The sequence below is a fragment of the Diceros bicornis genome, chromosome 8 (genome assembly GCF_020826845.1).
Source record: "Diceros bicornis minor isolate mBicDic1 chromosome 8, mDicBic1.mat.cur, whole genome shotgun sequence".
In the NCBI taxonomy this organism is placed as follows: Eukaryota; Metazoa; Chordata; class Mammalia; order Perissodactyla; family Rhinocerotidae; genus Diceros; species Diceros bicornis.
This window is the reverse complement of record NC_080747.1, coordinates 85,285,212-85,406,764: the sequence shown is the minus strand read 5'-3', so window position 1 is coordinate 85,406,764 and position 121,553 is coordinate 85,285,212. Positions and strand designations below refer to the sequence as shown.

Here is a 121,553-nt window from a genome sequence, read left to right as displayed (position 1 = left end):
GGAACACAGTAGGTATTTAACAAATGTTTATTGACTGAATCAGTGAGGAGATCCTCTTCCAGTATAGGAAAACCACCTGCCACGTAAGAGCTCAGATCTTAGACTGCTTAGTCTGTCATAGTCTGCATGGGCTACTACAACAAAATACCACAGACTGAGTGGCTTGAACAACAGACATTTATTTTCTCACAGTTCTGGACACTGGAAGTCCAACATGAGGGTGCCAGCATGGTCGGGCTCTGATGAGGGCTCTCTTCCTGGCCTCCCAACAGCCTCCTTCTTGCTGTGTCCTCACATGGCGGGGAAAGAGAGGGGGCTGGGGGAGAACATGCAAGCTCTCTGGTGCCACTTCTTGTAAGGGCACTAATCCCATCATGAAAGCCCCCCCTTCAGGACCTCATCTAAACCTAATTGCCTCCCAAAGTCCCCACCCTTCCAAATACCATCACATTGGGAGTTAGGGCTTCAACATTTGAATTTGTAGGGACACAATTCAGTCCACAGCAGGGGTGTCAAACTTCCAAGGATGGTGCTAAACAAACACAGTAAATTCTTGTTCTTCAGTGCCCTTTTTTTCCTAGTAGGGTCGGTGCCATCCATCTCCCCTCTGAGAAGCTTTTTATTATTTTTTTTTTAGGCAGACTGATTAAGTTTCAGCTCTTTAAGTTATTTTCACATTCCAGAGTTTTTCTGTCTGGTATTAACTCCAAATAACCTTGATTAGACTTGAGTGTCCTCAAAATTTCCTCAGCCGTACATTTGCAAATGATCTCATCCATTACATTCTTTAAAAATAGTATTGACTTTTTTTCTGATTACAAAATAATATATTTCCATTGCAGAAAACTTAGAACACAGAAAAGTACAAGGAAGAAAACTGAAATTACTCTTAATGTAAACATTCATTTTATTTTGATTCTTTTCAATTTTGCTCTTGCAGTTCTGTGAGGTGTCATTTTCAGAAAGATATATCATCCACTGAATTAGTTGGGTTAAAGGCAACATAAATGCTTTATATTTGACTTCTGTGAAGATATATAGATTGAAAAATTTTTGTTGTATATAATGAATGCTAAGCTTTCAAAAAAATCATTTATTCACCTGGTAATATTCAAATATTCATTTTGGAACGAATAAAACAAACCCCTGCCTTCATGGAGCTTATGTTTTAAAATCCATTCATTAACTCACTCAAAATATACTTATAACATGCCTACTATGTGCCAGGTAGTATGGTTGGTGCTGGGGAATACAGTGATGAACAGGATATTCAAGGGCTCTGTTTGATGGAACTTGAATTCTAGTGGGAGATTGACACTGTGGGGAACACAAATATGAATAAGACATGATATTTGCCTTCAAGAACCTTACAGGGAAATAAGATATGTACAACTAGCTGTAATCCAAATGAATGATTCCAAAGTCTTCTCAGTGAGGAGAACTTCTTAAAGGAGGTGATACTTGAATTGGACCTTCAAGAGTGGATATGATTTGAATTGATGGGTTAATATTAGGGAGGAAGGTGAAGAAAGGAACTAGATGGAGGGCTGGCATATTAGCAAAGTTTGAAAACAGTAAAGCATGGGGTGTAGTAAATGATTAACACTTAAGGCTGATAAAGAGAATTAATCACTGGAAGAGAAAATTGGCACTTAATTCCTACCAAATAGATCATTGGCCAAATTTCTCGTTTTATTGAAGTGATTTCAGAAGTACAGAACCATTTATATAGAAGATAGTTTTTAAACTATTTTCGTCGTATCAAATTTACTGAAAAATGCTGTCATGAATAAGTTTCTCCTTGTTCCTCAAGTTTTTTGCTTTCAATGGCATTGTTGCTAATATAACCGATTTAATTATTTTTAAGTTGCTATTAATTTTTACAAGGAAAAGTATCAGATGTTTCTTTAGATTTTTTAAGCCATTATCAAAATTTCACCATATTGTCCTTAAATAAATGAAAGACATTATTTTTGAAATTTTTCAGAACATATTTCTATATGAATAATTTCTGTAGTTCTCTGTAACAGGTGGGAATTGCTTCATGCCATTTTGGGAGCAGGTAATATTACAAGTTTTAGTTGACTAACTCAAAGCTGGCTGAGCCCTCTGACCTGGTGAGAATCCCAAAAACTCCATTGGTTGATGTGCCCTCCACTTCCTTAGATGGACCCTAAAGCACTTAACCTCCAGCAGTCCGTTGCATCTGGGTCACAGAGCAGTGCCCTGGAGGGCGTGAGGCTCCTCTCAAAGGTCCTCATTCCCAGCTCTACCATTTGTCTCTCCTCCCAGTATCCTCGGGGATCTACCTGCTTTTCCTTTCCCAACCATGAGAACAAGGCATTTCTTTAACCCTATAACCACAGAAGACCTTGTCTACTCTTCGAAAACAAGGGAGAAAATAACTTTCAATCCTTGCTGAGATGTCTACACCATGCGTGGGCGGGGGTTACGATGAAAAGAGAATGTCTTAGTCACCCAAGAAAGAGTTGTAATTTGAATCAGATCTTAAGTGATAAATAAGAAAAGAAGAGAACACTCCCGATAGAAAATAACTTTAGAAAAAGCACGGAGGCAAAAAGGAGTACTGTGTGTGCAGGAGTGAAAGTTGTTCGGAGCATCAGGAGAAAAATTAGATAGAAAAGGGCAGATTGTCTTTCTAAGAAGTTTGGACAGTGTGCAATAATAGTTGTTTTTGTCTATAGTTTAGGGAGCTTGGGGATTCCACTAGAGGAACCTTATGGACCACCTTTGGGATTGAGAACTCAAAGCTTCTGGGCCCACGCTCAACCGGAGCAGCCCTGTTTCCTAACCACATAAGATTTCCTGGGCAGGGGGTAGGGGGAGGACACCTAAGGTTCTACATAACAAGATATTGAGTGTTTACTTTGCACCAAGCCCTATTCCAGACACTCGCCATGTATCAAATCATTTATTGTCACACCACCAGCGCACCCTTTACAGATGAGAAAATCGCAGCTCGAGATCATGTATTTGCCTGTGTCCCATAGCTGTAAAGTGGCAGTGCTGAACTTTGAGCCCAGACAGTCTTGACCCCAGAGACTATGCCCTTCTGCGATTGCACTACATTTGAGCTGACTTATGGGGTAACGTGATCTGAATTTTGACAAGTTACTTCTGGCATGTGCAGCCCCTGGCGCTTTTGGCTAAAGGGCCCCGTGATGTCAACTCTGTCCCTGGACTTTTACACTCCAGTAGGCCAATATTCAGAAGAGACGTTGAAAGGAAAGGGTTGAATAGACTGAAAACACATCAGGCGGTCCTAAGAAATCCCGGAACCCTCGCCTCCGCAGGCCAGGGCGGCCACACGCCACCACAACGCGCCGCCGCCGCTAGCCCCGCCCCGCCCCGCCCCGCCCAGGCCCCGCCCCGCCCAGGCCCCGCCTATAGCCCCGCCCCGCATCCAGCCCCGCCCCGCCGCCGCCAGCCCCGCCCAGACCCCGCCCCTCCCGCCGCCAGCCCCGCCCCGCTGCCGCCAACCCCGCCCAGACCCCCGCCCCGCTGCCGCCAGCCCCGCCCAGACCCCGCCGCAAGCCCCGCCCCGCCGCCGTCAGCCCCGCCCAGGCCCCGCCCCGCCGCCCCGGCCGAGCCCACCGCCTCTAGCCTGGCACCGCGGCCCGCGCGCAGGGCGGGTCCTGGCGGCTGCTCCCACAGCGGCGCGTGGTCTGCGCGGCGGTTGCTGGGCGCAAGGGCCGCTGCCGGGGCAGCGGGGATGCTAAAGGAATTGTACGTAGGGTCCATTTTTCTCGACTCTCCCTTTCCAGGCTGTTCCCTTCCGGCGGCCCCAGGACCGCCGCTCCCCCTCCGTTCGCGGGAGCGCACGTCCCTCCTCCGCCCGGCGCCGCGGGCGGCCGCGGACCACCGCCTCTCTCCCCGGCTCCTTCGCTCCCGCGTCTGCCTCGCGCCGCTCTCCCTTATTCCCTCCCTGCCTCCTCTTTCTTTCTCTCGTCTTACAGCTGCTCACAAGTCAGAAAGAAGAGGTCTGTCAGTCCGGACTGACCGCAAAATTAGTTTCATTAGGGGCAGCCTATTGTACTAATACTGAATATCTGTAAATGACCCTTCACATGCTCCTGTGATTGGAGACGTGTTCCAGGATTGGTTGCTGATCCTGGAAAGCTCTCCTCCCCCCACACCTCCACCCCCACACCCCTCACCCGCGCCCGTGTCTGTTGGCTTTATCACAGCGGACAGCACTTTAGGTCAATGCTTTTGAAGAGTTAGGCAGTTGTTGCACATGTACCGTGTGTCAGGCGCATCACTTAGGAGGCGTTTTAAGAGCTCTGCAGGCCCACACCAGGTCCCTGACGCCCCTCCATGTGTGTCCTACAGTCTATGAAAGATCAGATGGGGTGATGGAGAGGGGCGATTGTCCCGGGTGGCGCTGAGGGAGGCCACACCCTACTCCCTAATTTTCCATATGGGTAAATAGAATTATTTGTGCAACACAAGTGCGGAAAATTAACACACTACTATCACATCTAAAGAATTAATGCGTTAAACATCTTAGTCACTATGTACCTGTGAAAAGCTATTCATATTTATTACTTTCTATGAGTAGCAGAGTTTATACACCTGTTTTTGTCAGTTGATTCTCTCGTCATAAGCTCCTGTCCATTACCAGACAAAAAACGAAAGAGGCAGGTGCAGGGATAGTAATATGTAAGGTAACATTTTTATAGCACTTCTCTTTTTGTGCATAATTTTCATACTCATTGTGTTCATACACTCTGTGAGATCGAGTTGGTTAACAAAACTCCATTTTACTGAAGAGGGAACTAAAGTGAGATTGAACAGGACCTGGAACACAGTTAGTTCCAATATATGTTAGTAAATATTTGTTGAAGGGATAAATGGATGAGATTCTCAAGGAGCCTTGCCTTATTCGCCTTGTATTCCCTGGACCCAGAGCTGAGTCTGGCAATAGTAAGCCCACAAATGTGAGTTGGAGAAGTTGAGTGACTTGCTCAGGGACGGGCATACATCAAATATTTTTAAGGAATCTACTACTTTGCCAAGCATTGTGAATACAATGGTAAGGAAGACTGGTAAGATTCCTGTTTTCATGGAGCTTAAATTCTAGTGAACAAAGATAGAAAATAAACAGGGAAACAATATATGAACAAGAACATTTTGATAATGGTAAGTACAGTGAAGAAGTAAAACAGTGTGCAGTGAGAGAGACTGGGGGAGAGGTTACTCTAGATTAACTGGTTACAGAAGGCCTCTCTGAGGAGCTGACATTTGTGCTGGTCTCACTGATATAAAAAAGCCAGGCATGAAAATATTTGGGATCAGAGCATTGCAGGTAAAGAGAACTTCAATTGCAAAAGCCCAAAGGTAGGAAAGAGCTTGGCTCAAGGAACATTGTAAAGACTGCTGTAGCTAGAATGTGGAGAGAGTGGTACAGCGTAAGTGTGGAGAAATAGGGAGGGGTCAAGTCATGTGGGGCTTTGAATCAGCCATGGGGATCTACCCATGGTATACATTTGGAATTTATGTAAAGTGTGATGAGAAACCAGTAGGGAGTATTCTGGAAGGGAGTCATATAATCTGATTACATTGTAAAAAGGTTTGTTCCACCTGTCATGTGGTGAGTGGGTCACAGGGGAAGGGGAGAAAGATTGATAGCAGATGACACTTGTGGTAATCCAGGAAGGAATGACAGTAGTTTGGGCTAAAGTGGTATAGAAATGGATGGATGTGAGATATATTTGGAGGCAGAGCCTACAGACTTGGTGATGTTTTAAATATAGAGGTGAGGAAAAAAGAGAAGCTCCTGGTTTTTGTCTTGAGCTTGAGTGGATGGTTGTACTCAAAACTGGAAAAGAGCAGGGAAGAAAAAGTATGGGAGGGTGGTATTCTTATTTTGCTCTACTTAAGTTTGACATGCTTATTAGAAATCTAAAGCAAGTTGTGAGTCTTGAGTTCTGTGTAAGGGACCAAAGATAAAAGTTGAGAGTCATCAGCATGTAGGAAAAACTACCTAGAGAATGTGTGTTCGTGGAGAGCATTCCAATGATCAGAGGTAAAGCAGAGGAAAAGAAGCAGGCAAAGGAGATGGAGAAGCAGTAGCCCATGAAGTAGGAAGAAAACCTGAAGAGTGTGGTGACTTAAAAGCCAAGACAACAAAGCATGGCCAATGGTGTTGAAACATGCTGAAGAGTCAAGTAAAATAAAGAGATCTGACCATTGGATTTTGGCAACATGTAGTAATGTGCTTTGACAAGCACAAGGAAGAGAAAACATGATGTGAAGAAATGGATATAGCGCTATAGAAATCTCAAGATATTTTACTACGAAGAGCTGAGAAATGGAGGTAATTGAGGAATATGTGAGGTCAAAGTAGGATTCTGAAAGATGGGGATACAAAGTCTGATGGGAATGATCGAGTAGAGAGGGAAAAACATTATAGTATAACAGAGAATGTGTGTATTACAGGACTAAAGTCTTTGAGAAAACAAGAGGGGATAGGATCCAGGGAATATGTAGAAGTGTTGGCTTAGCAATATGAACATAAAATTTACAGTAATAGGAAGAAAGGTAGTGAGTGTAAGTAGAGATGCAGGTAGATGGGTAGATTCAGTGATTAGAAGGTGAGAGAGTTTCTGCCTAATATTGATTCTCTTTGTCTCAATGAAGTATAAGGTATGAGGCATGATCAGTAAGAGGAGAGGAGGAATGTTTGGGTAGGCAGTTTAAGGGGCAAAGAGAAGGTATAAAATAATCATTTGGGAGGACAGAAGGCAATCATACTTGTCTTAGTCTGTTTGGGATGCTATAACAAAAATACCATAGGCTTATAAACAACAGAAATTTATTTCTCACAGTTCTGGAGGCTGGGAAGTCCAAGATCAAGGTGCCAGTAGATTCAGTATCTGGTGAGGGCCCAATTCCTGGCCCATAGATGGCCAAAAGGGGCAAGGGAGCTCTCAAGGTCTCTTTTATAAGGGCACTAATCCCATTCATGAGGGCTCTGCCCTCATGCGCTAATCACCTCCCAAAGGCCCCACCTCCTAATACCATCACATTGGGGGTTAGGATTTCAACATAGGGATTTTGAGGAGACACAAACATTCAGTCTACAGCAATATTAGAGAAGCACAGTAGCATAGCTGGGCCGGATGGAGTGGCCATTTGACATTTGTGGTCTTGTGAGTGGGTGGCTGAGATAGGGTGGAAAAAAAGATGATAGGAGCCAAGGAGATCAAGGAACTGAAAGACCAGTGTGTTGGGTGGGTAGACTGCCTGGGTATTAGTGGTTAAGTTCGCAGCTAAACTGGTTCTTGAACCTGATATCCTGACTTTCCAGTTTGGTGGGTTACCATTTTACTGAGAAATGGTTCAGATCATTACTCTTTTCTGCCACCTACCCTTCTAGTTAATATAAAAAAAAAAGTAAGTGTGGCCTAATGTTTTTTGGACCATATATCCAAATTCTAGATTCTCATAGGCTGGTGATTCTGTCTCTCTTGTCCCTTTAATATGTACTTGTTAAATTTTTTGGCTTGTTTTTCCTTTTTTTTTTTTTACCCATTTCGATCAATATGTATTTATTTAAGTACAAAAGCCTACCTCTTAAACAGTAAAAGGAAAATGAAGGATGAGATTTGGAAATCCTGTTGCCTGTAGAGCTGGGATGACCTGTGACAGGGAGACCTGATCTGTACTCACTCTGATAACAATCATAATCATGGCATTTGGATAGCCCTTTACATTTTGTGCTCTGTTTTTATTTTCTCGTATCTCATTTGATTTTGTAACTACCTTTTTCGGATGAAGAAACTGAGGCTCAGAGAGTAAGGGTCTTGATCAAGTAAACATACCTAGTAAGTGGCAGAATTATTAACCACAGTGTTCTGACAATGAATCTCATATTTTTCACTGTAGAAGTTTGCCTCTTCCCTTTTTACACTCCATTATATCCAAAGTGAGATCAAAGATAAACTCTGCTAGGTAGAAAGGAATGGCTAGCTGGAGACCTCTTACAATGCAAAGACTTTTTGTATATGTTTAAAATCCAGCAGTTAATGGGATTAGATATTTACCTACCGTCCACTGTATTAGGTAATTCAAAGAACCCAGAAATGATTATGAAATCAGATTTAATCTAGTAGGGAAATACATGGAAATGCGAGTCACTAAGAGGCATTTCTTGGACCCTCTCCCACATACCATATGTGCTTCCACAATACCCTGTATCAACTAAATTCTGTCTGCAGAGGAGAATGCAGTACCAGTGACATGGTGGACTCTCAGTGAATATTCGTCAAACAAAAGACTGATAATAGTTAAACAAGCAATTACAGTAGTGAGGTGGGTGCTGTGATAAGGGGTAGATGCTATGATAAGAGTGCATATGAAGAGAGCGTCTGCAAGAGGGACTTCTTAAACTGCTGTAGAGTTTGCTAGGCAAAAAGCAGGGGTGTGGGGTTAGAAGGCAGCATACAGAATGTATAAGGTCTCAGAGGTGTGAGGCATGGCAACTTTGAAGAACTAAAATTTGGTATGGCTGAAGTTTAGAATGCCAAGAGAAGAATAAGGAGATAAATGGGAAAGTTACCCCTTACTACAGAGGGTTCTGTAAGCTGAGCTTAAGGAGTTTGGACTTCTATGGGAAGCCATTGACGAATATTAAGCGGGAAGTTGCCATAATCACTCTACATTTTAGAAGGTTACTCTGCATTGTGGAAATTACACGGGGGAGGACCAAGACTGGAGGCAATTCCATTGTTTAGGGGGAGAGGTGCTTATGGCCTGGACTGGAGTAGTGGCAATTTATGTGGAGAGAAGTAGATAAAATTTTTGAATATTTAGGAGCTTGTATTAACATGATTTAGTAACTCAGTGGATGTCAGCAGGGAGGAGCAGTGGGTAGAAGGGATGACTCCTCAGTTTCTAATTTGAGCAACTAGGTGGATGGTGGCTTCATTCTCTGAGATAGGACATGCTCTGAGGAAGGAATAGGTTTGGCGGGGAAAGGTCTTGAGTTCAGTTGTATGTATATTGAGCTTAAGATGCTGGTAAACATGATCAAGTAGAGATATCCAATGAATAAATATGCTAGTCAGAATCTCAAGAGGGCTTCTCTAGGCCAGGCTCATCAGCATATTGGTCATAACTGCAGCCACAGGAGTAAAATACGTTTCTTAAGAAATGTATATAGAGCAAGAAGAGAAGAGGGCATAGGGCAGAATCCTGAGGAACCCCAACCTTTCAGGAATGGATAGAGGAAAAGAAGCCTGTAAAGAAGCCCAAGAAAGGACAAGCAGAGAGGTAGAAGGCAGAGAGAGCAAGTGACCAAATGATGTGAGAATTCAAAAGGGGAAGACGACTTCCAGTTTTGCGGTGCCCCTGCAGGAAACTTTTTTTTGGAATGACCCTTGAGCAATAGATATCATTTACAAGAAGAGGTGCAGTGGAAAGGTATTCCAAGCAAATAAAAGGAAACAAACAATGCATGGGAGAACACTTCACAGTTGAATTTGACTGAAATGTAGGGTCAAGAGGACTAGAGAGAAAGCTGACAAGACAGGTGTGCCATGTTGTGGACAACCTTGGCTTCTGGGTGAGTTGTTGCTATCTATTCTATAGGTGAGGAAAACCACTGTGTTGGTGCTAAGGGAAAGACAGAATATAAAATATGCTCTGAACCCTGGAATACCTTACCACTTTATTGTGGAAACAAGATCTAGGCACCTGAAAAGAATAAAAATTCAAGATAATATCTGATTAATGAGAACAAACACTAAATTCTATAGGAATTTTAACAGTAACAAAGTCAGTTTTTGTTGGAATAGTAGTTTTGCCCAGATTTTTATTGTCCTGATTGAATAATAATTCCAGCTAGTCATTATCTTAAAAAAAGAAAAAAACTGGGGCCGGCCCGGTGGCGTAGCGGTTAAGTCCGCGCACTCCGCTGCTGGCAGCCAGGGTTCGGATCCCAGGTGTGCACGGACGCACCACTTGTCAGGCCATGCTGTGGCGGCGTCCCATATAAAGTGGAGGAAGATGGGCACGGATATTAGCCCAGCGCCAATCTTCCTCAGCAAAAAAGAGGAGGATTGGCATGGATGTTAGCTCAGGGCTGATGTTCCGCACAAAAAAAGAAAAAATGGATCTAGGTGGAATGCTCTTTATAAAGAATATTCTCTTTGTGGATATAACTCTCAAATTCATTTGTTCAAAAAGACTTGCACTGTAGTTGTTTTTACTTGATGATCTTTGATGTAAACTCAGACTTCTTTGTCTGAAGGGCAGCAATAGTTCCAAAGATTCTAAAGGAATACCTACTGACAACCACAGATATTGATGCGTGTGCTCACCCAGCACTCATTTAATACATATGTGTTAAATGCTATTCTGTGTCAGTGACGTATAGTGGCTAAGGGCGTGGACTACATATTGTAACCCACCTGAATTGAAATCCCAGTTCTGCCACCCACTCTCAATGGAAGGAAGAAAGTTGCAGTCTCAGAATGGTTTATACTTAACGCTGTATGCATTATGATTTTTTGAAGGAAGTTTCAGTTATTATGTATTCAATTGATAATGCTACTGTCAAATTTAATTAGTATTTCTTAAGTCTATAGGGGAGAGATGAGGAATGATTTTAAAGCATTTAGGTAAGCCTCAAAGTGAATCATCCACTTTTAGAGGACTAAGAATTGGCCATCAATTTTTGCTGATAGTATGTGGCGTAGTCACTGGATGTCACTATTGCACAACATTGCTCCAAAAGGGTAAACCCAAAATGTAGTATTCAGTACAAGAACACACCAAGGAAAGAGAAGAAGTTGTTCTCTTAAGTGCTATGCATATATATATATACATGACGTTTATATGAGATGTGAAGTTCCCAAGCAGCATGTGCTGGAATGCTCTCTCCCGGTTTCTTTACAGTAGGGCCATGAGAGAGTAGAAGCGTAGACATAAAAGTGATAAAGCCTTAGACCATCTAACATCCTCCTTCCCTACCCCATTTTATAGGTTTGGAATTGAGGTACAGGGAGGTGTACTGACAAGAAATTTACTCATTACTATGTAGCAATTTATAAACAGCTTAATTGCCCAACTCTTTTTACAATACCACAGTGTCTATTATTAGTGTGTACAATCAAAGAGACATTCAATAAAAACAGGTGAAAACAGGACCTCTAAATCTTTCAAAAATTTCCACTACTTTAAAAGCAAAACTTAGCAATATGATAACAGTACATACTTCTAATAGAAATAATCACTTAAGTACCACAGCTTTTGCTATGGACTATACAGACTTCTCACTCCCCCCATAATAGCAGGGCATGTAGTATCTGTGTATTTATACTGTGCCTCATTCCAAAAAGGATTTGAAGAAGCTTATTGAAATAAATATAGCATAAAATTTTAAAAAAAAACTGAAGTGATCATAAATGTAAGATACTGGAATATAAATCACTATGAAGTGTTCTTTTTGTTAGTGTACCAATAGCCTGCCATGATGTCCAGTAAACTCACATTTGGCTGGCTGTTCTCAAATTTGATTCTGCTTTCTCTAGCTGTGGGCACAAAATAGGAAACGTAGGTAGTACTATGCCCACTAAAAGATTATGCGAGATGGTAAATTACCCAAGATCATATAACTAGTATATTTCTGATTTCAAAGCCCTCATTCTTTCCATTATGCCAGCTATCCAGACGTATAATGAGAGGACTCCTAACAGGATGCAGTCACTGGAACCCTTAGGTACCCAGATTACCAGTTACTTCTGAGTTGTACAGGTAGGCTTTTGCTTTTATCAAATTTATTTCAAATAATTGCATAAAGCTGTTGACAAGATGTCTTTCTATCAAAAATTGACTCCTAAAAAAAAACCATTCGCCTAGAGAAAGATAAAATTCATGAGTTTAATTTATATACATTTTAAATTACAAAATGTATATTAAATACGCATTTTAAAAATCAGTCAAATAAGAGAGAAAGAGGTGTCCGGGGAAGAGAGAAGTCCAAAGGAAAGTCAAGATGAGGAGATATCTAGGCCGAGAAGAAAGGGGACAGGCACAGTATTAAAAAGAGGGAAAGGGGCAATGCGGAGAGAGTTGAGGCCCACGTATCCTGTCCAACCTGCTTCTGACCCCACGTTATTCATGTCTAGTTGTTCCTCTTCAACTTCCTCCATTAAAGTTGTATGAAAATTCTACCCTAGCCGGGGTCCTAGTTCTTCAAAACTTCCACACTGTAAGTTTTCGTTCTAGAGGAACAGAACCTTTTTCTAAGTTGTCCAGTTGATTCTTTATCTGTCTTTGCAGCATAATCATTAAGGGTCTTATTCATTCTATAATTTGCTTCCTTTTTCTTAATGTATTTGAAAAACCTATTCTTGGCGTTAGAATCTCTTACTCTTCTACCAAATATGCCTTTCTTGTTAACCATGAAGAATGTTTTTATTTTTGTTGTCATTTTGAATGTCTGGCATTTTTTTATTCTCAGTTCACTCAGTGTCTATCCCACATATGTTTATTGAGTGCCTACCACAGGCTAGGTACTATGCAGATCAAGGGTAAAACCAGATATAGTCCCTCCTCTCATGGAGCACACAGGCGTCCAGTTCCATCCAAGATGGACTAGGCCACTACAACCTCTTTTCCACTGCTCACAACCAAAAACTATGGATAAAATGCAAAGAGCAACTACCTGAGGACTCTGAGAAGTAAGCAAAAGCAGGTGGGTTGTGAAGGAGAGTCAAACCTACAGGGGTGGATTTCTCTTGCTGTTGCATCTTTGACCTGAAGGCAGGCCCCAGTCATGCACCTGTGCAAGGACAGAAGAGGAGGCCAAACTATAATAGAAAACCTGTTTTTATGGCCTGCAGAGCTGGGAAAATAGACCCTATAGTCCAAAGAGAGTGTGAGGAATCCTTGTTTTTTTCCTCTAGCAGCTTTTCCCCAAGGGTAGGCCATATTTATGGCATTATGGGCAGCTAAAATGCAGAGAAAAACTCATTTTCTGACTAGAGAAACCAAGAAAAGAGACCTTGAGAAATACAGAGTGTGTTGGGGGTTGGGGGGCATGGATTCAAGAGATGAGAAAGCTGGGGAATGGAGTTCCTTAATTCTGTGTATGAACCCAACCAAGTGTCTTAGGTCTCCTCCAGCTGTGAATGCATGAGACAGGCCCAAAGCAGCATAGCAATGGCGTTAGGAACTGAAGTAAGGTTACAAAAACCCACTTCCCCAGTCACAGACTGACCCCTGAGTGGCTCATGCATGGGACAGACCAAAGGCCAGCATAGCAAAGGCTTTGGAAACAACTGAGGTTAGGACCAGTGCCCAGAGAAAATAAAGAGAGAATTTATGATCTGCAACTAAGCAAGTTGATTGCCTGCTAAAACAAACAAACAGAAAATTTTTAAATATTCCTCAGAGGATTTTAACAGGAGCCAGAGTCTACAGGACAAAATGTCCAAGATTATCTAGAAGTACTTGACATATAAAGAACTAGGAAATGATTGTCTTAAGGGAAAAGAAAATCAACAGATGCCAACCCAAGATGACACAGATGTTGGAATTATCAGACAAAGATGTTAAAGCAGCCATTATAACTACATTTCATGTGCTAAACGTAAGCATAGTTGTAATGAATGGGAAGATACTTGTTACAGTAGAAAAATAGAAACAGTAAAAAAGAAGCAAGTAAATTTTGAACTAAAAAATACAGTAAATAAAAAATTCGCTAGATAGACTCAGTAGCAGAATAGAAATGAATGAGGAAAGAATCCATGAACTTGATGATAGGTAAAGAGAAATTGTCCAATCTGAAGAACAGAGTCAAAAAAAGATTGAAAAATGAAATGAACAGTTCCTCAAGGGCATGCCGAACACTATTGTGGAGTCTACAGCCTAATGAGGCAAACACAGTAAACGATCACTCTGATGAATGCATAATTACAAACTGAGGTCAACGTTCTGAACAAAATGATCAAGGTACCATAAGAGCGTATAAAAACTGGACCTGACTTCACCTAGGGGCAGATGGTGTCATAAGTGTTTCTCTGAGGACGTATGGTCCTTGAGCTGAGAGATAGGAAAGGGTTAAGCAAATAAAGGGGAGATTGGTGGTGGAGCGAGTTTCAATTAGAGGGAAAAGGAAGTGTTAACCAGCAACGAACTGAAAGAAAGAAAGGCTAGGTTTAAAAAAAAAATGGATGAGGACTGATATAAAATTAGGCTAGAGAGGGAGCCAGGGACCACACTGTGCAGAATTCTGTAGGTCATTGCAATGGACTGAATATCTGTGTCCCCCTCAAAGTCATATGTTGAAATCTTAACTCCCAATTTGATGGTATTAGGAGATGAGGCCTTTGGGAGGTAATTAGGTCATAAGGGTAGAATCTTTGTGAAGGGTTAGTGCCCTTATAAAAGGGACCCCAGAGAGCTCTCTCGCTCTCTCTTTGCCACGTGAGGACACAAGAAGTCAGCAGTCCGCAACCTGGAAGAGGGCTTTCACCAGAGCCCAACCATACTAGGACCCTGACCTCAGATGTCCAGCCTCCAGAACTGTGAGGAATAAATTTCTGTTGTTTATAAGCCACCCAGTCTATGGTACTTTGTTAGAGTAGTCAAATTAAGACAGTCATGTTAAACATTTTTATCTTTATCTTAAAGCCCATGGGGACTATTGGGACACTCAACTAGTGAACTGCTAGAGGTTTGAAGGACAGAATCTTCAGGACCCCCAACTTTTAGCAGTTGAGTAGAGAAGGATGATCCTAGAAAGGAGACAGGGAAGGAATAAGAAAAAAGAGGGGAAATGAGAGAGTGGTTTAACAAGAGCCAAAATTAGAATGTTTCATCACGTCATGTGGTCACTTGTAGATTATTTATGACCTTAGCTAGATTTATTTTGTGGAGTGAAAGGAGTAGAACCTCAACTGGAGAACATTGGGAATGAGTGATTCATGGGTAAAAGGAGACTGGTGAGAATCAGCACCTCTCCAAAAAGTTTATTGGTAAAGGGAAGAGGACAGATGGGGCAGTAACTGAATGGGGTTGTGGGTTTCTGGGAAACCTTTATTAAGATGAACTCATTTAAAAGTCTTTGGGAAGGATCTAGTTGAAAGAAAGTGGGAGAGGAGGGATGGTTGATACAAGCAGAGGAGGATCATTGATAGTATGAAATTCTTGAGAATACAGGAAGTAATATAATCTGAAATACAAGTGGTCTGATTGCCTTAGATAGGAGGAAGGATACTGCCTTTAATATAAGAAGAGAAAAGAAAGAGAGGAAGAGAGGTTTGTAGATGGAAATTGGAGGTAAGGTTATCTACTGAGAATGAAGGGGAATATGTGGAAGATCTTTGAGAAAAGTGGAAAAGGTTTGGAATAGTCATGAGGGAAAGTGAGTTGACAGAAAATGTGTATGTTAGGATTGGTACATTTTAAAAGCCCACTCAAGGCTGTTAGTTACGAATTTATAGTGATGCCAGTTTACTCTAATATACAGTTGGTGCAGAGTTGAGGTTTTTCTAGAAAGGTGCAACAACAAAACAACAATAAACATATTTCAAGTGAGTTTAGGATACTGGTGATGTTTGGGGATGATGGATCACAGATATTGAATACAAAAGGAAGTGATGATGGGAAAGGGCTAAAGGTCTCATTGCACTGCACATCCTGACAAGGTTGAAGAATAATTGGAGGAGGTGAAGTGAATGTAATTGAACAAGCAAACTGAAATAAGATGACGTAATATTCAGAGAGGTGGATGCTTCAATTCATGATTATTGATAATAAAACATGTCAGGTGATGGAAAGATCCAGCATGGCCTTTCCTTTATGGAAGGGAAGTAAAGAATTGACAAACCAAGGTAGTAGATGAATTATCCACATGTATAGTTAAGACTCACAAGGATTACAAATTTTGGGGTCAGGCCTCGTGTCTTAGGTGGACAGGGACCAAGATGAGGTCAGTAAATAACAATGACTAGAAGAGGGAGAAGATGATGTTGTCAAATTATACAAACTTCAAAGAAGCAAATTTTTTTGTGTGTGTGAGAGGAGGATCAGCCCTGAGCTAATGTCTGATGCCAATCCTCCTCTTTTTGCTGAAGAAGATTGGCCCTGGGCTAACATCCGTGCCCATCTTCCTCCACTTTATATGGGACACTGCCGCAGCATGGCTTGACAAGCGGTGCGTCAGTTCGTGCCCGGAATCCGAACCTGTGAACCCCGGGCCGCCAAAGCGGAGCGTGCACACTTAACCACTATGCCACCAGGCCGGCCCCCAAAGAAGCAAAATTTTAAAAACTAATGTTTAGAAACAGCAGTGGGATGTCAGAAGGAATGTAAGCGAATCAACAGCTATTATGTAAGAGGACTATCGGGGAAAAAGTGGTATCAAATAGGAAGCAGAATTTAGAAAATGCTCTGAGAAGAGGTTGAGAGTTTGTAATTGTTGAGCAGAAGTTCCAGAGTGCTCAGTGAAAGGGGTTGGATTGGAGGCTCTGAAATGATGGCCAGAATTCTTAACACCTTTATAATTGATTTCCAATGAGCTATTTCTAAATAATTTTAGGCTTCTATGACTTATTCATTATTTATACTCTATTTTCAAGTTTTTCCTAAGGCCCTTATTCTTTTTAATATTTTATTGCAGTCATAATAGTTTATAACGTGAAATTTCAGTTGTACATTATTATTTGTTAGTCAGCATATATATGTGCTGCTTTACCCTTTATGCCCCCTTCCCCTCTGGTAACCACTAATCTGTTCTCTTTGTCCATGTGTTTGTGTATCTTCCACATATGAGTGAAATCATGCGGTGTTTGTCTTTCTCTGTCTGGCTTATTTCACTTAACATAATACCCTCAAAGTCCATCCATGTTGTTGCAAAGGGGACAATTTTTTTTAAGGCTGAGTAGTATTCTCTTATATATATGTATATACATGTATATATATACCACATCTTCTTTATCCATTCATCAGGTAATGGACACTTGGGTTGCTTCCACATCTTGACTATTGTGAATATTGCTGCAATGAACATAGGGGTGCGTAAGTCTCTTTGAATTGTTGATTTCAAGTTCTTTGGATAAATAGCCAGTAGTGGGATAGCTGGGTCATGTGGTATTTCTATTTTTAATTTTTTGAGAAACTTGCATACTGTTTTCTATAGTGGCTGCACTAGTTTGCATTCCCACCAGCAGTGTATGAGAGTTCCCTTTTCTCCACATCCTCTCCAACATTTGTTATTTTTTGTGCTGGTGATTATTGCCATGCTAACAGGTGTAAGGTGATATCTTGTTGTAGTTTTGATTTGCATTTCCCTAATGATTAGTGATGTTGAACATCTTTTCAAGTACCTATTGGCCATCTGTATATCTTCTTTGGAAAAATGTCCGTTCGTATCCTCTGCCCATTTTTTGATTGGGTTATTTTGTTGTTGAGCTGTATGAATTCTTTATATATTTTGGAGATTAATCCCTTGTCAGATATATGATTTGGAATTATTTTCTCCCAGTTGGTGGATTCTCTTTTCATTTTATTCCTGGTTTCCTTTGCCTTGCAGAAACTCTTCAGTCTGATGTAGTCGCATTTGTTTATTTTTTCTTTTCTTTCCCTCAGGCCCTTGCCTGAGTAGACATGGTGTTCAAAAAGATCCTTCTAAGACCGATGTCAAAGAGTGTACTGCCAATTCTGTTCCATTCTAATTGGAATTGCATTGAATCTGTAGATTGCTTTAGGTTAATATGGACATTTTAACTATGTTGATTCTTCCTGCGTGTGCATCAGATATCTTTCCATTTCTTTAGGTCATCATCAATTTCTTTCAATAATGTCTTATACTTTTCATTGAATAGGTCTTTCACCTCCTTAGTTAAATTAATTCCTAGATACTTTATTCTTTTTGTTGAAGAATACAAATGGGATTGTATTCTTCAATTTTCTTTTTGTTAGTTTGTTATTAGTGTATAGAAATAGAACTGATTTTTGTAAGTTGATTTTGTACCCTGCAACTTTGATGTAGTTGTTGATTGTTTCTAATAGTTTTCCAATGGGTTCTTTAGGGTTTTCTATATATAGAATCATGTCATCTGCAAACAGTGACAGTTTCACTTCTTCATTGCCTATTTGGATTCCTTTTATTCCTTTTTCTTGCCTAATTGCTATGGCCAAGACCTCCAGTACTATGTTGAGTGAGAGTGGTGAGAGTGGGCACCCTTGTCTTGTTCCTGTTCTCAGAGGGATGGCTTTCAGTTTTTCCCCTTTGAGTACGATGTTGGCTCTGGGTTTGTCATATATGGCCTTTATTATGTTGAAGTACTTTCCTTCTTTACCCATTTTGTTGAGAGTTTTTATCATAAATGGATGTTGGATCTTGTCAAATGCTTTCTCTGTGTCTATTGAGATGATCATGTGATTTTTATTCCTCATTTTGTTAATGTGGTGTATCACATTGATTGATTTGTGGATATTGAACCATCCCTGTGTCCCTTGTATAAATCCCACTTGATTATGGTGTATGATCCTTTTAATGTATTGCTGTATTCAGCTTGCCAATATTTTTTGAGGATTTTTGCGTCTATGTTCATCAGGGATATTGGTCTGTAATTTTCCTTCTTTGTGTTGTCCTTGTCTGTCTTTGGGATCAGGGTGATGTTGGCCTCATAAAATGTGTCAGGAAGTATTCTGTCTTCTTCAATTTTTTGGAATAGTTTGAGAAGGATAGATATTAAATCTTCTTTGTATGTTTAGTAGAATTCTCCAGAGAAGCCATCTGGTCCTGGACTTTTATTTTTTGGGAGGTTTTTGATTACTGTTTCAATCTCTTTACTTGTGATTGGTCTATTCAGATTCTCTATTTCTTCTTGATCTAGTTTTGGGAGGTTGTATCACTCTAAGAATTTATATATTTCTTCTAGATTGTCCAATTTGTTGGCATATAGTTTTTCCTAGTATTCTCTATGATCCTTTGTATTTCTGTGGTACCCATTGTAATTTCTCCTCTTTCACTTCAAATGTTATTTATTTGAGCCTTCTCTCTTTTTTCTTAGTGAGTCTGGCCAAGGTTGTGTCAATTTTGTTTCTCTTCTCAAAGAACCAGCTCTTAGTTTCATTGATCCTTTCTACTGGTTTTTTTTTTTTTCATTTCTATTTTATTTATTTCAGCTCTAATTTTTATTATTTCCCTCCTTCTGCTGACTTTGGGCTTTGTTTGTTCTTCTTTTTCTAATTCTCTTAGGTATAGCTTAAGGTTGCTTATTTGGGATTTTTCTTGTTTGTTGATGTGGGCCTGTATTGCTATGAGTTCCCTTCTCAGGACTGCTTTTGCTGCATCCCATATGAGTTGGTGTGGTGTGTTTTCATTTTCATTTGTCTCCAGATATTTTTTGATTTCTCCTTTAATTTCTTCAATGATCCATTGGTTGTTCAGTAGCATGTTGTTTAGTCTCCAGATCTTTGTCACTTTCCCAGTTATTTCTTGTAGTTGATTTCTAGTTTCATAGCATTGTGGTCAGAAAAGATGCTTGATATTATTTCAGTCCTCTTAAATTTACAGAGGCTTGCCTTGTTTCCCAACATATGATCTGTCCTTGAGAATGTTCCATGTGCGCTTGAGAAGAATGTGTAATCTGCTGTGTTTCACTGGAGTGCTCTCTATGTATCTATTAAGTCCATCTCGTTTAGTTTTTCATTTAAGTCCACTATTTCCTTATTGACTTTCTGTCTAGATGATCTATCCATTGATGTAAGTGGGGTGTTAAGATCCCCTACTGTTATTGTGTTGTTGTTAATATCTCCTTTTAGATTTGTTAATAGTTGCTTTATGTACTTTGGTGCTCCTGTGTTGGGTACATATATATTTATAAGTGATATGTCTTCTTGGTGGAGTGTCCCTTTTATCACTATATATTGCCCCCTTTGTCTCTCATTACTTGTTTTATCTTGAAGTCTGCTTTGTCTGATATAAGTATGGCAACACCTGCTTTCTTTTGTTTGCCATTAGCTTGGAGTATTGTCTTCCATCCTTTCACTCTGAGCCTGTGTTTGTCTTTAGAGCTGAGATGTGTTTCCTGGAGGCAGCATATTATTGGATCTTGTTTTTTAATCCATCCCACCACTCTGTGTCTTTTGATTGTAGAATTCAATCCATTTACATTTAGAGTTATTATTGATATATGAGGGCTTAATGTTGCTATTTTTTCACTCATTTTCTGGTTCTTTTGCATTTCTTTTGTTTCTTGTCCCATGTGTTTCAGACTACCAATTCAGTTTGGTAGTCTTCTATGATAGTTTTCTTCGTTTTCTCTTTTTTTATTGTATGTGTCTCTATTCTGATTATTTGTTTAGTGGTTACCGTGAGGTTTGTATAAAAAATCTCATAGATGAGATAATCCTTTTTTTTTTTTTTTGAGGAAGATCAGCCCTGAGCTAACATCCATGCCAATCCTCCTCTTTTTGCTGAGGAAGACTGGCCCTGGGCTAACATCTGTGCCCATCTTCCTCTACTTTATATGGGATGCTGCCACAGCATGGCCTGATAAGCGGTGCATTGGTGCACGCCCAGGATCCAAACCCAGGCCGCCAGCAGCGGAGTGTGCGCACTTAACCACTACACCACAGGGCCCACCCCGAGATAGTCCATTTTCTGATGGCCTCTTATTTCCTTAGACTAAGTTGATTCCATCCCCTTCCTCTTCCCCTTCTAAGTTATTATTGTTACAACTTATTCCATCTTGTGTTGTGAGTTTGTGGTTAAAGTGATGAGGTTATATTTATTTTTGGTGTTTTCTTTCCCTTAATCTTTGATGTTATAATTGTTTGCTAACCTATTCTGATAAGGAGCTGCAATTTTTCTGATTTTGTTTACTTATTCTTCTTCTTGCTCAAAGCTTTGTATCCCCTTTGTCTTTTTTTTTTTTTTTAGGCACGAGGGTCTTCTTGAGCATTTCTTGTAGTGGGGGTCTTGTGGCAATGAACTCCCTTAGCTTTTGTTTATCTGGGATAGTTATTGTTTTTCCATCATATCTGAAGGACATTTTCACTGGATAGAGTATTCTTGGCTGAAATTTTTTGTCTTTCAGAATTTTGACTATATCATTCTACTCTCTCCTGGCCTGTGAAGTTTCTGCCAAGAAATTGGCTGAGAGCCTGATAGGAATTCCTTTGTACGTTATATATATATATATATTTTTTTTTTTTGTCTTGCTGCCCTTAATAGTTTTTCTTTACCATTGACTTTTGCCATCTTTATTTCTATATGCCTTGGAGAGAGTCTTTTCATGTTGATATATTTAGGAGATCTATTTATTTCATTCACTTGTATTTCCAGCTCCTTCCTCAGATTTGGGCAGTTCTCAGCTATTATTTCTTTGAACAAGCTCGCTGCTCCTTTTTCCCTCTCTTCTCCCTCTGTAATACCTATAATCCTTATGTTACATTTCCTAATTGAGTCAGATATTTCTTGGAGAATTTCTTCATTTCTCTTTAGTGTTAGTTCTCCATCCTCCTCCAGCTGGAGCATTTCTGCATTCCTATCCTCAATATTGCTAATTCTTTCCTCCACATTGTCAGCTCTGTTCTTTAAAGATTCCAGATTTTTCTTTATCTCCTCCATTGTGTTTTTCATCTCCAACATTTCTGATTGGTTTTTCTTTATAGTTTCAATCTCTTGAGTGAAGAAGTTCCTGATTTCGTTGAACTGTCTATCTGTATGTTCTTGTAATTCGTTAAGCTTTTTTATGATAGCTATTTTGAATTCTCTGTCATTTAGGTTATAAATTTCTGTGCCTTCAGGATTGATTTCTGAGTGCTTGTCATTTTCCTTCTGGTCTGGAGATTTAATATATTTTTGCATACTGCTTGAGGGTATAGGCTTATTTTTCCTCATCCTGAAAATATGTGGTTGCTGCTTCCACCTGCCTCCACTGGGTGGAGGTCAAGGGCTGTGTATTCTGAGCCCTCCCTGATCCACGGATGCTTTTCCCTTGGAGGGCTGCCCCCCCCCCCCCGAGAGCCATGCAGACCCGGTACCAGGGTCGCTGTCGTTGGGGAAGGAGAGAGGTTCTCCTTACCTCCTTCCACTTCCTCCAGGGGTTCCAATGCCTCCACCTTCAGACGTGTGGCTCTATAGGTCTCTCAGACGTCTTTTGTGTTGTGTGAATGTCATCTGTTGGTATATGAATGTTCTTTTTGTTGTATCTTAGGAGGGGAGAGTCTAAGGGGGAAAGCTCACTCCACCATGATGCTGACATCACTCCCTAAGGCCTTTATTTTTAGTAGTTCCTTTTCTGAAATAGAGGAGCCAAAAAGTGAGATAGATGTTTGATGGATTTTCTTCTCTCTTTTTTTAAAAATAGATTTAAGTTATTGTAGCTGTTTTCTAAATGTGAGCATCTAAACCCTGTGAGAGCTTTGGTCTGAGTCTGGCACTGTCTCTGACGTATTATAGGCACTGCAGTTTTAAGAGTGTGGGCTCTGGAGCCACCCTGCCTGATTTTGGCCCCCACTCCTTTTTTATAGCTATGTGACCTTGGAAACATTAATTCAGTTATTCCACGACAGGAAAGCACGGACAATAGGAGTGAGCCAAGGGGAAATGCTGAGGTATCCCTGATCTGGAAAAATGAGTGAAGCTACCATAATTTATTGGGGACATCATCTAAGGCAAAATCCCTGGAGAACTATTCCCTAGGAACCAGGACAAATTGAGGTAAAACTGGGTGTTACAAAGCTGTCCCAGTTGAGCTCAGTCTCTGATTCACCTAAAGTAATTAGCACTCTCCCTACTCCACATAGTTCTCTCTGGATGAAGCTATCATCTGGAGACTGTATAATTGTTTATACACAATGTCAAATTTTGTGTTAATTAATTAATAAAATAATTAATAAAAATTAATGTCCATGCTAGTTAATAGAGAATACTGTGTGACCACAAGCCAAGATAGAAAATTGAAAATAGAAACAGACTCTTCAAATAAAGTGAATTTATCAAGGCCTGAGTACAAAGAAAATAAACAAAAATTACTTGTATTTATGTATACCAGCAAAAAACAAATAATGAATTTTTTCAGTGATACTATTTTGGTAACATCTACAAAAACATCAGTACCTAGAATAAGCCTACCTAGAAATGAGCCTAACAGAAAGATGTGCAAGACCTCTGCACTGAAAACTACAAAACATTATTAAAATAAAGAAAATCTGAATAAATGGAGAGATAGACAATGTTTCAGGATTGGAAGACTCAATACTGTTAAGACAGTTAAGTCAGTTCTCCCCAAATTTATGTGTAGATTCAGTGCAATTTCAGTCAAAATTCCAGCAGGGATGTGTGTGTGTGTGTGTGTGTGTGTGTGTGTGTGTGTGTGTGTGTGAGAATTGACAGCTTGATTCTAAAATTTATGTGGAAAATACAAAGAGCCAAAGAGTCAATCCAACTCTGAATAAGAACAAAACTGGAGAATTTACAACACCAGATCTTAATACCTATTACAGAAACACAAGTGTAGTGTTGGTGTAAGGACAGAAAAATAGTTCAGTTGTGCAGAGTAGAATCAAAAAATAAATTCACATAAATGTGCTCACCTGATTTACAACAAACGTGACACTGCAGTGCAATGGGTAAAGAATGATCTTTTTGGTGAATGGTGCTGAGTCAATTAGATATCAAAGTGGGAAAAAGTGAATTTTTATCTCTTCCTCACACTGTGCATAAAAATCAATTCCAAATGGATCAGAGGCCTAAGTGTGAAAGGTGAAACACTAATGCTTCTAAAAGAATATATAGGAGAATATCTTTATGATCTCAGGGTTAGCAAATTTTTCTAAAACAATAAAAGCTCTAACCATAAAGGAAGGAAAGGATACATTTGACTACATTAAAATAAAAACTTCTGTTCATTCAAAGACATCATCAGAGTGAAAAGACAAGCCACAGAGTGGAAGACTATATTGGCTATTTATTTATCCAATGAAGGATTCATTTCTTGAATACATAAAGAACACCAGCAAATCAATAAGAAAAAGACAGCCAGTACATTTTAAAAAATGGGCAAGAGGGCTGGCCCTGTGGCTTAGCGGTTGGGTGTGTGCGTTCCGCTGCTGGCGGCCCGGGTTCAGATCCCGGGCGCGCACTGAAGCACTGCTTCTTCGGCCATGCTGAGGCTGTGTCCCACATACAGCAACTAGAAGGATGTGCAACTATGACATACAACTATCTACTGGGGCTTTGGGGGGAAAATAAATAAATAAATAAAATCTTTAAAAAAAAAATGGGCAAGAGATTTGAACAGACACTTTATTGAAGAAGGTATTCAAGTGGCCAATAAATATATGAAAATATATTAGTCATCAGAAATATGCAACTTAAATCCTCAATGCAGTATCATCAGAATAACTAAAAGGATAAACGCCAACAATACCAAGGTTAACAAGGATTTGAATAACGTTAAAGAGTACTTGGTTCACATTCCAGCAATGCCACTTGCTAGCTGTGTGTCTTTGGGAAAATTACTTAACCTTCATGGGTTTCCATTTCAACATCTCTAAAATAAGGATAATAATAGTAAATAACTCAGAGTTATTATGAGAATCAAATGAGATGATTCATGTTAAGTGCTTAATGTAGTCCATCTTGAGTCAGCTGTTATTATATCATTTAACCCTCACAATAACCAATAAAGTAAGTAATATTATATCATTATTTTACAGATAAGGAGATTGAAGCCCAGGGCGATAACTTTCCACAGTTATTACAAGATAAAAGGGAGAGTTAAATTTCTATCTCATCTCCAAAGTCCTTGCTTTTAGTTACTGTGCATACCACCTACCAATTCCCCTCTTGGCAGATTTGTAAAGAGAGTTCTGAGTAATTGCCAGGCACAAATACTGCTTGACACAGTATCAAGCTTCCCTACAGCTGCTCACCTGTCCATTTATTATTCACACTCCTCATCTAGGTTTTGGAGCTCTGATGCGTGGTCTGCTTGCCTGGATTCCAAGTCCTCTAACTGTGACATCATTGCAGATCCTAAAATATGCTGCCTGGTGCACTGATGTCACTACTTTTATGATTCTTGGTGTCATGTCTGCCTGCTCCTGGTCCATCTGCCTAGTTATGACTCACAGTTTCTCCTCATTCAAATGTCACCTTGGTCATTGTAACATCATCCTGTTTATTTTCTTCAGTACTTAATCACAATCTGAAAATATGGGTTTTTGTCTTCCCCTTACCCCCAACAAGAATATAAACTCCGTGAGAGCAGAACCTCTACTTGTTTGGTTTTGTTTTGCTGCTTTATCTTCAGAACCCAGGAGAGTAGGCATTCAAAAAGTATTGAGTGGATGCACCTTGTGCCCTGACCTCATGACTCCTGTGCACTCCAGCTCACAGTTTGTAGTGGTGCTAACTTTCAGCCCGTCCCTTCAGAACTTGGCGCAGCTGAGGTGACACTGCCACCCTCATTGTTCATGGAGCTTAATGTCACTTCGCTTCTGTTCTAACAGCCAATGCCAGGTAGTCATTCTTACAACAAGGACATAATTTTGATACTCCCTTTAACTAAAATGGAATTTTACTTTAAAGGAACTTAGAGATCTAATTTTTTAATCAAATTTTTTAAATAAATGTTATTTTCTGTTTTAATGTCATAAATTCAGTTAGGATCCCTTATAGGATTTTACACACTAATATTTTACTTCATTAAAGTGAGACAATATATGTAGAGCACTTAGCATATGGTAAGTACTCCAATGTTAATGTTCCTTTTCATTATTAAAATTGCTTGCCTTTTTAAAAAAATATAGATACTTGAAACACTAGGAGGTTTGGTCTTGTCAAGTACCTAAAAATTAAAACTGGAAATCTTTAATTTTGTCCTCAACAGTAACTCAAGAATTGAAAGATATTTTTAAGGCAAAGATACTCTCCCAACACTCAAAGGCAACAAAGATCACAGATAAAGTAGAAACAACAGGTATTTTAAAATAAAAGTTTCCAGACCTAATTCTTCTCTCGATGTGTTTCTATAGTTCATTCTTTCTTTTTTCCAGTTCATTCTTATTAATAATAAAACCTATTTTATTTTGTTTAAATGTTGGACCTACAGACCTTTCAAATGGACCACGTATAAAGACAGCATGTATCAGTAACTTATAGATATAGGTATTAATGTGGTTGATTGTATTCCATTTTAAATTTTCTTGGAGTCTGTTATGCAGGAATGTGACTAAAGATAGAGCAAATCAATGATGGAAATTATCTCAAACATACTAGTTCAGTGCATGAAATAGAGAACTGAGTTTTCTGATATATGCTTTTAAGATATGGCCCAGCATTATGAATCATTGAGAAGTGTTAAATTTCTGTGTGATAATGGTTTTCAAAACTTAGGCACATCACTTTGGTTAATAACTTTAAAATGAATATTTGGGGCTGTTTTAAGTATAAAGATATCTGACTTGACTGTGATACAACTTTATGATAAAAAAAATCATTAAAAAATTAATCCCACTTAACCATGTTTGTTTTCAGATGGATTTATAGTTTTGTTTTTTCTTTCAAATTATTTTCTTTTAATTATTAGCATGTACACCACAGAGTCAAAAGATGAACATTTGGAGGATAAAAATGTCCAATCATCTACAACTCCTCAGGTAAAAACTTAAAACTATATTGTAATATATGACATAAAAATCAACCTTTCTTAAAATTTATTTATAAAGTTTACTTATTAGGTTTCTTTTATATGCCTGGTTAAAAAATGAGAAGTGATCATTTTAAAATAGGTAGTTTTAAAAAGGTCCTAAGAAATGAGCAAAAGGAGGGAAAAGATGGAACAGGGTGCCTACAAATTATTTTAGAGGTAAGAGGGCACATTTTCAGAATAATGGGAATATGGTTTATTATTTCTTGCCATGTCCAGGAAAAACTCAGTAATTTAGACTACAAGAGGTAAAGACAAATCTGAATTAATTAAAATGTTGTGCTGTATATTTGAAGAGACTCGAATTTTTATTTTTGCAAGTGTACAGAGTAAGTTAGACCTCTTGTTGGTCTAGTTTTACTAAATAATAATTGCTCATAATTAGAATTATAAATTGTTTATTTTTTAAAATAGAGGTTTCTACAGTTCATAAGGGCCCAAAAGTCCTTTTAAATATTTAAAATATTTACCATTGATTTTAATTACTTGATTACTCTGTAAAGACTTCATCCTAGTCTATGTCAATTTATTATAAATTCTGAAATAATAAAACCTAAAATAATATGGTTTTACTGTATCTGACCTTTCACCCATCCTAATCAAAATCTACCTTTGTGTCTTTACCTTGGCCCTTTTGTATGGTGACAGACTTTCAAAAAAAAGTCTCTACGCTAGAACTGCAACAGACATGATCAGGTTTAAAGAACTTTGATGTTAAAGAGCTACATAATGCTTACATCAGCTGCTGTGGTGCCTGCCTCCCTAGTCATTCAATGCTTCCTCTTCTCTTCCTTAATCTGTCCATGCTCTCTAGCCTTTGTCACCATGTCTGGTGACAATGTGACGTTCTCTCTCCACTGCACTCAAACTACTATCAATACACTCAAAGTGCTGTCCCGTGTGTGTGCCCACGCGCACACACACACACACACACACACACACACACACACCATGATGACAGTAAGGCAAATTTGAAGGTCTCATTTCCAGGGCTAACTCAACTCGGTTTTGTCTTTTACCTTGGAAGAAACCTCCCAATATTCTCACAAACTTAAGATGTCTTTTTTTCTGAATCAGCAGTCGCATAATTAGGCCACCCACCGTGAAAAGCCTGGAAGGCTGAAGCACCCCCCGTGAGCCACCTGCATCCGTCACCTACGATAGCAGTGGGAGCATGAGTCGTGAATTTCTGAGAGCTTGCTCTGCCTTTCTAATGTTTCAGCCACTTATATAATTTTTCAAATGAAATGAGTCCAAGTAAAATTATATTTTACCTCCTCTCCAGCTTAGTTGTATTTCATTCCACAAATGTTTTGTTGAATAATCTTTGGGAGTTAGGCTGAGAAGGCACACTTTAAATTATTCTCCCCGCTATAGGCTCACTGACTCAGTATGCATAAATCACAAATGAAAATGGCAGACACTCAAGTTATAAAAGGCTGAGTCAAGGTGCCCTGAAAAATGCACTGCTGTGACATCCCCAAATACCTACTGAGATAGAGCATGAATGTTCTTTTGTATGTGTAATTCTCCATGTTGACAGTAGTGATATGAATTTAATTATGAGATTTAGTGGTTTCATACATTCATAAAATTGCATGGAAAGCAGATTTTTTAAAAGATTTCCTTGTTTTCTTCAGATCCTCAAAGACAATAATATTAGGGAACATGAAGAAACTAAGCAAACTGTCTTGACAGAAACAGAGGAAACAAAACCAGAGATGGAAAAGAAGAGTTCTTGTCCTCCACAAGGAACTTTGAATAAATTTATTACAAATGGTATGTGAAATAAGAAATGTAAATGGAGAGAAAATGAGAAATATATTTGATAAATATTAAAACACAGGCCGACAAAGCCACTGCTTAATCTATATACTCCAGATCAGATGATCAACTCTAGTACAAGCAACATGTGGACAAAGAGGAAATATTTCTGTGAATCTGTTGAAATTAATACTGGTAATTGCTTAACAAACTTATATTGTAATGTTTTTCATGACTTATTATGTTAAATTTGGGGGATTAGAAACAGCATTAATTAAAGATTTCTATTTAAAACCTACTTTTGACATTTAGCTTTAAGTTAGCTAGAAGGAACATTATACTTCTGGCAATACTAAGGTTCTTATTAAAATTAGGCCCCAAATTTTAAAACAGCTGCTGTCCTGTAAAGACTTGTATAAAACCTGCTTTGTCACTACAGTTTGAAAGCATCTCATTGTCACCAAATATTTACTGAGATTTTCTTGATTTTTTTTCTAGATATTCTATATGATTAAACTTAAGAGAGGGAGAGAGCGATTTCAACCTCCAGAAGTATAGACCCTATAGAGAACAAAAATTAGATTAAAATATGATGAAATATCAAAACGTAACTTAAGTTTTAAAATTTTGTTTTCTTATTTGCTGCTTGCTAACTTTAAACTTTTGAAAGCAAATTTTATTAATCGATTTTTCGTTTAATAAAGGTGAATATAAACTAAACTTGAACATCTGCCAGTTTAAGTGATTGGACTCCTTTGAAATATAATTTCTGCCCAGAGGTCTTACATGGATGTTCTCGTGACCCTATTTATTGGGCAGTTTCTGTAGAGCAGTTGTGAGGAGCAGGGCCTGTGGAAGAGAGGAAAGCGTACTGATCAGCAAAGATTACCCGCTGAGGTTGAGGGCTGCAGTTTGCTCAGGCTCTAACTGAGGTGTTTATAACACTAGTATTGAAGCTACAGACTTACATACTTAGATCTATAACCCATTTCCCCCTTCGTTTTCTTTCGCTTTTGATTTTGCAATTTTATAGAAATTTATAGGAAAAGGAGCTTCCATGTTTCTCTCCTGGGGATGTATATTCTTATACTCTTTTTCCATCTCTCTGTCTCTCTCTCTTTCTTTCAAACTCACACCCTATGTTCACACTAAAGAAACCCTTAAAACAGCATATAGTTTCTCTACAAATCATATTTAATCCCACAGTGTATACAAGTTAATTTAAATAAGAAATCTAAACTCTCAACTGCACGCAGAAATCAGTCTAATTACCTTTAAGCACATTGCTTATATCACTTACTTGGGAGGTGGCTTGCCTCGTTGCAAAGAAACGGATATTCTAGGGCAATTGATTTAGGTTTTAGGCTATTACTTCTTTTTTGTTTTTCTTATTTTACTTTCAGTAAAGATACTAACTTATTTTCATGAAGTTATTTTTCCTTTAAATAAATGAAAGGTTTATTATTCATTTAACTATGATTTTCAAGTAATCTTGGGGCCAGAATTTCTCCATTAAAATATTATCGTCAATTTTATGAATTAAGCAGTCTCAGAAGTTTAGAGTTCAAAAATAATATCCCAGACACTTCTAGTTTCTGGTCCAGCATCATCATTCCATCCTAACAGCAAGTAAAAAGCTGAATAAAGGGGCTGGCCCCGTGGCTAAGTGGTTAATTTCCACGCGCTCCAGTTTGGCAGCCTGGGTTCATGGGTTTGGATCCTGGGTGCGTACCTACTCCATTTGTCAGCCATGCTGTGGAGGTATCCCACATACAAAATAGAGGAAGATTGGCACAGATGTTAGCTCAGGGCTAATCTTCCTCAAGCAAAAGAAAAAGCAGGAAGATTGCCAACGGATGTTAGCTCAGGGCAAATCTTCCTCACCAAAAAAAAAAAAGAAGAAGAAGAAGAAAAGAAAAGCTGAATAAGCCAAAAAAATCAACAACTCTTTTTAGTTTTATCAAAGAAGTGAGGTCACAGGGCAAATTACTGCCCCGAAAATTGGAGACAGGCAGGTGGATACAAAGAATCATAACTTACCAGAGCAGAAACTTCTGCGAGAACCAGTACCATGGTTGGAAAAGCTAAATTGTAGTTGACAAATTGGCTGGAGGCTCAGTGTGGACAAGTCTGAGAGTTATAAACTCCAGGAGGAGCCCAGTCACAGTGGTGGGGGACATGCTTTTGTGAGTTTTACCTCTGGGAGCCATCTGTCACGGAGAAGGGGAAAGCAGCTGCTATGAAATACACCAGAGCATTCTATTCTTCTTAACAAGATCTGCCCTCAAACGAAACTATTTTATCAGAGCGTAACCTATGGGGATTTTACCACAGCCAAGCCAACCTGGGAGAAGAGAAATACCGAACTTCAGCCCCCTGTAGCCTCCTATACAACCTCAGGGAGTGAAAGAAAAGAAAAGAAAAAACCGAGAGGTGCTTATGAAGTTCACAGCCAAGGGCACAGGCTCAGTAAAAGACTGAGACCTAATCATAGGACTACAGAACTCTTCCCTCGCCCCACAAACCACCACATTACCAAAGGTCCTTTTACCCAGGACATCATGTTAACCTTTAAATAAAAATATACAAGATATATTAAAAAGCAAAAAAACAGTTTGAAGAGAAAGAGCAAGCATCAGAACCAGACCCAGATATGGCGGGGATGTTGGAATTATCAGACCGTGAATTTAAAACAACTGTGACTAAGGGCTCCAATGGAAAGGTAGACAACATGTAAGAACAGATGGGTGATATAACCCGAGAGATGGAAATTCTAAGAAAGAATAAAAAAGAAATGCTAGAAATTAAAAACACTGTAACAGAAATGAATGCCTATAATGAATGTTCATTATGTAGACTGTAGACAGCTGAAGGAAAGGATCTATAAGCTTGAGGATAGGTCAATAGAAATTTCCAAAACTGAAAAGCAAAGAGAAAAAAGATTTAAAAAAATAGCAATAGAATATCCTAGAACTGTGGGACAACTATAAAAGGTGTAACATATAGGTACTGGGAATACCAGAAGAAAGTAACGGAAGAAATATTTGAAGCAATAATGACCGAGTTTCCCCCAAATTAACGTCAGATAGCAAATCACAGATCCAGGAAGCTCAGGGAACACAAAGCAGGATAAATGCCAAAAAAACTACACCTAGGTATATCATATTCAAACTACAGAAAATCAAAGAGAAAGAAAAAATCTTGAAAGAAGCCAGAGGAAAAAACACCTTACCTTTAGAGAAGCAAACATAAGCATTACATCTGACTTATCCTCAGAAAGCATGCAAGCAAAAAGAGAATGGAATGAAATATTTTAAGTGTTGAGAAAAAAACACACCAGCCTAGAATTCTGTATCCTATGAAACTGGCCTTCAAAAGTCAAGGAGAATTAAAGGCTTTCTCAGAACAACAAAAATTGAGAGAATTTGTTGCCAGTAGACCTGCCTAGAAAATTGTTAAATGAAGTTCTTCAGAGAGAAGGAAATGATACAGGTGAGAAACTCAGATTTATATAAAGAAGGAAGAGCATCAGGGAAGGAATAAGTAAAAGTAAAATAAAAACTTTTATTTTTTATATTCTGAACTGATCAAACAGCAGTTTGTTCAAAATAATAATAGCAAAAATATATTCACTGATTCTAGCTAATACATAAGTGAAATGAATGATAGCAGTGATACAAGAAACAGGAGGAGGAATTAGGAATATTTTGTTACTAGAAAGTACTTGCCATTATGAGGTGCTACCCATGAAGTGGTATAGTGTGATTTGAAAGTGGGTTTGGTTGCACCACATAATAACATTTCAGTCAACGATGGACCGTGTATACAATGGTGATCCCATAAGATTATAATGGAGCTGAAAAATTCCTATCATCTAGTGGCATCATAGCCATCGTAATGTTATAGAGGAAGAAAAGTCAAGAGAAAAGGAAACTGCAGGAGAAGAAAAGAAGAACCGCCAAGAAAATTCACAGTGAAAAGTTTAGCAGAAGCTTCTACAGACCTCAACAATCTCCTTAAAAAGTTTGAAAACATGGACCCCAACACCGAAAGGTTTTCATTAACAGAGAGGAATGTTCATGGGCATTATCTGCTTACAAGCAAACCAATGATGAAAGAAAGAAACAAACCGGGCCGGCCCCGTGGCTTAGCGGTTAAGTGCTCACGCTCCACTGCTGGCAGCCCGGGGTTCGGATCCCGGGCATGCGCTGACGCACCGCTTCTCCAGCCATGCTGAGGCCGCGTCCCACATACAGCAACTAGAAGGATGTGCAACTATGACATACAGCTATCTACTGGGGCTTTGGGGGAAAAATAAATAAATAAATTGTTTAAAAAAAAAAGAAACAAACAAACAAACCAAGCAAACCACCATGGATATATTTCTGAAAGAGTGACACCTCCTTATGAAGAGCCTCATGCAGGTCCTTCTGGAGGTATTCCAGAAGATGGCATTGTTATCATAGGTTATCATTGTTATCATAGCATTGTTATCATTGTTATCATACATGCATGTTATTGCCTCTGAAGACCTGCCAGTGGGACAAGATGTGGAGGTGGAAGACAGTGATCTTGATGATCCTGTCCCTGTGTAGGCCTAGGCTGATGTGTGTGTTTGTGTCTTAGTTTTTATTTTATTTTTATTACTTTCTTTTTCTGAGGATGATTCACCCTGAGATAACATCTGTTGCCAATCCTCCTCCTTTTGCTTGAGGAAGATTTGCCCTGAGCTAACATCTGTGCCCATCTTCCTCTATTTTGTATGTGAGCTGCGGCCACTGCGTGGCTGCTGACAAGTGGTGTAGGTCCACACCTGGGAACCAAACCCAGGCCGCCAAAGCGGAGTGTGTCAAACTTAACCACTGGGGCACAGGGCCAGACTGTGTGTCTTCATTTTTAACAAAAAAGTTTAAAAGGTAAAAAAATAAAAACTTTTAAAAATAGAAAAATGCTTATAGAATAAGGATATAAAGAAAGAAAATATCTTTGTACACCTGTACAATGTTTGTGTTTTAAGCTATGTGTTATTACACATGTCAAAAAGTTAAATTAAAAAGTTTATAAAGTAAAAAAGTTATAGTAAGCTGAGTTTAATTTATTATCGAAGAAAGAAAAATATTTTTAGTGTAGCCTAAGTGTACAATGTTTATAAAGTTTACAGTGGTGTCCAGTGATGTCCTAGGCCTTCACATTCACTCACCACTCACTCACTGATTCACCCAGAGCAACTTCCAGTCCTGCAAGCTCCATTCATGATAAGTGCCCCATACAGGTGTGCCATTTTTTATCTTTTATACCATATTTTTACTGTACTTTTTCTGTTTAGATACACAAATACTTGCCATTGTGTTACAATTGCCTACAGTATTCAGTACAGGAACATGCTGTACAGGTTTGTAGCTTAGGAACAATAGACTATACCATATAGCCTAGGTGTGTAGTAGGCTAGACCATCTAGTTTTGTATAAGTGCACTCTATGATGTTCGCACAATGATGAAATCGCCTAACGATGCATTTCTCAGAGTATATCCCCATTGTTAAGCAACACGTGACTGTAGTTGTAAATGTATATTGCAAACTCTAGGACAACCACTAAAAAAAATGAAAAAGAAGTATAATTGATATGCTAAGAAAGGAGACAAAAATGGAAGTATATAAAATGATCAGTTAAAACCACAAAAGGCAAAAAAGAATGGAAGACAAAAGTTGAAACAAAGAACAAGGGCAATGAATAGCAAACAGTAATAAACATGGTAGATATTAATCCAACTATTTCCATGATAGCTTTAAAAGTCAATGATCTAAATACATCAGTTAAAAGACGGAGATTGTCAGAGTGTATCATAAAACAAGACTCAACTATGTGTTGTCTACAAGAAATCACCTTTAAATATAAAGACACATATAAATTAAAAGTAAAGGGATGGAGAAAGATATATCATGTAAACAGTAATCAAAAGAAAGATGAAGTAGCTATATTAATTTCAGATAGAGCAGACTTCAGAGCAAGGAATATTATCAAGGATAAAGAGGGCATTACGTGATAAGGGGTCACTTCTCCAAGAAGACATGATAATCCTTAATGTATATGTGTTTACAAACAGAGTGTCAAAATACGTGAGGCAAAAACTGATGGAACTGCAGGAAGAAATATGTGAATCCATGATTGCAGTTAGACTTCAACAACCCTCTGTCAGAAATGGACAGGTCCAACAGGCAGAAAATGCATGAAGAGGTAGTTGACCTCAACAACACTCTGAATCAACTGGATATAATGGACATCTATAGACTACTTCAGCCACACACATTCTTCTCAAGCTTCACATGGAACATTCACCAAGATAGACCACATTCTGGGACATACAATACACCTTAATAGATTTAAAAGAATAAAAATCATACAATGTATGCTCTCTAAGCCTCCAGCCAGGCTAACTAAGAAAAAAAAAAAAGGGAAGACACAAATCACTAATATCAGAAATGAAAGAGAGGACATCATTACAGATCCTGTGGACATTAAAAGGATACTAAAGGATTACTATGAACAACTCTACGCCCACAAGTTTGATAACCTAGAAGAAATGGACTGATTTCTTGAAAGACATAATCTGCTAAAATGCACACAAGAAGAAACAATCTGAGGGGGCCGGCCCAGTGGCGCAAGCGGTTAAGTGCGCGCGCTCCACTGCGGCGGCCCGGGGCTCGCTGGTTCGGATCCCGGGCGCGCACCGACACACTGCTTGGTAAGCCATGCTGTGGCGGCGTCCCATATAAAAGTGGAGGAAGATAGGCACCGATGTTAGCCCAGGGCCGTCTTCCTCAGCAAAAAAAGAGGAGGATTGGCGGATGTTAGCTCAGGGCTGATCTCCTCACCAAAAAAAAAAAAAAAGAAACAATCTGATTAGGCATATATCTATTAAAGAAATTGAATTGACAATTAATTACCTCCCAAAACAGAAAGCACCACACCAGGTGGCTTCACTGGTGAATTCTATGAAGCATTTAAGAAGGAAATTATACCAATTTTCTACAATCTCTTCTAGAAGATAGAAGCAGAGGAATACTTCCCAACTCATTCTATGAGGCCAGTATTACTCTCATATCACAGACATTACAAGAAAAGAAAACTACAGACCAATATCTCTGATGAACATAGATACAGAAATCCTCTACAAAATATTAGCAAATCGAACTCAACAATGTATAAAAAACATTATACATCACAACCATGTGAGATTTATCCTAGGTATGCAAGGTTGGTTTACATTTGAAAATGGATTAATGTAATCTATCACATCAACAAGCTAACGAAGAAAAATCACATGATCATATCAATAGATGCAGGAAAAGCATTTAACACCCATTCATTATAAAAACTCTCAGCAAATTACAAATAGAGGGGAACTTCCTCACATTGATAAAGAACATTGACTAAAAATCTACAGCTACCATCATACTTACTGGTAAGAAAATAGAAGCTTTCCCACTAAGATCAGGAATAAGACAATGATGCCCTCTCTCACCACTCCTTTTCAGTATTGTACTGGAAGTCCTAGCTAATACAAGACAAGAAAAGGAAATAAAAGGTATACGGATTGGGAAGGAAGAAATAAAACTGTCTTTGTTCGCAGATGACATGATTAGACAATGTAGAAAATCCAAAGAATCAAGAAAAATAAACTCCCATAACAACTAATAAGCAAGTATAACAAGGTTGCAGGATACAAAGTCAATATACAAAAGCCAGTTGTTTTCCTATGTACCAACAGTGAAAAAATGGAATTTGAACTTAAAAACATATCACCATTTACATTAGTACTCCCCAAAATGAAATACCTAGGTATAAATCTAACAAAATATGTACAAGATCTATATAAGGAAGACTGTAAAACTCTGATGAAAGAAATTTAAAAGAATTAAATAGAGGCTGGCCCGGTGGCGCAAGCGGTTAAGTATGCGCGCTCCACTGTGGCAGCCCAAGGTTTGCCGATTCGGATCCTGGGCGCACACCAACACACTGCTTGTCGAGCCATGCTGTGGCGCCATCCCATATAAAGTAGAGGAAGATGGGCATGGATGTTAGCTCAGGGCCAATTTTCCTCAGGAAAAAAAGGAAGATTGGCATCAGATGTTAGCTCAGGGCTGATCTTCCTCAAAAAAAAAAAAAAAGAATGAAATAATTGCATAGATTGTCCATGTTGATGGAAGACTCAAAATTGTCAAAATGTCAGTTCTTCCCAATTTGATCTATAGATTCAATGCAACCCCAATCAAAATCCCAGAAAGTTATCTTATGGATATCTATGGATATCAAACTCATTCTAAAGTTTATATGGAGAGGCAAAACACTGAGAATAGCCAACACAATATTGAAGGAGAAAAATTAAAAGTTGGAAAACTGATGCTTCCCAACTACAAAACTTAATGTAAACCTATAATAATCAAGACAGTGTGATGTTGGCGAAAGACTAGGCAAATATATTAATGGAACAGAATAGAGAACCCAGAAATAGACCCACATAAATATAGTTGACTGATCTTTGGCAAAGGAGCAAAGGCAGTGCAATGGAAGAAAGATAGTCTTTTCAACAAATGGTGCTGGAACTACTGGACATACATGTCCAAAAAAAATGGATCTAGATACAGACATTACATCTTTCACAAAAATTAACTCAAAGTTGGTCATAGACCTAAAGGTAAAATGTAAAACTATAAAACTCCTAGAAGGTAACATAGGAGAAAGTCTAGATGCCCTTGGGAATGGTGATGGCTTTTTAGATACACTAGTAAAGGCAAAATCCATGAAAGAAACAATTGATAAGCTGGACTTCTTTAACATTAAAAATTTCTGTTCTGCGAAAGACAATGTCAAGAGAATGAGTGGACAAGCCACAGACTGGGAGAAAATATTTGTGAAAGACACACCTGATAAAGGACTGTTATCCAAAATATACAAAGAACTCTTAAAACTCAACAATAAGAAAAGAAACAACTCAATTAAAAGTGGACAAAAGACCTTAACAGACACCTCACCAAAGAAGATATACAGATGGCAAATAAGCGTGTAAAAATATTCTCAACATCATATGTCATTAGGGAATTGCAAATTAAAACAACAATAAGGTACCACTACACACCTATTAGAATGGCCAAAATCCAAAACACTGACACCAAATACCACTGAGGATGTGGGGCAGCAGGAACTCTCATTCATTGCTGGTAAGAATGCAAAATGGTATAGCCACTTTGGAAGACAGTTTGGCACTTTCTTATGAAACCAAAGATACTCTTACCAAATGATCCAACAATCACAGTCCTTGGTTGTATTTACCCAAATGAGCTGAAAATTTATGCCCACAAAAACCTGCACATGGATGTTTATAGCAGCTTTGTTCATAATTGCCAAAATTTTTTGTTAACCCTTACCCTATTTGTCAGTATCATACTTTTGTTTGTTTCCCCCAAACTCTCCATCATCTCATGAATTTTTTTGTTGTTAACAATACTTTATTGAATTACAATAATGTTAACATACCACAAAGAGCACAGGTCTTAAGTGCAAAGCTCAATGAATTTTGACAAATGTATACACCCTGGTAGCCATCGCTCACATCAATATAATATGGAAAGCCTTGCAATAGAATGACTTTATTTATCCCTCTTCCACCCTTCGTGCTAGATTTATCATATATTTTACTTCTACATTCTTATTATTTTTGCTTTAAAAATCCCAAATATTTTTTAAAAAGTTAAAAAAATTCCCTTATATTTGTCCACATATTTACATTCTCTGGTTCTCTCCACTTATTTCTGGCAATTTGGGCTTCCATGTGGGATTCTTTTCCTTCAGCCTACAAGTTTTCCTTTACTGTTTCTTGTAGTGTAGGTCTTCTAGCAATACTCTCAGCGTTTATTTCTCCAAAAATTCCTGAATTTCGCCTTTTTCTTAAATTTTTTAAATTGAGGTATATTAGTTTCAGGTGCACAATATAATTATTTGATATTTGTATATATTGCAAAATGATCACTGCAATAAGAGTCTAGTTAACATCCGTCATCGTACATAGTTTAAAAATATTTTTCTTGTGATAAGAACTTTTGAGATCTACTCTCTTAGTCACTTTCAAATATACAATACAATATTATTAACTATAGTCACCATGCTGTACATTACAAGCTCATAACTTATTTACTTTATAACTGGAAGTTTGTACCTTTTGATGCCCTTCATTTTGCTCACCCTCCCACCCCCCTCCTTTGGCAAACACCAATCTGTTCTCTGTACCTATGAGCTTGATTGTTTGCTGTATTAGATTCCACTGTAAGTGAGATCATATGGTATTGTTCTCTGTCTGACTTTTTTCACCTAGCATAATGCCCTTCAGGTCCATCCATGTTGTTGCAAATGGCAAGATTTCCTTCTTTTTTTTTTTTTTGCTGAGGAATATTCACCCTGAGCTAACATCTGTTGCCAATCTTCCTCTTTTTGTATGTGAGCTGCCGCCATAGCATGGCCACTGACAGACGAGTGGTGCAGGTCTCTGCCCAGGAACCGAACCTGGACTGCCAAAGTGGAACGTGCCAAACTTAACCACTAGGCCACCAGGGCTGGCCCAAGATTTCTTTCTTTTTCATGGCTGAATAATATTCCATTGTGTATATACCACAATTTCATTATCCATTCGTCCACTGATGGACACTTACGTTGTTTTCATATCTTGGCTATTGTAAATAATGCTTCAGTGAACATGGGGGTGCGTATAACTTTTCAAGTTAGAGTTTTCATTTTCTTTGGACAAATACCAAGAAGTGAAATTGCTGGATCATATGATAGTTTTATTTTTAATTTTTTGCACAACTTCCATAATGTTTTAAATAGTGCTGCACCAGGGCTGGCCCCGTGGCTTAGCGGTTAAGTGCGCAGGCTCCGCTACTGGCGGCCTGGGTTCGGACCCCGGGCGCACACCGAGGCACCACTTCTCTGGCCATGCTGAGGCTGCGTCCCACATACAGCAACTAGAAGGATGTGCAACTATGACATACAACTATCTACTGGGGCTTTGGGCGGGAGGAAAGAGGAGGAGGATTGCCAATAGATGTTAGCTCAGGGCCGGTCTTCCTCAGCAAAAAGAGGAGGATTAGAGAAGGAAAGTCTCAATAGCTTATATGGGTATACTCTGCTGTTCTGAAGGTAGGACTGTTTTTTTGTGGAGTCCCTCCTCTGAGACAGTCTTCTGCCTGGAACAGGGCAGAACAAAGCTTTATTGACTGATAGGCTTTGGTTTGTGGTGAATCAACACAGAGCTGACTATGAGGATATGGACTTTCCACATGCCAGAATGAGACGTTCACTCTTGAAGCTTTAGATCTCCCTTAGATAATCCAATCAACTATTTAAAGTATGATAAATGCTAGCAGTCTCTAAGCTAGCATTATCTTATCTATCTTATCATTCATATAGTATATCTATCTTATCTTGTCACGGATATGGCGATCCATGCAATGGAGAGAGGAGCAGAGTCGCTGACTGGTGCTGTTGTACCATTTACAAACCCTTGATTAATTTCCCTCTCATCAGCCCCTTTTCTCGCTCCTGCCTTTAGCTGTATACTATCTCTAAGCCCAGAGATTCTTTCACTTTCCGTTGTCAGATGGATTTCTGTAGCTCCCTCACATATTCAAGGCTGCAGCTTTCTCCACCTGTTTCCATCCTTCAACTTGGCCCTATCTGCTTTCACCCCCCAGAACTATGTGACAGTCACTCTTTCTTCTCCCCCAATTCTCTTCATGGTGATATGTTTATACCTTTTTGTATTTCTTTTTATTTTAGTTAAGTCTTGTGTGCCCTCTCTGCCATCTTGAACTAACTTGGTTTTGTTCTTATTTCCTTCTCTCCCTTCACCCCACCCATCCTCTTTTTCACTTAATCAAAACTTCCATTTGGGGCCAGCCCCCTGGCTTAGCAGTTAAGTGCGCGCGCTCCGCTGCTGGCGGCCCGGGTTCGGGTCCAGGGCGCGCACCGACGCACCGCTTCTCCGGCCATGCTGAGGCCGCGTCCCACATACAGCAACTAGAAAGATGTGCAACTATGACATACAACTATCTACTGGGGCTTTGGGGAAAAAAAAGGAGGAGCATTGGCGATAGACGTTAGCTCAGAGCCGGTCTTCCTCAGCAAAAAGAGGAGGATTAGCACGGATGTTAGCTCAGGGCTGATCTTCCTCACCAAAACAAAAAAAAACTTCCATTCATTTAGTTTATCTGCTCTCAGCTTGGTGTTGGGCAAGATAGCAAATAGATTAATTTTAAAGGAGGTGCGTGTTTATTCAAATAAATATCTAGTTAGTAAAATTCCATGAAATATGACTAACTGTAAGTCATATTACCTGCTGTGTAAGGTAACTAGTGATTTTTGTGTGTGTGTGTGAGGAAGATTAGCCCAGAGCTAACATCCGTTGCCAATCCTCCTCTTTTTGCTGAGGAAGAGTCGCCCTAGGCTAACTTCCATGCCCATCTTCTTCTACTTTATATGGGAAGCCGCCACAGCATGGCTTGACAAGCGGTGCATCCGTCCACACCGGGATCTAAACCTGCGATCCCTGGGCCGCCAAAGTGGAGCACGTGAACTTAACCACTAGGACACCAGGCCGGCCCCTGATTTTTTAAATTTCAGTGATTTTTTTTAGTTTCTTTCTAGATGTTCTATTTGATTATTTTACAATATTTCCAAGTATTTCTTTTCTTATGTCTTTATTCTTTTTAAATTGTCTTGAGTTTCTTTGAAAATAAATATTTTATAGTGTCTGTCTAGTGGTTCTATTGGCTAAGGTTTTTGGATATCTAATCTCATTCTTTGTTGTATCCATCAACTTTTGCTCATAGAGGATTACTTCTTATTTTGTAAGTTTTTATTTTAAGTTCAGATGCAGTGGAGCTTTACCTGTCAGACTTTATGCAGTCGGGAATCAGGAGTGTCTATTAGGGATATTTTGAACTGGCATTTACTAAGTACCCTAAGGATAGTTCCCTGAGAAGACACTTTTTCTGCTAGGTTTAGGGTTTGGCGGTTCCCAAACCATGCAAATCATGTAAATCTGAGCCCTAAACATAATTCAATTGAGGCTTATTCTATGTATGAATTCCTAGAGGTGATTTTGCCACCCAGAGACCAGCTGAGACAAACAAACTGCCTTGTCATCTCCCTTTGTCAGTAGAATCATATTTTCTGGCCCATTCTTTTAAAAAAAGTTCAGTCCTTCAAGTGTTGCAGTTTTGTGGAGTGGCAGTAATCAGAGGGGAGGAGACAAGAATCTTAGTTCTAACTTCCAGCCTTGAGCTTGTCAAAATCCTCCTCTTTTACCCTCGACAGTTCTATGCAGCCAAAAAGGGGTCACAGGTTAAGAATGCACTTAAGCTGTTTTAAGAACCTGAAAAAGAATTAGAAATTGTGATTCATAGTAAATGAAGTTAGCCATTTAATTTGCAGATGGCAATTCACAGTGCAACCATCTGCCCTTCACAGAAACCCATGGATTCCCCTAAAATTAGGCCTTTCCTTTGTATCTGGTTGCCAGAAACAAGATGTCTGCTACCTTATCCTTACTCACCCTGTCCACCTCTACTTCCTACACATAATCTAAGATACTTTATGTTCTCCCAAAGACCAGGTTTACTTTTTTCCCCGCACTCACTCCCTTTAATAATTTATACCAAATATCAACTGAGTTATGTTTCAATACAAAGATTTAGTCTTTTCCTGTTAAAAAATTTGGCACCGTGTCGCTGTGATCTTCAATAAATTTGCTAATTCTTATCGCAACCAATCATCTTTTTATTCATGATGGAAAAGCTACTTTAAAATATAAAATGAAGGGCCCAGCCCTGTGGCCAAGTGGTTCAAGTTCCGCGCACTCCACTTCGGTGGCCCGAGTTCACAGGTTTGGATCCTGGGTGTGGACCTACTGCACTCACCAGCCATGCTGTGGCGGTGTCCCACATATAAAGTAGAGGAAAATTGGCATGGATGGAAGCTCAGGGCTGATCTTCCTCAAGCAAAAAAAGAGGAAGATTGACAATGGATGTTAGCTCAGGGCAAATCTTCCTCAGCAAAAAAATAATAATAATAATAAAATAAAATATAAAATGAAGTAAATCTAATCATATTGCCATGACATTTTTAAAATGTCATATATTATGAAAAATATTTAGCACTTTAAAGGATTCACGTATAGTTTAAAAATATTTTTTACAATAAAAATGCTTTGTTTAAAACTTGTCCCATAAATTGATGGAGATTTTGGATGTATGTTAAACAGATATTTCATCAGTCATACTAGCACACATTAGGCTACGCTATGTATCATATATAATGATATATATGATATGTATCATATATAATGATACATAGTATTATGGCTATTACAGATATTTCATCAATCATACTAGCACACAACATTAGCCTACACTATGTATCATTATATATCATACATATCATATATATCATTATATATGATACATAGTATTATGACTATTAATATGATATTTGATATTAATATATTAATTAATATGATAGTTAATAAAATAGAATTTATCTTTTATATGTATAGATCTATGTCTATGTGGATGTATAGATATGTGCTCTTTTTTATATTTCAGGAGTTGTACTTTTTATGATATGGTGTATAACCTGGTCACTCTCAGGCCCTGAAGTTCTCCCTGGTGGAAATTTATTTGGAGTGTTAATTATCTTTTATAGTTCCATTATTGGGGGGAAACTTTTGGAACTCATTAGAATACCTTCAGTGCCTCAACTTCCACCTCTTCTTGGTAAGTGTATAATTACCTCTCATTTCTTTGTTATTGACTATATGTAAATTATGAACATATTCTAGTCAGAGTAGATATAATTTAGAAATATTTCAATGTAAAATGATCTATATAGCTTTTTATATATGTATTTACTATATATGTGTATATATGGCTCATTTGTAGAGTATTTATTCTCTCTATACATACACACACACAGATTTTTTCTGAAATGTATTATTAAAAGAATTTAAATATACTCAATAAATGGTTCCTTTTGCTTTATCACTTAATGGACTTTTTTTTACTTAATTTTATGTAGTATGGAAAAGTAAAAATTTGGAAAAGACATAATTTTTTCTATAGATAACCCAACTCAAATACAATAATAAGATTCAAATATTATAGTGACTAGGACAACAAAGGGTCCTGTGGTTTTGGGGCATCTCCACCCTGTATATTCATGGATTCATCCTCTGGCTAACCAGAGTTATACCCTGTTTCTTCATCACCATTATTATATAACTCTCCAGCTGGACAGAGGAAAATTAGTGGAACAACTTCCATCAGAGGTGTCTCCTTTCTTCTAAGTATTCAATACATCCAAATATTCAGTACAATGTCAATAGAGATACTGTCTCCATCTTATTTCTAACACCCTTTCTATGTCTATAACACCCTTTCAGCACCTCCTAAGTATTCATTGAATCTTTTCTCCTCCTCTCCAAAACTTCCACTCTTGCCCTAGCTTAGGCTATTTGTTTCCACATATTCCGTGGACTATGGCAGAGACTTCTAATTGGTTTCTCCTCCAGTTTTATATCTAGCTAATTCACCAAGACTATCACATAGAAAGTGCAAGGCTCATTGTGTCATTTCCCAGCTAAAACTTTGCCATGGTGCCTTCCTCTGCCAAAGCAGGGGTGGGGATATCTTTCCACTATCTGTCCCCTCCTGCCCATTCTCCCCCTCCTATCCTTGCCCCTTATGTTCTAGCAACATTGAATTACTTGTTGAACCCTATTGAGAAATGTCATTTCTTATCTTTATTCCTTTATTTATGCTGCCTCTTCTACTTGTATGTAACCTGCCCTTCACCAAAGTAATTAGAGACATAGTGTGTTTGAAGAGGGGAAATTAAACATTTCTGTTTTCTCTCTTGGAAAAAATGAACTGAATCAGACATGCTTTATTTTCTTTCTTTTAAGGCATGTTACTGGCTGGCTTTACCATCAGGAATGTTCCATTCATCAGTGAGCATGTCCATATTAGTAACACGTGGTCTTCAACGTTAAGAAACACTGCCCTTACCATTATCCTAATACGAGCTGGGCTTGGACTTGATCCCCAGGTAGATTTCCAAGTATACCTTGAGTAAAGTTATTTTAAATATTAGAGGCTGGTGGAAAAAAAAAAGAGGCAGAATTTTTATTATAGCTCTTCCAAGTGGAGTCCGTAAGCAAAACTAAGATAAAGAACAAAAATTTTGCAGAAATATTGGCAACTTAATTTCTACTTGTGGTCATATTATTACTGATCGGAAGAGAAATCACTGTGATGTCAGATCTCTGTTAGAGATGGGACACTTGCATAAAGATAAATGTCCCTTATGCAGCATTTGTATTATGTGGGAGTTGTGGCTTTCCTATGCAGAACTACTTTTCAGTTAACAAAGGATAAGTTCACCCCATAAAAGGTTTTTGCTTTTGTTTTGTTTTGTTTTATTTTTTCAGAGATTAAGATCTTCAGATATTTTTGTTTTATGATTTTTTCCCACAGAAGTACATTCCTAATTACCTTTGCATTATTGTAAAAGCTAATCTTTAAAAATATTTCTTAAAATATTACTATAAATCTATTTGGACTTTAAAAAGATGACTGCTAATGAATATAATGAATATATCATAAATATAGCTACTCAAATGAATGTGGCAAATGTTTAAGTTTAGTGAAAATATCTCAAGAGCATAAATAATTATAGACAGTGATAATTTACTATATTCTCCAGTAGAAAATTTGAACCAATGAGAAAATTTTAAAATTCTCCCTTTTAGTTAATTATGCAGTTTTTAAATGATTTTCTCTTTTGGCATGTTGATATTTTCTATTTGTAATTATTATGTTAATTAAACAGTTCATCTCTAAAAGTTGACTGATGGAAATATACCTGTAGGATACTTTCATTATACTATTTACTAGGAAGATTAAGCAAGGTAGAAATAGTTAATCACAGAGAATTGGATCTTTTTTAATAATTAAAATTCAACGATGTTTTATAAAATGTGAAATAGTTTATATTCTAATCTATGACGACATATAAAATGAGCTGTATTAGCATTTCAAGCCCAGTGGGACAATCTGGGAGATTTAATTTAGTATAAGCTCATTACTCAAAAAAGACTATGTATTTCAAGATATGCTTAAATAATTTTCTTATTGGTCATTATAAGTTTGTCTAAATGTGCCTATGTTTATATTTCAGGCTTTGAAGCATTTGAAGGGAGTTTGTTTAAGGTTGTCTATGGGTCCATGCCTTATGGAGGCATGTTCAGCTGCTGTTATTTCCCACTTCCTTATGAATTTTTCCTGGCATTGGGGATTTCTCTTAGGGTAACTTTTTCTCATTTTTCCCTATGAAAATATTCAGTTAAGGATGCTTGGTTTAAAATTATTGAAATATTCAGAATATTGTATAGACAAGCTTCTCATTAAAATTCTTTTCACAGTGGTAGAAAACCTGGGAAATCAGTTGGTCAGAAGCAGAGCCAGGTCCTAAATCCACCATATCCTTGACAAACATGCCTAGTCCCTAAATGTTTAATGCCAAGATAATTCACTTCATCAGTTTATTCCTTCTCCCCTACATTGTAATCAATCTCTATTTTTTAACCCATCTAATGGCCTCTTCCTTATACACTATATGTATTATATACATCAGAGATATTTTATATAGATATGTTTAGTTTTTAAGTTTTTAGGTTCAGTTTTTAAAATTCTTTAAAGCAACTAGAATTTATTATGTATGGGGATCTTGATACATTTTTTCCCACAACACCATTTGTAGAAAAGTCCTTTCTTCCCCCACTGATTTGAAATGTCAATTTTACCACGTAACAAATCCCATAGATTTGTTTCTATGCTTTGTATTCTATTTTCTTCCAATTGTTTTTGTCTATTTTTATGTCACTATTGCACCGTTACATTGACTTAGTTTTTTCATTCTAAGCTCTTATTCTCCCAAATGAAGTTTAAAATCAGCTAGTCAAGTGCAATGAAAAATCCTGAGAGGATTTTAAATGGCATAGCACTGAATTAACAAATTAATTTGAGGAAGAGATGACATTTTTATAATATTGAGGCTTTTTATCCACAAATGTGAAACGTCTCTCCAATTATTCAGGTGTTATCTTTTTTTTTTTTTTTTTAAAGATTTTATTTATTTTATTTTTTCCCCCCAAAGCCCCAGTGGATAGTTGTATGTCGTAGCTGCACATCCTTCTAGTTGCTGTATGTGGGACTCGGCCTCAGGATGAACGGAGAAGTGGTGCCTCGATGCGCACCCGGGATCCGAACCCGGGCCACCAGCATCGCAGCGCGCGCACTTAACCACCAAGCCACAGGGCCGGCCCTCAGGTGTTATCTTAAGTACTATGGTGTTTATAATTTTTATAAAGGTCTAGACTATCTTCATAGTTTTGTTCTTAGATATTTTGTGTTTTTTATTGATGTTGTGAGTAGAATTTTTTCCATAACATTTTCTAATTAGTTTTTTCAGATGTATAAGAAAGCTACTCATTTTTTAAATCACTTTTGTTGAGGTATAGTTTACACACAATAAAATGAGCACTCATTTTTAGTGAACATTTTAATGAGTTTTGACAAATTTATACACCCATGTAACCAACAGCACAACTGAAATGCAGAATATTTTCATTACCCGCCCCCCAAATTCTCTTGTGTCCCACCCCAGTCAATTTCCACACTGGCCCCAGGCAACCCATAATCTATTTTCTGTCACAATAGATGAGATTTTCTTAGAGTTTTAAACAAACGTAATTATATAGTGTATACTCTTGACTCTGGCTGCTTTTGGTCAGCAAGCTGTTTCTGAGCTGCATCCATATTATGACTAGTTGTTCATCCATTTTATTGCAGAGCAATATTTCATTGTATGAATATACCACCAACTTGATCCATCTACTTGTTGATGGATATTTGGATTATGTCCAGTTTGGGGCTGTTACAAATAAAGCACTATGAGTTATGCGTTCAAGTCTTTGTGTGGACATTTCTTTTCATTTCTTAGGAGATAATTAGGAGTAGCATTGCTGGGTCGTATGGTAAGATGTTTAATTTTATTAAGAAACTGCCACACAGTTTTCCAAAGTATTGTAGTATTTCATATTCCCCCCAGCAATGTATGAAATTCCAGGCCATCTGTGTCCTCTCCAATACTTGATAGTGTCTGTCTATTTAATTTTAGCATTTTTTAGTGGGTGTGTGGTGGTATCAGGTTGTGGTTTTATGGTTTTTCATCAAATTTGGAAATTTTTCAGCCATTATTTCTTAAATATTGTGCCCCCTTCTCTTTCTTCTTTTTCTGGAACTACAATTACAGATGTGTTAACTGCTTAATATTATTCCATAGATCCCTGATACTCTATTAATTGTTTTTCAGTCATGTTACTCTCTGTGCTTCATTTTGGGTATATTCTATTGCTATGTCTTCAAGTTAACTGATCTTTTCTTCTGCAGCATTCAACCTTCTGTTAATCTTATCAAGTGAAATTTTCAATTAATATATTGCATTTGTGTGTGTGTGCGTGAGAAAGATCAGCACTGAGCTAACATTTATGCCAACTCTCCTCTTTTTTTTGCTGAGGAAGACCAGCCCTGAGCTAACATCTATTGCCAATCCTCCTCCTTTTTCTCCCTAAAGCCCCAGTAGATAGCTGTATGTCAAAGTTGCACATCCTTCTAGTTGCTGTATGTGGGACGCCGCCTCAGCATGGCCAGACAAGCGGTGTGTCAGTGCACGCCCGGGATCTGAACCTGGGCCACCAGTAGCAGAGCGTATGCACTTAACCACTAAGCCACTGGGCCGGCCCCATATATTGCATTTTTTTTTATTGTCATAAGCTATCATACATTTTTATTTTTATTTTTTCCAACTTTATTGAGATATAATTGACATATAATATTATGTAAGTTTAAGGAGTACAATGTGTTAATTTGATACACTTATATATTGCAAAATGATTACCAACATAGCATTAGCTAGCACCCCATCTCATTACAAAATTATCATTTCCTTTTCGTGGTGAGAACATTTAAGATCTATTCTCTTAGCAACTTTCAAGTATATAATACGGTATTATTAGCTATACTCACCATGCTGTACATTAGATCCCCAAAACTTATTCATCTTATAACTACATATGTATATATGTGTAGGTACCACATCTTCTTTATCCATTCATTCATTGACAGACACTTAGGTTGTTTCCTTCAATTAATTTTTGTGTATGGTGTCCAATAATGGTCTAGTTTCATTGTTTTGCGTATCGCTGTCCAGTTTTCCCAGCACCACCTATTGAAGAGACTTTCCTTTATCCATTATATGTTCTTGGCTCCTTTGTTGAAAATTAGCTGTCCACAGATGTGTGGGTTTGTTTCTGGGCTCTCAGTTCTATTCCATTGATCTGTGTGTCTGGTTTTGTGCTGGTACTGTGCTATTTTGATGACTATAGCTTTGTAGTATATTTTGAAATCAGGAAGAGTGATACCTCCAGCTTTGTTTTTTTTCTCAGGATTGCTTTGGCTATTCGGGGTCTTTTGTGGTTCCATATATATTTTAGAATTCTTTGTTCTATTTCTGTGAAAAATGTTGGGATTTTGATATGGATTGCATTGAATCTGTAGATTGCTTTAGGTTTTATGGAAATTTTAACTTTAATTCTTCCAATCCATGAGCACAGAATATCTTTCCATTTGTGTCGTCTTCAATTTCTTTCAACAGTGTCTTATCATTTTCATTGTACATGTCTTTCACCTCTTTGGTTAAGTTTATAGATATTTTATTCTTTTTATTGTGATTGTAAATGGGATTGTTTTCTTAATTTATTTGATAGTTTGTCATTAGTGTAAAGAAATGCACCAGATTTTTGTGTATTGATTTTGGATCCTGCAACTTTACTGAATTAGTTTATTAGTTCTAACAGTTTTTTGATGGCGTCTTTAGGGTTTTCTATATATAATATCATGTCATCTGAAAATAGTGACAGTTTTGCTTCTTCCTTTCCAATTTGGATCCCTTTTATTTCTTTCTCTTTTTGCCTAATTGCTCTGGCTAGGACTTCTGATACTATGTTAAATAAGAGTGGTGAGAGTGGGCATCCTTGTCTTGTTCCTATTCCTAGAGGGATATCTTTCAGTTTTTCACCATTGAGTATGATGTAGCTATGGGTTTGTCATATGTGGTGTTTCTTATGTTGAGGTACTTTCCTTCTATACCCATTTTACTGAGAGTTATTGTCATAAATGGATGCTAAATCTTGTCAAATGCTTTCTCTGTGTCTATTGAGAGGATCATATGATTTTTATTCTTCATTTTGTTAATGTGGTGTATCATGTTGATTGATTTGCAGATGTTGAACAATCCTTGCATCCCTGGGGGAAAAAAGCCATTTGATCATGGTATATGATCTTTTTAATGTATTGGTGTACTAGGTTTGCTAATATTTTGTTGAGGATTCTTGCATCTATGTTCATCAGCTTTATTGGCCTGTAATTTTTGTTTGTGTGTGTTATCCTTATCTGGTTCTCGTATCAGGGTAAAGTTGTAAAATGGGTTAGGAAGCATCCCCACCTCTTCGATTTGTGGGAAGAGTTTGAGAAGGATAGGTATTAAATCTTCTTTGAATGTTTGGTAGAATTGACCAAAGAAGCCATCTGGTCCTGGACTTTTGTTTTTTGGGAGGCTTTTGATTAGTGTTTCAGTCTCCTTACTAGTCTATTCAGATTCTCTGTTTCTTCTTGATTCACTTTTGGAAGGTTGTATGACTCTAGGAATTTATCCATTTCTTCTTTGTTGGGGTATAGCTTTTCATAGTATTCTTTTATAATCCTTAGTATTTCTGTAGTATCTGTTGTAATTTCTCCTCTTTCATTTCTGATTTTATTTATTTGAGCCTTCTCTCTTTTTTTTCTTAGTGAGCTAGCTAAAGGTTTTTCAATTTTGTTTATCTTTCAAAGAGCCAGCTCTTAGTTTCTTTTATCTTTTCTACTGTCTTTTTAGTCTTTATTTTATTTATTTATGCTCTGATTTTTTTAAAATTTATTTATTTATTTTTTTGAATGAGGAAGATCAGACCTGAGCTAATATCCGTTGCCAATCCTCCTCTTTTTGCTGAGGAAGATTGGCCCTAGGCTAATATCTGTGCCCATCTTCCTCTACTTTATATGTGGAACACCTGCCACAGCATGGCTTGATAAGTGATGCATAGGTCCGCACCTGGGATTCAAACCTGCAAACCCTAGGCCCCCAAAGCAGAGCATACAAACTTAGCCACTACACCACCAGGCCAGCCTTCTGCTCTGATTTTCATTATTTCCTTCCTTTTACTGACTTTGGGCTTTGTTCATATTTTTCTAGTTCCTTTAGGTACACTCTTAGATTGCTTATTTGATATTTTTCTTGTTTGATGAGGTAGGCCTGTATTGCTATAAACTTCCCTCTTAGTATCACTTTTACTGTGTCACATAAATTTTGGCATGTCGTATTTTTATTTTCATTTGTCTCCAGGTGTTTTTTGATTTCTCCTTTGATTTCTTCATTGATCCAATTGTTCAGCAGCATGTTTAGTCTCCACATATTTGTGACTTTTCCAGCTTTCTACTTATAGTTGATTTATAGTTTCATACTGTTGTGGTCAAAAAATGATACAATTTCAATCATCTTAAATTTATTGAGGCTTCTCTTGTTTCTCAACATATGGTCTATCCTTGAGAATGTTTCATATGCACTTGAGAAGAGTGTGTATTCTGCTGCTTTTGGATGGAATGTTCTATATATATCTATTAAGTCCCTCTGGTCTAATGTTTCATTTAAAGCCTGTGTTTCCTTGTTGACTTTCCATCTGGATGATCTATCCATTGATGTAAGTGGGGTATTAAAGTTCCCTACTATTATTGTGCTGCCATCAATTTCTTCCTTTAGGCCTGTTAATAATTGCTTTATATATTCTGGTGCTCCTATGTTAGGTATATTAATAAATGTTATTTTTTCTTGATGGATTGCCCCCTTAGCATTATATAATGTCCATCTTTGTCTCTTGTTATCTTTTTTGGCTTGAAGTCTCTTTTGTCTTATATAAGTATGGCTACACCTGCTTTCTTTTGGTTGCCATTTACTTGGAGTATCATCTTCCATCCCTTCACTTTGAGCTTATGTTTGTCTTTGGAACTGAGATGAGTTTCCTGGAGGCAGCATATTGTTGGGTCTTGTTTTTTAATCCATCCAGCTACTCTGTGTCCTTTGATTGGTGAATTCAATCCATTTACGTTCAGGATGATTATTGATATAGAGGACTTAATACTGCCATTTTATCTTTTGTGTTCTGGTTGCTCTGTATTTCCAGTGCTTCTTTTTCCTTGTGTTTCTGTCTGCCATTTCAGTTTGGTTGGTTTACTGTGATATTTTTCTCAGTTATCTCTTTTTTTTATGTTTCATGTCTCTGTTCTGAATTTTTGTTATGTGGTTAATATGAGGTTTGTATAAAAGATCTCATAGATAGCATAATCCTTTTTCTGCTGATAGCATCTTATCTTCATTTACCTATACAGGTTTTATCCTTTTCTTCTTCTCTTCTATGTTTTTGTTGTTACAAGTTATCTCTTTTTATATTGTGAGTTCATTATCAAATTGAAGTGCTTATAGTTATTTTTAATGCTTCCTTTCCTGTTTTAACTTTTATGTTATAATTAAGTGCTTACTAACCTATTCTAATATAGAGTTGTGTTTTTCTGATTCTATTTGTCACCTTGCTCAAAGTTTTGTACGCCTTTGTCTTTTCAGTCCAGGTAGAAGAGCTCCTTTTAACATTTCTCGTATGGCAGGTCTAGTGGTGACGAACTCCCTCAGCTTTTGTTTGTCTGGGAAAGCTTTTATTTCTCTTTCATATCTGAAGCATAACTTCACTGGATAGAGTATTCTTGGCTGGCAGTTTTTATCTTTCAGTATTTTGAATATACCATTCCACTCTCTCCTGGCCTGTAGAGTTTCTGCTGAGAAATCTGCTGATTGCCTAATGGAGGTTCCCTTGTAGGTTTTTGGTTATTTTTTTTTTCCCCTGACTGCCTTTAATCTTCTTTCTTTGTCATTGACTTTTTTTGTTGTTGTTTCCAAGGTTTCTTTTTTTGTGTGTGAGGAAGATCAGCCCTGAGCTAACATCCATGCCAGTCCTCCTCTTTTTGCTGAGGAAGACTGGCCCTGAACTAACATCTATTGCCAATCTTCCTCCCTTTTTTTTTCCCCCTTTTTCTCCCCAAAGCCCCAGTAGATAGTCGTATGTCATAGTTGCACATCCTTCTAGCTGTTCTATGTGGGACGCCACCTCAGCATGGCCTGACAAGCAGTGCGTTGGCGCGTGCCTGGGATCCGAACCCAGGCCGCCAGTAGTGGAGTGTGCGCACTTAACCGCTAAGCCATGGGGCCGGCCCTGTCATTGACTTTTGACAGTTTTATTATCATGTATCTTGGAGAAGGTCTTTTTGTGTTGAGATTATTGGGTGGTCTGTTAGCTTCATGGATTTGTATATCCAGTTCCTTTACCAGGTTTGGGAAGTTCTGGGCTATTATTTCTTTAAATAAGCTCTCTGCTCCTTTCTCCCTCTGTTCTCCTTCTGGGATACTCATTATCCTTATGTTGCCCTTTCTAATGGAGTCAGATAATTCTCATAGAATTTCTATATTTTTTTACATCTTAGTTCTCTCCCTTCTTCCACCTGAGTCATTTCTAGGTTTCTAGCTTCAAGTTAGCCAATTCTCTCTTCTAGATGGTCTGCTGTATTTCCAATGCTTTTTATGGATCAGTTTCTGGACTCTATTCTGGACTCTATTACCCAGTCGTCTATTTGTCTATCTTCTGTGTTAATTACTGTAGCTTTATAATAAGTCTTGATATCTTGTAGAACAAAACTCTCACTTTTATGATCTTCCTCAAAAGTGTTTTCATTATTCATAACCCTTTACATTTCCATATAAATTTAGACTCGGTTTGTCAATTTCCACCAAAAAATTAATATTTTTGTTGAAATTATATGGAATCTATAGATCAACATTTAATACATTTACAATATTGAGTTATTCAGTCCATGCTCATGGTCTACCTTTCTATTTATTTATTCTCCATTTATTCTCTAATTTTTCTTAATCCAGTTTTTTTTCCCCTGCATAGAAGTTTAATTAGATTTATCCCTAGGCATTTGATAGTTATCAATGTTATTATAAATAGTACCTTTGTGGTTTTTTTACATTTTTATTATGTGTTGCTGGTATTAGAAATATTATTTATTTTTGATATTGCTTTTTTCTCCAGCAACCTTGGTATACTCATTAATTCAAATTTATCTGTAGGTTGCTTTGAATTTTCTACATGTTCAACCATGTTATCTGTGGATAATGACAGCTGTACTTCTTCCTTTCCAATATATATGCCATCTATTTTTCTTTCTTTATGGCACTGATTAGGACCTTCAATATAATGTTGATTAGAAGTGGTGATAGTAGGCATCTTTGTCTTGATCCTATATTTGTTATAAGTTTTTGTAGCTGCCCTTTTTACTAGATTAAGAAAGTTCCCCTCTAAGTTTGCTAAAGGTTTTTATTGTAAATAGATGTAGAATTTTATCAAATGATTGTTTTGCTTCTATTGAGATGATGTGAGTTTTCTCCTTTATTCTATTATAGTGAATTATGTTGATTAATTTTCTTTTTTTGTTTTATGAGGAAGATCAGCCCTGTGCTAACATCTGCCAATCCTCCTCTTTTTATTTTTGCTGAGGAAGACTGGCCCTGGGCTGACATCTGTGCCCAACTTCCTCCACTTTATATGGGACACTGCCACAGCATGGCTTGCCAAGTAGTGCATCGGTGCACACCCGGGATCCGAACTGGCAAACCCTGGGCTGCTGTAGCGGAGCGCGTGCACTTAACCGCTTGCACCACTAGCTGGCCCCCTCGATTAATTTTCTAATGTAAGCCAAACTTTCATTCATAAACTGGACCCAATTTGGTCGTCATACTTGTAATTTTCAACTTTCCTGTACCATTTTGTTTTAGAGGTATATCTTACTAACAACTCAGAGCTAAATTTTTTTAGTCCAGTCAGAGAGTCACTGTCTTAAACAGATCCATCCAACCAATTCATTTGAGGTCAATTTAAACTTAATCTTGCTTTCATTTTACTTTTGAAAATGTTATACTTTCTTGGGAATTTCATTCTTTTTCACTTTTCCTACCTTTTGTTAGATTAACAGCATTTTCTTTGTTCACTTTTGTTTATTCCTTTAATATTTAGAAATTAGAAACTCATTCTCCTAGTGATTACCTATAATTTTGGAAAACACATGCTTAAGTTTATAGCATGTTTTCACTTTTCTCCACTCTCTCATATATTCCCCCACCTGTTGATATATAATCTAGTACTTTAGTCTAAGATTATTTTTAAATTTTCTTTACAATGAACACGTCTATAGATTTAGCAATAAGTTTCACTGCTCATCATCGTTTCTTATAATGATAATCATAATTACAGTAGTAGCAAACGTTTATATAGGGCTTGCCATGTGCCAGGCACTTTGTGAGGTGCTTGACAATTATTAACTTATTTAATCCTCATAACAGCCCTGTGAAGTAGATCCTATTATTATTCCCATTGTTTTGTATATAAACTGAGACAAAGAGATGATACATGGTTTTCCTGAGGTCAGACAACTAATAGGTGGATCCAGAACTTTGCCTTTAGAGCCTTTATTCTTAATGTCTACACAATCCTGTCTATATCCTTTTATTTTTTATCTCTTTTCTTTTGTACTAAATTTTTTTCCTGGTGAATTGATCTTCTAGTTCTTTTAAAACTGATCAAGGGATGATAAACGGCATCATTGAATGTCTGAAAATGACTTCTGTATTGCTTGGTATTGAATTTTAGGTTCAAAATTATTTTTCCTTCAATACTTTAAAGATATCATTGTTATCTCTTTGCATTAATTTTGCTCATGGGGAATTTCTTATTAAAATTTAATTCCTTTTTTAGGTAATCTAATCTAATTTTTTTCTCTTTGGAAGCTTGGTTTTCTGAATTTTTCCAAACAAGAATTTCTTGCAATGCAAAGTATGTTCCTTGGACAGCAACATTAGATTCACTTAAAAACTTGTTAGAAATGCAGAATCGTGGGCCCCACCTCACACTTTTTGAAATATAATCTGCATTTTAATGAGATCTTCAGGTAATTTTGTTTGCATATTAAAGTTTGAAGAGAACAGTCTCAGATAGGTCTTTTTTCTTAGTGAAGTTCTTCCAACATGAAACAGAGTAGAGAGAATAATATAATGAACACCTAAATACCCTTAACTTAAACTTAACAATCCCTAATGAATGTTAAAGTAAATTACAGACATCATGATATTGCACCCCTGTATCCTGCAGTATGCATTTCTAAAAGGTAAAGGTATTTTTTTTAACTAAATTAACAACAATTCCTTAATATCCTTAGATGAGTCTTTTTAAAATTTATTCTACTCAATATTTGGTGGGATCTTTCAATCAAAGGATTGTGTGGGTTTTTTCCCCAAGTCTTGGATATATCTTTTCTCTCTCCTCAGTTCTCTTTTATTATGTCCTTTTGTAACTCCCTCCTCCATACCTACTTTTTCCTTATACTCTTCATCTGCCTGCCTTTTTGCATTACACACTGAAAAATTTTCTCTGCTCTGTTCTCTACTTATTAACTCACTCTTCAACTATGTCCATATCACCTATTTATTTCTTTAATTTTGGCATTGATTGTTAATTTCTAAGAACTATAGTTAAAATTTTATGGATAGAGCACTGTACCTTCACGATTCTGAGGATATTTACAGTTATTCTGAAGTCATGTCCTGGTTTCTGTCTTTCTAGTATATCTCTTTCCTCAGGTATAAATTTTTTCCATTTAATGAACATAGTGCCTCAATTCAAAGTGTTGAATTCTCCCAAATATTTGGTGACACTTTAATAGGTGCTCATTTTTGTATTTGAAACTCTCTATTAACTTGTTATTGCTTTATGTGTTTGCTATTGCCTTCTTGCAGGCCAATCATGCTACCAAGTAACGTACCTTAGAAGCTCAGGCTGAGATTAAGATTCTTATGGAAGTGATTCATTGAGGGGGCTCTCAGTAGAAACCTCTAAGTGAAGGAAGCCAGCTGGGACTGTGGAAAACTTTAGTGGTCCCCAAACTTTCCTATTCATTAAAATCACCTGGGGAGCTTTTGAAAATCCCAGCAATAAGAGGAGTGATGTCAGCAAGATGGCAGAATGGGAAGCCCCAGGCTCTCCTTCCCCCAGAGAGACACTGACTTAACAATATAAAGATCAGATTACCTTTGTGAGAACTCCAGAAACCACTTGAGAGGGTGCAGCATCCCATGTAAACACAAGGCCAAGAAGAGGAAGCAGTTAGGACATTTCATTGCACTTACTCACCATAACCCATACCCCTCCCTGCACAGCAAGGGGCAATCAGGAAAAACTCCCAACTCAGGGCTTCTCCCTCAGGAGGGAAATAAAAAGTTGGAACATGTGTCTTACATTCTAGCTTTTTGAGGGGCTGCCCAAAGGACTCGTTTCTGTCTCACCTGACTTGGAGCACTCACAGAAAAGTGAGTGGCACACTTTGGATGCCTGAGGTCCATGAAAACAAAGGTGAGTCCTATGGGTTGCTACAGTTCCAGAGATATTACAGTACTGCAGATTGACACCCAAGAGTGCTCCAGAGTAGAAAAAAGCAAAACTCTTCAGCTGGAGATAACACACCCAACCCCAGAGAAGATGCATCCCAGAAAGGTTGGAGAGGCCACTAGAATCTCTAGCTAGGCTGATGGGTGAAGACCTTTCCCTAGTGAAGACAGTCCATAAAGACTGGGAGATGTAGCTGTTTTTTCAAGTAAGAAATTTAACAAAAAATAACAAGGCATACAAAGAAACAGAATCATGGCTCAATCAGAGGAACAAAATAAAACTCCAGAACTGAACCTTAAACAAATGGAAATGTATGAATTACCCAACAAATAATTCAAAGTAACTCATACATTTCCATTTGTTTAAGATTCAATTCTGGAGTTTTATTTTATTGTTGTTATTGCTCAAGATACTCAATGAGCTAAAAGAAATCAGGAAAATGATGCATGAACAAAATGAGAATACCAACAAAGACACAGAAACTATAAAAAAGAGCCAGAAATAAATTCTGGAGCTGTAGAATACAATAACTAAATTGAAAAATTGACTAGAGGAGATCAACAGCAGACTGGATCAAGCAGAAGAATCAGTGACCTTGGAGACAGGTCATTTGAAATTATTAAAGAAAAACAAACATAGGAAAGTAAAAAGATCCTAAAGGACTTACGGGATACAATTAAATGGACCAGTCTGTGCATTATGGGAGTTTCAGGAGGAGAAGAGCGAGAAAAATGGTCAAAAAGCCCATTTGAAGAAATAATGACCAAAAACTTTCAAATTTGAGGAAGGACATGTACATACAAATTCAGGAAGCTGAAAAAACTCCCACTAGGATAAACTCAAAGAGACCTACACTGAGATACAATATATTCAAGCTGTCAAAAGTCACAGAAAGAGAGAATCTTCAAAGCAGCAAGAGAAAAGAAAGAGTTCCCATAAGACAACAATTGGATTTCTCAGCAGAAATCTTGCAGGCCAGAAGGGAATGGGGTGATATATTCAAAATACTGGGGGGTAAAAACTGCCAACCAAGAATACTGTCTCCAGCAAACCACATGTAAGAGCTTCATAACATTGAATTTGGCAATTATTTCTTGGATATGACACTAAAAGCACAGACAACAAAAGCAAAAATAGACAGGACTGCATAAAACTTAAAAACTTCTGCACAGCAAAGGAAACAATTAACAAAGTGAGAAGGCAACACATAGAATGGGAGAAATTGCAAACCATATATCTGAAAAGATGAATATTCAGAATATATAAAGAACTACAACTCAACAATAAAAAAAAACCCTTGATAAAATAATTGGCAAAGGACTTGAATAGACATTTCTCCAAAGAAGATATACAAATGGCCAACAAGCATATGAAAGTGCTCAACATCTGTAATCATCAGAGAAATGCAAATCAAAACTACAATGAGATATCACCTCAAACCCATTAGGATGGTCACTACCAAAAAAACCCCCCAAAAAACAGAAAACAACAAGTGTTGACATAAATGTGGAGAAATTGGAACCCTGGTGCACTGCTGTTTGAAATATAAAATGGGCAGCTGCTATGGAAAACAGTTTGGAGTTTCCTCAAAAAACTAAAAATAGAATTACCATATAATCATTAATCTCACTTCTGGGTATATATCCAAAAGAATTGAAAGCAGGATCTCAACGAGATATTTGCACACCCATGTTCATTGCAGCACTATTCACAATAGCTAAGAGGAGGAAGCAGCCCAAATATCCACTGACAGATGAATAGATGAAGAAGATGTGGTATATACATACAATGGAATATTATTCAGCTGTAAAAAAGAAGAAAATCCTGTCACATTCTACAACATGGATGAACATTGAGGACTTTATGCTGAGTGAAATAAGCCAGGACAAAAACTACTAGAGTAGTCAAAATCTTGGTAACAGAAAGTAGAATGGTGGTTTCCAGGGGCTTGGATGGGGGGGACAGGGGTTGTTGTTCAGTGGGTATACAGTTTCAGTTTTGCAAGATGAAAAAGTTCTAGAGATCTGTTACACAACAATGTGAATATAGTTAACACTACTGAACTGTACACTTAAAAATTGTTGAGGGTAAATTATATATTATGTATTTTTTACCAAAATTTTTTAAAAACTTTTAAAAAATCCCAGTACTCTAGTCAAACTCCTTCCTAAATCAGATCAGAATGTCTTGAAATGAGAGCCAGGCATTAGTATTTTTTAAAGGTCCCCAAGTACATGGTAGGCAACCCCTAAGACGGCTCCCAGTGATCCCTGCTTTCTGATATTTACACCTTTGTGTAATACCCTTTTCTTGAGTGTGGGCTGGACTTATTGACTTGCTTCTAATGGACAGAATAGAGCAGAAGTGATAGGATGTGTTTGTAAGATTAGGTTATGAGAAGGCCATGGCTTCTGTCTTGCATGTTCTCTCTTGCATTCTCTTTGACTGCTTGTCTGGGGGGAAGCCGGCTGCCACGTTGTGAGCAGCCCTGTAGAGAAGCCCCCATGGCAAGAGACTGAAAGCTTGTCAGCAGGCGTGTGAGTAAACTTGGAAGCAGATCTTCTCCTACCACATCATGAGAGACCTTGAGTCAGAGGCATACAGCTAAGCCACACCCAGATTCCTGACCCACGGAAGTTGTGAGATGATAAGTGTTTGTTGTTTTAAGATGCCCAATTTGGGGATGATTTGTTAGGCAGCAACAGGCAAATAATACACCAGGTGATTCCAATGTGCAGTAAAGTTCAGGAACCACTGAAGTAGGCAAATATGTGTTTTCAGAGGATTCTAGGCTCTTCTTGAGTCCACAGGGCAATCTTGAGCATAAAATGCAGAGAGATTGTATAGCCAGAGGCAAAGGGCTAACCTGTCAGACCCTCACATCAGACAGTCATTGGCAGGAGCCCTCTGGAAGGAGGGTAGGGGTGGGGAAACCCCAGCATCCCCAAGTAAGCTCTCATCATCAGAGCGAGGCTCCTAGAAAGTTGCAGGTGTCGGTAGTGAGCAACCAACAAGCAGCAGCTGGGGGATGTGTGCACTGGCCTGGTAAATGGGTTCTGGTGGGGCACAAAAGCATCTTTTCGCAGGGTACACTTCAGCCTTCATAAAGTGAATGTAGAAAAGATGAGGCAAGGTTCTGGATGGGATATACCAACAGAGGGTATTCTGAGCAGGAGTTTCCCCATTCCTAGTGGGTGTCATCAACCACCCCAGGAATCTTCTCTTTTGCCTTTGCAACTTAGGTGCCCACAGTCATCATTCCTTCTTTAGGGCAGACATCTCTGTTCCTTACTGACTTGTTCAAGAGGTAGGAATGGTGTGGAGAGTACATTTGTCTGGCCATTCTTACAGTGGTACTCCGAATAGTCACCCATTTGATTTCTTCAGAGGTACCTCCTGCTCCCAGCATCTGCCGTTTCTGGGCTTGGAGCATTTTTAGAAGTATACCATATCTTTGTAGCCATCTTTACTTATGCACATTTTGGCCTATAGTTTCATTTTTCGATCCTAAACTGTCTCTTATCTTCCTGGGATATACTTTGTTTCTTGTCCATTGAGGACTCCTCTTTTTTTCTAGTTAGGTTATGGATTTTTCTGTCTTTATCTCAAAGGATTTAGGGATGGTGGTAGAGGCTGCAGTTGTGCTCAGCCCAACATCTTGGATGAAATCTCTATAAAATTTTAGCCAGCACTAAAAAATATGTGAAAAATTTTACCACCATTAAATGACATTTACTCAAAAGCAGAATGTTTACGTTTGAAGTTGTTGTAAAGGTTAATATATTTGCTATAAAATTTAATATAAAACACTATTTGGTTAAAAGGATGTTTTTAAATTGGTTTTCAAAGTCTTTCTCTCAGTTTTGTACTAGGTGCTGTCTCTCCTGCTGTTGTTGTCCCTGCCATGCTGGTTTTGCAAGAAAAAGGATATGGTGTTGAGAAAGGCATTCCAACCTTACTAATAGCTGCCAGCAGTTTGGATGACATCCTGGCTATCACTGGTTTCAATACATGCTTGAGCATAGTCTTCTCCACAGGTAAACAAGAAATTACAACAGCTGCCATAGCATTCATAGCTCTTTTTTTGTTAGTTCTTTAAACAAGGTCTCTAGCTTTACTTCTTCATTTATTAACCAAGACTTTTTTACATTTAACATCTTTTATTCTTCATAGAAAGCTCATTCTAGACCGCGGAAGAAATTTAAATGGGTTAAGAAACCACTACTTAACACAAATGATTTCATTTTAATAATCATATATTTCAGTTAATTCAATAACCCATATTATTACCTTTTGTCTGCTCATATTACTTTGGAATTTTATCACAGTTTTCAATAGAAAATTTTAAGCAGCAATATTATTAGTACTACTAATATATTTAATAGATATTTTTGAAATGTACCTTTTTGGCCATCATTATAAATAACTGGTTGCTCTATTATTAAGACAACTTAAGTATATAGAGTGTGGACAACTGTGCACCTTTTTGGTAGTGGTGGGACGAGATCCTGCACCAATTCTGAATCTCAAGGTGATATTTAGTCTTAAATGTCACTCTGCAGAAATTGTGGAAGTAAACATTTCCACATTTAGTAATGTTTTAATTATCTACAATGTTTGAAATTCAGTCTTCTGTATTATTGAAGCACCAAAATATTTTTTAAGTTGAAGAGTAATATATATAGTTTCTCTTAGAATCATAAGATGTAAATAAAAAAGAAGAAAAAAAGGGAAAAGATAAAAACAAAATCTGCAATAGTCATGCCCCCAACAATAACAATTCTGATTATTTTGATGTAAATCCACCCACACTTCTCTCTCTCTCTCTCTCTCTTTCCCTCACTCTTTCTTTCTCCTCCCAATATTCTTATAAAATTATTGAACATTGACCATACTTTCTTGTAACCTGAGTTGTTTTGCACTTAACTTTATATTACAAACATGTTTCTTTTCCAGAAATATATTTCTATGACATTTTTAATGGTTGCATAGTATTTGATTGGCTGCATCATAATTACTTAAGCCATTGAAAATTGAATTTGACTCTAATATTTACTATTAAAATAATGCCTGGTTGAACATCTTGTACCTAAATAGTTGCACCTACTTAATATTTTCTTAATCTTAAAAGTGGAATTGTTGGCCTAAAAAGTATATAGAGTTATAAGCTTTTAAAAATATGTTGCCACAATATCATGTCTTACCAGGATGCACAACCTTTCTCTTTACCTTCTTCAAAACTAGTATACTAGTCTTTTTTACCTTTGCTAATTCGATGGGTGAAAAATGAGGCCTCTTCAAATGAAGTACTTTGAATACTAGTAATGTTAAACAAATGTTTATATTTATTGTCCATTGGCATTTTGGAAGGTTTTATAAATTCCTTGTCTTGGAATCTTTTGCCTATATCTTATAGATCCATTCATCTTTTGTTCTTTTAGATTTGTCAAGATTCTGCATAAAATTAAGAATTATAACCCTTCATTTTATATCCTATAGTTTTTCCCATTTGTAATTTGACCTTTATCTCTGTTTTGCCATTCAGAAGTTCTAAATTTTTTTATTGTCTAATCTGGCAGTCTTTTCCTTCATGACTGGTTATCAGTCACTCTTTCAAAAAATATTTTTTGTACTCCTCTTCCATTGTGCCAGCTACTGTGCCAAGCACTGAGGATAAACAGTGAACAATAATATTAGCTTTTATTGAGTAAATCGCTCGGTACTTGCTCTAAGTTCCACAGATGTTTCCACTCATGTAATAGTCACAATAGTTCTATGCTCATTTTACAGATAAGAAAACTGAGGAACAAAGTTAAGTAACTTGCTCGAAGTCACAGATCCAATAAGTAGAGGAGCCAAGATGCAAATCTGGCAGTCTGACCCCAGATCCATACTTCTAAGTACTATCCTACACTGCCTCCCGACACAGCAGACAGAGAAGACCATGTGGCCCATGTTCTCAAGGATTTCATATTAAACAAATCATTACAAAGGGGATGAACACTGCATAGTATAGGATGCTATGGGAACATGCTACAGGAAACCAAACCTAATTTGAGGAGAACCAAAAAAGTGAAAAACCCAGCAGGTAGATGCCTAGAAAATCCTCTCCCACCACCTGACTATGTAAACTGTCACTTAAAATTTTAAGGACTTTTACGGTTTCATTTTATACATTAGATCTCTAATACGTGTATATTCTGGAATATGGTAAATACTGAGATCTAACCTTGTCTTCCGGGTCCACTGGCCCTTTTCTCATTATATAATGTCCTTCTTTATCTCTCGTGACAGTGTTTGACTAAAAGTCTACTTTGTCTGATGTAAGGATGACCACTCCTGCTGTCTTTTTTTTTTTTTTTTTTTTTTTGTGAGGAGATCAGCCCTGAGCTAACATCCGCCAATCCTCCTCTTTTTTTGCTGAGGAAGACGGCCCTGGGCTAACATCGGTGCCTATCTTCCTCCACTTTATATGGGACGCCGCCACAGCATGGCTTACCAAGCAGTGCGTCGGTGCGCGCCCGGGATCCGGGCCAGCGAACCCCGGGCCGCCGCAGCGGAGCGCGCGCACTTAACCGCTTGCGCCACCGGGCCGGCCCCACTCCTGCTCTCTTTTGGTCGCTATTTGCATGGAGTATCTTTTTCCATTCTTACAGTTATAACAATCTATTTTAAAGTGATAACAACTTAACTTCAATCACATACAAGAACTCTACTCCTTCACATCTCATCCTCCTCGCTTTATGTTATCAGTGTCACAAATACATTTTTATGTTGTATATCCATTAACATAATTTTATAGTTAGTTACTTTTTATGGTTTTATCTTAAATTCTATAACAAAATTAAAACTGATTTACTCACCACCATTACAGTATTACAGAATTCTGAATTCATCTATATACTTACCCTTACCAGAGGTTTATATTTGTCTGCTTTTGTGTTGCTGTCTAAGGTCCTTTCATTTCCACTTGAAGGATTTCCTTTAACATTCCTTGTAAGGCAGGTCCAGTGGTGATGAACTCCCTCAGCCTGTGTTTATCTGGGGAAGTCTTCATTTCTCCTTCATTTTGAAGGACAATCTTGTGAAATACTATTCTTGGTTGGCAGTTTTTTTCTTTCAATGCTTTGAATGTATCATCCCACCCCTTCTGGCCTCTAAGATCTCTGCTGTGAAATCTCCTGGTAATCTTATGCAAGCTCCTCTGTATGTGATGAGTCCCTTTTCTCCTGCTGCAACTTCTTAGTTTATTTGTGGCATTTCATAAAGGCTTTGGACTGTACATTGTGAACTTGGTGTCTCTGTGGAGGATCGAGGTTCTGAGGCTTCCCATTCCACTATTTTGCTGTTGTCACCCCCATTTCTACTGTTTTTAATGAAAACATATTTCTAAAATTGATATAGTTACATGATGTATTGACCTAAATTCACAGAGCATAACTGAACTTTTTTTGTGACCCAGGATCATTTTGTTAAGCTTATTACAATAAACTACAGATATGGATAAATAAAATATATTGGAAACTCAGTTGACCCTTGAATATTCCTAAGGTTGACCCTGGAATAAATCTTTTTCTTATGTTGTTGCTGTTAAATTGTTCTTTTTATGTTTAAATCACTTGTTTCTTTGTCATAATAGTACCTCAGAGAAGAAACATTACCAGCCATGTGCTAGGTACCAGAGGCACTCCTCCCTTGTCAATCTCTGTCCCTCCTTCTGCCTCACCTGGTCTTGAGGTGAGGTGTGTACGGGGAGTACTTTGTGGCTAATTACTTCTTCGTTTTCTGGACTATTTACTCAGTGAACATTTCTGAGTTGTGTATAAATATAAATTATTTGAGAGTACATATTTAATTTGCAAAATAGATCTGCATATGCTTTCACATATGTAAATATTAAAAGTCTATTTTTGTATATTCTATAAAATGCATACCTTTCTTCATGAACCACCTAGATTTGATTTTCTGATGTGTTAGCTATGTGAAAATATTTCTCTATGAAATGTTTTCCTTATTTGTGCCCTTACAGGTGGTATCCTTAATAATGTCATAGCCTCTTTTCGGGACATACTTGTTGGTGTGCTGGTAGGAACTGTTTTGGGATTTTTTGTTCGATATTTTCCAAGTGGAGATCAGGTAAATAAAAAATTAATCTATTTTTTAGAAGTGTGTTATTAGACATTTCTTTCAAAAATTTGAACTTTTGGAAGATCCATGAGATGTTAAATTTAATATTTAATTCTCTTTCCCAAAAGTAGCCTTCAGTGCCTACTCTGCTTAACCCAAGCACAGTTGTGATTGATACAGGGCAATAGCCTTGACTGAGGTCTCTGCTTTCTGATCTGGCAAATAAGGAATATCAGAAAAATGTACTCAATTCAGAGGACCCTCTCTATTCCACCCCACTCCTTTATTCATTAAATTGCCCTTTGACTCCTGACAATTTTTCCTTATCTTTTTTCCCTCAAACTCTCCTTTGAACATTTTTGGGGAGATAGATTCCCATTTATCTCTGCATATTTCCTGACTTAAATTCACTCCCGCTCCCTTTGACTAAGGCAATACTGATAAACTCAACCCTTTCCTGCCCTACAGCATGTGCATTACTCTTGTATTTCTGTAACTCCCATCTTAATTTCCCTGTAACAATTGTCTTAGCTAGAGAGATATTCAGAAATTTATTTTTAAGAATTCATTGGATATGTTATATGGAATTACAGGTTATATGGGTCTCTTTTTTTTCCTTCTTCACTTACAGTTAAAATATTATAACCATTTTACTGACATTAGTATCAAAGATGTGGCAGATGATGAAACTTAGTAATTGGAAATTTTGTCGCTTGGTACCAAGCCTGTAACATATTTGGTAAGGAAGAAAGTCAAAATTTGAGACATTATTTAATATAAAATATAGAGACGTGGTATCAAAGGGTCAATAATAAATGATAGATAATGTAAATACTGTGTTATATATTTAATGTAAGTTAATTTCTAAATATCTATCTAATTCTAGACAAAGCTTCCATTGAAGAGGGCATCCCTTCTTTTGAGTATGTGTGTCTCTGCTGTCTTGGGCAGCCACCGCATCGGTTTACACGGAGCTGGAGGATTGTGCACACTAGTGTTGACTTTCATGGCAGGGATGAATTGGTCCAAAGAAAAGGTGAATATTTTTAATATACCATTTTTTAAAAAGATAAAATAACCATTTTTTTTCTGTAATGGACATTTAGGAAATCTCCTTGTTCTAGTTGGAAGATGTTCTAGAAGTTTGTGTCTTCGAGGAAGTGTATGAATCAATCAAGAAAATAAAATATTTAGGAAAAGGACCTTGAAATACACTCAAATGCAATCAGAAATTGAGTTATTTCTCAGGCCTCTTTCTTTTTCCAAGTTTTGCAATATGATTATATAACTATTGTTGATTTAATTATTTTATTCATTAAAATTTTGGTTATACAATTAATACATGAAAACATGCTCATAAAAGATTAAAACAATACAGAGGGTCCACATATAGAATAAAATGTAAAAGATTCCTTTTCCCCCACCACTCCCAAATATCAAACCCCCCTTCTCAGAATTAATCCTTTCCTCTAATCAGCCCTCTATTTGTAGACGTTTAGGTCATTTCCGTTTTTTGTTATTACAAACAGTGTGCCATGAACAGTCCTGTTCATGCGTCTTCTTGCAAATGCACAAGTACTTCTGTAGGAATAGATTCCTAGAACTGGAATCGCTGAATTTAGAAATGGTATGTTTCTGTTTTGATGCGTACTGCCAAATTATCCCTTCAAAAGATTTTATTTATTTGCACTACTTACTGCCACAAGTGTAGGAGAGTCCCCAGTACGTCAAACCATCAGCAACCCTGGATATCATCACTAGTTCTATTGTTTTTACAAGCTGATGGCTAAGAAACTATATAATAACATTATTATTCTTTATTTACATTTTTCTGATTAGTAGTGGGGTAAGCTTCTCTTCATATATTCTGTTTTAACTACCTATTCATGTTCTTTGCCCATTTTTTAATTGGCTTATTTGCCTTTTTGTTCCTAACTTATAGAGTTTCTCTATACGTTAGGGCTACTAATCCTTTCTTATACATATACTGCATATAATTGTTGCTTATCTTCAACTTTATTTTATAATGTCTTTTGTATGGAAGTAAAATTTCCTATAGTCAAACCTGCCAGTTTTTCCTTTTTGGTTTTGGATTCTGTATCTTGTTTAAGAAGGATTTCTTCGCCCAAGATTATAAGAGTATAAACATTATAACATCTTTTGCTTTATCACCTAATACTTTGGTAGTTTGTGTTGTTTTTGCATTTAGTTCTTCATCCATCTGGGGTTTATTTTTGTGAGTGCTGTGAGGTGAGGATGTACATGTGTGTGATTATATATCTATGGGTTCATGGACATATATATATACATGTAATAGATATATATATACATGTGTATGAATATGAATTGGATGGTCAATTTTTGCCAAATTATTTATTGACTAATTTATTGACATTAATTATTCAGTGATTTTTAAATGCCTCTTTTAACATGATCTAAACTCTCACATATATACAAGTTCATTTCTGGAATCTATTTAGTCCTTCTTATCTATTCCTATGCCAATACCACTCTATTTTACATCACTGTAGTCTTATGTCTCAAAATCTAGTATAAAAGATTCTCTCTCATTGTACTTATTTTTAAAGTATTTCTTGGCTGTTAATGCCCATATTCTTTCTTAGATAAATTTTAGAATAAGCTTGAGAAGTTTCCTACTCAAAAATCATGTTGGCATTTTGTTTAGTATTCCAATAAAATCATAATTATAAAAGAAATTAAATGGTTAATAATAAATTACAATTAGATAAATGAAATGAAAACTTCTAGAGTTCTTTTTTTACATGATAAAGGAAGTCAAACAGTAAAGAATAACTAGATTTTAAAGATTAAAAGTAACAAATAGCAGGGGCCAGCCCCATGGCATAGTGATTAAGTTCAGCGCGCTCCGCTTCAGCAGCCTGGGTTCGCAGGCATGGACCTACACCACTTGTCAGCCATGCCATGGTGGTGACCCACATACAAAATACAGGAAGGCTGGCACAGATGTTAACTCAGGGCATATCTTCCTCAGCAAAAAAAGAGGAAGATTGGCAACAGATGTTAATTCAATGCGAATCTTCTGCAGCAAAAAAAAAAAAAAAAAGTAACAACTAGGATAATGTGTTATAAAGAAAAAAGAGTAATATTATTTGTTTCTTGTTTTTTTCCTTTTTTAAACTTTACTTTTATAAATGGCAATCAGAGAATCCAGTCATAAGGGGAATAGTTATGAAGATAGTTTAAGCCCCAAACAAAGGATATCAAGGTTTTGTGTATCTTCTATAAAGAAAAGATAAGTGGTGGCCAGCCTGGTGGCATAGTGGTTAAGTTCACGTGCTCCGCTTCAGCAGCCTGGGGTTCACAGGTTCGGATCCTGGGCACAGACCTACGCACTGCTTATCAAACCATGCTGTGGCGGCGTCCCACATATAAAAAGTAGAGGAAGATGGGCACAGATGTTAGCCCAGGGCCAATCTTCCTCAGCAAAAAGAGGAGGATTGGCAACAGATATTAGCTCCGGGCTGATCTTCTTCACAAAAAAAAAAGAAAAAAAAGATATTAATAAAAAAAAAAAAAGGTAAGCCCAGGGCCAGCCCCGTGGTGTAGCGGTTAAGTCCAGTGCGCTCTGCTTCGGTGGCCTGGGTTCATGGGTTTGGATCCCAGGCATGACCTACAACACTCATCAAGCCGTGCTGTGGCAGCAACCCACATACAAAATAGAGGAAGATTGGCACGGGTGTTAGCTTGGGGCTGATCTTTCTCAAGCAAAAAAAAAAAGAGGAAGATTGACAACAGATGTGAACTAGGAGCAAATCTTCTTCACCAAAAGAAAAGAAAAGAAAAGAAAAGAAAAGAAAAGAAAAGAAAAAAGATAAGCCCAGGCTGAGACTCAAGTCTCTCCATCCAGTTCCTGGTGAAGAGCAGGGTACAGTTATGTCAATAGGGGCTTTGCTGTCACCACACAATTGGGAAAGTAGCACTGGGAGGGATTCGTTCCAAAAAAGGGAAGCAGGGCAGGCAACCAAATAAGAATATATTCTACGTTTTTGGTTTGGTTTTAAGGAAAAAATAACTTTGAAGTTTTCAACATGGGTCCTTTGGGAGCAGGCCTAATAGATTACCAGAATTTTATTCCTAGTAGCTTAGGACATATTAGGATTCACTGTCATGGGACTGAGTTCCAGGATAATTGTTAGTACAGGTATTCCCAACTCCCTTTTGAGAGTGAAATGCTGGCATGATCTTGAGTATGTTCTCTTTGGGTGATATAGTTCTACCTCTGTTCAGTTACCTGATAAACAAAAGTGGGAACTCTTACCAAACCATTAGAACATGTCTAGAACTCCAAGGACTTACTAGTTCCATGACAAATAATATTTTTATTTTATAGCTTTGTAAATTACTTTTAATCAAATTTTACCTAAGTGTTTGAGTAAAAGAATTAACCTACTCAATTTTTACAATTGAGTAAATACTTTTACAAATAAAATATTTGTAGAAGTTTATTAAATGTAACGTTTATTAAATGCTAAGAGAACCTTTAAATTTCTGAAATGCAGTTATTTTTATGTGCCACAATAACTAAAAATGTATTACTCTTTTCTACAGATTAGCGTCCAAAAAATTATTACAACTGCATGGAATGTTTTTCAACCCCTTCTTTTTGGTTTGGTTGGATCAGAAGTATCTGTTGCATCTCTTAAGTCAAATGCTATTGGTAAGAATGATTAGAAGCACAAAAAATATAAGATTTGAAAATATTTAGGAAAACTATGAATAATTTGTATTTTTACTTACAATGTGTCTTTGAATGCTACAAGGGCCTTGAGAAACTCATGTGGATCTGTTACCAGACACAAACACAAGTTCTTTACCTGCCACACAGGAGAGGCCAAATAAAAACTGGAACACCAGGCTTATAGCAAGGGAAGGGTTTTTGTTTCGGGTGATGTCAGCTGGGAGACAAGAGTGAGCCCTCAAATTCGTCTCGTCTCCCTGAAAGATGGGAGGCGAGGGATTTTAAAGGTTGTGAGGAATGTGGCTGCTTGTAGGGGCTGGAGCCTGTGGCCTTGCTGGTTGGCGCTTTCCCATCAGCCTGCGTTTGGCCTTGTGAGGCTGCTGGCAGGGAGGAGGATGGCGAGATAAGAGAATCCTCAGATGAGTGTCCTTGGTCTCTGTCTCTGTGGTGGATGGTGGATTCTGGCACCAGGAAGCCAAGGAGTTGGGGTCTGGGAAGCTTAGCTTCTTGATATTCTCTGGATATCAGTTTCCCTGTAACAAACCTCAAGAACTGGTAATTAGCCAAAACTTCAGTGTGAGCCCAGAGAGAGGCCACCTGGGCTTTTAACAATTTGTAACTTCTATTTACCTTGTGAAGTTCAGGGATACAAAGGTTTAAAAAAACGCATATTTACTATGAGTGTAACTTTGAGAAGCAGGGAAAGAGGATGAGTGCTTTTGGTTTTAACCCCATATATACTGGGTTTAATGTAGGGGAACTGATATCAGGGCCGGCATCAGATCCAGTAAGAGCTGCATCTTCCTTCACCCTGTGTGCACTGTGTTCTCAGAGACAGCCTTGAGTATCTGCCCTGAGTGACTGGAGAAAATGGAGATTAGAATTATTTTCTGAGAGGAAATATTAGATAACATCAGCCCCTTTTGAATACTTTCATTTATAGTAAAAGTCCAAAGTCTATTCGCTCAGAATTAAGTAAATGTAATCTATCTTATTTTTCATGGTACCTCCACCATCAGATAATCTTTTGCACTTTACTTAGAAGCTCAATCAGATTTATGTTTTCTATGATTATTATTTTTACTTAAATGAAGACATAAAGTGGCAATAGTCTTAAAATGCTTTCAACACTTTTACAAATCACATCTCTAGGCATAAAGAAGAATTTCTTGCCAAATATTTTGTTATTTATGTTTGTTTTTATCTGTTGTAGGCCTTTGTGTTGCTACCGTGAGTTTGTCATTATTGATTCGAATTTCTTTTACATTTGCATTGATGTGTTTTGCTGGTTTTAGTTTTAAGGAGAAAATTTTTATTGCTTTATCATGGATGCCCAAAGCTACAGTCCAGGTAAGAACATATTAAGTCACTCTAATAATTTTAATGTTAATGAATTTTTAAAATTCTAAATGAAAAATGTTACTGCAATCACAAAATATGGGCTATTAGCCTGACTTTTAAAATGCTCAATTGATCACAACTATTCATTACATTTAATGTAATCTTTTAGAGTCTGTTTTAAAAGCAATTCTTCTGAAATTGAAAAGTATACTTTTAATGACAAATAATTCCTAAACTTATGAAAACATTCTATTTCCCAGAATATAAAATAAGAGTATATCTGAAAATTGGAATTTTTACATTTTGCTGAATATTGTAGAGCTAAATGTTGTGATTTTAAAGTAGACACATTGATTCTTTTTAAAATATATCTTTCCTGCCCCTGCCACCCACTGTACCACACGTGAATGCACACGTACTATTTTAATTATACATTTAGTTTGTCTGACTATTGGATTGATGACTGAGTCTCACCGTGAGACTGTGTGAGAGGACGGGAGCAGTGTCTGGGTTTGGTATGTCTCCCTGGCACTTAACACGGTGCCTGACGGACAGGGTACACAGTGAATAAGCACTGCGTGCCTACAAGAATGAATGATGAGTGAATGAATAAATGAAAGACAAGGGAGACCATGTAGTTTTGCCCTCTGATTCAATGATATTCTCCTCCTACAAAAAGAATTGCTACTTACTGTTAGACTTTTTAACCTGTCAGCCTAAGGTCTTGATTTCCTGAGATTCTTTTCTTCATTGTTATTCCAAAACAGAAGCTTGTGAGTTTCCATTCAACAAAATTCTCTATGTGCCTGGGTTAGAAAAGCAGGCTCCTGGGGCCCGACTGCCTGCTTTGAGCACCACGCTACCAGTCACTTCATAGCCTCTCAGTGCTCGTGTGTAGATCCCAAACCTCTCATCGGTTTTGCTGTCTCACACTGTCTCCCAAATAGGAGGAACAAGGGAAAAGGAGCAACAAAGTCCCAGAGAACCAGGAGAAACCTCAGTATTTTGTGTTGTGTTATTGCAGCCCAGTGGTACCTGGTAAAGGCAAATAAGCAAAACCCAGGTTCAGTTAGAACTCCTGCAGTTCTGAGAGCAGAGTGAGCACTCAAGGCAGATGTTTAAACAGGGGACAGCTGAGATGACAAGAACATAAAATCAGCCCCAAATGCCTGCACACTGGCTTGTCACTATTTCACTCTTCCTCCAGGTATATTTGCTAGGAAGAACATAGAATTGACGAGTAAGTCATGAAAACTCCTCAGCACTTTAAGTCTTGTCTCTTTTCTAATAGTCTAGTGCTAAGTGTTGTTTATTTTAACAGAGCCATTTACTTTTATTATATGTTAACTCTGTTTAACATTTTTCTTTATGCCTCATGTTTATCCCCCCTAAATGCAGGCCGTGTTAGGTCCTCTGGCTCTAGAAACAGCAAGAATCAGCGCACCCCATTTGGAACCATATTCGAAGGATGTGATGACAGTAGCGTTTTTAGCCATCTTGATCACAGCTCCAAATGGAGCTCTAATTATTGGCATACTGGGGCCCAAAGTACTTACACGCTGTGATGCAAGCAAAATAAGAGTGGAATTGACAGAATTAAAACTTCATTAAAAAGTTTACTTGCATCACCTCTCTGCTTCTCTTAATGAATTATCTCACATGAGAGAAAAATAAAAAGGTACAAATATGTGGAGTGTACTTAGAACCAAAGATTTAATAAATATGTGATTTCACTATAGAGCTTTCCTATGATTTTTTATTCCAAAGTTAATTTAATAAAAATAATATAAAATAGAATGCCCTCCTAGTATTTTTATATTTCAAGAACAAAGTAAATCTGTAAATACCGTAGGAAAGTTTAAAGTAATCCATCAGGCTTATGCTGTCATAATACAAACTAAGCATAATAAAAAATTAAATGAATCTAATGACAGAAACATAAAATAGTCAAGTCTCTACATAGGAGGAGTAGAACTTCCCATCAGTTTAGTAATTCAGTTAAAAAGATCACCTGAAAAAGAAAAAAAAAAAAATGACAGGAATAAAACAAACACACCAACTTTAAATGGGTCACCTAAATAGCTTTTAAATTCTGGTTTTAGTAACTATCTGAATAAATTATATGTTAAGTAAAAGTACTTACTTTTAGTAAAAGTAGACTTTACTAAAGTTAGACTTAAATTACTTCTGCAATACCCTTAAAATGACAGTCTGGTTTAGCAGTTTTTAAATGAAACAGTATCAATAGTATTTATTTACAGTTATAGAGTTAAATCACAAATGGAAATAAACTGATTTTTTAATAGTGTAAAATAATGTAGGAATTGAAGTTGGCCAGCAGAAATGAAAAGATTAATAGCCTATTTTCCATATGAGATTGTTTTCTCCTTAGTAGCAGAGAGCCTTTCCATTCTGGCTGATGAAATCTGCTGTGCTAATATAGAATCCATCACAAGCACAACGCAGTTTCAGTGGATTTCAAGATTCTTTATTTTAAAGTTAGAAGGGTCACATAAAAGCTTCTCAAATAGCCTTCATGAATGGCCTCTTAGAAATTACTCTGACTTCCTCGGCAAAAGCCAAATGCAGGGACCAAACATTACTTTGGTTTCTCTCTTCCCTCTTATAAGCAAGGTATTAAAATAGCACCAAATATGAAATTTACATGTAAATTTGTAAAGTGAAGCAAATATAATTTAAGGCAACCAAAACTATGTATCTATTCCTGTTAAGCTGAGACCTTTTACAAAATGTATCACTAAAACCCCAAAAGTTCGAGCACACCCAGATAACTCTGGGAGAAGATAAAATACCTACTGTTCTAATAACATTTTCTTCTACAGTTTTACAACTTAGCACAGACTCTATGCCTCATTTTCAACTATTTTAATTCTAGTACTAAAATTCTAAAAATTTAAACTGCACCAGTGTTTTGACTAATGTTTAAATCATAAGGGCACATCATTTTTACTGATAAGAAAATGAAAATATATTTACATTCACAGCTATTATTTTACAAGACAATTACATATTAAAATAGAAAGTTGATCATTTTATTATTATGGTAACATTGGTTTATAACATAAATTTCAGGTGTACATCATTGTATTTCGATTTCTGTGTAGACTACGTCATGTTCACCAGCCAAAGACTAATTACCATCCATCCCTCTACACATGTGCCCAATCAGCCCTTCACCCTCCTCCCTCCCTGCTTCCCCTCTGGTAATCATCAATCTAATCTCTGTCTCTATGTGTTTGTTTGTTTGTTGTTGTTTTTATCTTCTATTTATAAGTGACATAATATGGTATTTGACTTTCTCCATCTGACTTATTTCACTTAGCATAATGCCTTCAAGGTCCATCCATGTTGTCGCAAATGGCAAGATTTCATCTTTTTTATGGCTGAGTAGTATTCCATTGTGTATATATACCACATCTTCTTTATCTATTCGTCCCTTGATGGGCACTTAGGTTGCTTCCCAGGCTTGGCTATTGTGAATAACGCTGCAATGAATATAGGGGAGAATTTATCTTTACACATTTATGTTTTCCTGTTCTTTGGGTACTACCCAGCTGGATAATGTGGTAGTTCTGTTCTTAATTTTCTGAGGAATCTCCATACTGTTTTCCATAGTGGCTGTACCAGTTTGCATTCCCACCAGCAGTGTATGAGAGTTCCCTTCTCTCCACATCCTCTCCAACACTTGTTATTTCTTGTCTTGTTAATTATAGCCATTCTGACGGGCGTGAGGTGACATCTCATTGTAGTTTTGATTTGCATTTCCCTAATAATTAGTGATGTTGAACATCTTTTCATGTACCTGTTGACCATCTGTGTATCTTCTTTGGAGAAATGGCTGTTCAGGTCTTTTGCCCATTTTTTAATTGGGTCGTTACTTTTTTTGTTGTTGAGTTGTATGAGTTCTTTATATATTTTGTATATTAACCCCTTATCATATGTATGGTTTGCAAATATCTTCTCCCAATTGTTAGGTTGTCTTTTCATTTTGTTGATGGTTTCCTTTGCTGTGCAGAAGCTTTTTAGTTTGATGTAGTTCCATTTGTTTATTTTTTCTTTTGTTTCCCTTTCCTGGTCAGACATGTTATTTGAAAATATGCTGCTAAGGCCAATGTCAAAGAGCATACTGCCTATGCTTTCTTCTAGAATTTTCATGGTTTCAGGTCTTACATTCAAGTCTTTAATCCATTTTGGGTTAATTTTTGTGTATGGTGTAAGGTAATGGTCTACTATCATTCTTTTGCATGTGGCTGTCCAGTTTTCCCAACACCATTTATTGAAGAGACTTTCCTTTCTCCATTGTATGTTCTTTGCTCCTTTGTTGAAGATTAACTGTCTATAGATGTGTGGGTTTTTTCCTGGGCTCTGGATTCTGTTCCATTTGTCTGTGTGTCTGTTTTTGTGCCAGTACCATGCTATTTTGATTACTATAGCTTTGTAGTATATTTTGAAATCAGGGAGTGTGATACTTCCAGCTTTGTTCTTTTTTCTCAGGATTGCTTTATCTCTTCAGGGTCTTTTGTTATTCCATAAAAATTTTAGGATTCTTTGTTCTATTCTGTGAATTCACTGGAATTTCGATAGTGATTGCATTTAATCTAGAGATTGCTTTAGGAAGTATGGACATTTTCACTATGTTAATTCTTCCAATCCAAGAGCGCAGGATGTCCTTCCATTTCTTTGTGTCTTCTTCAATTTCTTTCTACAGTGTTTTATAGTTTTCAGTGTACAGATCTTTCACCTCTTTGGTTAAATTTATTCCTAGGTATTTTATTCTTTTTATTGCAATTGTTAATGGGATTGTATTCTTAATATCTCTTTCTGCTGCTTCATTGTTAGTGTATAGAAACACAACTGATTTTTGTATGTTGATTTTGTATCCTGCAACTTTCCTGCATTCATTTATTTCTAATAGTTTTTTGGTGGTTTCTTTAGGGTTTTCTATATATAAAATCATATCATCTGCAAATAGTGACAGTTTTACTTCTTCTTTTCCAATTTGGATCCCTTTTATTTCTTTTTCTTGCCTGATTTCTCTGGCTAGGGCTTCCAATACTATGTTAAATGAGTGGAGAAAGTGGGCATCCTTGTCTGGTTCCTGTTCTTAAAGAGATAGTTTTCAGTTTTTCTCTGTTGAGTGGGATATTAGCTGTGGGTTTGTCATATATGGTGTTTATTGTGTTGAGGTACTTTCCTTCGATACCCATTTTATTGAGAGTATTTATCATAAATGGATGCTGTATCTTGTCAAATGCTTTCTCTGAATATTTTGAGATGATCATGTTATTTTTATTCTTCATTTTGTTAATGTGGTATATCACGTTGATTGACTTGCAAATGTTGAACCATCCCTGCATCCCTGGAATAAATCCCACTTGATCATGGTGTATGATCTTTTTAATGTATTGTTGTATTCAATTTACTAGTATTTTGTTGAGGATTTTTGCATCAATGTTCACCAGTGATATTGGCCTGTAATTTTCCTTTTTTGTGCTGTCCCTGTCTGGTTTTGGTATCAGGGCAATCTTGGCCTTGTAGAATGAGTTAGGAAGCTTTCCCTCTTCAATTTTTTGGAAGAGTTTGAGAAGGATAGGTATTAAGTCTTCTTTGAATGTTTGGTAGAATTCACCAGGGAAGCCGTGAGGTCCTGGACTTTTATTTGTGGGGAGGTTTTTGATTACTATTTCGATCTCCTTACTGGTGATTGGTCTATTCAAATTCTCTACCTCTTCTTGATCCAGTTTTGGAAGGTTGTATGATTCTAAGAATTTATTCCATTCTTCCAGATTGTCGAATCGGTTGGCATATAACTTTTCATAGTATTCTCTTATAATCTTTTGTATTTCTGAGGTGTCTGTTGTAATTTCTCCACTTTCATTTCTGATTTTACTTATTTGTGCCTTCTCTCTTTTTTTCTTGGTGAGTCTAGCTAAAGGGTTGTCAATTTTGTTTATCTTTTCAAAGAACCAGCTCTTGGTTGTATTAATTTTTTCTGTTGTTTTTTTGGTCTCTATTTCACTTATTTCTGCTCTGATTTTTATTGTTTCCCTTCTTCTACTGATTTTGGGCTTTGTTTGTTCTTCTTTTTCTAGTTCCTTTACATGCATTGTTAGATTGTTTATTTGAGAGTTTTCTTGTTTGTTGAGATAGGCCTGTATTGCTATAAACTTCCCTCTTAGAACTGCTTTTGCTGTATCCCATAAATTCTGGCATGTCGTATTTTCATTTTCATTTGTCTCCAGGTAGTTTTTGATTTCTTCTTTGATTTCTTCGTTGACCCAGTCGTTGTTCAGTAGCATTTTGTTTAATCTCCACGTATTTGTGGCTTGTCTGATTTTCTTCCTATAGTTGATTTCTAGTTTCATACCGTTGTGGTCAGAAAAGATGCTTGGTATTATTTCAGTCTTCTTAAATTTATGGAGACTTGTTTTGTGGCCTAATATGTGATCAATCCTAGAGAATGTTCCATGTGCACTTGAAAAGAACGTGTATTCTTCAGTTTTTGGATGGAATGCTCTGTATATATCTACTAGGTCCATCTTTTCTAGTGTGTCATTTAAGGCCAGTGTTTCCTTATTGATCTTCTGTTTGGATGATCTATCCGTTGGTGTAAGTGGAGTGTTAAAGTCCCCTACTATTATTGTGTTACTGTCTATTTCTCTTTTTATGTCTGTTAATAATTGTTTTATATATTTAGGTGCTCCTACATTGGGTGCGTAGATATTTACAAGTGTTATATCCTCTTGTTGGATTGTTCCCTTGATCATTATGTAATGACCTTCTTTGTCTCTTTTTACAGTTTTTGTTTGAAAGTCTATTTTGTCTGATATCAGTACTGCTACCTCAGCTTTCTTTTCATTGCCATTTGCGTGGAGTTTCTTTTTCCATCTCTTCACTTTCAGTTTGTGAGTGTCTTTAGGTCTGAAGTGTGTCTCTTGTATGCAGCATATATATGGGTCTTGTTTTTTTATCCAATCAGCCACCCTATGCCTTTTACTTGGAGCATTTAGTCCATTGACGTTTAAAGTAGCTATTGATAAGTATGTACTTGCTGCCATTTTTTAACTTTTTGTTTTTTTCTCAGTGTTTTAGTAGTCGTTCTCTGTTCCTTTCTCCTTCTATACAGAATGGATGGTCTCTTTAGTTTGACTTCTGTCTGAAAGCTCTACTCTTTAACTCCCCTCCTCCCTCATTTTATGTTTTTGATATCATATCTAACCTCTTTTTTGTGCATTTGTATCCATTACCCTCTTATCATGGAAATAGATAATTTTTCCTATTTGTGATCTTCTCTTTTCCCCTTAAATCAGTCCCTTTAACATTTCTTGTAGCACTGGTTTCTTGGTGACAAACTCCTTTAATTTTTGCTTGTCTGGGAAATGTTTGATTTCTCCTTCCATTTTGAATGATAACCTTGCTGGGTAGAGTATTCTTAGCTGTAAGTGTTTTCCTTTTAGCACTTTAAATATGTCATGCCATTCTCTTCTAGCCTGTACGGTTTCTGCTGAGAAGTCAGCTGATAGCCTTATGGGGTTTCCTTTGTATGTCACTTGACTTTCTCTTGCAGCTTTTAGGATTCTCTCTTTATCTTTAATTCTGGACATTTTGATTATGATGTGTCTTGGTGTGGGCCTCTTTGGGTTTATCTTGTTTGGGGCTCTCTGTGCTTCCTGTACCTGGATGTCTGTTTCCTTCCTTAGGTTAGGGAAGTTTTCATCTGTTATTTCTTGAAATAGATTCTCTGCCCCTTTGTCTCGCTCTTCTCCTTCCAGGACACCTATAACACGGACGTTAGTGCGCTTGATGTCGTCCCGGAGGTCCCTTACACTGTCCTCACTCTTTTTAATTCTTTTCTCTTTTACCTGTTCAGCTTGGGTAATTTCTTCTAGTCTTTTGTCCAGCTCACAGATCCGTTCTTCTGTATCCTCTACTCTGCTTTTGAGTCCCTCTAGTGAATTTTTCATTTCCAGTATTGTATTCTTCATTTCCGATTGGTTCTTTTTTATGTCTTCCATTTCTTTGTTGACATTCTCACTGAGTTCATCTATTTTTCTCCCCACATCAGTGAGCATCCTTAACACTCTTTGTTTGAATTTTCTGTCAGGTAGGTTGCTCATTTCTCTTTCCCTCAGTTCTTTTTCTGCAGTTTTGTCCTGTTCCCTTACTTGGAATGTATTCCTTTGCCTCCTCATTTTGCCTCTTTCCCTGTGCTTGTGGCTACGTATTAGGCAGGTCAGCTACGTCTCCTGCTCTCAGATAGGTGACCTTATGTAAGTGATGGCTTAGGAGGCCTGCTGTGTGCTTCCCTCAGTTCTCAATATTCCAGGGGTGACCCCTGTGTGGGCTACGTGTGTCCTTCTGTTGTGGCCTGTTTGCTCTCCCTGTAGGCACCCAAGGAGGCCGAGTTATGGTCCTGGCCAGCTATTGTAATGCTCAGCTCCTTGTAGTTGTTGTGGGCCCTTCAGTCTCTTTATCAGGTGTGGGGAGCCCCAGCACAGTTGGCTGCAAGTTCTAATACCACATTTGTATTGCAGTATTTCTTTTAAGTGAGTAGGCCCCCAGCGTGGCACGTTGTTAGGCTTAGGGGCTTACAATTGCTATAACCCTCCAGCCTTTAGGCTCTTGTCAGCTCTCTGAGGATTGCAGCTGGGTGGGGCTGGCCTCAGGCATGGTGCCACCCAATTGTTTCAGGCTTTGGAAGGTGGGACAAGCCCCCTATGTGGGTCTTTGAGAAGCACAAGTCTTCTGCAGCTGACAAGCCCTGCCACCCACAGGTCCACACACACAGTCAACACAGTCCTGCCCCCTGTGTGCGCCCCGACCTCCTGAAGTGGACCCAGTCTCTCCATGGTGGGATCCCCACACACTCCACCACTGCCCCACACTCTCCACCCACTCCTTGTGCACACCCTGCCCCTCTGAAGTGGGCTCAGTTGCCAGGCTGCAGAGAATCCAGTCACCAATCTATGCAGGCCCACAAGTTGCCTGAGGGCTTGTTGTTGGGTGGGGCCAGTCTCTAGGGTGGGCTGCCTGCCCTGGCTGAGCTGGATTAAATCGGTGCTCTAGTGGGTGGGGCAGACCTGGGCTAGCAGGCCCCAGGGAGAACTCCAATGGCGTCTGTCAGCATGCCCACACCAGGCCACAACAATGGCTGCCGCCAATGTCCCAGTCCCTGGAGAGGTCTCACCACTCACCGAGATGCACTCAGGACCTATCAGGTGAGTCTCTTTTCACCAAAGCCCTGTGCACCTTTTTTTCTGGTGATTTTACGTTCCTTTCTGAAATGGGTGAGTTTGCATGTGGGCCCTGTAAGAGCTGGTTTTAATTTCTTTGTGAAGCAGCTTTTCTGGGGGTACTCCCCAATGTTTTAGTAGCAGGCAAAGTCAGATATTATGCCACTCGTCTTGATTGTGGTGGTCCACAAATTCCCACAGCAGGCATTATTGATGATTTTAAAATATAATTCATAGTACTGATTATATTTAATCAAAATTCCTCAGTGCTGGTTAATGAGGAGAAAAAGTGAATACTACATAAAATAATGCAATTATAGGACATAGGTTCTATAAGTTAACTAGACAATTTAAATAAAGTTTCCTATGTTATCATAATTTTTAAATTGTTTAAAAAATAAAACTATAAAAAACATGAGATCAAGTTGATGTTTCTAATTCAAATATAACATCATAGGGCTTTTACCTAACTTCTTTTATCTTTTTCCTGTTACACTGAATATCTTGGTTCCTAATAATATTAACATAATATTTATTAGCTTTATCTTATAATATTCCAAAATTTCAAAATAACAATACCAATAGTATTACTTACAATAAACTACTGAATTAAGTTTAAGATATCTTGCAGTTCTTTTTGTCTTTAGACTGTATCTCATCAAAGATGCTAAGAGTACTAAATTGTAAAGTATCTTAGTGTAATTACTACATATACTTTTATATACAGTTAGATTTATTTATTTCCATTTGCTTTCAGTTCCAAGATTTACTTTTAAACAAGATTTAAGTATGATTTTGGAATATGTAAGAACATTTACATGGTTTAAAAGTCAAAACTCTGTGAAAAGGTATTTTTAGAGAATTCTTGCTTTTCCTGTCTCTTAACAATTCTACCCCACTTCCTTTATTTAGTTTCTGGTTTCTTCTTCCAATATTTCTTTTAGCAAATACAAACAAATAGGTATTTATTGTTGAAATCGATCCCCCTCTAATTGCACAAATGGCAGCACACTACATACACTTTTCTGTCCCATGACAGCACACAGAGGTGGTCCTCCTCCCTGTCTGCACTGAAGAGCACTGCACTGTGGCTCCATCACAAGTGGTTTAAGCAGTGCTCCTGAGGAAAATTCTTTCCAATATTTGCTGTTATAAATAATCCTACAATGAAAGAGCACACGTGTTTACGTTTTGTGTGTGTGTGTATGTGCTTGGGCAGAGTCTTTTCTAGTGTCACATCAAGAGGATATATTGTCAAACTTCGGAATTTTTGCCAATCTGATAAATGAGAGTTGATATTTCAGTGTAATTTTAAGTTTCTCCGATTCTGAGTGAGTCGGCGTCTTTCCATAGATTTAAAGGCCGGTTGTCTTTGTTTTTCTGTAAACTACATGTTCATGTCGTTTGTCCATTCATCAGATTTTTGGTTTTTCTCTTTTCTATTTTAAAAAAATTTTTACATAGGAGAGAAAAGCCAATTGTGATATAAATTACAAACATTTTCTCCACTTTTTCTTTTGTCTTTTGATTTTGCTAGTGATGCTTCCTTTTTTTAATTTAATTATTTTATTGAGGTCATATTGCCTTATAACATTGTGTAAATTTCAGATGTACGTTATTATTTATCAGTTTCTGTATAGACTGCATCATGTTCACACCAATAGTCTCATTTTCATCCATCACCGTACACATGTGCCCCTTTATCCCTTTTGCCCTCCCTGCACCCCCTTCCCCTCTGGTAACCACTAATCTGTTCTCCTTATCTATGTATTTGTTTATCTTCCACATATGAGCCAAATCATATGCCGTTTGTCTTTCTCTGTCTGGCTTATTTCACTTAGCATAATACCCTCATGGTCCGTCCATGTTGTCACAAATTGTCTTTTCTTGGTTGAATAGTATTCCATTGTATACCTATACCACATATTCTTTATCCAGTCATCAGTTGATGGGCACTTGGGTTGCTTCCACGTCTTGGCTATTGTGAATAATGCTGTGATGAACACGGGTGCATAAATCTTTTTGAATTGTTGGCTTCATGTTCTTTGGATAAATACCCAGTAGTGGGATAGCTGAATCATATGGTAGTTATATTTTTAATTTTTTGAGAAATCTCCATACTGTTTTCCATAGTGGCTGCACCAGTTTACATTCCCACCAGCAGTGTATGAGAGTTCTCTTCTCTCCACATCCTCTCCAACACTTGTTATTTCTTATCTTGTTAATTATAGCCATTCTGACGGGAGTGAGGTGATATCTCATTGTAGTTTTGATTTGCATTTCCCTAATGATTAGTGATGTTGAACATCTTTTCATGTGCCTGTTGGCCATCTGTATCTTATTTGGAAAAATGTCTGTTCAGATCCTCTGCCCATTTTTTGATCAGGTTGTTTTTGTTGTTGTTGTTGTTGAGTTATACGAGTTCTTTAATATTTTGGAAATTAACCCTGTGTTGGATATATGATTTGCAAATATTTTCTCCCAGTTGGTGGGGTGTCTTTTCTTTTTGTTCATGGTTTCCTTTGCCTTACAAAAGCTATTTAGTCTGATGTAGTCCCATTTGTTTATTTTTTTCCTGTTTCCCTTGCCTGAGTAGACATGGTATTCAGAAAGATACTGCTACGACTGACGTCAAAGAGTGTACTGCCTATATTTTCTTCTAGGAGTTTTGTGGAGTTTATTCAGGTCTTACATTCAAGTCTTTAATCCATTTTGAGTTAATTTTTGGGTATGGTGTAAGATAATGGTCTACTTTCATTCTTTTTCATGTGGCTGTCCAGTCGTCCCAGCATGATTTATTGAAGAGACTTTCCTTTTTCCATTGTATGTTCTTGATTCCTTTGTCTAAGATTAGTTGTCCAGAGATGTGTGGTTTTATTTCTGGGCTTTCAATTCTGTTGGATTGATCTGTGTGCCTGTTTTTGTGCCAGTACCATGCTATTTTGATTGCTATAGCTTTGCAGTATTTTTTTTCCTTTTTTTTTTTTTTGGTGAGGAATATCAGCCCTGAGCTAACATCTATGCCAATCTCCCCTATTTTGTATGTGGGACGCCACCACAGCATGGCTTGATGAGCAGTGTGTAGGTCCATGCACAGGATCCGAACCCGAGAATTGCAGGCCACCGAAGCAGAGCACACAAACTTAACCACTATGCCACCAGGCTGACCCCTAGCTTTTTTTTATTGGTATTATTTTGGTAAAATTTCAGTTTATTGTAGTCTATCTTACTATTATTTATTATTCAAACTGCTCTAATAGGAATTTTACTACAGTCTCTGCTCCCACTTAACTAAAACTGCTCTGGGTAAGGTCATCAATGACCTTCATGTTATCAAATCCAATTAATGTTTTAAATTTTCTTATTGTGTACACACTTAATTTATATAATTTCAAAATTGGACATTATACATGGAATTTAGTAACATATTCCTCTTTCCATTTTTTTTTCTGTTTGCTTACTCTCCCTCCACCCAAATTCCCATCTTTATTCCATCTACCCTCTGCAGACAAATGATGTCATCCCCAGTAGAATAAATAGTCTTCATTTTTCTCCATGCTTATAAAATCAAATGCAAACATATATACATATACATGCACACATACACAGAGATGAAATTAAACATGCCATATTGCGTTTCACTTTTTTTTCCACTACTGCATGGAAATACTGAGTCAACTAATATAGCTCTAATTTATATTTTACATTAAGATCAATGTTGCAATTAAAAATCATATGCCTATATTCATACATGCTGATTTCATTTCTATAGGATTTCTGGGACAAAGAATATACTTTTTCCCAACGGTTACCAAGTTGTTTTCCAAAGACTGTAACAATCTATATTTCTTACCACCAAGGTACAAGAGTACTTGCTCCCCGGGCCGGCCCCATGGCTTAGTTGTTAAGTGCGCGTGCTCCGCTACGGGCGGCCCGGGTTCGGATCCTGGGCACGCGCCGATGCACCGCTTCTCCGGCCATGCTGAGGCCACGTCCCACATACAGCAACTAGAAGGATGTGCAACTATGACATACAACTATCTACTGGGGCTTTGGGGAAAAAAAGGAGGAAGATTGGCAATAGATGTTAGCTCAGAGCTGGTCTTCCTCAGCAAAAAGAGAAGGATTAGCATGGATGTTAGCTCAGGGCTGATCTTCCTCACAAAAAAAAAAAGAGTACTTGCTCCCCTCCTCCAAAATCCCCACCAGCAGTAGGTGTTGCTCTTCTTGATATGTGACCATCTAATACGGTATAAAATGACAATCCTCTAATGCTTTATTCACATGCCTTGATTACTAGTGAGAGCACAATTGTATACATTTTGGTCATTTGTATATAATTTACTCTTCTATGGTTATGTTTTTATATTATTATTTGCCCATGTTTTTTGTTGTTTGCCTTTTTCTTGTCCATTTGTAAGTGCTCGTTGTATGGTACATATTATCATTATATATTACATAATACATATTAGTATAGGACAGATGTTAACTCTCTGTAACCCACATTGCAACTTCCCCCATATTTATTATGTATTACTGAAATTTGACTTCATTCTTTTGTCACATAAGTGCTAATTGTTTTTTCTTTTTCTTTCAGGAAGATTGGCCCTGAGCTAACATCTGTTGCCAATCTTCCTTTTTTTTTCTTTTTACTCCCCAAAGCCCCAGTACATAGTTGTGTATCATAGTAGTAGAGCTGTAGCTCTTCTATGGGATGCTGTGTCAGCATGGCCGGATGAGTGTGAGTAGGTCCAAGCCCAGGATCCCAAGTGGCGAACCCCGGGCCGCTGAAGCAGAATGTGTGAACTTAATTGCTACACCACCGGGCTGGCCCCATAAGTGCTAATTTTTGCCACAAAGGTTTTCCATCTTTACTCTCCTATTTTCTCTCCCTCTCCCCGATGTCCCCAGTCTCTCTCTTTAAAATGATTTAAAAAATCATTATAAAAATCATTTTATGTGTCACATCAACGTCTTTAGTGCAAATTGGCAATCCAATTTTGTTTTGTTTGAATTGAAACACATTTGTCATATATTAAATTTTTGTGTAGATCTAGAGTCTCAATTCTTTTCTAACAATTTTGTTTATTCTCATTTAATGCAAATTTATTCTCATTTAAATACTCTTGTGACTCTAGTGTGAATTTTATTGTATATATTAAGAGATTTATATTTTTACAGTAGTATTTTTTTCATGTGTTTAAATCTTATTCAACTGCTTTTAGTAACATTTTTATAGTTTTCTTCTTACAGGTCTCATACTTTTCTTGGTAAATTTATTTTACCTTTGTTATTTTTTTTAGCCATTGTGGATGAAATGTTTTTCCCATTAGTATTTCAAGGTGCTTATTGCTATTAAATTTTGTGTATTCCTCATTTCCAAATATCTTACTAAAAATCCCTCTTTAATCCTGTTTTTTCCTATTCTGTATGGTTTCCCAGAAATGTATCAACAAAATGTTTTCATTTTGCTATATTTGTAGTGATTATTTCATTTTTTTAATCTTGTCACAGTCACAGGATCGCCCAAGACAATCTTTACTATTAAATAATGAGTAGCCATTCCTGCTGGTTCCTGATTTTAATTGGAACAGTAAATGATTTTAAATACTTGCAGACTTTCCATAAATAACCTTCATTGTGTTTAAACAGTTTCCTTCAATTTCCATTTTACTCAAGAATCTTCATGAGGAATGGCTATTGAATCTTAGCAATCGCTCTTTTATCATCTATTGATATGATCATGTTTTCTCTTAATTCATTTATGTAATTGATTGTGTTACTAGATTTACTGAAATTGAAACACTCTTGAATTCCTGGAATACAATCCTCTTCACCATAGTGTATTAACCTTTTTCTTTCTTTTCTTTTTTAAAGTGCTGCATTTTTATTTAGTATTTTCATCCACATGTATAAGAAGTGAGATTGGTCTTTGGGATTTTTTTTTTGTCTTGTGTTTATCAGCTTTTCATATTAGTGTTATACTAGCTATCTGAAATAAATTGAGGAGTTTTCCCTTTTTAAAAAATTTGGGATAATTTAAATAACATTGGAATTATCTTTCTTGCAACCCTAGTACTTTCAAAATTATGGATTTAAAAACTCACTTTTCCATTCTTATTTGATAATTGGTTTATTAACATTTTAAATTTTTGTCTTGGGTCACTTTCAGTCATTTATGTTTTTCTCAGAAATTATCCATTTCTTCTAGATTTTCCAGTGTGTGGCTAGACAATTGAACACAGCATTTTAAAGTGAACTTCTATCTTCATCTTACTTCACTTCTTGGCAGCATTCCACATAGTTGAAGACTCTATGCCTCTGAGTTTTGAGTTTCTTAAGTTTGTTGAAAGTATGTTGATTCCCATCTTTAGTGTGATAATGCAGAGAAATGTATGATACATACCAATGGAAAATTACAGGAAATTTGAAAATTTAGTGAATTGACATTTTTATTTTCTCACTGGTACAAGATTCATCTCCATAATTAAGCAATTTACTACCCTTTTCTCCTTTTACATATTATTTTGGAAAGTTACAGCCTTCTAATAGAGATCAGGAATTTTTTAACATTGTGGCTGATCTATTTGACAACAGTGTTCTAGAAGAGAGTCACCAATAGACTCTTTGTAAGCAGAGAATTAAGCATTTAAACCAAAGGAAAGTGATGACACCTCTGACTGAAGGACAGAGACAGGCCTCTCTGGACAAATTTTCAATGTCCTTCAAGATCATAACTAATACAAAATTGCACAATACAAATGCTGAGAATTAATTGAACTGTCTACTTTTTCTGTTAAAATAATGCTTGCTACAACATGACTTTACTGAACTGGATTTCTGCAAAATATAAAAGTAGTTCACTATCTGAACGTGATAAAATAAAGTAAGCTTCCAGTAAAAGATTATTATGACAAACTAAAACATAGCCTCAGATGATGCAGCATAGCTAAAGAAACAGAACAGAGCAGCTATGGCAGTCTTCTACAAGCCAGCCTCCGGTACAAAGGGGCAGCAGCCAGCAAGGCAGCAAGGTAGGGCAGGAACTGCTGCCAAAGAGTTTTTAAACGTGATTTTTAATCCTCCCCAAGGTGGAGGAGTTCATTTAGCATGATTTATGTAGTTTAAATCACTGATCCTATATTTAGTTTTTCTCATACTTTAACAAATTAAATTATGTAGTGAACTACAATGATTAAACTTGAAAGATGTTTCAATTGATTGGAAAAAATTCTTATAAGGCTCAAAATATCAAGGAATGAGTCAAGGTATTTTGTGCAAAAATTTTCCACCTGGATGTACTATTTGAAGTGGAAACTGGTATCACCAAATGCTTCTTAAATACCATGTACTCCTTATCTTGACTCAAATCCATCAGTAAGCATCCTTGGTACAATGTGATCACAGTGATGCTCTCAGGGACTGGGTTGCGTGGGATCCTATATTAAATTGTCTCAAGTTGTTACGCTTTTAATGTTCACATGAAATTTATTTTTTACTTCCCTCTTCTGTTGTCAGCTGTCACATTTTATTTTTCCCTGCCTCTAGCAGGACCCTGTTGATACTTGTGATTTATTCAGGAGCAGAAATCAGCCAAACTTGTTAGAATTAGGTGTGAAGAAAGAATAAGCAGACTCTGAAGATGGGGACCTGCGGAACTCACTGCTGAATAAAGTACATGTGTATTAGTAACATCCCTGCTGGTCTTCTCCAGATTGGCGATGCTGCCACAACTGAATTCTAAATGGATGAAGTGCAATTACCTATATGTTTCTGGTACATAGTAAATAAAATATCCACCATAATTTAAGAAACCTGTTGAACAGCAGTTTTAAAACTCTCTTTGCAGAAGAGTCTGATAGCACATTTCTAATGGAAGACTATAGGATCACAGTAAGTAGGCAGAACTATATAGATCAGCAGCTGGCTTAATTAGCTTCCCATAAACATAATACCATATTAGGTTACAAAATACAAAAGCAATTTAATGAATCATCATATGAGGCATTGAACTCAAAGCTGAATTCTAATGTGCTTTTCACAATACAACTTGCTTAATTACCCATATGAATGAATCATTAATACCTCAAGCATGCTCACCAGTTTTGGATACCTCTTTATGGAATGGTGGTGCTCATTTGCTGAGGAAGGCAATGAGTAGCTCCCTGGTAAGAAGCATGCCTCAAAAATATCATGTGACACAGTAACAACACAGCTGTTTTTTGAAGGTTCTAGAAACCCAATATATGTGTTTCAAGAGCTAAGTTATCTTCTATTGTATCAAATCAGATGCAGTTGGTTATTAGATGTCTACTTTTTAAGGCGGACATGATAGAATTCTGTGAATTTACAAGAGGAAGTGACAGCAACTGATTAATAATGCTTATGTAAAAGAGTTATTAAAATAACAGCTTGCAAAATTTGCACGGGTGGGAAAAACACTTGGGCACAGCTCTTTATGTTAGCAATTGAAAATGTGGGGAGAAAAACTTTGAGAGTATAACCTTCTTAAAGGTGTTAAAATTACCTTTTACAAGATAGTTTTCAATTTTTAAAATGTTCTTAGGTGACAAAATTTAAAGCTGATAATTTCATTTTAGTATCCCCATTTTTAGGAAATTTTCCCTTGCTAAGAAAGGACGCTGTGAAATCTAAGTATGGGACCCACCGGAACACGTATCAACACGCTGCTGTGAGTTGCCGAGAATGACTTTAAAGATAAGTATTTCATGAACACAGACTAAGACATTCAAACTTTTGGTGAGGAGGATATTCCCCAAAGTCTTGTGATAACTGTGGAATAATTGGTTAATCTGACAGTGAAGCTCCTTAAGGGTGCTGGAAAAGAGGTCTCAGGAAAAAATACCCAGGGCCAAAGTGAGAGCCATGTGATATTTCTCCCTCCTCACAAAGGAGAGGAAAGAGCAATAATTTTGGACATACACCTTATAAAACTTGTCAAAACAACTACATTTCTAACCTTAACTTTAAAATTCCTGCTTTTGGTCATGAGAAAGTCAAGATCACACAATATCGACATTACATGTAATGAATTAAAAATCCAGGTACCATGCTTAGTGCAGTGTCCAGGACACATGAGCACTCAATGACTATTAGCTCTGGTTCTTCCTGGAAGAAGAGCTAAATATGTCTGCTTCCCATACCTTCTTCGTAGACAATGAAGGCAGAAGGAACCGACTGGATTGTACATTTCATAGACAGACTTAAGGATAGGTATTAATATAGAATTCTAAGATGAAACTAAATAGACTCTTGGGCTAAAAAATTACAAAAGTTTTAAAGATTCTCAGGTAAGTTTATTTTGCAAACTTTTTCTATTTTATGTTTTGTTGGTTTACACTGTTATAAAAATGTTCATATAAACACAGTTTTGAACACCGAACTATTTATTATTTTAACATGAATTCAGATATCCTTTGTTTATTTCTAATCAACCTTCAAATTGCAGTAGCTCCTAGGTTTAGCTGTATTCTTGCCACCCCACCCCACCGTCACTGAGTCCAACAGCTCAAGGTACAACATACACACAACACACAAACAAGCCTGTCGTAAAGTAAACACATCTTTAATAACGTAAATAAGTGTTCAATATTGGAACTTTTTATATCCAGTTCATGTCTTTTCTGAAATCGAGATACATATTTATTAGACAACAATTTCTACAAATCAAGAGTTTAACTCTTTGAAAACTCAAGTAATTCTTGAGAGCAGTATTTTTCTTATCGATCTAAAAAAAATGGAGTGTGAAAAGCCAAAAGGGAAAAAATTCACTTCAAATGATCAAAACAGAAGAGAACTGAAAAATATTTAATAGGGTAGAGAGAAAAATTTAAAGTATAGATTCTGTTGAAAATATTGATACTCAAAGAAATAACTTTGGACCCACTGCCAAAAACTTATGCTTTTCTCAATTAAAATCAAAAGTGTTGGTTTTATTGTAGGAAGATACACTAATTCTTTGAAGTCAGAATGAAAGACTTGCACAACTTCTATATAAATGACTGAATATACAAAGTATCAAATATAAAAGTAATGTAGCAAGAAAATAAATTGGCAGAAATAATTATTCAACCAGTAGCAATAATTAAGACCACCATTTGAAAGATCTTCTATACACAAAGAATGAAAAAATACTGTTATAAGATTTTACAGCACACAATTGAATTCAATCCTAATTCATAACTATTATACTTCTTTCTTCTTCAATATTAGTGGACCCACATTATCTCCTGTCAATTCATTGTGTTTATTATGTGAACCATCACAGGTAGGAAACTAGAAAGGAAAAAGAATTGCAAGCGTTATTTTAAAAATGATTCATCAAGTATAAATATTTGTGAAATGTTCTTATAAAGAAAGCACATTACTTGGAAAACAAAAACAAAAACCCATCAGATAGCTTTCTTGAGTAATAGACATAGTCTACATTTAACCTAACTGCATTCCAATACTACAGCAGAGCTAACCATTTTCAATAGTTAATTCATTATTTGGTTTGGATTTTAAATAAAAAGCTTTGATGATTCCATGAGAGTCAATAAAATAGGTTTAAAAGGGGATCAAAATAAGTTCCTGTTCTCTGTGGAGCTCTAAATTCAAGCTCACCTCTTCACTTATTTAAATTTAAAAAGAATGTAACAAATTCAAAATACATTATTTCATACTGTTTTCTTACTGTAAAACTCATGCATACTGTAACATTTTTGAAAAAAATTTAAAATATTTTTTAAAAAATTCACTCATCGGGGCCGGCCTGGTGGCCCAGCAGTTAAGTGCAGGTGGGCTCTGCTGCGGCAGCCTGGGGTTCGCAGATTCAGATCCCGAGCTCAGACTGGGGTACCGCTTGGCAGGCCATGCTGTGGTGGCATCCCACATAAAGTGGAGGAAGATGGGCACAGACGTTAGCCCAGGGCGAGTCTTCCTTAGCAAAAAAAGAGGAGGATTGGCGACAGATGTTAGTTCAGGGCTATTCTTCCTCACAAAAATAAATTTAAAAAATTCACTCATGGGTAACAATAATTAACATTTTGGTATATTTTTCCCTCTGCATTTACTATGTGTATTCACTTTTTTAAACAAAATTGGGATCATACTTTAATATGTTTTCCTTACTTGTATTACATTAGGTGCTCATGTCATTAAATATTCATAATTTGTAATGGCTTCTTAATATCCCATCATTTGTGTTATACCACACTTTAATCGTATCTATTATCAGATATCTAGATTGTTTCCAAAATTTTGCTATTACAAAAGATGCTGTGATAAACACTATTGTACTGACCACCTCAAATAACCTATGAGCAAAGTAGTAGAAGAAAACAGATCATCAACTACTTATAATATCATTACTCCAAACTCCTCCTTTTTAATTTCCACATTAAAAATCACTCATAATTATAGCTGCCATTTACTAGCTCATAAAATATATAAGGCATGGTACATACGTCATCTCACCAAGTGCACAAAAATGTCTGTGATGTTGATGTATTTTCAGATTAAAAAAAAAAAACCTGAATATTAGAGATTAAAGATTAAGTAATTTGCCCAAAGTCATACTGTAAGTGGCAGACATCAGCTTTGAACACAATTTATTCGGACTCCAAAGCTTAAGCTCTTTTCCACTAAACCTTATGTCCTCACTCAAAATGTATATTTAAAACACGTTACTCTAGTAACTGCTGAACATCAGATTTCTATCCTTCCTTGCTGCTCTAACTTTTCTAACGTAGGCGTATCAATCAGAAAATGCAAACTTTAATTTAGAAATATAGAATTTCAGTACTGAATACTACAGAAAAATCTCCCATCACACAGACCCTCAAAACTGGGGATTTAAGAAACAAAACAATTTTAACTTCACAAAATTTTCGTGTACGCATAAATGGACATCTTACCGTCTTTGAGCGCCAGCATCTACAATAAGCTGCTTTGGTATGACACAAATCTTCAATGTTTATTTCATTCACCACTTTAGGGTTTTCCTTTTGTATTTTCAGATTAATCAAGCTGTCCTTCTGTTGTTTTTTCTTCGGGAGGAATGGACGAACGGCGAGGTAGCCGAGCAGGGCGAGCACCCCAAGGAAGGGCAGCAAGCGCAGCCATTCTGAAACTGAGCGCGCACAGACCTGTCAGAGGGCGCTCGGTGAGACTCAAAACGCCTGCCTCCTCCTCCAGCTGATTCTTTCTCTACTCTGCACTTCTCACATTAATTTCTTAACTATCTAACTTATCCGTAAAACCGAATAAACAACACAATCAAGCCATCTATACCTAGGACCACCTTGTTTAATTTGTGGGCTAACCTGAGACTTGTCAAACAGGAAAACAAAATGTTCAGAAACAGGTCCTATATCAAATATCCTATCTCATTATCTTCATTAAGTATATTGGTGTTTATTTTAATTTCAGGAATTATGATCACCATAATTATAAACAAAATTCAGAAGTCAAGATGGGGGCGTAGGGAGACGCTGAACTCACCTCCTCCCGCGGACACAGCCAATTTACAACTGCTCGTGGAAAAATTACCACTGAGACAGAACTGAAAACTGGGTAAGAGGAACTTCTGCAACAACGGACAATCTAACTGAGGTAGAAGAGGCAGAAACTCCCTCCTGGAGAGGAAAAATGCCGTCTTCACAAGCCGCAGCGAGGCCGCCCGGGAGCAGCCCACAGGTACGTAGCCTCCCTGAAGGAGCGAGGCCCTGAGGCGGGGAGCGCCCCTGCTGTGCGCATTTTGTGGACCCAGCACAATCAAGACGAGTGGCATAATATCTGACTTTGCCTGCTACTAAAACATTGGGGAGTACCCCCAGAAAAACTGGTTCACAGACATTGAGGGAGATCAAGATTTGGCCATCCTAAAATATCTCTCTTTACCTTGATTGTTTTCTCTGAGGGACATTTGACCTCCCCCACTAACTGCCTAAAGAATTTGCCTAAAGAATTTGACATGGTGGCTCCTTCCTGAAACAGATCTATCATGATGGCTGTAAAGATAATGTAGGATAGAGGTTACAATAGAAAAGGCACGAACAAGCCCATCTAATCGGAAGTTCTGTCTCTCTGGCCACGTTCTCTGGATGGCCCTGCGAGGAGCTGCCAGACAATCATTTACATTTATAAGGGAAATCTCCATTTGTAAAGGTATCTCCCTCTCTGTTTTGGGAAGAGGGGGGGATGGCCTCATTTCTAGAGGCTTATCAATCTGGAAGGTGAGGCCTTAAATCTGCATAATAACCTTACTCTTGTTTACTGTGCTTTAGTGGTAATCTCCTGTAACTGACTCCCCCCACCCCCAACATCCTCCTTTGTCATTGGCTCAACATGGTATTTAAGACGAGAATTTCTGCTATTGTGTTGAGAAACGCAGCGTCCCTGCTTTCTCCCATGTATACATGTTATTAAACTTCGTATTATTTTCTACGGCTAACCTGTCTTGTTAATTATTTGCCCAGCCATAAGAACTTTAAGGAAAAAGGCAGAGGGAGATTCTCCCTCTTCCCCCGACATTAAAACCGGCTCTTATAGGGCCCACGCACAAACTCACCCGTTTCAGAAAGCAAACTAAAATCACCAGAAAGAAACGTGCACAGTGCTTTGGTGAAAAGAGACTCACCTAATAGGCCCTGAGTGCATCTCAGTGAGGTGAGACCTCTCCAGGGACTGGGACATTGGCGGTGGCCTTTGTTGTGGCCTGGTGTGGGTGTGCTTACACAGATGCCATTGGAGTTCTCCATGGGGCCTGCTAGCCCAGGTCTGCCCCACCCACTAGAGCACCAATTTAATCCAGCTCAGCCTGGGCGGGCAGCCCACCCTAGAGACGGGCCCCACCCAACAACAAGCCCTCAGGCAACTTGTGGGCCTGCATAGATTAGTGACTGGATTGTGGGCTTGCACAGATTGGTGCCTGGATTCTCTGCAGCCTGGCAACTGAGCCCACTTCAGTGGGGCAGGGCGTGCACAAGGAGCGGGTGGAGAGTGTGGGGCGGTGGTGGAGTGTGTGGGGCTCCAGCTGTGGAGACACTGGGTCCGCTTCGGGAGGTCGGGGCACGCACACGGGGCAGGACTGTGTTGACTGTGTGTGTGGACCTGTGGGCGGCAGGGCTTGTCACCTGCAGAAGACTTGTGCTTCTCAAAGACCCACATAGGAGGTTTGCCCCATCTTCCAAAGCCTGAAACAATTGGGTGCTCCCGTGCCTGAGGCCAGCCCCACCCAGCTGCAATCCTCAGAGAGCTGACAAGAGACCTAAAGGCTGGAGGCTTATAGCAATTGTAAGGCCCTGAGCCTAACAACCTGCCACGCTGGGGGCCTACTCACTTAAAAGAAATACTGCAATACAAATGTGGTATTAGAACTTGCAGCCAACTGTGCTGGGGCTCCCCACACCTGATAAAGAGACTGAAGGGCCCACAACAACTACAAGGAGCTGAGCATTACAACAGCTGGCCAGGAGCATAACTCGGTCTCCCTGGGTGCCTACAGGGAGAGCAAACAGGCCACAACAGAAGGACACACGTAGCCCACACAGGGGTCACCCCTGGAATATTGAGAACTGAGGGAAGCACACGGCAGGCCTCCTAAGCCATCACTTACATAAGGTCACCTATCTGAGAGCAGGAGACGTAGCTGACCTGCCTAATACGTAGCCACAAGCACAGGGAAAGAGGCAAAATGAGGAGGCAAAGGAATACATTCCAAGTAAGGGAACAGGACAAAACTGCAGAAAAAGAACTGAGGGAAAGAGAAATGAGCAACCTACCTGACAGAAAATTCAAACAAAGAGTGTTAAGGATGCTCACTGATGTGGGGAGAAAAATAGATGAACTCAGTGAGAATGTCAACAAAGAAATGGAAGACATAAAAAAGAACCAATCGGAAATGAAGAATACAATACTGGAAATGAAAAATTCACTAGAGGGACTCAAAAGCAGAGTAGAGGATACAGAAGAACGGATCTGTGAGCTGGACAAAAGACTAGAAGAAATTACCCAAGCTGAACAGGTAAAAGAGAAAAGAATTAAAAAGAGTGAGGACAGTGTAAGGGACCTCCGGGACGACATCAAGCGCACTAACGTCCGTGTTATAGGTGTCCTGGAAGGAGAAGAGCGAGACAAAGGGGCAGAGAATCTATTTCAAGAAATAACAGATGAAAACTTCCCTAACCTAAGGAAGGAAACAGACATCCAGGTACAGGAAGCACAGAGAGCCCCAAACAAGATAAACCCAAAGAGGCCCACACCAAGACACATCATAATCAAAATGTCCAGAATTAAAGATAAAGAGAGAATCCTAAAAGCTGCAAGAGAAAGTCAAGTGACATACAAAGGAAACCCCATAAGGCTATCAGCTGACTTCTCAGCAGAAACCGTACAGGCTAGAAGAGAATGGCATGACATATTTAAAGTGCTAAAAGGAAAACACTTACAGCTAAGAATACTCTACCCAGCAAGGTTATCATTCAAAATGGAAGGAGAAATCAAACATTTCCCAGACAAGCAAAAATTAAAGGAGTTTGTCACCAAGAAACCAGTGCTACAAGAAATGTTAAAGGGACGGATTTAAGGGGAAAAGAGAAGATCACAAATAGGAAAAATTATCTATTTCCATGATAAGAGGGTAATGGATACAAATGCACAAAAAAGAGGTTAGATATGATATCAAAAACATAAAATGAGGGAGGAGGGGAGTTAAAGAGTAGAGCTTTCAGACAGAAGTCAAACTAAAGAGACCATCCATTCTGTATAGAAGGAGAAAGGAACAGAGAACGACTACTAAAACACTGAGAAAAAAACAAAAAGTTAAAAAATGGCAGCAAGTACATACTTATCAATAGCTACTTTAAACGTCAATGGACTAAATGCTCCAAGTAAAAGGCATAGGGTGGCTGATTGGATAAAAAAACAAGACCCATATATATGCTGCATACAAGAGACACACTTCAGACCTAAAGACACTCACAAACTGAAAGTGAAGAGATGGAAAAAGAAACTCCACGCAAATGGCAATGAAAAGAAAGCTGAGGTAGCAGTACTGATATCAGACAAAATAGACTTTCAAACAAAAACTGTAAAAAGAGACAAAGAAGGTCATTACATAATGATCAAGGGAACAATCCAACAAGAGGATATAACACTTGTAAATATCTACGCACCCAATGTAGGAGCACCTAAATATATAAAACAATTATTAACAGACATAAAAAGAGAAATAGACAGTAACACAATAATAGTAGGGGACTTTAACACTCCACTTACACCAACGGATAGATCATCCAAACAGAAGATCAATAAGGAAACACTGGCCTTAAATGACACACTAGAAAAGATGGACCTAGTAGATATATACAGAGCATTCCATCCAAAAACTGAAGAATACACGTTCTTTTCAAGTGCACATGGAACATTCTCTAGGATTGATCACATATTAGGCCACAAAACAAGTCTCCATAAATTTAAGAAGACTGAAATAATACCAAGCATCTTTTCTGACCACAACGGTATGAAACTAGAAATCAACTATAGGAAGAAAATCAGACAAGCCACAAATACGTGGAGATTAAACAAAATGCTACTGAACAACGACTGGGTCAACGAAGAAATCAAAGAAGAAATCAAAAACTACCTGGAGACAAATGAAAATGAAAATACGACATGCCAGAATTTATGGGATACAGCAAAAGCAGTTCTAAGAGGGAAGTTTATAGCAATACAGGCCTATCTCAACAAACAAGAAAACTCTCAAATAAACAATCTAACAATGCACGTAAAGGAAGTAGAAAAAGAACAAACAAAGCCCAAAATCAGTAGAAGAAGGGAAACAATAAAAATCAGAGCAGAAATAAGTGAAATAGAGACCAAAAAAACAACAGAAAAAATTAATACAACCAAGAGCTGGTTCTTTGAAAAGATAAACAAAATTGACAACCCTTTAGCTAGACTCACCAAGAAAAAAAGAGAGAAGGCACAAATAAGTAAAATCAGAAATGAAAGTGGAGAAATTACAACAGACACCTCAGAAATACAAAAGATTATAAGAGAATACTATGAAAAGTTATATGCCAACCAATTCAACAATCTGGAAGAAATGGATAAATTCTTAGAATCATACAACCTTCCAAAACTGGATCAAGAAGTAGAGAATTTGAATAGACCAATCACCAGTAAGGAGATTGAAACAGTAATCAAAAACCTCCCCACAAATAAAAGTCCAGGACCTCACGGCTTCCCTGGTGAATTCTACCAAACATTCAAAGAAGACTTAATACCTATCCTTCTCAAACTCTTCCAAAAAATTGAGGAGGGGGGGAAGCTCCCTAACTCATTCTATGAAGCCGACATTACCCTGATACCAAAACCAGACAAGGACATCACAAAAAAAGAAAACTACAGGCCAATATCACTGATGAACATCGATGCAAAAATCCTCAACAAAATACTAGCAAATCGCATACCACAATACGTTAAAAAGATTATACACCATGATCAAGTGGGATTTATTCCAGGTATGCAGGGATGGTTTAACATTTGCAAATCAATCAATGTGATACACCACATTAATAAAATGAAGAATAAAAATCACACGATCATCTCAATAGATGCAGAGAAAGCATTTGACAAGATACAGCATCCATTTATGATAAAAACTCGGAATAAAATGGTGATAGAAGGAAAGTACCTCAGCATAATAAAGACCATATATGAGAAACCCACCACAGCTAATATCATCCTCAATGGTGAAAAACTGAAAGCTATCCCTCTAAGAACGGGAACCAGACAAGGATGCCCACTCTCACTACTCCTATTTAACATAGTACTGGAAGTCCTAGCCAGAGCAATCAGGCAAGAGAAAGAAATAAAAGGGATCCAAATTGGAAAGGAAGAAGTGAAACTGTCACTATTTGCAGATGACATGATTTTATATACAGAAAACCCTAAAGAATCCACCAGAAAATTTTTAGAAGTAATAAACGAATATGGTAAAGTTGCAGGATACAAAATCAACATACAAAAATCAGTTGCATTTCTATACACTAACAACGAAGTAGCAGAAAGAGAAATTAAGAATACCATCCCATTTACAATTGCAACAAAAAGAATAAAATACCTAGGAATAACCTTAACCAAAGAGATGAAACAGCGGTACACGGAAAACTATAAAACATTGCTGAAAGAAACTGAAGAAGACGCAAAGAAATGGAAAGATATTCCGTGCTCTTGGATTGGAAGAGTTAACATAGTTAAGATGTCCATACTTCCTAAAGCCATCTACAGATTCAATGCAATCCCTATCAAAGTTCCAACAACATTTTTCACAGAACTAGAACAAAGAATCCTAAAATGTATTTGGAACAACAAAAGACCCCGAATAAGTAAAGGAATCCTGAGAAAAAAGAACAAAGCTGGAGGTATCACACTCCCTGATTTGAAAATATACTACAAAGCTCTAGTAACCAAAACAGCTTGGTACTGTTACAAAAACAGACACACAGATCAGTGGAATAGAATCGAAAGCCCAGAAATAAACCCACACATCTACGGACAGCTAATCTTTGACAAAGGAGCCAAGAACATACAATGGAGAAAAGAAAGTCTCTTCAACAAATGGTGCTGGGAAAACTGGATAGCCACATGCAAAAAAATGAAAGTAGACCCTTACCTCACACCATACACAAAAATTAACTCCAAATGGATTAAAGACTTCAATGTAAGACCTGAAACTATGAAACTTCTAGAAGAAAACATAGGCAGTACGCTCTTCCACATCGGTCTTAGCAACATAGTTTCAAGCACCATGTCTGACCAGGCAAGAGAAACAATAGAAAAAATAAACAAACGGGACTACATCAAACTAAAAAGCTTCTGCACAGCAAAGGAAACCATCCACAAAACTAAAAGACAACCTAACAATTGAGAGAAGATATTTGCAAACCATACATCTGATAACGGCTTAATCTCCAAAATATATAAAGAACTCATGCATCTCAACAACAAAAAAACTAACAACCCAATTAAAAAATGGGCAAAAGACCTGAACAGACATTTCTCCAAAGAAGATATACAGATGGCCAACAGACACATGAAAAGATGTTCAAAGTCATTAACTATCAGGGAAATGCAAATCAAAACTACAATGAGATATCACCTCACGCCCATCAGAATGGCTATAATTAACAAGACAGGAAACAACCTGTGTTGGAGAGGATGTGGAGAGAAGGGAACTCTCATACACTGCTGGTGGGAGTGCAAACTGGTGCAGCCACTATGGAAAACAGTATGGAGATTCCTCAAAAAATCAAGGATAGAACTACCATATGATCCAGCTATTCCACTGCTGGGTATTTATCCAAAGAACTTGAAAACACCAATGCATAACGGTACATGCACCCCTGTGTTCACTGCAGTGTTATTCACAATAGCCAAGACTTGGAAGCAACCTAAGTGCCCACCAAGGGACGAATGGATAAAGAAGATGTGGTATATATACACAATGGAATACTACTCAACCATAAGAAACGATGAAATCCAGCCATTTGTGACAACGTGGATGGACAGTGAGGATATTATGCAAAGTGAAATAAGTCAGAGGGAGAAGGTCAAATACCGTATGATTTCCTTCATTAAGTAATAGATAACAACAACAATAAACAAACACATAGAGACAGAGATTGGATTGGTGGTTACCAGAGAAGGGGGGAGGGAGGAGGACAAAAGGAATAATTCAGCACGTGTGTGGTGATGGGTTGTAATTAGTATTTGGGTGGTGAACATGATATAATCTATGCAGAAATAAAGGTATAATGATATACACCTGAAATTTATACAATGTTATAAACCAATGTTACTGCAATACACAAAAAATTAAAAATAAACAAAATTCAATGTGATATATTTTATAGGTTTATAAAACATTTCCACCATGTCTAAAATCATAAAACAAAATACCTTTAAATATTTTATCACCAATTTATAATTTCAGACAGAACATATCTTCAATGCTTTAATTTATATCTTTTGGTAAGGCATAGTGATTCCTAAAGAAACACCTAAATGTTGTGTAAAAGCTACTATTTTTTTTTTTAATTTTATTTATTTATTTTTTCCCCCAAAGCCCCAGTAGATAGTTGTATGTCATAGCTGCACATCCTTCTAGTTGCTGTATGTGGGACACGGCCTCAGCATGGCTGGAGAAGCGGTACGTCGGTGCGCACCCGGGATCTGAACCCGGGCTGCCAGCAGCGGAGCGCACGCACTTAACCACTAAGCCATGGGGCCGGCCCTAAAGCTACTATTTTTAAAGAACTAATTGAAATTTTCATATACTGAAAGTTCTCATTGTTAGATACATCTCATTCCATAAGTGTGCATGAAATGCCTTCTGTAGTACCCAGCACTGTCTCAGGGGGATAGGAAATATAAATGCCAGAAATGATATGGTCCCTATGCCTGCAGAGACAAACACACCAGGAAACCAAGATAAACACTTCAGCATGCATTTATCAGATGTTGGCTAGTGCCCTGCCTGCTGGGCTCTGTAGGGAATCCTTTCTGTCCTTAAAGAGTTACCACTTGACATCCTTCACTGAGTGCCTACCTGACATCTTGCTTAGCACTATGTAGAAACAGCTTAGTCAAGAAAGAGAGAAAAACAAACCAAAGCTCATTCTCAACCACCATAAATTAAATACAAGAGATCTAAAATTTTATCTGTTCTCCTCCTGGTAAAACTACTCTCCAGAGATAATCATTTTTACTATTTAACTAGTGAAAGAAAGACTGGCTTAACGCCAACTCTCCCAAAATGAAACTATTTTTGATACACCATGCCAAAGGTTTGTTAGGAGCTCTAAATGAAACCACCTATTTATATATGTACAGCACCTATAAGAGTGCCCGGCACAGAAAAGATATACAATAGTACAATAGTAGCTTTTTAAAGAGATTATGCAGATTGGTAGCAACTCCTTTGAAAAAATATTTTGCTAACTCAATTTGACAATGCTACATGGTTAATGCTACATGGAAGTCTTTGGGGATATAATCTTTTAGTCACCAGAATGAAGCTCTGTAAGGATAAAGATCTTGCCTGTCAGGCTGGCTGTTCTCCTCTCAAACCTAACTGGAGACACTCCCTATAGATCCTTTGAATGAAGTTCTGGAAATGATAAAGAACTGCTTCTTGATGGAGAGGAGTCTATCCACAGATCTGTGCTGTCCAATATGGTAGCCACTAGCCACACAGTTTTTATTTTGCACCTGGGATTTTGCTTTAATCAGGTATGGTAAAATAACAGACACACAGACAATTGCCTTGAAAGAAAAGCTTATTCCTCACAGTTCCCAAGAGGAGGGGGCACACTATGCCACAGAGCGCCACGTGGGCAAGCACCAGCCATCAGTCAAGGGGAAGGGGAGAGGAAAGCATGGGCACAAGCCTTCACTGTGGTTTCCACAGAAAAGGCAAGGTAGGGCAGGGTAAATAGTTTAGGATTGGATAGCTTGAATAATTTCAGTGGGCTCTAGGTTGCAGGGGTGGTCCCTAGTGGTCTTGTACCTGGCCCTAGGTGATTTAGGGCAGGGGAAACACTGGCTTGGTAAGTGAGCTAGATAAAGGAGGTGGTTGGGACTTGGAATTGGTTGGCTTGCATATGAAAGGTGTGCTCACAGGCAAGTTGTTTGCTATCTCTAGGAATTAGCTAGTCCTGGGAGGAACAGATTCTCCTCAGCCAGCAGGGCGCCCAAGAAGTCCAAAGCATCATAAAATATAGAAAATAAAAAACATGATTAACACACATGTGGCTATTTAAATTTAAATACGTTAATATTAAGTAAAATTCAAAATTCAGTTTCTAAGACACACTAGTCACACTTCAGCAGCTCAACAGCCACATAGACAGTACAGAGAACACTTCCATCATCACACAAAGTGATGCATTACAGAAATTATTTCTGTAAAGCACCATCTCTGTGGCATACCAAGGCTACTGAGCCAGCTTCAGCTCCCACAAACATCCCAACCCTCATGTACCTGAAGCCAGCAAAGCTATTCCCTAGTAGCAGACTCCCTGTGTTCTCTGCATAAGGAATTCCTTCTGTCTGCCATGCCCCTCTACCTCTGGTCTGACTCATTTGTGTGGACCCTTTAAGATGGGGGTCAAATAATGCCTCCTCCAGAAGCCCTTCTTGATTTCACAAATCAAAATTAATCACTTCCTCCTGTGCTTCCAAGCCCCTGTTCCTCATGTTTCTTTTATCACACTGCTGTTATCTGTTTATAAAGTAGACTCATGGTTCCATAAGCCTGCAAGAAAAGGAGTTGTGTACTGCTCTTGCTGGAACAAAGCAGACACCCCATAAGTGTTTAAGGAGGGACATAATGATTGAACCCACAGCATAGTCTTTCTCAGTCTCTCTCACTCGCCACATTGTACTGTAAGGATTTATTTACTTGTCTTCTAGATCAGGCAGTGAGTATCTTAGATTGCTAGTGGCCCCAATATCCAGTAGAGTATCTTGAAATAGCAGTTATTCAACAAATGTTTGTTGAATAATGAAAGTTACCATTATCTTCTATAACAAAGTAATAACTTACACAACAGTCTTAGTACAATCTACTTTTTTTTGGTCTTATTTCCTTTTTAGGATTGGCCCTGAGCTAACATTGTTGCCGATCTTTTTTTTTTTTTCTCCCCACAGCCCCAGTAGGTAGTTGTATATCCTAGTTGTAGGTCCCTCTAGTTCCTCTATGTGGGACACTGCCTCAGCACAGCTTGATGAGCAGTAAGTAGGTCCGCACCCAGGATCCGAACCGGTGAACCCTAGACTGCCAAAGCGGAACGCACGAACTTATCCACTATGCCACCGGGCTGCCCCCCAATGATCTATTTTTTAAAGATGATAAACTTCAATTTAACTACAGAAAAGCTTTATAAAGGAAAATAATACAGCCTATAAAACAATTAAAATCACTTTATTTATTAAGGCTGATTTTTAGTGAATATGAAATAACAGAAAAATCAAATTTTTCAAAAACTTTTAAGACAATTTCCTACGAACCTGTTTGATATATGCTGAGCTATTACAGATATTTTACACATTATTTTTGAATCTGTTTGAGCTATTTACAGATATTTTACAGAATACTACAGATTTTTACTGTGAAGGGAAGACTATTACCTCCTAACTGTTAGGTATAATGTATATTTCGTAAAGTATATTTTTTATTTTTATTGTTTTAGGATCATCAAAAACAGCATTTATTTTAGAAAATTTTAAAAAGTATAAAAAATAAAATAACTTTTAATCCTACCAGTCAAGAGTTGGTAACATTTTGTTGTATTTCTATCTTGTGTTTTTTTTGGTGTGTAATATAAATATGTATGCTTTAAATACTTAAAAAACAAAACTGAGACCATACTGTATATAGAATCTATGTCCTACTTTTTTCACTTAATATTATATCATAATTATTATTTCCCAATTCCTTAATATTCTTTGGAAACATGCATCCACCTATCATGTCCCCAATCGCAACGGAGGAAGAGTATATGCAAAGAAGCTTCCAACTTCATAGGATTGTTGGGAGGAATGAATAAACGGAGTTGGAAACCACTCCGTAAAAACTATAGAGCACTATGCAAAAGGAAGTTTTCTGCCTTGAAGAAAGAAAAGAGACCACAGAGAGAGCTACAGGGGAAGTGGTTTCTTTAGGGAGAGCTTTGTTTCATGAGGCACCTCTATGAAGTATCAAGGGTTTTGGGAGACAAGCCAGAATTAGAAGATCCAAGTGTGAAAGAAGATGCATTTGGGGCTGTAATTAAGTAGACGGAACTAGCTGACAACTACGTTCAATCATTAAAAAGGTGCCCAGGGGCCGGCCCCGTGGCTTAGCGGTTAAGTCCGCACACTCCGCTACTGGCAGCCCGGGTTCGGACCCGGGTGAGCACTAACGTACCGCTTCTCCGGTCATGCTGAGGCCGCGTCCCACATACAGCAACTAGAAGGCTGTGCAACTATGACATACAACTATCTACTGGGGCTTTGGGGAAAAAAAAAAAAGGAGGATTGGCAATAGATGTTAGCTCAGAGCGGGTCTTCCTCAGCAAAAAGAGGAGGATTAGCCTGGATGTTAGCTCAGGGCTGATCTTCCTCACAAAAAAAAAAAAGGTGCCCAGTTAGGTAACATTTTGTTTACTCATTTGAATGTAAAAAGATTGCATTTCCTTAAATTTTTTCCCATAATTCAAAATTTTCACTTCTGATAGACCTTCTTCCTCTATCAGTGAGGTTTTCCTGCTTCCAATTTTTAATTATCTGTTTCTAACTAGAAAAACAAAACAGACTACACTAATACTATTAATACTGAGCAGGGTTCTAATACTCCTTTTGCAATAGTACTCTATTTCCCACTATTAAGATAAAGGATAAGATGACTAAGAAGGTAGAGTGAAAGAACCAGCACCCTCAGAGAAACAAAATCTAGACAGAAAAGAATATTTCAAAGCAACATGAGTAGCAAGCAATTTTAACACATTTTCTGAAAGTTTAGACACTGTTGAAAGTATCTCCTTAGAGAATTAGAATTAGGTTTAAGAGGGGGCAGATTCAATCTTTTATAGATAGGCTAACTATCACACCCTATTCCAGATCAAGATATATAAACAAACACTATGATAAAAACATCTTTAAAAGTACACATAGACACACAGTGGATCTCATTTCTAAGCAACTAGGACAGATTTTTTTTTCCTTTTCAAAAGGTTGCATACAATGATACCATAAAAATAATACTGGCAACTTGGTTGCTGATAATTTTACAACATATTTTCTTATGTATCATTTACAGGTAAGACACAGAAATGACTTCTGTTTCTGTAGAAAGATGAAAATAAAATATTTTCAATGATGGCTTTACTATTACCGCTTAATGCCTAATACAGACTACTCAGGACCAAAGGGCCAATAAAATGAAATTAATAATCAACTTCAAAATCTTTTTTCCATTCATTATTATGAACGGAACCATGTCCAAGTATCTAGAACATTGCCTGGCCCATAGTAAGTGCTCAAATACTTGATCACTTGAGGAATTTCAAATTGCAAAGTAGTTATATGAAAGAAAATGTTATAATGAGATCAAAATTGTTCTCCACAAAGGCTAGTATAATCTTTAATTACACTGACTTTTGTTTTTCTGAGGAGGATTCACCCTGAGCTAACATCTGTACCAGTCTTCCTCTATTTTTCAGTATGTGGGCTTCCAGCACAGCATGGCTGCTAAGAGACCCATGTAGGTCGGCGCCTGGAAACCAAACCCGGGCCACTGAAGTAGAGCCTGCTGAACTTAACAACAGGCCACTGGGGCTGGCCCTAATTACACTGACTTTTACATATAGTTGGTCTAACTAGGAAGAGGGGAAAAAACTTTTACAACTTATAGTAACTATGTAAATATTTTCCCAAATTCTCAAAAAAAGTTTTCTAAAATAAAATTTTTCAACCTTTCAGAAATAACTTTTATTATTTACATGTTAATAAATGCAACTCTTTAGTCTGAACTTAATGATTTATTATACTCTCCTATTGAGAAAACTCACCTTTTGTTCCATTTCTTTTTTTTCCTTAAAAATTGAGGTACAATTTACATACAGTAAAATAAACAGATCTTAGGTGTTTAGCTCTGAGTTGTGACTCTAGTCTCCACTGAAAATGTGTAAAAATACGTAAAATATTTCCATCACCCCAGAAAGTATTCTCCTGTCCCTTTCTAGTCTATCCCCCCACCACTGACTCCTATAACCAAAGCTTTGTTCAGTCAACATAAAGTTTTTGAGATTCATCCAGTGGATCAGCAATCTGTTCCTTTGTATTGCTAACCAGCATTCCACTCAATGAATATACCATGATTTGTTTATCCATTCTCCCGTTGTAGATACCTGGGCTGCTTCCAGTCTAGGGCTACTATAAAGAAGGCTGCTGGGAACATGCTTGTATTATGTCTTTTTGTGGATGTTTTCAACTCTGTTCCACTTCTAAATTCTTCGTTCAAAATTGGCCCTTTCTGGATAAATAAAGCAAATGCCCTTAAAGCTCTCAGCTCTGACATGTTTGTGTTACTCTGTGAAAAATCTTATTACTGTCTTAGGATTCACTGCTTTGTCTTTAGGAGTAAAACTGTTACATTTCAAAGAAGCAAACTAGTTCTAGTGGGGAAGAACTACTGTATTCCAAGTTTCATAGCTGGCATTTAAATCTAGAAGTAAACTGTCTTCCGACTTTTGAATGTGAAGATTTTTGTTGTTCTATTTTAAAAGTCTACATGACAGGGAACGCTTTTCTAAACATCCAAGTATTAGAATACACTATATTTCCGAAGAGCAGGATCACACTAATTTATCTTAAAAGCCTCACTTTTAAAAATGTGACCTAAACAAAGATAGTTAAGTTGTTTCTGATAGATAAGGATTGTCTGTAAACACTGTATGGTAATTAAGGATTTCCAAGTGTTTACTAGGAATGCAGAGTCATCATGAGAGAGCCAGTTTTAAAAAACCACTGGATCTACACAAGGAAGGAAAAACAGACAACAATAAAGTGAACTGTAACTTTTTTTGCTCTAATTGTCACAGATAGAAAATGAAAATATTTTTGGTCTCCTAGACATTTTAAACAATTGCTGAAAAGTTATCTTCCAGGTTTTTACTTCAACAAAACTCTAAGTATGGATTCTACAAGTAGCTTATTCAAGAGAGCCAAATGTCATTAGCCACTACAATCTGTTCTGAAGGGGAGACTCAGAATGAAAACTGGTCATTGAAGTTTTTCTTCCATAGTTCTCCAAAATAGATGTTGCAACTGTTATACTGTCACTGTCCAGTGGGAAACAGATTATATTATTTTTTTCATAAAGCAGTTATTACAAACATGCTAATATTTCCTAAACAAATAAACAATACAATGAGAACTAAACTGAAGACACACTGTAATGGGACTTAAGTTAAATATGTACTATTAAGATATTTAGGGGCTGGCCCAATGGTGTAGCAGTTGAGTTCACACGCTCTGCTTCGGTGGCCCAGGGCTCTCGGGTTTGGTTCCAAGGCGCCGCTCATCAAGCCATGCACCGCTCATCAAGCCATGCTGTGGTGGCATTCCATATACAAAACAGAGGAAGGGGCCGGCCCCGTGGCTTAGCAGTTAAGTGCTCGAGCTCCGCTACTGGCGGCCCGGGGTTCGGATCCCAGGCGCGCACCGACGCACTGCTTCTCCGGCCATGCTGAGGCCGCGTCCTACATACAGCAACTAGAAGGATGTGCAGCTATGACACACAACTATCTACTGGGGCTTTGGGGAGAAAAACGGGAAAAAAGGAGGAAGACTGGCAATAAATGTTAGCTCAGAGCCCGTCTTCCTCAGCAAAAAAGAGGAGGATTAGCATGGATGTTAGCTCAGGGCTGATATTCCTCACCAAAAAACAACAACAACAACAACAATAAAACAGGAAGATGGGCACAGATGTTAGCTCAGGGCCAATCTTCCTCAACAAAAGAAAAAAAAAGATATTTCTCAGTTGTCATTACTTCTGAGAATCAGTCCTCACGTTAAATATGTAACAGCTTTAAAGAGGAAGTTGCTATATCTTATTGATTTAAGAGGAAAAAAAGTTTAGGTTGTTTCCTTAATGCCTTTAATAGGAATTAAATATTTGTTGACAGCAGGGACTTCAAGAAAAAAAAAAAACACACTTCTAAAATCTTCTAGCCATTAAATCAAATATCATAGTTTCTTTTTTTTTTTTTAAAGATTTTATTTATTTTTATTTTTTCCCCCCAAAGCCCCAGTAGATAGTCGTATGTCATAGCTGCACATCCTTCTAGTTGCTGTATGTGGGACGTGGCCTCAGCATGGCCGGAGAAGCGGTGCGTCGGTGCGCGCCCGGGATCTGAACCCGGGCCGCCAGCAGCAGAGCGCGTGCACTTAACCGCTAAGCCACGGGGCAGGCCCTCAAATATCATACTTTCTAATCTGCTTCAACTACACTTTATTTACAGAAAATTATAATTAATATAAAACCAGCCACCCTCAGAATCAACAAACATAATTCAGGTTAAACTGGATTGGGGTGGGGAGTAAGGAGATTTTTTTCTTTCTTAACTGTTAAAAACTCAGCAGTTAATTTATGCAAATTAAAAAGGTAAGTTGGCAACTGGGAACAAGTGTCACAAAATGATCATATTCGTTAGACCCAGTATTACCATTTTAGTGAATACATTCAAGGGTATAATTCAAAAAAGAAAAAAAATAATAATTGGTATAGGGCTACTTACCACTGAACATTATGAATTAAAAAAACATACATATATAAACATTACAGATTTCCAGCTGCAGAGGAATGGTTAGGCCTCCTGTGATGCTAATCTAAAAATAAGATTATATAGTTGTTAGAACAAGATGAGGAAAACATTAAAATACGTAAAGTACTTAAGTAAAAGAAATGATAAAGGGGAAAAAAGTCAAAATTTTACGTAACTGCTGCAATTCTATCAGAATAAACTAGTTAGATCAAAAGAAGACTGATGTTTATAAACACTTGATTTGAAACAGTTTTTTTCATGTTTTTTTTTTTTTTTTTCTGTGTGAGGAGGACCAGCCCTGAGCTAACATCTGCCAATCCTCCTCTTTTTGCTGAGGAAGACTGGCCCTGGGCTAACATCCGTGCCCATCTTCCTCCACTTTATATGGGACGCCATCACAGCATGGCTTGACAAGCGGTGCGTCGGTGCGCGCTGGGGATCGGAACCCCGGGCCACCAGTAGCAGAGCGAGAGCATTTAACCACTACGCAGCCCCACATTTTATGTTATTTTTATGTTGCTTCTGATGTGTGGATGTTTCTTTTTAAAGTTCATTATTTAGTACCATGCTTTCTATTCAATTACATGCTTTCTACCAAACTTTTTAACACCTAAAAATGTTAAAAACTTACAATCCATTCGTCAGCAGAGCAACTGTCTCTGACCATAATTCAAAGAATCTATATTTCAGTCATCTAGTTTACCCCATCTAAATTTATCCACCACCAGACTCTGCCTTTTTTTTTTTTTAATTTCTGAGAGGGGCTATCTCCCAAGGCACCCTGTTTGGGTAAAGTATTCTCTAATTAAAACAAAACCAAAACCAATCTTCCTTGTACTGGAGCTGAAATCCATCTCCAAATACCTTTCACTAATTTGGTCCTAGTTCTGTCTTCTGGTCTGCACAGAATAAATCTTTTCTTCAGCCAGCCTTCCAAATGCTGTTTTAAGTCAGCTACCAGATCTCCAGACTGCTCCAGGCTAAGCAAGTCTATTGACCTCGAAATTATCTTAATTCATGCTTACACTCCCTGACGCTCAGGGCACGAGTCCAACGTTTGCTGAATCAACAAGGTTTTCTTCCTTCACCACCCTAATCAGTCTGAATCTAGTTTACAAACATCCCACTTAACACTGTCATGCTCAGAACCCAACAAAATCTTCCAAGTGTTGACTGCATTCGGGCAATTTTCATCCTTTAGATGTGAAATTCTGAGTTGCGGAATCGTTTCTTTTTTGTAAAGGAGAGACCTTAAGTAGAGAATGTTACGTATCTTCATTAAATTTCACTTTCTAAGATTTGGCCCATCAGAGTAGCCTTGGAACACTTTCTGGCTAATGGATCCTTCCTCCACCTCGAGTTGCTGCGACTGCCTCCAGGTGACCTCAAATGCCCCCTGATGGGTCAACTCTCCCCTCCGGGAACCGAGGTTATCTTCTAATTTTGTCACTAACTCAAACTGCCATGTCCACCTCACGTGTCTGTCTGCGCTTCCCTCCCACACGCCGGGCCCAGCGCCGCGGGGAGCTGGAAGCCCGCACCCACGCCTCAGGAACCACGACTTCTACCGCTCCACAACCCACCAGCGCCCTCGAAGGGCCGCGGGGGAGGGGAGGCCGCCTCAACCCGGCCCCTTCGCTGCACAACCCTGGCCCCTCGCCACCGAGCACGGCGGAGCCCGCCGCGGGCCGAGCCGCCGGGCCCCCGAGCGCCGAGCAGCGGCGTCCCGCGACCAGGACGGCCGCGCCCCCGCCGCGCAGGGTCACGGGCCGTGCCACTCGCCAGGCTCCTCCCCGCCGCCTGGCCCGGGACGTCTAGACACCGCCCCGACCCCCCGCCTGGGGAAGGACGGGGCCAGCTGCCGGCGCGGTTACCTGTGAGCCGGGCGAACCCGGAAATGCTGTCGGGGACGGGAAGCCGCTTGAGGTATGCGGGAAGCTGCACCTTGACGATGCGGGCCACGCTCTCCAGCACCATCCTCGCGGGCTGCGTCCGCTCCTCGCCGGCCGCCGCGCCTGCGCCGGGAGCGGGAGCGCAAGGGCCCTCGGCCTGCGCGCGCGCGGGGCGGGGCGGGGCCCGGAGAGAGGTGACCCGCCGCACGCCGATTGGCTGCGGCGCGGGGCGTGCGGCCGCGGGCGGCGGGCGGCGGGCGGCTGGCGGCGGGCCCGAGGGCTGCCGGGGCGCGGGTAGCGGAGCGCGCCCGCACGCGGGCCTCTCACGGCCGCAGACGCCGGCGGCCGGAGACGAGGCGTGCGGGAGGCCTCTGAGGCCGAGACTGAATTTCTGCCGGCCCGCTCTCCTCGGCCTCCTCTTTCCGGATCAGGTGGCCGTGGGGCCCCGGCCTGCACGGCAGGCTCCCGGGGAGGAAAGTCCCCTCTGCCGGGCCTCTCCTAGGTATCTTCGTTCCTTTCCAGATGGTTGTTTCTTCCGTTAACGGAAAGTGGTGAAAGAATAGAAAGCTTTAGGATTTCCGTTAGTTTATGTTGCAGGGCTTCTGCTACAATCTAAAGTATCCGCGGACGTCTTTACACTTTTCTCATTTTTATTAACATCTGTAAAACAGTTGACGCGTGCAAGGAGACAGCTTCACTCGCAACACCTTGCCTGACGTGACTCGCTGTCCTGTTGCTCAAGCGGCGGACCCGGAGGCGCGCGGCCGGGCTCCCGTGACCAGCGCGCCTCGTCCCGGCCGGCTGCGCGCGCCACTGCTTCCTTCTGTGTGACGTCGTGAAACAGCCAGTGCAATAAACACGTTTTATTTTTTATTTTTCCCTTGGTATTTTCATTTTAAAGTGACAAGAGGAAGGAATTTCTTTTAAACCAACGTTTCCTTCTCTGGACTGTTTACATTTAGTACTTGTGTTTGTCTTTCACTAAAAAATTTAATCGTCAGTAAGAGTTAATTGAAATCTAGATAAACCAATTTTTCTATGATTTTACCCTGTTCAAAATTGTTAAAGTGCAATTAAAATGGAAATTCTATGAAGATGTTCAGATACAGGTTCATACTCATGAGCTAGAACAATACAGAAGATAATACACGGAGAGATGATTGCAAGATTGGTGTTTACATCCGCATTTCCTTTCAATTTCCTTTTCAGAGCTTAGTTTGGGTGTGGTGGAACAAGGACCCTGGAGCTTATGTATCCCGAAGATGAAGATCTCAAACATCCTGGTGTTCTGTTGGCAGTTATCCTTATCTCTGCTGATCAGGTATAGAGGCACGTTTAGGGAGATGGTTGAGGCAGGATTGGGGTGGGATTGGGGCACATTAGGGGAAGAAAAACTTGGAGAAGCTCTTCGAAATAGTTTAAATATTTGCTTCTTGAAAGCTTTGTCGTCTTGACAAGGGCAAAACAAGGTATGTTGAGATTCTTAAGGCCTCTAATAAGTTTTCTTCAAAGGAATTAAAAAGTGCATACCTCAAGAGATATAACATAGTAAAATGCTCAGGTGCCAAATGTACAATGGGATGTGACCACCACCCGGATCAGTGTATAGAGTATATCTAACACCCCAGAGAGCTTACTTGTGCTCCTTCTAGCCACATCCCCTTGCCACCACCACCACTACTACCATTCTGTCTTACCTTGCATGTTCCTAAACTTGATATGAAAGGAATTATACAGACGCAGTTTTCTTTGTGACTGGCTTCTCCTAAACAGTTTATGTGGATAGCTGGTTTGCTCTTTCCAAGTAGAAGAAATGTAGTGAGTGAAAGTCTATATGGATGAAACAATTTTCTTTTTTTTTTGTCTTAAAATTTAGAGAAGATGTAGATGCATACATTAGCTATTACTGATGCATTACATGAGCAATGTTAATATATAAAAGGAGATAGTTCCTAACCCCACCAATAAAAATAATCCTTATCATGGGGCCTGCGTGGTGGCATACTAGTTAAGTGTGCACTCCGCTTCAGCATCTGGGGTTCACAGGTTGAGACCCCGGGCGTGGACCTACGCACCGCTTGTTAAGCCATGCTGTGGCAGCGTCCCATATAAAGTAGAGGAAGATGGGCATGGATGTTAGCCCAGGGCCAGTCTTCCTCAGCAAAATGAGGAGGATTGGCAACAGATGTTAGCTCAGGGCTCATCTTCCTCACTGGAAAAAAAAAAAAAATCTTTCTTGTGCATTATAGGGAATATTTTCTTAGATTTTCTTTAAAATTTAAATCCTTTTTCATTTATATTTTTAAATTTGCATTTCATTTCCACAACCCTGCCTTCTTGGCAGTATACAAAACAGAGGGGCTGAAGATAATATTGTTCTAAATAGAAGTGACAGGTTTATCCAATCACCTTCTGAGGTCGTGCCCAACAAAATCTGCTTTTATTAGTGTTTATTTCTTATATTTAGACTCCATTTTTAAAAGACATAAAGATACTTTATGGTCAGAAAAGGCCAGACAAAATAATATCTGAATAAAGTTAAAGGAGTTATTATTTAGTGTTAAGAACCTGAGTGAGGACTGGTAATCCTCTGCCTGCTTTGTGTCCTGGCTATGCACAAGTCTCAAATTTCTTTACACGCTTTCATTCTATGAGCTCATCTAGTCCCTAGTTAATTCAAATATGATCAATAAGTTGGTGTAGCGCAAATCTCTATTTCCAGCCCTGATCTCTCTATACTACTCCTCCCAAATGCCTCCTGGACATCTCTGGGCATCTCTGCCCATTTTGCTATCGCTTTGCTCATCTTTTTCACTGATTTATGTTTTCTCGATAATAATACCTGTGGGTTAAATTGGTTGCCTGTCTTCTTCCAGTCTATGCCTTTTCTTTGACCTTTGTTTATAGTACCTTTTCTTATACTGAAATTTAGTTTGAATGTAGTCAGATTTATTTGTTCGTTCCTTTATCTTTTGTGCTTTGGGAGTCTGGTTTATGAAATCCTTTACTACTTCAAAATCACAAAGATACTCATCTGTCTTTTTGCTAAAAGTTTTAAAGTTTTATTCTTGATATTTAGGTTTTTAATCAACCTACTATTTTTTGTGCATGAGGCAGAGATCTAATTTTATTTATTTTATTTTATATATGAGCAATTAATTGTTCTAGCAGCATTTATTAAATAGTTTAACTTTTCTTTTATGGTTTGTAATGTCACTGATCTTACCTCAGGTTTCCACACATCCATGGATTGTTTATTCTTTTCCATTGGTCAATATGTATGACCTCTATGACATTATCACACTATTATAAATTGCTACAGCTTTTATAATGAATGTTTATAATACATTTATAATAAGTTTTCAGAATAAGCTTTTATAATAAGTGTTACCCAGGAAGATATTAAGAACAGTTAATATCCACCTATTTTCTTCCAAATTATCTTGGAAATGCCAAGTCTTTTTCTACTCTATATGAATTTCAAAGTCATCTTGTTAAGATCTATAGAAAAAACTTGAGTTTTATTGAAAATTCATTAGGGCCTCAGTTTCTCCTCTGTAATATATTAATGGTTGTTATGACTAGATATAATTAATTTGTTTAGTGTACTTATGAATGGTTATTACCGTCTTCATCATCATCATCATCGATGAATGAGCCTTTACTCTGGCTTTGAGATCTTAAATTTGGAAATCCTCCCTTCTGACCACAACCTCATACATTGGTTTATACATCTTCCACTCCCTTTCTCCCACTAAACTTATTCTTTGACTCCATCAAGATATTTAGTGTTGAAACCATCTCTATTTTTCTAGTCTGTCTGTCCATTCCTGGATTGATTTATTTTTCCCATTCCTCACAAAAGTTGCTCCATATCTTCACTATTCTACCTTTTTCACTTATTAAGCCTGCCAATTGTTACTACCAGGCTTATTTTGAGCTCAGATGACCTTGATTTTTAGTTACCAAAGAAGCTTTCCTCATGGTCTTCTCTAAATGTGGCTGTAATTCTTCCTAGACTTAGCATCTGCCCTGTTCACGTCTCACTGCTCCCTGTGTTCTAGAGCTCATCCTCCAAGACCTTGCTCCCTCAAATACCTTCTCATGAATTTTCATTTTCTTGCTCTCTACTGGCCCTATAAACTGGTGATTTCCAGGCTTTTAGATTTCACCGACCGATAAATTTTTTAATTGAGAAAATCAACATAGATTTGCCAACTTTTTATGTTGTCAAGAAAAGATATTTAAAAGTAATATAACAGGGCCGGCCCCATGGCTTAGCGGTTAAGTGCGCCCACTCTGCTGCTGGCGGCCCAGGTTCAGATCCCGGGCGCGCACCAACACACCACTTCTCTGGCCATGCTGAGGCCGCGTCCCACATACAGCAACTAGAAGGATGTGCGGCTATGACTTACAACTATCTACTGGGGCTTTAGGGGAAGAAAAATAAATAAAATTAAAAAAAAAAAGTAATATAACAAACAACAAAAAACTACTACCATCTACTACTGGAAGGTAGTATAGCATAATAGTTAAGACCACAGACTCTAGAGCTAGACTGTTTGGACTAGAATTCTGGCTCTGCCAGGGTAAATTATATAACCTATAAAAATGTAGATAATATCTACCTCTTAAGGTTGTATTGTATATACTAATTCAGTGAAGTAATACATATAAAGCAATTAAAACAGTATGGCACATATTTGTGCACAGTAGTGTTATATTTTATCGTCAACATAATTATTATTTTCTGCATCACTGACAACATGTGTTTTCTATTATAGCTGCACCTTGCTTTTTTTTTTTTTAACAGTGGTTGCTCTAGGGCTGCAAGGTTAGTAGGATGGCACCAAGTGTCAGTGCGAATCACCTGTGGCTCTTATTAAGATTGCTGCAAGTATAAAATGCTTAAGAGGACCCCATGCACATTTCTGGAGCTCTTTCTCTGTGTGTCTCCCGTCTCCCCTTACTCTACTCTACAAAGATAAGAAGTAGAGAGAGAGAGTAGCTTGTACAAGTCTATAGAGAGGAAAAAGCAGGTTTCATATGACATATCAAAGGTGAATGTGTTGGACTTCTCAACAGCAACTCTGGAAGTGAAAGGATAATGGAGCAATGCTTCAAGTTTCTGAAGGAAAATTACTTCTAATTTACAATTCTGTACAAGCCAAGCTATCAATCATGAGGCTAGAATAAAGTTATTTTCAAACCTAAAAGGTCTCAAAAAATACACATTCCATGCATCCTTTCTCAAGAAGCTAATGGAGGATGTGTACCACCTAAATGAAGATTAAACCAAGAAAAAGTAGGACATGTGATCAAGGAAATATGAAACCCAAAATAAGAGAGAGGTGAAAGCAATTGCAGATTGATGGTTTTGAACAGTAAGATGAAATTAATGAACACCTAGTATGTCTGAACAAACTGAGAGGAGGCTTACCCTCCTGGGCCATAGTTTGGGGTTAAATTAATGATTATTATATAAGAAACTAACCAAATGTTTTAAAAGAATTTTTATTACATCTAACAATTTATTCAAACTTTTTAAAGGGATAAACAAAACTTCCTAAAAAGAGTATTATGATTTTGGTGTTTGGCATTCTTACATTATACTTCCCCTTTGTTTATGAGGAACTACATTTTAACTGCCTTGCCTTACAGTTTTAAGAGGAAATGCAGCAAACTGGAAATAAAAGCAAAAGCAGAGAAACAAAACTGGTATCTGTAAATTAATAACCTATGGTAAAACTATTTTAAAATCATCTTCTATAATACTTTGTGGCACTAAAAACAAGCAGTATATAGAATGGCCTTATAGAAAATTCCTTGAGACACATGGTAGAATAAAGTGAGCTTTGAAAAACCCTTTCTACCCTGTAATTCTATGAGTGTAGATTGAGAAGCCACTTTTGCAGTCATTGACTAGAAAAAGATTTAGTAAGGGGCCGGCCCGGTGGCGTAGCGGTTAAGATTGCGTGGTCCCCTTCAGCGGCCTGGGGTTCGCAGGTTTGGATCCCAGGCGCGGACTGACGCACTGCTTGTCAAGCCATGCTGTGGCAGCGTCCCATATAAAGCAGAGGAAGATGGGCACGGATGTTAGCCCAGGGCCAATCTTCCTCAGCAAAAAAGAGGAGGATTGCCAATGGGTGTTAGCTCAGGGCTAATCTTCCTCACACACACAAAAACAGATTTAGTTAAGAAGTAAATATATGCATAGGTATATGTAAACATATATAATAAAAAGCTTAATTCTGTAGATTTCTTGAAGTTCCTTTTTCTTTTTTAGAAGTCACCATTTTTGCCTTAGAAATTCCATGCTTACTATAATCTTTGTTAAAATAATAGGGCAGGTTCTTATTTACCTCGGAAGTTTATGGAACTAGCCTACTCTAAGTGCTCATGAACTAGGCATTAAAGAAAATAGGAATCTAACTAATGCTTTGTGATATTACTGTTATGCAGAGAATTTGAGATTTAATAATATATTGCTACATGATGTAATCTATGCAGAAATAGAAGTACACTGATGTACACCTGAAACTTTTACAATGTTATAAACCAATGTTACTGCAATAAACAAAAAATTAAAAAATAATAATAATAAGATATTGCTTTATATTATCTAACTTTTTTTTAATATTTTGCCTTTAGCTTGTAAACTCAGAGATAGCTGCGTTTTGTATGGAATAATGCTATTCAGATTAAAGGCACCCAATATCTTTTTAATGGCTGATTTGTTAAGAAAATATATAGGTTATAAAAATTGAGAAATAAACAATTTAAGAACATAAGCAATGCCAAATCTAGTAGATGGATGATTTCCTGGTTCTTCCATGTCATGTTAGTTTAGACATATTCAACATGTCAGTTCTGGCTACTCAGATCTTTTCAGTCACATTTCCCTTTTTTTTTCTTTTTTGGTGAGGAAGATTGGCCCTGAGCTAACATCTGTGTCATTCTTCCTCTATTCTTTATGTGGGATGCCGCCACAGCATGGCTTGATGAGTGGTGTGTAGGTCGGTGCCTGCGATCTGAACCCGCGAACCCTGGGCTGCCAAAGCAGAGCAGACGAACTTAACCACTATGCCACTGCGCTGGCCCCCACATTTCCCTTTTGTTCTCATAATTCTTAACCATATTGATTTTTGCTACTCCTGATTAAAATGCTATATTTGACAGATTCTTTAAATCAGAAACTTTAAATTCCACTTAAGACTTTCTTGGGTGCAATTTTCTTAGGTATTAGCAAATCTGTTCAAACTAATTTCATTTGCTACCTTAGTACTAATCATTTTATGCCTGGACCATAGCAACAACCTGCCTGATATTTGACCTCTAGCTTCCAACTCTAAAATATCCTATACAAAGTTTTAACAATAGCTTTTCTAAATGAGGTTTTTTTTTTTAATAGACTTGATTTTTTTAGAGCAGTTCTAGGTTTACAAAATATTGAGGAGAAAATACAGAGTTCCCATATGACACCCCCACCACACACATATACACTCAGTTTCTCCTATTATTAACATCTTGCATTAATGTGGTACATTTGTTACAATTGATAAACCAATATTGATACATTATTATTAACTAAAGTGCATGGTTTACACAAGGGTTCACTCTTTGTGTTGTACAGTACTGTAGGTTTTGACAAATGCATAATGTCATGTATCCAGCATTACAGTATCATACAGAATAGTTTCACTGTCCTAAAAATGCCCTGCGTTTCACCTATTCATCCCTACCCCACCCGCCCAAACCCCTGGCAACTGCTGATCTTTTTATTATCTCTATAATTTTCCCTTCTAAATGAAATTTTTACTGTCATTTAAAACAATCTCTGGAGTAGATCCATATGTGTGGTGAAAAAAGCAAGCTGCAGAAAACATGTATAGTATCCTATTTATAAGTTTTAAAAACCATGTATATACACATATTTGATTATACACAGAAAATTTCTGGAAGGATACATAGAAAAATGATTACTTCTGTGGGAAGGAGAATGGGGAGAGTTGATGAGGTCTTTTACTTTCTACTTTGCTTCTGTTTGAATTTCTTACTATATACAAATATTATTTTATCATTTAAAATATTTTAATAATAAAGCTAAAAAAAAAATCTCTTGGTGAAGATTTTTTTCCAAACATGAAAGCACTGGAAACCAAAAAGGAAAAGATCTAGAGATTTTAACTGCATAAAAATATTAAAATTCTGTACCTCAAAAGCATCATTAAATTTGATCCACCCTGCTATTCATCCATCTACAATGTTTTTTAAACTCATATTTTCATACCTCATGTTCTCACATGACATTTTGATGATTTCTCGCTCCTTCTTCATACATTACTAACCTCCCACTCTACATCTTCTTGGCTCACTGTAGGCTTAATTTCATTTTAAAACTGTGACCCTTTTCAGCAATCCCAATCTGCCTTACCCTGCTTTATTTTTATAGCACAGATTACCTTCTAAAATGGTTTATTAGTTAGGTATCTCATTGTTTGTATATTTTTGTCTCTGGTCCTTCATGCCATTTTCCACCACTAGAAAGTAAGTTACACAAGAATAAAGCTTTTTGTCTCTCTTATTCACTGATGAATCCTCTGCCTGACACTTGGTAGGTGCTCAATAAAAATTAGTTGAATAGATAATTGAATTGTTTTTTAAATTATTAAATTTAAATTTTTAAAAAATTCAATACGTATATCTGTTCCTATAATTCTGCTTCAGTTGGTATATGTTGTTTAATTTGTTGTGTTATATCGTGATCACACTCCTCACATGTCTAGATAATTTGGTTCACAAGCTCATGTTTTCTACTACTCTTTTTCTGATAATGGACATAGAGGAAGAGCAAAAGGGCCGACTCTAGTTTTTATCCCTTCCACAAGTGGAAGGATTAGAGAGCAGAGAGCTTCAGGCACCACCAGAACTCTGGTGCCCTGTCTCTGCTACTGTTTCACTCGACAGCATTTGCCTTGAAATTCATAATGCAGCAGAAGGCTGTGGTGATCCATCACAACCGTGGAGGTTTGGAGAAGGAGCAGGGAGTGAACGTCGCAGTGCTCTAGCGTCTGTGGTCAGCCCACGCTCTTTTTCATTAGCAAGCCTGATCTGTTGCTGATGATTTCTGGAGCAATCAGTTGTCTGGCACTGATTGTCCCAAAGCAATGTGGGGGAGTGGCAGGAACAACACTTACAAACTTACTCCTGAGCCTAACTAGGGTCTCCTCACAGTTTTTGGTCTTATTCCTCAAGCCCTTGCTGCCTTGTTTCTGTGGTTGCCCAGGGTTGATTTGGAGGGAGGAACCCACAGCCCTTACTAACTCTCCATTTTCTCAGAAACCATACATAAGAAGTCTGCTTTAAATATAAAGACACAGATAGATTAAAAGTAAAAGAATGGAGAAAGATCCACCAAGCTAATGCAAAGAAAGCTGTAGTTGCTTTCAGACAAAACAGATTTCACAACAAGGAAAGTTATCAGGTGTTTTCCATAGTGGCTGCACCAATTTCGATTCCCACCAGCACTGTATGCGAGTTCCCTTTTTGCCACATCCTGCCAACACGTGTTATTTCTTGTCTTTTTGATGATAACCATTCTGACAGGTGTGAAGTGATTCCCAGAGCTTTTTTATACAAATACAAATTTATATTCTCCCTTTTTAAAAACAGGTTATCATGGGGCCGGCCCGGTGGCGCAGCGGTTAAGTGCCTGTGCTCTGCTGTGGTGGCCCGGGGTTCGCAAGTTTGGATCCTGGGCACGCACCGCTTGTCAAGCCATGCTGTGGCGGCGTCCCATATAAAGTAGAGGAGGATGGGCACACATGTTAGCCCAGGGCCAATCTTCCTCACACACACAAAAAAAAACAGGTTATCATAATGTGTACTATGTTCCATATCTCACTTTTTTGGTTACCAGTATATCTTAGAGGTATTTAATTAGCTCCATAATGAGAGTCCTCATCCTTTAACAGCTGCATAATATTCCACTACAAGAATGCCAGAATTTATTTTACCAGCCCCTATGATGGACATTTGCATTGTTTTCAGTCTTTTGCTTTTAAAAACAGTGTAGTAATGAATAATACTCTACATAGATTTATCTCACATGTTCAAGATATCTGTAGGATAAATTCAGAGAAATAAGATTGCTAGAGCAAAGGAGGCGTGTGTGTAATTTTGATAGGTATTGCCCAGTTTCCCTCTGTAAGTGTATAAACAACAGGTGAGAATACGCCCACAGCATTGTCATTAGAGTATGTTATCAAACGTTTGGATTTGAGACTGATAAGGGAAAATGTTTAATCTTAGTATAGTTTTATTATGCATTTCTCCTGTTATAAATAAGGTGAAATATCTTTTCAGACTGGGCAAAATGTTACATGACCTATTGCTAGTGGGGATCCAGGTAGAAGGGCGTTGTAATACATGGCTGGTGTAAATGTGAAATTTTTAACCTATTTGCAAAACAGTCTGGCAACCTGTGTTAAAATTTTTTAAACTACAAATACCTTTTGTCCTTGCTATACCATTCTTGGGAATCTGTCCTCTATAAATAAAACATG

At 37.8% G+C, this 121,553-nt stretch overlaps 2 protein-coding genes and 1 long non-coding RNA gene across 7 annotated transcripts; 2 read left to right on the top strand and 1 right to left on the bottom strand.

Moving 5' to 3' along the window:
* The first annotated feature begins 3,719 nt into the window (after positions 1-3,719).
* SLC9B1 (solute carrier family 9 member B1) lies at positions 3,720-90,201 on the top strand. 5 transcript variants are annotated; one of them, XM_058547588.1, is made up of 13 exons: positions 3,720-3,751; positions 25,887-25,976; positions 26,586-26,655; positions 28,346-28,484; positions 43,126-43,296; positions 44,484-44,626; positions 45,758-45,885; positions 61,140-61,315; positions 65,308-65,414; positions 66,292-66,441; positions 69,996-70,104; positions 71,339-71,475; positions 72,865-73,236. In XM_058547588.1, exons 3-13 carry the CDS (start codon positions 26,587-26,589, stop codon positions 73,075-73,077), a joined length of 1,542 nt encoding a protein of 513 aa, XP_058403571.1. In that variant the 5' UTR covers positions 3,720-3,751; positions 25,887-25,976; position 26,586; the 3' UTR covers positions 73,078-73,236. The 5 variants fall into 5 exon arrangements, with proteins under 5 accessions (XP_058403571.1, XP_058403574.1, XP_058403570.1 ...); XM_058547591.1 differs by lacking the exons at positions 3,720-3,751; positions 72,865-73,236 and adding exons at positions 11,442-11,781; positions 89,336-90,201; XM_058547587.1 differs by lacking the exon at positions 3,720-3,751 and adding an exon at positions 11,442-11,781.
* Positions 90,202-90,283: 82 nt separating this feature from the next.
* Positions 90,284-111,115, bottom strand: CISD2 (CDGSH iron sulfur domain 2). The gene is made up of 3 exons (XM_058547596.1): positions 110,971-111,115; positions 92,639-92,853; positions 90,284-91,016 (listed from the first exon to the last, which is right to left on the bottom strand). The coding sequence occupies exons 1-3, from the start codon at positions 111,071-111,073 to the stop codon at positions 90,927-90,929; spliced, it is 408 nt and encodes a 135-aa protein (XP_058403579.1). The 5' UTR covers positions 111,074-111,115; the 3' UTR covers positions 90,284-90,926.
* A 199-nt stretch (positions 111,116-111,314) lies between these two features.
* LOC131409832 (uncharacterized) lies at positions 111,315-117,541 on the top strand. Its single transcript, XR_009221028.1, has 3 exons — positions 111,315-111,490; positions 112,198-112,309; positions 115,802-117,541. It is a non-coding gene; the product is annotated as an uncharacterized LOC131409832 (long non-coding RNA).
* The last annotated feature ends 4,012 nt before the right edge of the window (positions 117,542-121,553 follow it).

What these genes read in the sequence shown, in the direction of transcription:
- CISD2 (XM_058547596.1), bottom strand. Translation starts at nt 111,073, where the DNA reads ATGGTGCTGGAGAGCGTGGCCCGCATCGTCAAGGTGCAGCTTCCCGCA. An exon ending in CGGGTTCGCCCGGCTCACAG is followed by an intron (nt 92,854 to 110,970) that starts GTAACCGCGCCG and finishes GTGCGCGCTCAG; the next exon opens with TTTCAGAATGGCTGCGCTTG. An exon ending in GATGCTGGCGCTCAAAGACG is followed by an intron (nt 91,017 to 92,638) that starts GTAAGATGTCCA and finishes TTTCCTTTCTAG; the next exon opens with TTTCCTACCTGTGATGGTTC.
- SLC9B1 (XM_058547588.1), top strand. Translation starts at nt 26,587, where the DNA reads ATGTACACCACAGAGTCAAAAGATGAACATTTGGAGGATAAAAATGTC. An exon ending in GAGCATAGTCTTCTCCACAG is followed by an intron (nt 61,316 to 65,307) that starts GTAAACAAGAAA and finishes GTGCCCTTACAG; the next exon opens with GTGGTATCCTTAATAATGTC. An exon ending in ATTTTCCAAGTGGAGATCAG is followed by an intron (nt 65,415 to 66,291) that starts GTAAATAAAAAA and finishes ATCTAATTCTAG; the next exon opens with ACAAAGCTTCCATTGAAGAG.